Below are 144,179 nucleotides of genomic sequence, written 5' to 3' on the forward strand. Positions count from 1 at the left end.
AAAATGTAAGCCAACAGCTTCCACACATATGGGAAAGAATGAGGCCTTCGTGCTAATGAAAGGAAATGACTATAGGCTCTATTTATTACGTTGGTTGCAGCTCCGTTCATAGTGAACCAGTGGTTCCAGCCTTGGCCAGGACGCTCCGAGTACCAAGACACAATCAGCAAGACGGGAAGAGCCATTGTCAAGAGCAGTCAGCAGTACAAGGAGCCGATGCCATCCTCCAGGCGCAGATTCGGCGACAATTGCTTGTAAAAAGTAAGTGAATAGTTTCAGTGTATAGAAATTTGTAAAAAAGGAGTGACACTAAAGTAGCAGATACTTTCTCATATGTTTTGCGCGTCTCGCAGTTCCTGTTCCGTAATCATGGTGAGAAAAAATGGCAGTTTTTTATTTATTTTCTTGAACTATCAATGAAAAGGCATACTGAAATGAAACAATTGAGTAATTTAATGGAAATATAAAAATGGGAAATTTATCCTTTGAAGAGGTGCAAAAATTCAAATATCTTGGAACAGTAACAAATATAAATGATACTCGAGAGAAAATTAAGCACAGAATAAATATAGAAAATGCGTGTTATTATTCGGTTGGGAAGCTTTTATCATTCAGTCTGCTCTCTAAACAGCTGAAAGTTAGAATTTATAAAACAATTATTATGCCTATTACCGATTCTTCTGTATGGTTGTGAAACTTGGACTCTCACTTTGAGAGAGGAACAGAGGTTAAGAGTGTTTGAGAATAAGGTGCTTAGGAAAATATTTGGGGCTAAGAGGGCTGAAGTTACAGGAGAATAGGGAAAGTTATACAACGCAGAACTGCATGCATTTTATTCTTCACCTGACATAATTAGGAACATTAAATCCAAAAATTTGATATGGACAGGGCATGTAGCACGTATGGGCGAATCCAGAAATGCATATAGAGTGTTAGTTGGGAGGCCGAAGGAAAAACGACCTTTGGGGAGACCGAGACGTATATGGGAGGATAATATTAAAATGGATTTGAGGGAGGTGGGATATGATGATAGAGACTGGAATAATCTTGCACAGGACAGGGACCGATGGCGGGCTTATGTGAGGGTAGTGAACCTCCGGGTTCCTTAAAAGCCGTAAGTATAGTATGCATGTAAATAAAAATATGATCTTCCCTTTTCTGCATTGTGCATAAAAGGCAGTCTCCACATTATAATTCCTAAATTAAAATATTTCACTTCAAATTTAAATTGCACAATATTATATGTTGTAAAATACTGTATATCTAGCTATATAGTCCCTAAACATTAAAATCATTTCCAGTATTATTTTCCTGTTAATGAAGATCGGCTTTTAAAATTTAGTGACATGAGTGTTAAAATGTGTTACACTTTTGTTTTGGTTCAATTACGTGCATCAAATGAATTTGTGACAAGCTGAGAATCTGTTTGGACTTAGAATATTCGCAACGAAAAGTAGAAATAAGTTACTTCTACATATAAAATAATTACCTTCTTGACTACATGTCGGCCTGGAGAGATACTGGCTTCTTATTTTATTTATTTCATTATCATGTGCAAGAAAAATAACAAAAACAGACATTCATCCGATATCGAGTCGATCATCGTTTTGAGTTTTTTTTTTATTTTTGAATAAATGCCCACAGTATTTTGAAATATTACTTGAATGAACAATATAATCATTAAATAAGCCAAGAAAAACATAAACATGTATTGTAGAAGGCAGAAAAGATCACAATGTTTAATGCAGGTTAAGTACCTAAAATAATTTTAAACTGGTAACATAATCTTACCTACAGTATTCAGGATCCTCCTCAATTTCTGAGGCATTTGAGCCGTGAAAACCATCATCATTATCAGCATCATCATCATCATCATCATTGTCATAATCATCGTCGTCGTCATCATCATCAACATAATCAGCAGCAGCAATGGGAAAGAAGCAACATCACGATCGATCACCATACCCTTCCTTTCTGCGTACTACACTTGATATTTTAGGTTCAATCGAAAGTGGACTTCCAAGGGTAGACTCTTCCTCTTCTGTGGAATTCTCAACAGATGACAGACAATAGGATCAGAAGTGATGAGGAGGAATAGAAAATATCCTGCATGGTAGTTTTACGCGAACACCTACTGATATGGCTCTCTCTGTACTCCCTCATGTGTTTATTCCATGCCTCTTGGCCTTTTCTGATAACATCCCAATTAAATAATATACAGAGTGAACCATAAGTAATGTCATTAATTTCAGGGAATTATCCTTTGAGATGCTTCAAACAAGAAAGTTAAATATAATTTCGCTCGCTTTTGCTTCCTTTTCGAGATAAAAACTATTTTATATGAAATATTTCATAGCGTGTTTTGTGAAAGCTATTGATTTAATTCCCAATATGCTCAGCCAATTTAAGAAAGCAGTGTATTATGATAATTAATGATTGAAATAATTTTAGTTCTATCCCTTCAATGTGCGGAAATTTTGTCCGAACAAATGTGACATTGTGAAATTCTTTGCAGAACGAAAAGTTCTTATTTTATTATGTTCAAAAATCTGTCCCGATTTGAACTGTCGTATGCTTTTTCAAAATAAATGAATAATAGATACAATGGGAGATTTAATTCCCTTCTTTTCTCGATCTAAATATGCCATCTGTTGTACTTCTCCCCTTCCTCTGCCACATTGTTCTTCTCTTATAATAATTAATTCACTGGTTGCTATTAGTCTAGTTTTCAATATAGCTTGGAAGCCGTTGAGAAGAGTGTAATATCTCTGTGTTTTTCAAATATGTTTTCCCATCCTTTGTTAATTACTGAACCAGTTCCCTAGTCGGATGGGATTTTAAGGCCATGCAAATGGTAAAAACTATAGGAAACAGCTGAAGGAGGCTAAGCAAGACACATAAGTTAGGCTTTCCCTCAGAAGGAAGCCGTCTATGCTCGGCGTGTAGGACGAGGGAACTATAGGGAAAAAACTTAGAAAACTCCGTTGGTCTGCGCATGCGTCAATCTTAAAGAGTGACACAATATACTATTCACTAATGTAACAGATAGTGAAACTGACAGAATAATTTCGTTAGGAGATTGTTTAACATATAGCAGTGATGCATCAAATGACTTGTCAATCAGTAGCGACAATGGTTCAGATTAATGGAGGGAAACTCCGACTCCACCTCCAGCGCAGCGGTAAGGTTTAGAAACCTCCTACAGCGGAGTTTTGACAGGTGTTAACCTATAGTTCATCAAACAATCTGGACAATCCAAAAAGAAAAAAAAACTTATTGTGTTGCATGTAGTGGATATTGCTACGATGACAATGCTAGAGAGTTTTGTATTCAGTGTGTTGGAGAATACCAAAAATGGTTTCACAAGGCATGTGTAGAAAATGCCACCGATGAAAAATTCACATGTGACCAACGCTAGTAGGATTATTATAAAATATTTAGAAATGTTTCAGGAGGAAATTTGGTTGTAAATGTTGGGTTTTAAAGTGTTTCCTATGTTTGTAATACTATGTCGAAATCTACCCCATTATGGGAGAAGTAGACACTTCGGCACCAATTTGTATTTTTTTTTAAATACAATGATACAAAATGATTACATTTGTAACAGATATGTGAAATGTTCGGAAAACATATCCATACATATTAGGAGAAAAGAATTAGATTAAAATTTGCATAAATTGGTTTCAAAATTAACATCTTTCCTTAGGGTGTCGAGATGTTCCTAAGTGAGCCTATTCGTATACATTCTTATAATTCTAAGCAATGTTCAGAAGAGTAGAAACTTTTGTTTACGTTACACTACTTAGTAAATATGTAGATTGTCATTAAAATATTAAAACAAATGCGTTCTGGTAGCCATAATAAGAAAGTGCATGTCTGAAACTTCCATTTATATGTCTCAAATATTTACATTAATGAAAAACCATAAATTCACTGACTTTTTAACTTCAGTGCCAAGACACAACTAGTGAGAAGCAACAACACTTTTTCAAGAAAGCGCGGAGTTGGGAAAATATAAGATACAGAGGTTGTTTATATTTCATGGCCTTACTTATTTACTTACTTACTGGCTTTTAAGGAACCCGGAGGTTCATTGCCGCCCTCACATAAGCCCGCCATCGATCCCTATCCTGTGCAAGATTAATCCAGTCTTTATCATCATATCCCATCTCCCTCAAATATATTTTAATGTTATCTTCCCATCTACGTCTCGGCCTCCCCAAAAGTCTTTTTCCATCCGGCCTCCCAACTAACACTCTATATGCATTTCTGGATTCGCCCATACGTGCTACATGCCCTGCCCATCTCAAACGTCTGGATTTAATGTTCCTAATTATGTCAGGTGGAGAATACAATGCGTGCAGTTGTATGTTGTGTAACGTTCTCCATTCTCCTGTAACTTCATCCCTCTTAGCCCCAAATATTTTCCTAAGAACCTTATTCTCAAACACCCTTAACCTATGTTCCTCTCCCAAAGTGAGAGTCCAAGTTTCACAACCATAAAGAACAACAGGTAATTATATTTCATCGCCAGGGGTTGAAATTCTTCATCTCTTTAAACATTCCTTAAGAGTATGAGAGACAAAAAGCACACCATTTTCTAATTTGTTTTCTTAATTTTTTGCAGCTACAATTGCATTTTGACCCACTGTGAATGATGATAAAAAAAGCGTACTTTTTTAAATTCTCGGAATCGATATTTTGCAGCATCTCTAGTGAAAAAATAAAGATATGGGGACGCTTAAGCATCTTCATCACTACCGACCGTATCTTCTTCTTTTTCCTATTATATTCTCCTAATTTTCCTCGATTCAGTTACATAACACTTGTGAGTGAGGTTGTCAGATTGATATCACAGTTTTGCATGTTTTTTGGTGAAAATACAACAAAAATAAAAAGATCCGTATCCATAGGCCTTAGTTCCCCTGAAAAATAAATATTAGGGCAAATGTTTCAATATTCATATGTATTGAAAATGCAATTTAACATCATCCAGAAACTTGGATTTCAAGGGATATATGTCTCGGCATTTTCTTCATATGATCCAGATAAGCCGAAAATAATTTTTAGAAACTCCGTAACAGGGTTGTACGTAGTCCCTTCTTAAGCTCATGGACTCTCATTGAGCGTATTCCGAATCTCACCAGTGAGCAATCCGATGGCATCACGGTGTTCCGAATTCCACCGATGACGTCATTGATGCTCCACCGGTGTCGCACCGGTGCCATCAACTTGCAGAGGTAGTGGCAGTCTCCATCAGCCGCCATCAGTGAATCTGATTGGTTCTTGTATAGGGCGGGAATTAGCAGACGAATAACATCGTGCACTGTTGTGTCATGGCGGTGTGTTCTGCTTTAGTTCTGCTGTATTGTTTGTAATGAGCACAACGTAAAAACAATATGTTAATGGCTTATGAGCGAACATGTCAACGGACCAGTTATTACTACCGGTTCAATAAACAAGTTGTTTATGATCTCTTTTATTTGAACGAGATGGCAGTACGGAAATTTCGCAAAATTTTGCTAGCGTAGCACAGATAACCACTTACACAGTCACCATGACAGCATCGATTCTTCCAGCAGTTTTGTTCCTTATTTTCGTTGCAACGTGACGTCATTGATGCCACCGGAACGGTGAGATTCGGAATACGCTGATTGTAAGCTACACTCCCAAGTAGCTACTGTGCCACTGCAGACCAATTCGTGAAATTATGACGTATCTGTTCCGAGGGATAGCTGCCACAATACCGAAATAGATCTAATGCTTTATATTGTTCTTCCCAGGATTCTAATCAAAGCATTTTAAGAAACAGTTTATATAACAGAGAAACATGCTAATAAGCATGTTAATAAAAGGACGTATCTACTCCTGGTCCTCTGTAATGATACACTCACTACAGAACTGGATATAATAAGTGTCGAAAAAGCAAGGGAAACAGATACACTTTCTGCACCAAGCACACTTCATGAATCTCTTCAGTCATCATCCCACATTCACACTTGCTTCACTTAGCTTCATTCTGGAAGCACACGTCTTTGACGTTCATGAAAATATTTCTTTCGGTTACTAACTACATCAAACCGGACAAATTTAAAGGAAATTTAACCTTGATGTTTTTTATTTCTGTCAAACTTTTTCATTCAATTGAAAGAACAAAAATAAAATAAACGTATATTTCTATTTTCAAAAATACTTGATTCTTTCGAAAAGTATTTAAATTCAAAATTTATGTAATAGCGAGCATTGTTTTATATATATATATATATATATATATATATATATATATATATATATATAAACAGTAATATCTCCGTTACTAATCAACGCAATTTATTCAAATTCGGCTCATATTAAAGCTCATAATATATACTTTTAGCAAATATGGCCTTCGATTACATAAAAATTTATGCTGTATTTTTTTCTCGAAAATGTATTTTTAAAATGCCTTTTTTTTAAAGTTCGGAAACTCTTTTCGAAATATAGAAAATATCACTGCATTCCTTAGTTTCTCAATTATATGCGTACAAAATTTCAGAATGAGATATACATAAATGAATTTGCAATATATTAACTTACCCAGCCGGACGCACGCTGTTGAGTGGAGCGTCACTGCAAGACCACGTCGCTATGTATGGATACGTGTGTACACACAGTGTCAGTATGTTATACACCATAAAGTCAACTTACAAAATGTGTAAACACTTTTGAAGCACAATATTATTAACATAAAATTCCATAAAACTAACTTAAAACACACAAAAACAAGTCAACCAGATTGGATAACTGAAACGTACTATTAAGCAACTCAGATAAATACACGTTTACTTCCGTGAGACAAAGATTAATCTTTAACTAGTGCTTCAGATTTTGAGACCAGTATGAAAGTATGTAGTGTTCTCGTGACACTTTCTGCTTTTGTCCTCTCATATCGAGACAGCAGTAAGTTACATTCATTTTTATGTTCATCATTGGTGAAAAATATAAAATGAATTCCACTAATATAATTTTCAGCCCACTCAAACAATTTTCTTGGTGTAGTAATAGGGTCCTGATGTGGCTGAAGACTTGCTGTTATTGCTAGTCTTTTAGTGGTGCCGCCAATCCCATCACAGAGACCCTTCCCATGTGAAGTTAAAAAAAAAAAAAAAAAAAAAAAAAAAATGCCATTCAACACTTACGCCGAAATCTTCTCCGTGAAAACACAGATTACAGTAGCCCCATCAGAAAACTAAATAACTCTTTTCACATTTCCTATTTCGTTCTTCAGAAACCGTATTAATTGTCGTTCGGCAAGGTGGACAGCTTTTGTATCGTGTTTAAGACACTCTGAAATTGGTACAAAGTTTTTATGTTTTAATTCACTTCTGTCTTTAAAACAAATTACAAAGGGATGGAGTGTGGCCTGATTTTTATTACAATGAACACCCTGTACTGAGTCTTGAATCACGCAGGCATAATTTTCGGAAAAGTCACAAATTACAAGACATTCACCGTCCTGGAGAGGCTCTTTCTTTTCCGCCAGAAACGCAGCTGCTGAGCAATAAATGCGTGAGGAGCTAGGGCTTGTTTTCTCAGTGGCCGTTGTACAGTAGGTTGGCTGTCAATTTCGCAATGTTTCCACCATCAATTAATAACTTTACATTCTTAAGATGAGCACGCACACAGACTGAATGAGTACAACTGGCTCCAGGAAACACATATTGTTTTGGTCTTAGTTCCGCAAATCTTGAAAAACTAATTTATATATCTTAAAAGCCCGAAATGTTTCTTTTAAATTTGATAACAACAATCTCTTCTGTTTGTGTACTTTATGGTCGTCTTCTTTTACAGAAACGAAGTTTTTCTTTCCAGCCATGACGCGGCTTACGTCATCATTAGTGTAATGGTCAAGTACTTTTTCATTATGGTTGTGTCTAAAATTCTTCCACTTCTACATTCTGGAGTTGAGAGAATTCCTCTCTCTGCAGCTAAGTTGTTATGCTACATTGATCATGTGATTAGATGCATCAAAGTGTTCCCTAATTTTACTGTGTGGCCAGTCCTCAAAAATATAGTTAAAATCTGAATTTTAAGTTTTCTGTCAATAGTATTCCTGAAACACTCTGCTAGCTTATTAATTATGTCACTGCTACTCTTCTCATCTGGTGTTGTTTCTACTTCCTTTTTCTCAACGTGAAAAATCTTTTCCCTAAGCGTCTGTTTTATTTTCTGATATTTCTGTTGGGAATACTTCTTCTGTGATAATTTCTTCTTCTTAATTGGTGTTTCCCCCATTGAGACCAAACTTTCATTCAACTTATCAATGTCCGTCACTGACACCTCTGAATTACATGACGCACTACATTTATCAGTTTCCGAATTGCCCGTTGTTTCTTGTTCAATGTTCTGGTCACTAGAACCGGCTAAGATATCAACACTGCACGTTTGAACGGCACTGATTCACCAACATCTAACATTAACGAAATTTCCTTCGACAATTTTCACAAATCCTAAGATTGTATGACAGTTTAATGTGTTGCATATTCAAATTTTTAAGCATGTTGGAAATCACGCACCTTATTTCTCTTTCTTAAACCTACGACTGTGCTTGCTTATTTTGAAAGGATTAAAACACTGATAATGTCTAGGTTGTGTTACATTACTCATTGTGATTAGGCTACACACTAATTGCACCAAGTAAAAACAATAACAGAAACTACGCCATACACACTCACAGTAATACTACAAGTACTGTGTTATTAATGCCCAAACGTTTAAAAATCTCCGAACAAACTGAAGAGAATTAATTCTGCCTTGGGCCTGGTTTAAGTATTATATTATATCCCAGCTAAGCTTCTCGAAACGTAAATAAAGTGGACTGGCAGACGCCAGTGTGGTGATAACAGACAAAGACAGCAACTGACAGTTTATCACAGACCAGGCTTTAGCAAACAGTTTGACAGTGTGCTGCTGCAAGGAATTAATATTAGCGCAACAGAGCTCTGCGCGCGCATTTATTTAGTATTTTTTACTGTGTCATTTATTGCTTTCCCACTATGACATTTTGCATACTTACGGATAATTAAATGGAGAACACGGTGATAACTTAAAAATGGTATTCTAAGTTTCCGAATATTATGAACATCAAGATTTTTAAATAATTATGACATAATGTACTGTAAATACTAAAAAATGGAAAGTGAATATATACAGGCTAAAAGCTATATATTTAACCTTCCAAATGAGATTAACCTCGATGTCATACGATACACGTAATGGGAGAAACAAATATTTATATATGTCAATATGTGCAATTTTTCAATAATTTTGATGCTGTATAAATCTCAAAATAATCAGAATTAGAGCCAACAAAAAATATGGGCCTCTTGTTTTTACCCTTAGAAAGCATAAAATAAATTTCAAACAATTCTAAAAATATGAGGTCAAAAATGTGTCCGGTCTGACGTGGAATGACTCAACTTACTTGCATACCATGCATACAGCATGGTCTTTAAAAATTGGAGCCGACAGCTGATTATGCACAAGGAAATGAATTTTTATTTCATCCTCCTGGGAAGAGATATTTCGACTCCTTTCTGATAGATATGTGCATATTTAGAGACGTGACAGAAACTGTTTAATCTTCCTGTGAAGATACACGTCACAAGGCTGGCATTTAGGAGGAATACTTTTTAGTCCATACCTGTGGAGTAACGGTCATCGCCTCTGGCCGCAAAACCAGATGGCCCGGGTTCGAATCCCGGTCGGGACAAGTTATCTGGGTCAGGTTTTTTCCGGGGTTTTCCCTCAACCCAATACGAGCAAATGCTGGGTAACTTTTGGTGCTGGACCCCGGACTCATTTCACCGGCATTATCACCTTCATTTCATTCAGACGCTAAATAACCTAGATGTTGATACAGCGTCGTAAAATAACCCAATAAAAATATTTTTTAAAATACATTTGGCAGGTTGTCTTCATTAACAAAATTTTCGTCCTATATATATCACGTTCGTTTGTCCATCCCATGAATCTAACATAAGAAAGAACTGTTTTTTTTTTACATATGGCTGCAGAACTTTATGTAAAAATTTCTCAAAAAGCGCAGAAGTCGATTTCCCTGAAATTGAACATTTTTACAACCACATTTTTAGTTCATCCTGTAATCCATTAACCCGTAAGGCTGGTTCACAATAAACCGGGAACGGAAACGACAATGGGGACGAGAATTGAAATATTGTTAAAATAAATGTATTTAAATGTGAGAATTCACAATTAATTTTCACTGTCTCGTTCCCGGGCTTCGACAAGCTTCTTGTTAATTGTGAATGCTCACATTTTAATACATTTATTTTAACAATATTTCCGTTCTCGTTCTCATTGTCGTTTCCGTTCCCGGTTTATTGTGAACCAGCCTTTACATTTACTCTAGGCCCAAATTTACCTCCAAGTTCCTCCGTACAAAAAAAACACTTTAGGTAATGTTTTCCCGAAGATGTTATTGCGTAATGTGCAGTGTACGAATGTATCGTTTCTTAAAAGCAACGACCCAACTGTAACTTGCTGTGAAGTTGAACGAAGAACTCGAAAGATATTGAAAGTCCTCCGCTAAAGCTCACTCCTGTAGTCTCTAGTCTCTTGGTTGTCACTTTTTCATTCCTTTCCCTGGCCTCCACAAATCTGTCATACACCCACTTGTCTATCATCACCATTTTATCGTACCGCGTACCTCCCGTTTCGATGTCTCACCGCCAAAATGCAAGAAGCCCCTATGTTTTAACAGACGGGAAACCTGATGCTGCAATGTATGCAAACTCCAGTTCGTGAGCCAAATTTACTACTTTTATTTTTGTGTCCAGCGGTATCTGCTCGTATCTCTGGGGTTTTTCTGGACTTGGTTGAAAGTCCGACATATCTCTTGTGTTGGGGTAGCACTAGGTGGCTCTGCAACCTTTTCAGGAACAGCTTCATCGAAGATTATTTCTCCTGTATCTTCGAATCTGAAACATTCTATAGCTTCCATGAATAAATTTACGCCTCTGTCGAGACTAAAAATTTGCTTCCGCACTGAAGAGGTCTTCAATCAGTCCCAACTCTAGAAGCCGATCTGGTAGGCAAAATAAATAACATAAAAAATTCTGTGCATCTATCAAATTACTTAGTTATCTTTCAAATTGTCTTATGTTTTTATTATTATTTTAATGACTATATTTCTATTATGAATGAAAATTGATAATAAATTTTCATAGACGGAAAAACCATTATAATGATCATGGTAATTAATTTAAAAAAGTGATAATACATAACATCTTCATCCTGAAAATATCGCACCGTTTCCGTAAGAACAGTTTTATTGAGAGTTTCCGCATTCATTGAAACGTCAGGCGATGTGTTTGTCTCCTTATCACTTGACATTATTGAACAAGTAGAAGAAAATCAACAAACAATAATTATAATAAGTAAATAATAATAGGCTTAATAATATCAAAACAAAAAATATTATAACATATTGTAAACTCGGTTACAGAGATCGAAGACATCAGTCTGTGTTGCCGTGTGAGCGGTGATTAATTTGCATGCAACAGCGACTCGAGAACACTTGATAGTATTTCATACTTTATTTTTTACGAGTAAACTAGGGCCTAGGGGAGAGAAAGCCAAGACATGGGTCGTTTCATTTCTGGTGTATTTTCACCAAACAAATTCCCATACAGAACTGTGACATCGATCTTACAATCTCTCCTTGTCAGTTCCGACAGAGTCCGCAGAGACCTTGAACGCCTCTTCGTCCTCCTGATAGTTCTGCAGCCTCCTCAGAACGATACCATCTGTATGTAAATCACAGTACTACATCCTGTTGCATCCTGTGTTGACCTCAAGATCGCGTTCCTGTTGATATCGTGATTCACTATTTGCTGCCACCTATGGATTCAGTTTCAAACCACCCAGTTCCGTCGGTGTCCGCAACGAAAGCCCCTGCGTCCCCCTGCGACTTCTGCAGCTTCCTCTGATCGAAGTCATCTGTATGCAACTCTACTACATCCTGCTGCATCCACTGTCGATCTAAAACGATTGAATCATGTGGAAGTTGAAATTAATGATAGCGAAATGAGTTCGAGGTTTATTTAAATTTAGAATCCAAACCTGCGCCTCATCTGGCGCATTTTATAAACTTTAAGTTTCGTACTATGTGATATTAATCTATTACTAAAAGGATAGAGGAAGTCGGGGGAATATGGACACCTTATTACTATTTCAGGTGCAATATCTCTCGGTTTTTTTCTAATAATTAATTTTACAGCTGGGATATGTTTCTTAACAATTTAGCTATATTATATAAGAATCCTGACTGTTTACTCCTAAACGTATGCAAGTAAAACTAAAAAATTAAAGTTAATGTGTTTTGCCCATATTCCCCCGAGTGTGGGAGTAAAGTGGGCATTAACGATGTGAATCACAATCAACTGAAAGAAGTGAAAAAATACTTAAAATATTTCAAAATATAACTGTATTAACTACTTTATATATTGTATATGCAATTTGTGATGGTTACTGCGTAAGACCTTTGGCAGATGATGTGACTCTTTGGCGATGAATGACGTTTGGAGATTCTAAGACATTTGAATCAGTGGAAGGAAATGTATGAATTGTAGGTTTGTCACCTGATGCTGCAGTGCCAATGCAAGCATAATCAGGAATGACACTCGTGTGCAGTGGAAAAGGACCTGAAGCTCGGAAGGCATTTACAGCCAGACATACATTGACACATCTGTTCCATGCTTCTTTGACAATGGAAGCAAACTCGACCTTTGTAAAATGTCTCCTATGTTGCCTGAAGAAATCTGTAGCACCACTGTTGTAAGCTTTCTTCAGAGAACCAAACAGACCCCTATCTGCTGATTGAAACCAGGCTGTGGTGTGTGGAGGAAGATAAAACATGCATAATCCGTTTTATACTACAAAGTTAAGTGTGTCAGGATTACAACTATGTGAATCACGTCCACCTACTATCAAAATTGCAGGTGTATGCTTACTGATGTTGAAATAATCAACGAAGTTTTTGATAATTAAGAAAAATATACGAGATGTGATCATTAAATTCCGAGATTGTGTCTGCTGTGGGCGAAGGGATCACGTGATTGTCACGCGTGCGCAGCAGTGACATTAGACGACCTTGGAGAAACACGAAACAAAGTTTCGAAGCTCTATCTTCATTGAGACCTGTGTTACACAAGGTTTTGTTAGCACGTGCATCCGCGCATTTGCGAAATCACGTCAACGTCAAATTCTTTGGGAAATCGGCAACCGTAACCCATGGAATGTTGAAGGAAGCCTACGGGAACGAAGCAGTGAGTCAGGCGTGGTGTTTTGAGTGGCATTCGCGTTTCAGAAATGACAGAACATCGCTGAAGGACGACGAGAGGCCAGGTCGACCACACACGTGCAACACTGCCGAAAATGTCGAAAAATTTCGACAAATTGTGCATAATGATCCTCACGTGCATTTGGAATGTGAACGATCACAACTCTGGACAAAAAGCAACGACGATACTGCGCCAGTTCACAGAGCTCACAGAGCTCTCGCAACACTCCAGTTTTGCACCCGTAATAAGATAGTCGTCGTTCCTCACCCCCTTAATCACCAGCTTTGGCTACCTGCGACTTTTTTTTGTTTCCGACGATGAAATTCAAGCTAAAGGATCACCGTTTTGGCACTGTGAAGGAGATCCAACGCGAATCGCAGAAGGTGCTTGATAGGCTTCAAGAACGCGACTTTCAGGAGGCATTCCAAAAATGGCAGACACGTTGAAATCAGTGTATAGCTGCCCAAATGGACTACCTTGAAGGATGGCAGCCAAATTTAAATGAGGTAATTTTATTTGCTCTTATGGGACAGGACTCGGAATTTAATGATCACACCTCGTACCTCCGTTAATGTAGTCAGACTGCTTGTTGAAGTACACCTTACTTACAGCAGACACCTGTTCTTTCAGTCATTATTGTCCTCATTTCTTTTATAATGATACTTGGAGGAAAGTAGTTTCCTGCTGCATTGAAGCAGGCCACAAGGGTAATGGTTTCTCCCTTTTCTTTAGGGTAAATGCAATGCACCACTTTATGTTCTTTGGGTGCAATGACGTCTTTCGCTCTTGTAATCATTTGTAGGCCATTTTCATCAAGATTGAAGAGTCATTTTTATGAAGTGTAATGCTTGCCCATATTCCCCCGAACATTAGCGCCCATATTACCCCGCCATGTAGGGTTTATTTTCAACAGTTGGCTCTACCGTAAACTATTCACAAAACAACGTCTGACGCAATAGAATGGCAGTTGAAGATGTGTATTCTGTGTATACTATTAGATTTTTAACTATTTTGTAAAGTTCATGTGTAATCTATTGAATATAACATATCTAAAATAAGTATTGTGAAATTTTAGTATACTTTGAAGTCAATATTCACATTTTAGATGGCTTTTTTTTAACAACAATACGAGACACATTTTATTATCGGGTCTAATCAATGTGTCAAGATACTCAAAACAAGAGACATCTTCAAACGTTACTATCATTCACCATCCGGTTACGAGGGCCTCTTCTATTTTCTGAAGGAGATACAATTAGGTATTTAGTTTTGTTTTCATTGACTATAAGGCGGTTTTCTTAGCATACTTTTCCATCTCTGAATATAATAGTTTAAATTCCCTTTCACTTCTACTCACAATCATTATCATCAGCATAAGTGCATACCTGTGTAGATTTATCAAACATAGTACATTTCGAGTTTACTATTTTCAATGTATCCTGAAGAGTCAGATTAAATAAAACTGCAGATATAATCCGTCTCCTTGTTTTACATCTGCATTAAATTTGAAAGGTTCATTTAATTTGTCACCTATTTTAACTCTTGCTATAGTGTCCTCCATAGTTATTTAATCTCTTTTCATCACTCTCTTTAATTCTCGTTCCCTTCTCCATCTTTTCTCTCATCCTCGTCTCCTTTCCTTCTTGTTTTCCCTTCTTCGACTTCTCTTTATCAGGTTTCCTCTTCTTGTCCATTTTCTAATTTTATAATAATTTTCCTATTTCATTCGTTTGTTTTATCCTTTCCTTCCTCTTCATACTTCTTTTTTATTTTTTAGAAATTCGAAATCTGCAGCCCGTTTCGCTCTTACTCGTGGACAATTTTGAACCGACACTACGCCAGCATTGATCACGAAGTCGTGAAGATCTAATACGAAACCTGATGACCATTTGACCGCCGAGAACAACTGACATCAAATCCAGTATCCACAAAAGTTCAGAGAAATCAGCGATAGAACAAAGGAATTAAAAAAAGGAGTGAAATGTCACAAGGAAAACAGAAGTTTGTGAGTTCCTAGTTTAATACATAAATCGTAGGATTTATTGTTATATATCTCACAAAGAAACTTATTTCAAGGTTATTAAAAATATACAGAGTGTCTAAATAATTAACCGACAAAATTTTCTGGAATACTCTTTAATTAAAAAACACAAAAGAAGAAGATTTCAAGCTTCTAATTCAAATAGTTCTTGAGATATCAAATAAACATGATTTGTGATTAGACAGTGTGTTGTTTTACATCATATGTATTGGATATATTTTGTTTAATACCTGGCATCAAACTGTTAAATTCCAACTTGCTGCGTAATCAGAAAACAGCTCTCCATATACTGCATAATCACTCTAAGTTAAGTTTTCCACTTTCTAATGAATGAAGTTATGCAATCATTTGAGAGGAAAGAAACAAAACATTGGGAATGTCTTTCCTACAAATAACACATACTCTTTACCATCCTTACGGCGTTCTGAAATTGTGTAACTTTCATTATTGGGACTGGGTTTTCACAAATTCACAGAATGATAACTTGGAAAATATTTGAAATAAGACTGTGAGATTTTTCACTGGCATATTTCTTTACTCTGTAACTACTATCACAATTAATTTTAAGGTCTATTTTTTGAGACACTCTGTATACTAAGCATCCAAAGAATGGAATGAAATTTTCGGGAGGGGGACACTATGGCTCAGCACTGAGACCTTTTACGATCTATTGCGTTAAGCCTCAAGCTAGGCGCATTTCCAATTTCACACCAGCTGACTACACTAAGATTCGCCAGCCGCCGTTCGGAGGATGCTATAGAATGATGACGAAATGGAGAAATATTGACGAAATGATATAACTTATATGCCTAATATGGGGAAACGGGAGAACCCCGAGAAAAACCCCAACTGCGATTTTCTCCGCCACAAGTGTCACTAAGAGTTTTTCAATGAAAAATCCTAGGGCTGACCGGGGCTCGAAACCGGAACGCCGGCGTGACAAGCTGGAGGTCAGACTGCTCAGCCAGCGCAAAGGTATACCTAAGTTTTCAAATGTTTGTTACGTAATTTCTGGCAGATGTACTGGCTTAATAATCATTAAGATCCTCTTTTTGTCCAACTGATATCTATGTTAACTGAGCACTGAGAAACGACACATTGTTTACTTCGATGGATAACAGAGTTTGTCATAAGACAATGGTAGCAAAACAATTGTTTACCGTTGTTATGGAAATAATTAAAATGTTTTTTCACAAAAGTAACACTACGACTTTGGCTGTCAAAATGGGAGCTCAGTTAGTAAAATGTCTAAAAAATATATAGTGAAAACGTGTCAAAATAATATCCTGGCATCCAAATTTACGTCCATCAACAAAATGGAAAACATTTCTCTTTACTTCCACTTTTAAAAGTCTCGAAAGCTTCAAAACTGAACAATGTCCAACCCATTGTATACCACCACCTACAGCCACGACTATAAATGGCATGAGGTGCGAGTGGTGAAAAAGTAAGTGGATATTTTATCATTTGGAACTTCAGAATAAGGATTAAGTAATTTCACAACATTTAGTATTTAAGCATTTTTCTTCATATCTTTCTTTTGGGCATATTCGTGATATTACCTATTTGAATATTATGCTTTCATATTTCTTTAAAGAGTTTTACAATGCAAATGTAGTGTTTTATTTTGAACTAGGCCTATATAAATTAAGAATATAAACAGAATTTAACCGCTTAAATATACTAAGTTAGTAACTTTCGTACAGATTTATTATTAAAGTAGTAATTTTTAAAAAATATTTATTAAAATAAAACAGTTATTTAATCGATAGTAGCTGTGTATAAATTAATAAATGTTCAGAATAAAAGATATGTTTGTTGTTCAATGTATGTTGGCCTACGTACAGTAAGTACCAGCAGTCTCAGCGTAATGTTGAGTGCAACAAGAAATATATGGATATTTTATCTGATTTAAGGAATGAATTTGGAAAAAGGTTTCAGATTGAGGTCTAATGAAAAACTGCTTCATATGTTTTTTACTCTATTCAATATTGCTACTCATTCAGCTCAATAATTCATTTGCGGCGCAACAGTAATTTGAGGGGGAAATTTAATAACGTAATAATCTTGGAATTTTTTTCGAAGTATGTTGAGGAGACGAACTTGCTAGCTGTTTAAAAAGTATACCCCTTACATTGGATTCCATTTCGGCAGCACTTTGAATACATTTTCTTCAAGATAAACATGCTGTCAAGATTAAGGAATCGACTGACTGACAGTCCTTGAGGATTTCATAATCCACTAATTCAGCCATTAATTGTAAAATAATAAAAGCAAACAGTGCCAAGTGTCTTATTATAGTACGAGTATATGTTAAAATGGAAGTAATTTTCGTGTGAATTATGCGCATCATATTTATATTTATTTCATATTCCTCATTTCTTGTCATTTGATTTTATGCTCCAAAGAAAACTAATATTTTTATTGTTTCTAAATATAACTGATAGGTACACGTGTGACTAAATTAGACTTGCAGTCCGTGCTCTGTTTTCTGACTAATTCTTTGTTACTGATCAGTAGTCACTTACTTAGAGAGCGTGGAAAAAGGAAAGGAGACAGAGACTAGCCTATCTGATAAGTTGTGTGTATTTTGTGCGGATGATGTCTTTCAAGTTGAAATCATCCGGAGACTGTACGGTTTTATTTATGGTGACACTCTTGAAATGAATGCGCATTCTAAAGAAACTTCAGCCATTAAATTTTACAGCAACAGTTTCTCAATGTAGGAAACAAAATATCCACGGATTTTGTCAACTTCTATTCAAAACATTCGGAATTGCTCCACTCTGTTATTTTTATAACGTAATGTTTGTCTTTCGACCCCGCATTCCATCCATTTTTCTCTCTTACAAACGATGTGCAGAGAAGTTATTACTAGCATAAATTTTCACCGAATTATCGTGATTAAAAATACTCGATTTATGATCTAAATGAGCTCAGCCATAGCTCAGTCAAGTGACAGCGTTTCAGCAAGATAATCGACTTTCGATCCTTCAAAGTTCCTGTCAGATTACACTTATCGACAAGATACCCTCTAGTATAGGCCTACTTCGGTTTCCCTGACATGATTAAGAATATACCTACCTAACAAACAGTAAGTTGGATAACTTATCTGAATATAATTTTTATAATTGAAAAATTGTACTATGTTAAGAAATGTGTACAGTCATTTGGGGTAACTTTGTATCACTTCTGTTATATGTTTATACTGACCTAAAATAGTGTTTATTAAAATTAATGTTTGAAAATAAATTATTTAAGAAAAGTATTTATTTTTTAGGTTGAGACATATTAAACATCAAAAATCACATTTTAAATGTGTGAACTTTGATATTTAATGTTGCTAGAAAGTTACACGGCTAACTGGGGAAACTTTGTACCACATATGTGTTTTCCTATTAAGTCCAATTCCCTATATTCCCCTTCAAATTCAAGGTAACTTTTGACTATATAATAAGAAAATACATGACATTTTATTTCTTATGAAGTCACAAACATAAGCTTATTAGAACATTTACAATAGCATAAAGTATATTGACACTACAAATGAAAATATAAACAAAATATGTATGTGTTTATCGCCCACATGTATGTTTGATATAAGTTATTTTAATTCGCTAATCAAATTCTTGACATTCTTAACATAATCAGTTCATACGTGTCCCTTTTATGTACCAACTTATTAACTTTCTTAATTACTACAAACTAGTCATACCATATCCAATGCATTCCCTTCTTGACCTTATAACTGACTTTGTATCTGGAGATGTGCCATGCAGTTCAATGGCATTGACTTCAGGCCTACCTGGGAACAGTGATCTTTTATATGAAACTATTACAAAGTCATCATAACACAGAGCACCAACATTCTTGGTGAAAATATACTTGGCCTCCCAAAATTATTTCTGTGTTTATTTTTCACTTGATTCACTCGTGTTTGTCTTGGAACGGAATACAAACGTGCAGCTTCTCATTGACCGAGTTTTCCAGTATTCATATCATGTAGTACCTGCTGTAGCATTTTCACCGGAATACCTTGTCTTTTTTGCATACTCTCTTCTCTCTGGAGAATTTTTTTGACCTTTTGCCATCTAAAAATTTCAACTCATTATGGAAATCTATTATGAGTGTAAAATTAGAACAGCAGTTGAATAAACAAGGTCAAAGAAATTTCATCATCATCATCATCATCATCATCATCATCACCATCATCATCATCATCATCATCATCATCCTGGCAAGTGTTAGGCCGAATGGCCTGTTACGGTCAGATATATGATGTGATATGATATGATGCAATATGATATGATACGATATATTTCTTATCAGAATTTTAGTGATAGTGAACCTTCACATTTTTGCTTTTCAACCCACTATCACTTTAAAATGTTTCACAATAATTCTACATATCATTTCCGCACAAGTTCATTTCCTTTTCTTTAATTTTATTTAATTATCGTGTGATCTGTTTCATACCCCTCTGTTTTGTATTTTTAAACTGATATGCCAATTAATTTCTAATTTATTCTTAGTTCATCCTTTTGCTGTTTTATTATCTGCCCGTTCTTAATTCATCCTCTGCTCCTCTATTCCGTACCTATACTGTCTCACTTCCATTTATCGACCGTCTTATAAATTATCATATATTCTTTTTTTTTAATTATCGTCGTCCTGGGTGGGGCAGTCGGTAGAGTTGAGGGTTCGATCTCGGCCAAGGTCGATGACATGGCATTTAAGGGGAAGCAGAGGTGAATATTTCAAAATCCACAAAATTTATCCGATTTGTTTGAAATTGATCATGGATACTAAGTATGCTATTAGTAATGGACATACCAAGTTTCAACTTTTTAAGTACAACAGTTCTGTAAATATTAATAATTTTATAAAACTTTATATCGTTTGATATAAAATGCTCCATGCACCATATTGTAAGAAATTTTCAATATTTCTTTTTATTAATATGTTCAGAGAAGGTATATAAATAATGATAAGTATTAGTTTGTTATGGGAATAATATAGTAATATAGTTAGCTTGGTTTTAATTTCATACTTTTAAAGGGCACAAAATCAAAAACTAACATCGGAATATGAAAATAAAGATAATAAAAATGGAAAAAACCAAATTTTCATTTTTTCTTCAGTTTTGTTAGAAAATTTCACCTCTGCCTCCCCTAAGTGTGCTTAAATTCGACAGGCTTATGTCAGTAGGTTTACTGCGGGACGAAATTCCGGTACACAGGCGACACTGATATAACCTCGGCAGTTGCGAGCGTCGTTAAATAAAACAATTAAAAAATCTTTAATTATTTGAATTATTCAGGTATATAATATACTGTTTCAAATTTAAAATCCTACTATTGTTTTAGGCTTATGAATTAAATGTATTAATGGCTTCAGATGCTCAGACTTCTTCATAAAAATTTTTTAGATTCGGAAAATTTCACGCGTTAATGAAAAGTAATCTGCTTGTAATCGTAATCATAATTATTCTTTATTAGTCGTAAGCATCGAATAGGTGCTATGGACATAGCGAATTGTAGAAATTGTAATGCGAGTTTAGTCAAATATAATAATTAAAATGTTATATTTACAGAAGTAATTATTATAAAATTGCTCAAGATTATAAAAAGGATTTTGTATAACCCACCTACATAAAATAGTTTAAAAATGTTTACACTAACAAAGTGGACTTCAAGAGGTAATATGTATGTGTGTATAACATACAAAACTAGAAGTTTTTCTTCGAAGTTATAAAATTTACTCATGCTTATGCAATGTCTTATGACTGTCATAAATATCGCAAAATCATAAAAGTAACCCCTATTCGTTCTAGATCTTATAAACACAAACATTGATCGACTTTTACAATAAGAAGTAGGTCTGCTTTGCATAAGTACCAGAAGTGTAAACGTATTTCACGAAAGTATTTCAACCAAACAGAATTATTACGCATTTGTAAGAAACGGTTTACGAAAATGAATTTTTATTCGCGACTATGCAATGTGTTAATTTGTATATAAATTAAAAATTTCCCCTTTTACAAAATTCTTTCCTGCAGTTACAAAACTGATACACATTTATATAATGAGTTCCTTTTCTTACAAATAACCCAGCAGTTTAAGGTATTCTCGCACTTTCCAGAAGCGCAAATAAATTCCTGCAATCTATAACTTTCCTTATACATGTCCCATTAATATACCATTTCCTTGACTTTTAAAATATAGTACCGGTGTCTTGCTTATTAATGTTTAATAATCACAATATTTATTAAATATATGGACGTCTCAGCTCTATAAAATTTCTCCTCTTTTATAAGACTGTATTCTTGTTTATTAGTGTTGCAGAATTGCAGTAACTGTGCAATATGTTGCAGGCACGAGCCGGTGGACTGCTTCGCGTCTTCACTTGACAAAGACCAGTACCTGTCACCAAGCGAGGTGGGCTGGGGCGGTATCGACCCCACGAGTCTCATGCTAACCAGCATCTTGCTAATTTATATGTGATTCGGCCACGTAATGAAGCGGCTTCCTTCCGTCTTGTTCCAGAAGCGGGACTCTTGGAGCGAGGAGGAGAAGCTCATCGACAAACTGTACAGGAGCCGCATGAAGACCACGTACCAGATCGGATACTGCAGAGAATGTGAGTACTATTCACCATCTTTAATACCGTTCTATCTATAGTGAATTTACTATTCCCACTCATTGAACGGTGACGTGCAAATAGCATAAGAAATGAACTACTCGAGGAAGGCCTGAACCACAGAAGATTTTCTTACCATTTATCTTACAATTTTTTTTATAGCTTTATAATCATGAAGTCAAGCAGACATCGAAGAACCCCTTCTATTGGAACTGTCGTTAAATACGTGAATATAAAAGTGATTAATATGTGAACAAATACGCAAATAAAATATGTAAATAAGTATATAACTACTTACCAATCTTCACGAATATAACCAAAGCTCATAATAAGTTAGATAAATAAAGGAATGCAGATGAAGAAACGTAAATAAATGAATGAATGAATAAATAAATAATAAAAAATAAATAAATAAATAAATAAATAAATAAATAAATAAATAAATAAATAAATAAATAAATAAATAAATAAATAAATAAATAAATAAATAAATAAATAAATAAATAAATAAATAAATAAATAAATAAATAAATAAATAAATAAATAAATAAATAAATAAATACGTAGGTAGGTAGATAGGTTGGTTGATTGGTTGGTTAGTTGGTTGATTGGTTGGTTGGATGGATGAATGGATGGGTGGATGGATGGATGGATAGGTAGACCGCAATGTATCAGCTCCTTTATCATATTATGAAAATTACCGTTTATAGTTTATTTTCTTGTGCTATTACTTAAAATGCCTATTCAACTGAAATAATTTGAAATGCACACTGTTCAAAAAATGAACTTCAGTTTTCTAAGTTACACAAAAAGACATGATTTACAATATCAAAAACAAAATATCTGAGTTAATTTATGGGTGAATTTCTCAAAAGCGTCAAATTCAGATTTCAAAAGAAATACATAAATTTCAACATGCTTTGATTTTGACATGTTTTTGTGTACACGTTCGTTTCACATAAGTGTTACTAATTAAGGATTGACAAAACTAGTTTATGATATTTGTGGATTTTATGGACTATTTAATATTTGTACAATATTTGGTAATGACGCTTAGGACTTAGAAATGAATACTACTAATTGTAATAGACACCTATAAATAACATCAATAAGGTTAAGAAAATTTCAACTAGGGAATAATACAAATATAGAACATAAATAAAGTACTATGATGTCTCACCAAAGAGCTAAAACATTTTTGTGAATTATACATCTAGCTCTAAATATTTAGAACAGCCAATTGTTATATGATACAGATTAAATTTTGAGTTCTATGTGCTAAGCCCATTCTATATGTTGCCAGCCATTACAGCTTGGTAATGATGATAAGTGAGGTTTTAGCAAATGACATGGGAAGAGTTGTAACTAAGGCTAAAATATTATTCTTTATTATGAAATTATCAACAGACTACATCCCTTTAAATCATACTCGTTAAAATCTCGTACCTATCAGGTGATGTAGAAGTGCTTGGTAATGATGGATTCTACACTTGTGACGCAGTGTCTTGCAAAAACAGTAATTGCATAGATACATGTTATCAGTTTACTTTCCCTACTGTCATTATAATTTTAATCTGACCAACCTTGAAATAGTTATAGGTACAGCTGATATCGATTTTAATAAAATGTTGCATTACCTTGGTAATGATGTTAAAGTCCTGTAGACAATGATGTTATACATATGAATAAACTGAAAATATTGCTTAAAAAGACTCTTGGAGATTAATAATAATACTATTAATAATTTGATAATTAACTTAATTAACAAAAAAATATTGTCGGTTTAGTTGACGAAGAGATTGTTATAAATGAATTAAATGCTAGAACACAACTTGGCAATAACATTTAATCTGTGTGTGTGTGTGTGTGTGTGTGTGTGTGTGTGAGCAGTCCGAATACTGGCTGGAACTTCATGACACCAATAAGACACTACTCATGAGACAGTTAAGCCAGAAGATAATGGAGTAGTAGCTAGTTCCTTTCCCTCTTATTTCGCCTATAAGGATCTCAATGAATGCTAAAATAAAGTATACAATTTATTTAATAAATATTTTTGATGTGGTAACTACAATTAATATGGTGGTGTAGATGTTTAAAAAGTTTAAAGCATTAATTTATACTTATTTAAAATCCATCGAGACTGGCATTTGACACTTTTGAGAAAATACCTCTTACACATTGCACGATTTACGTATATATATAATTTTACACAAGTTCACATAAAATAGCTGTACTCATATTGTAATCATTTCTAATGCAATTTTTCTATTTATGGAAGTCGGTATTTAAAAAAAAGTGATATAAAATTTCTTGTTTCACGTAAATAAATGCGTTTACAAGGTTGCTGATTCATAGAGAATGAGTCTCTCTCATATTTCTTTCGTACATGGCCTCTTCTAATATGTGACGTAAAATACTTGCTATAGTAAGTATGCATAATTTAGTACATAACAATTAATTTATCCGAAATAATCAAATCTAGGAAAAATTGTCTAGTCCTACCTCATTTCATTTTTCCAGTGGCAGGTATTTATGGAGATTAATTTTATCATTTGTGTTTTTTAATATTGGTGTCGGCGGAGATTGTTGGTGGTTGATTTGTACTCTTGACTGAGATTAATGGACAATTTTGAAAATACAATTATTTTGGAATGGGAGTATTAACTCAGTATGAATATTACTTTCAAATAATTAACATTAAAGGTTCGTTGTATACTGGTAAAGGTGCGGTATGGCCAATAGACAATACTTGTTGTATTGAGACTGGTATTTAACCCACATTCATTAAAAACGAAAAAAACCTGCAGCCCTCAAATTAACACTTTCAAGTTATTTAGTGAAATGTTGAATTCTCCGTCTTTCGAGTTCACTAATGTAGGCTAATCAGAACATCTGGAATACCATGCAATATCCTACTTGGATATATAACAAAGTCAAGTGAAAAAAAAAATCCGAAGAAAAAACTCAGAATATGAAATTCGCTATAAAACGACGCAATATTAATAATCCGCTAATGTATTCATATTTCGCTATTAGAATTCTATTTCGCGATTTTTCGCTATTATTTTATCCGCATATTATTAATCAGAATCACTTAATTCTTAAAGATCTATTGTATATCTATTATGTCGTGATTTTCGTGATCTCCATACCTGGCCCTGCATTTATCCCCTCCTTCTCAGGGAACTTATGTACAGTCAATTCCATTAATGTTGTCACGTTTCGAATTTGTGTTTATAGTCAGTAATTCATCCCCTTCCGCTGCTATGCTAGTAAGTATGTACACAACGGACACAGAGATAGCCATTCCTACCAGCATTGGCGTGCCGCTGCATTTCACAAACGAGTTCTAATTTGAGATGATGGCGTAACTATATATTATTCTAGCATGAACAACACTGAAAACAGGAATCACAATACAGACGAGTCAAGCTGCACGTGTACAGTAGAGGTGGGGATAGAATACTGAGATTCGTTGTCAGTGTGACTAAGGAACGAGACGGCATTAATGGAACCCAGTGTATGTACAATAGATCAATAGTTCATAATGGAGAATGATCTTGGCTCGCCACCTGCACACATACGATAACGAATAAAAGGTCAATTGTTATTTTGATTCACTTTGAGATGTCAGTTGATGTTAAATAAGATTAATAATATTTTTCCTATAACTACTGAGCAGATCCCAAGATTGGTGAGGAAGGTACTTCAGCTGATATAGAAGACGTATTCCTGAAGCAAATGGAGGACTACTATCGCCCGCCTTCGGAAAGAGGGAAGGTGCCTGCTCCGCTTCCAACTACAAGGAGAGGTAAGGTCATTTTGTAACGCAAGTTTTTCAGCAGAATTACTTTGAATTATTTTTCAATAAATTAGTTCAATACTCTACTCAATAACTATTTTCTATTAATTAATTGTTAATTTTCTATTTAATTTTTTCCTTTATCCATTTTAATGTTTGTAAGTTAGTTAATTCTTTTGTGAGTGTGGTTAAAATCCTGTACCGACCTTTTGGTTTACATGTAGTCAGGTTTCGAATTGACCAGTATTTCTATACATTGTAGGACAACCCATCATTGCTCAGTTTTTGTATGAGAAGTGTTTTTGTCGAAAGTGAAATTATTATAACTTTAATAAGTTACAAAAACATGTCAGTATTAGAGATTTGACGAATAACGATAGGGAATAGCGGGATGTAGCTAATTAATGCTGTATAGCATGTTTCTTCTCACTGTTACTTGACATCAAAATGCAATAACTCGTATTTTAGTTTTGTTGTGTACAGTGGCGTGGCGTGTGAAATTCCTGAGTGTTGCCGATTCTAAAATGATACCACAGTTGAGGAGAGGATGAATTTCTTTCGAGCGTCCTACTAACGTTTTACGAATATATATATATATATATATATATATATATATATATATATATATATATACACATATATATACATACGTATATATATATATCTTCCTTAAAAAAATAATATGCAATGCATAGAATTAGAGCAAGAATAATATAATTATAGGAATAGTAATAATAAATTTGGAAAAAATTTCCTGAAGGTGCTGTATTTGAAGATCCGTCAGAAGTTGTGTTGCGCCTACTTGTACTTCGATTCAATACGTCGATAACTGTAACTTATTGGACATGTATGTCGATGCATCCATGATAACAGCATTAGAACTTGTTTCACTAATTTCCTTTTTCAATTTCATTAATCAAAACGCGAAGAACACATTTAATTAAGTAATTCTGAATGTCATTTGATGTCCCAGGAAACATAGTAACAGTCTGAAGGTGGTGGTCTAAATTATTGTCATCAGTTTGAGCAATGAGGTGTAAAAGTTCCACATAATTGCCCCTGCTGACAGAGCTATCGGACTCATCCCTACTCCTAAACGGAAATTCTTGCTGGGCCAAGTAACACACTGCACTTATTAAACGATACATTAAGGCTCATACAGATATGCGCGCCGAAATCCGTATCGCAACCACGTCCCCCGCCAAGGTTACACGGGCAAGGTTACGCATGGTGGTTGCGCTATTTGGTAGCGCGGTGAACTTTTCCAACCCTCGCCGGAGTCCGCAACAGGTAACCTACCAGCGTCCGCCAGTTCAGGTACTCCTACTTTCAATCCTGGACGTAGCTGCAGCAGCCTATTTTTATTTGCATTTTACGTGCAAAAGAAACGGAAACAGAGGCAATGGTGGCAAACACAGTTACATATATACAAGTAGAAATTAATGTGGTAGTTCAAATTTGCTGGCTGATTTGAAGTTCAAAACAGTTGGTGAACATTATAAAAATTTTACCAGAATGTCACCTACAGACTTTGAATATTTGGTAGGGCCTAAGGTTGCAAATAGTTGTAAGAAAGAGTGACAGTGACGGTGCGATTTCTGGCAACCGTGCAATAATATGCAATAACATTGCTGAATCAAGACACAAGATTAAAATTAGGTTAAGAGTCGTAAATGAAGAATCATACTTTGAAGCTAAATTAAAAAATGAAACCTGGAAATCAGTATATGTTAATGAAGATATGAATAGTAGGAATTCAATGCGTTTCATAATACATTCTTAAATATCTTTGAATTCAGTTTTCTTGTAAAGCACAAAAATTCTCAAACATCTAAAAATAATTGGATTACACAAGACATAAGAATCTCATGCAAAACAAAGAGGACTCTATATATTTAAAGTAGAAATAGTAATGACACCAAATTATTAGCTCTAATTTCTCTAGTACAATTTTATGATTAATACAAACGAAGGCTTTGGAGAGATCAAAGAATATCCCTCCTACTTGTAATTTTTTATTAATTGCTTCCAGAATTTTATCAGTTAAATTAAACACAAAGTAATCTTAAAAGCCAAATAACTTTACTTTAACAAATTTGTTTTGAACTTGAATAATAAAATCAAAACAAATAGGAACTTAATAAAAAAAAAAAAAGAAACCGGAAAGTTTAGAAATAAGGAACAAAGCTACACTCTTGTAAAAAATAATACAAAAACATAAGATACAACAGAAATTTCGAAGATATTCAACAAATACTTTTTCTAATGACTGATAACCTAAACATCCCACAGAATAATAATAATGATGATAATAATAATAATAATAATAATAATAATAATAATAATAATAATACATACATACATACATACAGACACACAAGTGTTCTGCCCATGGGCAGATCTTTCATTGCAAACTCAGCATTCTCCAGTCTTTCCTTTTTTCTGCCTTCCTCTTAGTCTCCGCTTATGATCCACATATCTTAATGTTGTCTATCATATGAAATTTTCTTCTGTCCCTAACTCTTTTCCCGTTCACTATTCCTTCCAGAGCATTCTTCAGTAGGCAGTTTCTTCTCAGCCAATGACCCAATCAATTCCTTTTTCTCTTTCTGATCTGATCTGTTTCATTCTCTCTTCATCCACTCTTTCCAATACAGCTTCGTTTCTTATTCTGTCTGTCCACTTGACACGCTCCTTTCTTCTCCATATCCATATTTCAAATGCTTCTATTCGTTCCTCTTCACTTCGTCGTAATGTCCACGTTTCTACCCATACAATGCCACACTCCACACAAAGCACTTCAATAGCCTTTTCCTTAGTTCTTTTTTCAGAGGTCCGCAGAAGATGCTTCTTTTTATATTAAAAGCTTCCTTTGTCATTGCTATCCTCTTTTTGACTTCCTAGCTGCAGCTCATGTTACTGCTTATAGTACATCCCAAGTATCTGAAGCTGTTCACTTGCTCTACTGCCTCATTTAGAATTAGCAATTTTACGTTCTTGCGTCATACATGGTCTTCGTATTGTTTGTATTTATCTTCATTCCATTCTGCTCAGAGCTGTCATTTAGCACCAGTAGCATATCCTTTAGTATCATCTCTTCTGCTAACAACGCCATAATCATTAGCAAACCTTATGCACTTTATTCTTCTGCCTCCTGCTTTTACCCCTCCCATGTTCTGAAAACAGTTCTTTACTGAATCATCCAAGTAGATGTTGAACAGGATAGACAATAAAGGGAATCCTTGTCGTACTCCTCTCCCTATTTCACTTCCTTCAGAAATTTCTTCTTCTATCCTGACTTTGACTCGTTGTTTCATATATGGATTACTGAACAGTTTCTTGTCTTTCCAATCCACACTTATTTTCTTCAAGATGCCCATCACTTTTTCCAATCTACTCTGTCAAATGCCTTTTCTAAGTCCACAAATATTATATAGGCCTACACTTCCTTATTCTTCTCTAAGTATCTTTCGCCGATTGTTCTTAATAGTCCAATTGCATCTTTCGCACCTTTTCCTTTTCTGAAGCCAAACTGCTCTTCTTCCAACTGTCCTCCCATCTTAGAATATAAACGTCGATTCAGTATTCACAGGAGAATCTTCGCCGAGTGCGATATCAGGTTGATAGTCATGAACTCCTTACACTTCCTGGCATTACTTTTCTTCGGTATTGGCAGCAACATCGTCTCCGTAAAATCTTCAGGACGTTCGTCTTTCTCATATATTTCGTTGCATAATGATAGAATTTCCTTCTTGTCTTCACTCAAGCATTTCACTAACTCAATAGGGATTCCATCAACTCCTGTTGCTTTCACATTCTTCATTTCCCTAAGCGCTAGTTCAACTTCTTCTCTTAAAATAGAAAATAATTTTTCGTCTTCTGATACAGTTGTTTCATCTTCTATGGCTAACTTATCTGGACGATTCACTGTCTCATATAACTCTTCTACATATTTCGTCCATGTGTTCAGTATTCCTTGTTTGTCTGTTATTTCATTTCCTATTTCATCTTCTATCAACCACATGGATTTTCTGTTCTTATTTGTGAAGTCCAAACATTTAACTTCACGGTACATTAAATCACATCTTATTTTTGTCTCTAGATCCTCTACTTCTTTACATTTTTCTTTTATCCAGTCTTCGCTGGCCTTATCAGTTTCTCTTCTTAGTTCGTTCTTTAATTTCCTGTAGTTTCTTCTACCTTTTCCTGTATTGATGTTTTTCCATTTTCTTCTTTCCTCCATCTTCTCCAACATTTTACCTGTGACCCAAGGTTTCTTCGTTCTCACTTCTTCTCTGTATCCTATTGTTTCTTCTGCTGTTTTCTGTATACAGCTTTTAAATGAGTCCAGTATTCATTACTATTCTCAGGTGTGGATTCTAATGTAGCGGCTTTCTCTTGAAAATTTGCTTGAAATTTTCTTCTTTCCTCTTCGTTCTTCAGCTTTTCCACGTCATATTTCTTCGTTTCCTGTCTTCCTCTTATTTTCTTCAGACGTCTATCTACTTCGCCTATTAGCACAACATGATCAGAGTTAACAATACTACTACTACTACTACTACTACTACTACTACTACTACTACTAATAATAATAATAATAATAATAATAATAATAATAATAATAATAATAATGCTATTGTTTTTTGAAAGTATCTGTTCCTACAACTTTCACAAATATTCAGATTTTTCCAACAAATCGACGAGAAATAATTACAACTCTAAAGCAAGTGAAATATAAAAATTCCTGGGGAATATTAAAAGCCAGTTCACTGATAATAGCCAAGCCCCTATCTTATTTATGCAACTTTTCAGTGTTAAATGGTGTCCTTCTAGAGCGACTGAAATATTCAGTTGTTATTCCTTTATTTAAAAAAAGAGGATAAAACCTCGCCCGAAAACTACAGGCCTCTATCCCTTCTAACAGTCTTCTCAAAGATTTTTGAAAAAGTTATACAGAGTGAACAATAAGTACGGAATATTGCTAATAAATTCTTAAATTTTAATTTTACAAAAAGAAAGAGTGTTATACAAAAGATGTTGGAGATGAACCATACAATATGATATCAGTGTTCGAAAAACGTTATTCAGGCATACAGAGTGTGACAGTAAATTTAATTTTTATATGGCACTCTATATGTGTGTATCTAATGCTTACTCACTTCACTTGCGTGATTCGGGTTCCGCATACTGCGGATAGATGGCAGGACAAATTGCACACCATTTCGGCGGGCCACGTTTTGCATGATGTGTATCTTTGAAGAATTATGTCATGTACTAGGGTGAGTGTATGTGTAAGTGTAGTGTAGGGAATGGGTGAGGATGATGATGAAGGTGAGGAAGGAAGAAGGGGAAACCCGGTGACGGCAAGTAGCCTACTCCTGTCGAATAACACCAAGGGGCCGCCAGGCTTAAAGTCTCCATCCGACGGAATCACTATCAATAGGGACATATGCCTTCTTTTCATATGCATTGCGGAGAGATTTGGGATTTAACACAGCCATATTGGTGCACAATTTAGTGATTAGAAGTTGTTTACCGCCATGACTCCTAGTCCCGAGGTAGAAATTTTTCATGAAAATTTCTGACCCCTCCGGGAATCGAACCCGGACCGGCTAGTCTGGAGGTACACTTGCTACCACAGAGCTAACTCGGCGGGTAAAATTTATATGCACTCAAGCATAAAATTTAATGGAGAATCGGAATATGTAAATTTTAATATAGACTAGGCCTATCATTAAAAAAAAATAACTTTACTGTCACACTCTTTATGCCTGAATATCTAACTTTTTTTCGAACACTGGTATCATATTGTATGATTTATCTCCAATAGAGTTTTGTATAAATCTTTTTTTGTAAAATTTAAGAAGTTATTAGTAACATTCCACACTTATTGTTCACTCCGTTTATGAAAGAATATATCAACATCTCGATTGCTACAACATTCTTACTTCAGAACAATAATTTGGATTCAGAAAGAATAATAAATCAAGTGAGCAACCTTCGTTTAATTTAACTGATAAAATTCTGGAAGCAATTAATAAGAAATTACAAGTAGGAGGGATATTTTGTGATCTCTCCAAAGCTTTCGATTGTATTAATCATAAAATTCTACTTTATAAATTAGAATGCTATGTTATTAAAGGCATAGCATACCGGTGGTTTGAATCATATCTCCGAAACAGAAAACAAAAGTTGAAATCAACGCATTCAGTGACACCTTTAAATCTACTTCAACATGGGGAAATGTTCATACAAGGGTCCCGCAAAGATCTCTATTAGGGCCTCTTCTTTTTCTAATATTTATAAATGATCTTGGCCCCTTAATAAAAGTAACAGATTATCCTGTACTATTTACAGGTGACACAAGTATCACAATTACAGACAGCAACTTTGCCACATTCAAATATAAAACAAAAACACTTCTTCTTAAAATTTATGACTGGTTTACAACCAATAAACTAGCTTTAAACATTAATAAAACTAACATAATTTTTAATGTAAAGCCTCTTGAAATTTAATCTCTGAAACATGAGACACAACTATCAACAATATACCTCTACTAGAAACATCAACAACCAAATTTATTGGTTTGCATATTAATAACACATTAAACTGGAAACATCATATTAATGAAATAATCCCCAAACCGAGCTCAGCGTGCTTCGCAATTAGGTCGTTACAACAATTTGTAAATAGGAGTATCTTAAAGACAATATATATGCCTATATTCATTACATTATGTTCTACGAAATAATATTTTGGGGAAATTTTGCTGATGGTAAAAATATATTATTACAAAAAGAGAAATTAGAATAATAGTTGGAGCAAAGGCTATAGAATCGAGTAGACCATTTTTTTTAATTAGAGATTCTGACTTTAACAAATCAGTACATATAATCTTCAATAAATTTCCTCTAATGTAATAAAGAAAATTTTCCAACTAATTCAGCCATACATATATAAATACCCGCAGAAAGAATGATTTTCAAACGCCATCATCAAACTTATCATGCTATCAAAGGGAGTACGTTACACGACACAAATTTTTAATAGTCTTCAAGACATTGAGTCATAATCAAAATCCTGCATTATTTAAGGTAGAACTAAAAAATTACTTAATATCTCATACTTTCTAATCTGTAGATGAATTCTTGACATTTCACATATTAGTAGTGTAAATATTTTAATACTATTAAATGTAAACATATTCCATTGTATAATATGTTATTGTCTTTAAGTATTAATTCTGTATATATTTCATATTTGCATTTTTATATTTTAAACGAAAGAATTTGATATTTTCTTTATTCTATACTATAAAGCAACTGTAAGAAAATTATGGAACGAATAAATCTGCCTATCTGTCTGTCCGTCCTCCATCTATCAATTTTAATAATTATTGTTATATTACATCTGTGAATAATATTAAGTTTCTTGAATTTTTTGTCGACAACATTTTACAATGGAAGGCCTATATTGATTTTATTAAGAAAAAGCTAAATACCGTCAACTCTGCTATTTTTACAGCTTAGGACTACGTTGAATGTACATTCTCTCTTATCTATATATTATTCTCATTTTAACTATGGTACCTTTTAAGGAGAAATGCTGTAAATATTAGCAGAGTCTTTATTGCTCAGAAACGAGTTATTAGAACGATTTTGTTATTAAAAGTACAAAACCTTGTAAATTTTTCTCTTCTTTTTTAGGAATACAGAATATTGGTATATCTTTGTATAGCCTATACTTCTATTTATAAATGTTTAGTACTATTTACGCATGACAAACTGAATATAATAAAATATTACGAGTAAATTGTCATGATTATAATACACGTAATGCAGAACTGTAAGAATAGAAAGTCACAGATAGAAGAAATATGACATGCCTCATTATTGTAGTACTTTATTGTTTAATACGTTAAAATCTAGGGAGTTGACCACGGCAATTGGCGGTGATTTAAACTCATTTCGTATCGGTATATTGAATTAAGTTCAATTAATAATTGAGAAATTGAGAGTGACTTCAATTTTATGTTTCTAAGAACTGTTAATTACTTTAATTTTTAATAAGTAATTCATTATGGCGTGTGTTTGACTGCAGACATCAGCAGTATGTATACAAATAATAATTGTTATTTATACTTGATAGTATAATGGCGGCCGATTAGCTCAGTTGGTAGAGCAGCTGGCTACGGACTGGAAGGTCCGGGATTCGATTCCAGGTGGTGACAGGATTTTTTCTCGTTGCCAAATTTTCAGAATGGCCCCGAGGTTCTCTCAGCCTCCTATAAAATTGAGTACCGGATCTTTCCCGGGGGTAAAAGGCGGTCAGAGCGTGGTGCCGACCACACTACCTCATTCTAGTGCCGAGGTCATGGAAAACATGAGGCTCTACCTCCATGCCCCCCAAGTGCCTTCATGGCATGTTACGGGGATACCTTTTACTTGCTAGTATAATAACATATTATTGAGATATTTTTACATGCCAATAACATTATACTTAATAATAATTCGTATTATTGACAATCATATTTTGTATATTGACAGTGAATTTGGTTTCCGAATGTGAATTAACATAGATGTTACAATTTTGGATCTTATTGATTGAATAGGACGTCTCTAAATAAATAAAACCACACTAAACTTGAAAAAGTAATTATCCAGTAAGATAGATTATAATATAAATTATTATATCCTTATTGGCTGCATTAGAACAGCCATTTCCTACGGGTTATTGCATAACCGATATAAATTATGAAAAACTTCGAGTCAAGAAATAATACTACAATAAATCAGAAAATAATAAGTGTCAATAAAATAGTCGTATTAACATAAATGATGATGATAATGATGATGCTAATAATAATAATAATAATAATAATAATAATAATAATAATAATAATAATAATAATAATAATAACGAAGTTGAACATAAAATAATCATAAATAAGTATAAAGCATGAACATGGTACTGGTGCAGCATGGTTTGCTGAATTTAATAATAATTCGGAAACGATAAAATTCGAATTGCAATCATTAACATCCCAGTGTGACGTCAGCATGCGCAGACCAACGCATTTGTGTCAGCATTCACACATACTGCAACTTGAGAGCTCTGGATCCTTCGATTGTTACGCAGAAAAACCGACAAGGGATGGATCACAGCGCGCCTCGGTCCGAAACGCTCGATCGTAACATCTCGGTCGACAGCTCCTCCCAAGCATCGTTCCTTAAACTTTTGTTAAAATTCCTTTGGGTGTTTTTCATTTCACAAAATTCCTTTACCTCTGTATAATTCCATAAAGTGCAACGTGTTTTGCTTGGTCCATTCCATGTTCACTGCCCACACAGACAGACGAATGGGTGTTGATTGATTGGTAGATTGATGGTTGATTGATTGATTGATTGATTGACGTTAATCCTACGCTAACAGGCGGGCTATCCTTCCTTGGCCCTGCAAGTAAGGTTCCATCATCTATTGAGGAGCTCGAATAGAACTTGGAGCCTCAAGCCCTTAGAACCTAGATTAACATCGGAAACTCGTACTTTCCATAAGTACGAGGGGTTGAATCATATTGCAACACAACTTATTTGCGTACATATTGCAAGTTAAAAGGTTTCATGGGTTAGATGAGGGGATAGCTAAGCGACATAAGGCCGAGGAATGTGACAATGTTGGAGTGGATTAGATGAGGGGATAAATAATGTGAGAGGAGACATACTACGTACGAACTAAAACCCCGCTCGCATTTTCTTTTGTTTCAATGTGGTCGAATGTGCTTTTCGCTTCGCTAGTGATGTATTTTTTGTAGTGGGTTATTTTACGATGTTTTATCAACATCTATGGTTATCTAGCGTCTGAATGCTATGAAGGTGATAATGCCAGCGAAATGAGTCCAGGGACCAGTGCCGAAAGTTACCAAGCAATTGCTCTTAATGGGTTGACGTAAACTCCCGGAAAAAACCTCAACCAGGTGACTTGTCCCAATCCCAACCAGGATTTGAACCCGTGCCCGCTCGTTTCACGGTCAGGCAAGCTAACCGTTACTCCACAGCGGTGGACGCTAGAGATGTTTCTAGTCGCCCATGGCTCTGATGACAATTTTTTTCGTAAAATTGATAAGCAACGTTATCAAAGCAATAATTAATTTTATGGCAGCTGAACGTTTCTTTCGTAAAGACGAGCTATGTTCTCTGAACCAAAAATATAACTCCAATGCGGTAATAATTACGTAGCCTAGCTAGCGCTTGAAGACGATTGCCCCGAAATTTGATTTCGTCGATTTCAGTGATATTTCCTAAATCACATCATATTTCTCCTTCATTTCGCTGTAATAACCTGATATAAATCTTACTAAATCTGTATTTTCTTCTAATGCATTCAAAAGACCGCCGTTTTACTCCGTAAACCTTGCATTTGAAATAATGCTTAAAGAATATAGTCGCGAATTTTACTAGCGAAATTTCGATTGCCTTATTTCGGTACGGCCAGGTCACTAGTGGCGAGCATAGTCGGCGCTGCTGTGCCGTCCGCTTTATCCAGTTGTTTTGAGAGATGAAATGAAGGAGAAGTGAAGTGTTTGAATGAAAAAGGGAAACAGAGTATCCCGAGAAAAACCCTTAAGCAACGTCTATTTTTCCATCATACATTCCACGCAGACTGAACCCGGACTTTTTAATGGAAGGCCACTGTAGCCACACATGCGGCACGAATAGGTGTTACACGTCCAGCTTCCATGCAACTTTCCGCAGAAAAACCGACAAGTGGTGGAACACAGGACGTCTCGGTCCGTAACGCTCAGGTTACGCGTCGAAGTTGCGGAGTACCGTTCGCTGTCTAGATAGGAACGCAGCGCGGTTGCGTTACGATGCTAGGCTGGACGCGGCTTTACATATATTTATTTTATTTAGTAGGTTATTGTACGACGCTTCATCAACAGCTTATGCTATTTAGCGTCTGAATGACATGAAGGTGATAATGCCGGTGAAATGAGTCCAGGGTCCAGCACCGAAAGTTACCCAGCATTTGCTCATTTTGAGTTGAGGGAAAACCCCGGAAAAAAATCTCAACCAGGTCACTTGACCCCACCGGGAAGCGAACCCGGGCCACCTGGTTTCGTGGCCAGACGCACTAACCGTTACTCCACAGTTGTGGACCTTTACATATATGTTTTTTCACAACTTTATTGTATTTTTCTGTTGATTTTTAAATGCCTCGCTTAAAGACAAGTCTATTCTTGTTTTGCCAAAACGCGCTAGAAAAACAGATGCAACGTGATTTTTATAATTTTCATGACGCGTGCGTAGCACACGGAAACTATCCATATTCTTGATACCATCTCATATCTCAATGAACGCGTTTCTTTCACTTGAAAAAAGTAAACACGGCCAGCAAAAGAGTCATGATAATTTTGCACTACCGCACAGCTACGGTGATGCTGTATAGGCTACTATGTTACTTTAAAATGTCTTTCGAAACCTCCACGTTTTGTTACTTATTGTTCACATTGTTGAACAGATTGTAATTTTGCTGACAAGTAAAAAAGGAAAAAAGAAAACCTCCATGTGATTTAGTCTTCAGTCTTTTATTTCAGGTCTGCTATTCAAAACAACATTACTTATCCTCACTAAATGTACGTGATCCTAAAGACCGATTTAAACGCTCTCAATAACACAGTCACAATCATGGGAGAATACTTCACCAGTAAGTTTGAAAGCCATACTTGGGGAGTGAAGGGGAAGAAAGAATAACACACATTTGCCTTTATGTCTAACCGGCAAATAATCGCGTTACACGCCTTACAGACACACCGCAGTCTAATATCATACAGTCACGAAACTTGAGGTGATTTTTTGCATTTCTCGCGATACAGCGCTCCAAGCGGTTAGCAACTGAGAGTACTAGGAACAATAGACTTTTCCGGTACTGTTTCACATTGTCTGTGATGAGGCAATAGTAGCGATCCTTATGCTAGCAATTAAAGTTCAACTGTCATTGGATGCATATTCCCTACGTATTGAGCTTCGTGACTGTATGTACTAGACTGTGGTCATGCCATGGCACTGAAGGTCACTGACACCTAGCCTTGACGAGTTTGCCATTGAAGCGCTGTAGGCAACATGTGGTGTAAATTGGAAACACTGAAGTGTTACGTATGTATCAGTTCAAGTCTTCGGCGCTAGATGGCAACCATATTTTGTCTGACGTATTGTTTTACGGGAAGCTAGTGGATTTAAATTAGCCTACACTACTCAACAAATTTGAACTTTTTTTTCCCATAACATTAATAAAACAGACTGATCTTAACTAATTTGCATGCGCTGAACACGAAAATGATAATGAAAAGTTAGTAACACGTCACATTCTTGTGTTATAGATGCTTACTTAATACACTGAAAAATCAGGATTTTTTACCTATTAAAATTTACTTTGTTCTCATTTTTTGTGTGAAAATTTTCAAGGGCGCTTAGATATGATAAAACTGACACATTTATAACTGACCAGCTATTAAGACTTATAAAAACCACCCTTCGTGCAATAAAATAGAGAAAAATAAAAAATATAACTTCATTTTTTCTCTTATGAGAACTGAAATCTTCCCTTTTTAATAACTAGCAATAATCGCCTATCATCGCTGGATCCCAGCTTCCTTGATATCGTTGCTCCATTGTAGCAATGTCTTGGTGAAATCGCTCTCCCTGCTCATCGCTTACAGTCCCCAAGTTCTCAGGAAAGAAGTTCAAATGTGAATGTAAGAAGTGGACCTTCTGTGAAATGCTGCAGGTCATTTTTTTTTTTTGTAGTTTCTTAGTAACGTCTCTAGTAATTGGCGATAATTTTCTGTCTTGTGATTCCTAAAAACCCTTTGATGCAAAAGATTTCCATGCTGGTAATTCCTTGGGGTTAAGTCTTTTCTCAAAAATGCTGTCCTTAAAAAGTTTTCTAATTTGTGGACCGACAAATATGCCTTCTTTTAATTTAGCATCACTGACTTTAGGGAACAGAGTCTTTAAGTATTGAAAGGCTTCTCCACTCTTATCTAGAGCTTTCACAAAAATTTTCATTAGCTCTAGTTTTATACGCAGTGGAGGAAGAAGTAATTTTGCACGTTGCACTAGCGGAGGATATTTAATATTATGTTCATTAGGAATATAACCTTGTCTGATAGGCCAGTTCTTCACCACATAATGTTGTGCTGCTGCTCGACTGTCTTGCAAACATAAAAAACAACATAACTTAGTAAACCCTTCTTGTAATCCAAGCAACAAAGCTTTACTTTCAAATCCCCACAAATTGTCCATGTTCATTACAATTTACTCCATTCAATATTAGTGAGATGTTTTCATAAGTTTCTTTCATAGTAACTGGATGAGCCCTGATAGAAGGTTTTGTATTGCCATTGTGCAATTAAATTGCTTTTAAGCTTAGTTTTTATGAATCGATGAACAGTCTCCATTCTTCTGGATTATATTCAATATCTAATTCATCCATAAGCCCGTTCACATTTTGCCAGACACAAACAGAATTTTCCATTACAAAATAACTAGTCAGTTTATCGTTTCGTTTTCTAAACACGGAAATCTTGATATCTTTTGCTAATAAGTCCCATTCTAGAACCTAATAGTTCAGCGTATTGCTTGGAAAGACCTAAATCCCTAACTAGGTCATTAAGTTCTGCCTGTCGTATCAGATGTGGTGTTTATGATGTTCGGGAATATGGGTGGGATCAGCGAAAGTTGAAGGATAATCTGAGGATTCTGTTCGTGTTCGTCTGGAATGACAATCTTCCCTACTGGGCGTAGGGATAGTGCAGGAATTTCAGGAGAATGTGGCAAGGGTCTTATGGCTGGTGGGAGATTAGGATACACAATTTTATCCTTAGTTTTCCTTGAAACTCCTTGTGTTCTGGTAATGCAGCAGTAACATTCTTCCAGATGACTGGTAGGCTGTCGCCAAATCATTGGAACAGCAAAAGACATGTTATTTTTCCTCCGCAACCACGTAACATGTTACACAACACACGTGTGGTGCCCAATTTTTGTCTTGGTCACCCACTTTACAGCGAAAATACAAATAATATGCATTTTTTACATTGTCTGTAATTGATCGACGTTGTGATTTCAAAGTTAATTCCCCACAAACATAGCAGAAACTATTTGGAAAATTTTTACATGAATGACGATTGCGATCCATTTAACAATATTACAGAATAACTAGTACCTCTCACAACACCTCCAAAATCAGAACTAATCGCTAAATTGTTCATTTATTGTCTAACGATACAGCAGTGACCGTATTTCCTCCTTTCCCTTAGTCAGTTATAGCCAGATGTGACGTACCCTCCGTGCAGCTGCATAATAAGGGTAATAAAACAATAAACCATCGCTAAGGGTAACACTCATTTAACCCACAAAAGTGAAAGTGTGTTTCAAATGGTACCTTAAAGATCGGAAATGATATATAATTGTGTAAAAGATCTACGTTAAAGAAAAGAACCTCTTTCAAAGTGGCTACGTTTTAACATATTTTTATACGATTCGCTAACTAAAAAAAATATGTTTCTAAAAATGTGACGTGTAGGCACTTTTTCAATGTCATATTCGTAATCAGGACATACAAATGACATGAAAATAGTTATTTTTATCCATGTTATGAAAACCTTGTTGAGTAGTGTTATTAATAGAAAATACAAATTAAGAAATTGTATAATAAGGTATAGACTTAATTTATACTTCTTGTGAGTTGCCGGCGGCAACACTGGCAACATAGACGCCACGCCCCTGGTTGTGTATGATAATTTATTTCTTGTTTTTCATTTGAGTCTCGCTTCAACCACGGCAGAGTACGGTCGAGGTTACGGGAGCGGTTATCTAGTGAGTTTGTGTACGCGGAGTGTGTGAATACTATAGACTAGTGTTGCATTACACCGGAGTATTTTCGTGCAGTGAATACATTCGACGAATACTTTCGCGTGTTTTTTAGTTTTTTTTTTATCTTCTTCGTAGTAAAGAAAAGTGACAACAGGAAAACCAAACATGTCTACAATTCGACGTCTAAATACAATTAAAGTACAATTTGACAGTAGTGCTACTCGTCCTACGGCAGTGGATGTACATCTTTGGATACAACAAACTCTCAACTTAAAAACGGAACAGGTAGAAATGTTGCAATTAAATACACAAGAAAAATCATTATATATAAAAGTGATATCGCCAACGATATACGAAAAACTGATACACAAACATGAGGTACAACGGATTTCAAATATAATAATGGTGAACAAACACAAATGAAAGTAAGCAAGGCAGATGTTCCGTCCGTAACTGTCCGAGTGTTTAATTTACCCCCGGAGGTGCCGAGTTCATTAATTCAAACAGTGTTAAACACGTATGGTGTAGTTCATTCAGTGCGACAAGAACAGTGGAGCACAGCTTACCCTTTCCCAGTTAACAATGGCGTTCGTGCAGTAAAAATGGAAATCAAGAAGCATATTCCAGGATCGATAGCCATTGCTGGATATAACGCACACATCACATATGTGGGACAACCAATTTTGTGCTATGTGTACCATGAGCCCAATCATAAAAAAGAAGACTGTCCTCAGAGGAAAACTACCTTTAATGTTAATGTCAAACCACGACAACTGTTATTAAGTGACATTGTTTCGGGAACAGTCGTTCAGCAACGCGAGGAGCAAACGACGGAACGGCCCACGGAACGTGACGCACCTGTAGAAGAGGAAACTGACACCGCATCAGAGACTGAGGCAACAAAAACAGTGACTACCGAAAATGAACAAAATATCATGGACACCACAGAGTATACAGCCAATGATGCAGCTGATCGTGCACAGGATATGGAACCACTTGCAGTTATCGCCGATGACGTGGAAATAACGAATATTTCATCTGGAATAAAAACACTTCTGCATCTTGGGGAATCCACACTCGATCTCGAAGAAAACAAAATAGGGCAACCTACCGAAACTACCGAAAAACCATCTAAGAAACTTAAACCTATGGCGCAAAATGAGTTTACACGGGACCCACGTCTGAGAAGTCGCGAAGAGGGTACGGCGTCTGGCAGCAGCGCCAGCGAAAAGAACACATCAACCACGTATCCTAGCAATAAGGTCAAGGACAGGTCACGACCTCACCCCTACGCAATCTACGGTCGCACCAAAGATGGCAGTAAGAAGGACGGTCCTGATGGAAAATCTCTTCCGAAGGAGGATAAAAACATTAGGGCTGGAGAATCCCTTAACGACGGTTAGCCATAAATAATTTTGGCACGTAGAATATGCAGACGGGGATATCCATATCGTACTGCAAGTCAGTAATTGCACTACTTTATTTAATTCAATATATGGTGCTACTACGAAATTATGCAACATTAAACATAAATTGTTTACAAAGTAAAAATAAACAGTCGTTACTCAATGCATTCATAAGACAAAATAGCATAGATATTCTATTGTTGCAGGAAGTGAATACCGAAAACTTTGATCTCATAGGACCGCAGTACGATTATGTTGTTGATACTGGTGATGAAAATCGTGGTACGGCAGTTATTTATCGTTGTGGACTTACGGTTGATGCCATCGAAAAAGTTCCAAGCGGACGAGTGATAGCCATGAAGGTTAATAACATTCAGATACTAAATGTATATCTCCCTTCTGGAACTAATCATTGCCAACAGAGAGAAAGTTTTCTAAGTAAGGAACTCCCTTTCTTCCTTCGTCACAGATATGACTGTCTATTGATAGGTGGGGACTGGAACTGCGTGCTTCACGCGAAAGATCAAACGGTGCAGTATAATCCATCTCCGGTTTTAGCAAACCTAACACAAGACTTACATTTAGTAGATACGAGGGAGCTTCTCCATGGTAATAGAGTCGAATATACGTTTCGCCGACAAAATGGAGCATCGCGATTAGATCGTTTCTATATCACTCGAACACACAGTAAATATATTTACCGTATACAAGTTTTTCCAACGTCATTTTCTGACCATGATTGTGTCCTCCTCTCACTTCAGACTGATATTACTCTTCCCATATATGGTAAGGGCTCTTGGAAACTGAACAACACTTTACTACACATTCCTGAAATTAGTGAACAATTTTCTCAACATTTTGAAAAATTAATAAGCAAAGCCAACAAGTCCAAACTCAACATCATGCAAAAGTGGGTAAACATTATAAAACCTGGAATAAAAACTTATTTTCAACAAGCAGGTATCATTCGAGCCGAAGCAAATAGAGAAACACTGGATTTTTATTACCGGCTGTTAAATGAATTGTATGCGGTACAACAGGCGGGTGGTAATAAATGGCAAGAAATTCTGAAAATCAAATCGACTATTTGTGCTCTTCAACAAAAATTCATGGACAGTGTAAAGATACGTGCGAGAACGCTAACAGTAAGCGAAGATGAAAGATGTGCCCTATAGCATCTTGTAAAGGAAAAACGCAACGCTAGGACTAAATATATATCCCACCCCCAAACAACGAAAGGAACACAATTAACATCTAACTCAGATTGTATTAAAGAAATTGAAACTTTCTTCAGAGTCCTTTATTCTGCATCTCCCACATCTGCAACGGAAACAGACACTTTACTTAAGCACGTGAATAGACACTTGAATCTGCAGCAGCAACACGATCTTCAGTTACCAATTACAGAAGAAGAAATTCTTAGGGCAATAGAAACTGCACCCAAGAATTCTGCCCCTGGACCTGATGGACTTACATATCAATTGTACAAAATGCACTGGAATTTAATTAAAGACACATTAGTGGACTTGTTCAATTGCATTTTTGATAGAGGGATTGTAGTCGAGGGGTTCAGTGATGGGATTGTAATACTTCTCCCGAAGGTTACAAATCCACGTACAGTGTCGGAATATCGTCCAATTACACTCTTGAACACAGATTATAAGTTATTTATGAAGGTACTAGCGTGCAGAGTAAAAACAACTTTTCGGGATATTATTGAAATAGGCCAAACTTGCAGAGTACCGGACAAATCAATAATTCACAACCTTGCCACCATTCGTGATTCAATTTTATATTATGAAGAATCCCCGGATGAAAAAGCAGCACTGTTATCAATAGATTTTAATAAGGCCTTTGATAGAATGAACCATCTCTATCTACAACGAGTTATGAAACACTTCTGTATACCAGAAAAATTTGTTAATGCTATAAGTAGCTTGTATGATAGTGCATACTCCAAAATTCAAGTGAACGGTTTCTTTACGAAACGTATCCCAATTGCATCATCGGTACGACAAGGATGCCCTCTGTCAATGTGCCTGTTCGCTATTGGTATAGAACCACTTATTCGAATGTCACATAACATTTTACAATCTGGACGAGCCACTTGCAACATGTTCACTATCAGGGCTTATGCAGACGATGTTGTAATCCTTCTCCGAGATGAAGACGAGTGTACAAAATTACCACAGATTCTACAAACATATAGTACGGCATCCTGTGCACAAATAAATGTACAAAAGTCATCATTAGTACCATTAGGCAATTGGCCTGTTACACACACTGTAAATCATATCCCTATAAAAAGAAAAGCAAAGATTTTAGGATTGACAGTATGTGCATCCTTCAAAGAAATGGTTGACATCAATTGGTCCATTACGTCTGCAAGAACTCGAGCAACAATGTTTCAGCATATACATAGAAACCTCAATCTCCTAGAGAGGATATGGCACATAAACTTATTTTGCCTGTCCAAATTGTGGTATCTAGCACAGATTTTGCCTCTTCCGTCCAAATACTCCACAGTGCTAGACAGAGCAATCAGCTTCTATGTCTGGAAAGGATATTTTTACAAGCTTCCGAAAACACAGTTACATCTACCAATAACGAAAGGAGGTTTACAGCTGACGGCAATAAAAGAGAAAAGTCAGGCCCTTTTGACACGGAATATTCTTCGCGCGAAACACGATGAAAGCGATCCCATGGACAACAAATTCTGGCAAGACCACATTCCACTACTATGCAGTAAAACTACCACCTTACCGCACTCGCTGAAAATGATTTGGGAAATAATAGAGTCATATCCACCAACAACAGTCACGAATGAAAAGAATCAAAACACCAAGACTATCTACACTTACCTCATGAAGAAAGCCGTGCAAACGCCACGTATCGTGGAAAACTTGCCAAACCAAAGATGGGGAAATATATGGCGCAATTTGCATATGGCGAACATCCCTACTGCATGGAAGACAACAGTATATTGCTATCTCAACCAGATTATACCGGCTGAAGAAAAGAGACATCGCCATAATTTAACAGACTCCCCGGCATGCAAAAAGTGTGGGTGGTTAGACACACTGAAATATCGTGTCACAAATTGTGGTGCTGCGAAAACCATATGGGAAGGAGCAAAAGCTTTACTAGTAAAAGTATGGCCAGATTCGAAACTACATGATTGGTTCCAAACATTATTGGTATTAGACCCACCAACAAAACAAAACAAATTTGTAACTGTATGGCTTGCTTCAGGATTCCTGCACTACCAGTTGACAAAGTCCTTGCATAAAATGGAAGAATTCTTACATATGTTGAAAGAAGAGGCAGCCAAGTTGGAAATGAAGGACGACAAATCATCCGAAATTTTAAAAGAACTGAAACTATTACAACTGAATAGGTCACTCAGTTTAGTTTAATGCAGGAATTACAAACGTGTTCCCCTTGTTGCATTGTTCTCTAACCATTGCATGCTCGCTCATTGGTAATATTAAACTAACACTGAACATTTTTTAATGTACATTTTACCTCAACTTATATTTAGTATTTAAATGTATGTAAATATGTTGTTATTAGTGAAATAAGGAGAATTTTGAGGTAACAGATTAACTTAATTTCAGTTATTCTCAGTTTGAAAAATAATGTAAGTTTATAACTTATTCACAGTTTCTCGTAATGTAGCTATAATGATAAGCCAGGAATTACTGTATGATTTTTTATGTAATTTTAATTTTACAGTTAATAGCACAGAACTTTAATTCTGTTAACTATGAAACTATATGGTATATTTTGACTCTGAAGATGAATTAGAGAGAAAAGTCCAAGCCATGAAGTTAACTGAGGTTATTGACGATAAGTTTCGAAAATATAATTATACTCTCAGATTGCGTTGGTCATCTAGGATAGCAATGTAGTATGCTCTTGCAACACAGTTTAAGAATGTAAAAAATAATTTTGAACTTATAGGAATTAAGTTTCACATAATGTGTTGCGTGGCGAAATTGTAAGATCACTTTTTGAAACTGATTCAGTTTACATAATGTTTGAGATAATGTTGTAAGAAAGATAGATATTATTGATATTATGTTTAGTGTCAAATTTCTGATCTTTCTAAGATGATTAGATATGTAACATTGAGTTTGAAGAGAGAACATTGATTTACTGATGTCTCGGGATTCACTTTGGAATGCTTGTTGAGAATTTTTTACAAGGTATTTAAGATAAAACATTTAATTTTCAGAATGCTTGTTACCTTAATGCTTTTTGTAGAATTGTTTTGTAGAATGACATCTTTATTTGGGTTTAAGTTACCTCTGAAATAATTTTATGAAGTCTTTGTTCTGTAACTGTTTTAATAAAAAAAAAAAGAAAAAAAATTAGGGGATAACAGTACAGTTCTTTTCTCATGTTTACATTATTTGTCCAATTATTGTGTATCCTCTCACTATTCACAAATAATTGAATCATATAGATTCAAAATCACTTATATTCACTTTCACAAATAAAAGTATTTTGACAATAACTGGTGGAAAATAGAGGAAATTTTCAACCTGCAGTGACTTTTAACAAACCTTTAGCTTCAAATGTAGTGCCTTTTTAAATTCAAACTATACAAATCATTAGAATTCATTCTTAGCAAGAAATATGTGGGAACAACTCAATTCTGAACAAAATGAACAAAGGGGGTTTTGAATCTACAAGATTCAATTATTTTACAATTTATTCCATCATCTTTATTAACCACGTCTTCGATCCATATAAAGTATTATATGAACAGCAGTCGCTCTTTTAAAAAATTTGAGTTTGATTTTTTTTTTATAGTTTTTGTTTACAGCCATCCTGTTATTATCCCGCATAAATTTTTTAAGGTACACAACCCAACATTAAATTTACCTCTGTGAAGATAATACATGTTTTTAGTCCATTTTCAAGCGTAGATTCTGAAAACAATTCTTAAAATGTCACATAACGTCACAATTTTTAGATATTTTAGATATCCTACATCACAAACGAATTCGCGTGCCACCTGGTAACACGCGTGTCATATGTTGGCTACCCTGTCCTACACGATTACTTACATACGTACTTACAAAATGTAAAAATGAAAATGTATTATTTGTTATACCATATAACCAAGCCTTTGTCAGTTATCAGGATACCGGTAATAAATTTGTCTTTTCTTCGAGAAGTAAACACCGGAAGAGATTAGCCAGGTAGAGACCGGTCTGGCACTTCTAATGGGGTTGTAAATTAATATTATTTCCTTAACTTATGTGAGAATATGTATTTCTGCGTAGACGTTAATGATTTAATGAGTGAACTAGGGGTTGAGCATAATCTAGATGACTGGCGATTGATTCATTTAGGCTTAGCATAAAAGCAGTGTTACTTCATAATTGTAATGAATTTCCATCTTTTCCGGTTTTCCATTCTGTAGGTCTTAAAGAAAGTTATAAAAGATGGCTAAGATTGTGCGTGTTTTAAAATATTAGACTCATTGTTGGAAGATATAGGGTGACCTTAAAGTAATTGGTTTGCTGCTTGGTTTGCAAGGGGACTTCACAAAATAATTGTTATTTTTTGTGTTTGTGGGACAGAAAAATATTATGTGTTACAACAGTGGGACAAGCAGCAGGAATATATTCTGAGGGAAAGTAATGTAAAAGAAACACCATTGGTTCAGCCTGATAAGATTCTTCTTTCTCCCTTACACGTAAAACTTGGGCTCATGAAGAATTTTGTTGAGGCACTCAACAAGGACGGTAGTGGATTTGCTTATTTACAGAGCAAGTTTCCACAGTTAACATACGCAAAATTGAAAGAAGGGATTTTTATTGGACCTCAAATCAGAAAACTCATGGAGGACGAAATGTTTGAGAAAAATTTACAAACAGATGAATTAGCAGCTTGACAATCATTTAGAAGGGTTGTGCGTGGTTTTCTCGGAAACACAAAAGAAGAAAACTATAAAAGTTTGGTGTCAAATTTGTTGAAATGCTACAAAAACATGGGTTGTCGAATGTCTTTGAAAATTCATTTCCTTCATTCACATATAAACATTTTCCGGAAAATGTGAATGATGTTAATGATGAACAAGAGGAACGGTTTCATCGAGATATCTCCATTATGGAGAAGAGGTACCAAGGTCGTAAGGATACAGTAATGATGGGGGATTACTGTTGGTTTCTTGTGAGGGAGAGCAGGCAGTACAAGAGAAAATCACACACTACCAAACACTTTTAAGCAAAGTCACAGGCATGTTCCCTTAAAATATGGCCCAAATATTATTGCAAGCATTTTGTGAATTAATCTTAACCTAGCGTGAATACATAATTATCTTATGTTATTATATCATACCAATTAATCTAACATGATATTTTATCTTAAACACCATTTGAGAGATTCTAAATGTGTTTATATCTTTTTAACCTGACGTGATAAGAGATTTCTATGGAGATTTTCAAAATTAGCGCAACCTTTTCGTTAAGAATCACCTATTTTTATCGCGGAGGTATGACAAATCTTTTTGTTGGATAGTGAATTATTATCCAAATCTCACACTCTTACGGTGATTAGTAAGCTCGAAATAAGACAGGTTGATCATAACAGATTTAGTTCGGGGTGAAGCAGAATTAAAACAACTACGTATACAGATGGTAACATCAGTGTGGTTTCTGGCGTAATAGATCGACTATTGATCAGATTTTTTGTATTCGACAGATATTGGAGAAAAAATGGAAGTATAAGGATATAGTAAATCACTTATTAATAGATTTCAAAAAGGCATATGACTGGGTTAAGAGAGAAATGTTATATGATATTCTTATTGAATTTGGTATTCCCAAGAAACTAGTTCGATGAATTAAAATGTGTCTCAGTGAAACATATAACAGAGTCCGTGTAGGTCAGTTTCTGTCGGATGCTTTTCCAATTCACTGCGGGCTAAAGCAACGAGATGCACTATCACTTTTACTGTTTAACTTTGCTCTAGAATATGCAATTAGGAAAATCCAGGGTAACAGAGGGTGTTTGGAATTGAATGGATTGCATCAGCTGCTTGTTTACGTGTATGACGTGAATATGTTAGGAGAAAATCCACACACTTTTAGGGAAAACACGGGAATTTTACTTGAAGCAAGTAAAAAGATAGATTTGGAAGTAAATCCCGAAAAGACAAAGTATATTATTATTTCTCGTGACGAGAATATTGTACGAAATGGAAATACAAATATTGGAAATTTATGTTTTGAAGAGGTTGAAAAATTCAAATATTTTGGAGCAACAGTAACAAATATAAATGAACTCGGGAGGAAGTTAAACGCAGAATAAATATGGGAAATGCCTGTTACTGTTCGGTTAAGAAACTTTTGTCATCCAGTCTGCTCTCAAAAAACCTGAAAGTTGGAATTTATAAAACATTTATATTACCAGTTGTTCTGTATGGTTGTGAAACTTGGACTTTCACTTTGAGAGAGGAACAGATGTTAAGGGCGTGTGAGAATAAGGTGTTTAAGAAAATATTTGGGGCTAAGAGGGATGAAGTTACAGGAGAATGGAGAAAGTTATAGAACACAGAACTGCACGCATTATATTCTTCACCCGACATAATTATTAGGAACATTAAATCCAGACGTTTGAGATGGGCAGGGTATGTAGCGCGATTGGGCGAATCGAGAAATGCATATACAGTTTTAGCTGGGAGATCGGAGGGAAAAAGATTTTGGGGAGGCCGAGACATAGATGGGAGGATAATACTAAAATGAATTGGATGGAGGTGGGATATGATTGTAGAGACGGGATTAATCTTGTTCAGGATAGGGACCGATGGCGGGCTTATGTGAGAGCGGAAATAAACCTACAAGGAAACCCAAAATTCGTTTACTTGTTATCTTCTCTGTTCTGTCTTACATGAGGAGTTAATATTTTGCACTTCGACATTATGAGACATGTAAGTATTGTGATAGGTCTACCGGAAAAACTCGATTTAGAGATATTAGCGAAAATGCACATTTTCAGTAGACCTCTCTCTGATACCGAAAAACTAGTTTTGTACACACCGTCTGTCTGTCAATGTACAGCGATTTGTCCTAAGCTATCGTATAACGTAAATTTTGTTCCTATTAAAACCTAGATTCTACGAGTAAATATCATCCCAGGACGAAGCACATGAAATGTAATAATTTTAATAAAAATAAGTGTTCACTTAGTAATTTAATTCAAATAGCATTAACAAACTTATACGTAGGAACTTTTGTTTTAGTATAATAAATTGAATAGTGAAAAATCTGCTTGGTATAAAGGAGAAACGACTTTCTATGAACAATTAATACCGGAATTACATATAGAATTATTTATACTTTTCGTTGCCATTTTAATGTAAATTTTTACTCCCTGCGACGAAATGACTGCATAGATTTTTGTCCACATCAAATCTCACAGGGATTATCCACGATCAAACTCCTATCCGATTTGTCGAAAATTCGTCAGTCAATAGACAGAGAAGGCGTACGTATGGTCAAGATTTTTCACCTGTATCAAATTACTTGGTAGTCTTTATGGAACTTTCATTATAACAGTCGACCTCAGTAGCGTAGTCGGTATAGCGCTGGCCTTCTGTGCTCGAGGTTGCGGGTTCGATCCCGGCCCAGGTCAATGGCATTTAAGTGTGGTTAAGTGCGATAGGCTCGTGTCAGTAGATTTACTGGCATGTAAAACAACTCCTGCGGGACAAAATTCCGGCACACCGGCGACGCTGATATAACCTCTGCAGTTGTGAGCGTCGTTAAATAAACTATAATTTACTTTAATTCATTATAACATCATCGAAAAAAATTGTTTCCTATTTTTAAAAGACGTATTCCTGTCTATAAAAATAAATGAGCCCTTGAAATATCAAAGGTGCTAAGTGCCATTCTTTCGAAATTGAGATTTTCATATTGATATGTACTTGTACCGTTACAGGTTACATACCAATCGGAGCAAGTGCTGTAGATCTTTAAGCAGTTCATGACCATACATGACGCTGGACAATAGACTACTACACAAACCTTCGTAGTATCAGTTCTTCTCAAATAACTCTGTTCCTTATTTCTGGCACTTAGCACCTTTTCATTGTCATGTTATCGTCACCATCACTAACGCCAACATCATAATCATCACCATCAACATAAACATCAAAGACTTCATCGTTATCGTCATCGTCTTTAATGTCATTATTCACCATCATCATCGTCATTATGAACGTCATTGTAATTGTAATATTATTCTGATTATTGTCGTCATCATAGTCATCAACGTCACCATAATTTCCTTCATAATCGTCTTCGTCGTAGTTAACATCATTGCAGAAGTTATTATCATCACCCTTCTCAAATAGTCCGCCACATCCTCTCTCAGAAATATCCAGGAATAAACCACAATTGCTTCAGGTGAGAATCCGTTTGACGACTGCACTACAATATAACTCATCTGAGTATAACGAAATCTTGATTAAAAGTAACAATGTTAGAAAATATTAAATTAGAAGTCACATCAGAACTTTTCTTGAATTGAAATGGTAGGATACACTAAATAATTGTGGAGAACCTTATTTCAGTTAGTCTGTGTATGAAAGATAAACTAATGTTGTGACGCCGATATAGTAACAATATTTCTGAGTCTCACGCCACCCTATTCAGACTGTACCGCGACGACTAAAATAAATTTCAACAACGCTGAATCATTCTGGGCTCTTTGTAAGTTACTAATTGGTTTCCAGTGTTCTAAAATTAAAAAAACTGTCGTTTGAAAAACTCACTCTTCCACGAAATAAAGCGGAATAGCCAGACACACTTTTTTCTGGTAAAATACTTGAAGCATTAGCAAGCAATGGTTTGTAGTACAGTACTCTTCATACAAAATTTTAGTTAGAAATCAAAATTATATATGAAGTCAGGATAATTAGATACTTAGGCAAAAAAATATAAAATATAACATAATACACGGTTAGATAACAAAAATGTATCATAAACTTATGGAGGGCATTACTAAACAAATGAATGTTTAGCCAGAGAAGGGACATTTTGTGTCTGAAATTTTGAATGAATCACTTAAAGACCCCTAAGAATATTCCTTCCACAAAAAAAAAAAAAAAAACTAGGCTTAATGAAACAGTTTTCAAGGGCTCTACCATAAGAGATACCCTGTTTTAAGTACATCTTATTGAAATTCCCATACAATACAAAAGAAAAGGTGAAAGATTAAATTTTCGTTGGTCCTCAAATCCACAAATTAATAGGGTAAATTAGGGTCTGTTGGACATTCGGGCATGTTGGACACTTCGTACTTTAACGTGTTACCTCACCACTTGTGGGCACCACATTCTGCTAGAATGTTAATGACGGAAGTAACCACGAGTGGGGCTACTTCTGTCATTGACTTCTAGCAGAATGTAGTGCCCACAAGTGGTGATGTAACACGTTAAAGTACGAAGTGTCCAACATGCCCGACTGTCCAACAGACCCTAATTGACCCTATTTCGATAAAATATGAATACAAGAGAAACAGAGGCATGGGCGGTCTTCAGATATCTTATTGCAACTTTCTAGGAATAAAAACGATCCAAATTAGAAGAACATTGCAGAAAATATGGTGGAAAACTTCGAAAAGTTAAGCTGCAACATGAGTATAAAGGTTCACTTTTTAAATTTATATATTGACTACTTTTCGGAAAATCTAGGACATTTTAGTGAAAAGCTGGGTAAAATATTTCACCAGGATATTGAGGATATGGAGAAGAGGTACCAGGGGAGATGGAACTCATATGTATTGGGACTATTGTTGGATATTGACTCTAAAGTCGGATAATATGCTAAGAAATTGAAAGAGAATAAATTTGGAACTCAACAGATCACGTTTTCTCTCTCTTCTCTCTCTCTCTCTTCTGTTTCAAAGCAGTGAAGGAATTATTTTGGCAGTTATTTGAAGTATATCCAACATGCAGTATGTCTATCAAAACTTTTGTTTCTTATATGAAATATTGTTCCAACATTTGTGATTAAATGGATAAAAACTGTAAAACACAAACTCCTAAATTGTGTAAAACCTGACAAGGTGGATAAACATGAAAATCATAACCGGAATCAGCATGAAAATGATTCAAATATATACATTTCTGTGAAATCATTTCAATAATAAATAAAAATGCAGAGCAGTGTAATTGGTCATTGTGCCCTAAAGTGGCCAGGCTAGTGGATGAATAGAGAAATGCTACACATGGTTCTCTAATATTACTAGAAAATAAACAAAAGCTGGGTTACTGCTGAGAACGTAAGAACAAGTGATGGGTTTCTCCCATGGAGAGAAAGATGTCAATGTTATTAAAGGGTCTGGCGGAAGAAAGAAAGCGTTGTGCACAAACAACGGAGTGAGTGAATTGTCTTATTCGGGATCCCGAGGTTAGGGAAAGTAAAGGTACTCAGCTGGGCTGTTTCACTTTGCTATTGACAAAAGGTACCATTTGTGGTATATTGAAAGTGTTTGCAACAAATTAAAGTGAGTTGTGTCAGGAAAATAATTCTAATGCTTTAGTGGTCTTCTTCATATTATGTGGGTGCCATATCAATTATGAAGTGCATGATATGAGTATGTTTTACCTCGTCAGGCAAACAAATAACTGTAACGCGTGAATAGCTTTACTGACAAAATACCGTATTCTTTTCAGAAGTCAGCAAAATACTGTATTTTGTTGATGAATAGCTTTATTCATAATGCGTTGTTTCTATCGTTCTTATAATTGCAGAGAGTTAAATGTTGATTTCATAGGCACAGATTCTCGATGTATTTTGTTTTACAAAAAAATGATTAGAAGTATTCATTTTACAGCTTCCAGAAAGGAATAAGAGCGTGAACAAAAGTCTTCCAAACACTTAAAGGCAATTGAGACACTACTGGAAGTTATGACGGTTGTTGAAAACAACGTTATTTAATTGAAGATCTGAATTGACAAACTTCCCAAGTCCACTGAAATAAAGTTTTCATGAGAGCATAAAAGATATCTAGAAATGCATATATAAGAGAATTGAAATAAATATTTGTATGATTAAAAAAACAAGCTTAGATTCGAACTTGTGATACTTTTTTACAGGATGATAGCCTATGCAAACCACAACATAGGCCTAAATCAGGTTAAATGTCAAATTCAGTAAATATTAGACTTGGAATGTTTGTCAATTCAGGTTTTCAATTCTTCGGAATATATATTGTATGTCTTTCTCGTGTTTGATTTTACCGTACCTAGTTAACATGTTTCGGTCTGTTATTGGCCTTCTTCAGAACTGGTTGTTGTTGGTCTTGTCGCTTTTTGTTTTGTTTCCTGTGGGGGTGTGTTTGTGTATTGTAATGTGGAGTCAAAGAGTGTTCATGTTCTGTTAAGTTATCAGTCGACCTTCTATAATAGCCAATGCGGATGATGTGAATATGTTAGGAGAAAATCCACAAACTATTAGAGGAAACACGGGAATTTTACTTGAAGCAAGTAAGAGATAGGTTTGGAAGTAAATCCCAAAAATATAAAGTATAATATGATTATGTCTCAGGTTTGAAAGTAAATCCCGAAAAGACACAGTACCTATATGATTATGTCTCGTGATCATAATGTTGTACGAACTGGAAACATAAAAATTGGAAGTTTGTCCTTTGAAGAGATGGAAAAATTCAAATATATTGGAGCAACAGTTACAAATTAATATGAATGACACTCGGGAGGAAATTAAACGCAGAATAAACGTGTAAAATGCCTGTTATTATTCGGTTGAGAGGCTTTTGTCATCTAGTCTGCTCTAAAAAATCCTGAAAGTTAGAATTTATAAAACAGTTATATTACCGATTGTTCTGTAAGGTTGTGAAACTTGGATTTTCACTTTGAGAGAGGAACAGAGGTCAAGGGTTTGAGAACAAGATGCTTAGGAAAATATTTGGGACTAAGAGGGATGAAGTTACAGGAGAATAGAGAAAATTACACAAGGCAGAACTGCACGCATTGTATTCTTCACCCGACATAATTATTAGGAACATTAAATCCAGACGTTTGAGATGGGCAGGGCATATAGCACGTATGGGAGAATCCAGAAATGCATATAGATGTTAGTTTGGAGACTGTAGGGCAAAGATCTTTGGTGAGAGGATAATATTGAAATAGACTTGAGGGAGGTGGGATATGATTGTAGAGACTTGATTAATCTTGCTCAGGATAGGGACCGATGGCGGGCTTATTTGAGGGCGTAAATGAACTTCCGGGTTTCCTAAAAACCATGAGTAACTAAGTATGAGTACTGTTATATACCCTATTGAAAGAAGCTTAGAATGATAGATCGATGACAGCTACTTGAAAGCTAAAATCTTATTGCTCCTTTCTCGAGAAAACTTAAGAGAAGTGGCGGGTCTGACCATTAATTTTATAAGTAAGAACAGCGCAGTAAAATTTTCTACACAATGTAGTCTTGAATGTAGTATGAGTTTCTGATTCTGATATAGAAAGGGCTTGGGACTCCGGGCCCCTGGGGCTATCAGGTACTCTTCTGGGTAAGGGATCTAGCTGTATCAGGACCTGAGGCAGGATGGTCGAACTGTCACTACGAACGTTACTCAGGCCACCTGTCGGACTTGGACAATCATAGGATATACAGGATTTTTCAAAAGTAGTGCATAATGTGTTTTATAATTAGGTGGAAGTTTTTTTAAGAAAAATGCATAGACACGTTGAATCTCATTTCTTAAAAAGATTTATTTTGTAAATGTGAATCTTTTCTGTAGTCATCGTTGGATGAGCTATGACGTCATCGAATAAATTTTAAAATTAGAGCATATGATATTTTTCACATTTTCTGAAAGAGTGTTCTCGTTTTTGTCGTTCTACACCTTCATTTGTTTTATACAGAAGTGTATGTTGCTATGACAACGTTTTAATTGTTGACAAATTTGTTAATCATTGTGTTTTGAAAAGAGTTTAATTGAACTGAAAATAAAGATGGTTTCAACAGACAATGAGAGAATTGAAATTTTAATGATGTTTGGATTTGGTGACAGAAGGCATACGCATCAGGAAGTGTGCACACTTTTTAATGAAACACATTCAAATCGAACACCTATTTTTCAGTTAGCTGTGAGTAGACTACAGCTAAATTCAGTGAACAAGAACATGTCAGAGATATAAGGAGATCTGGTAGACCATCCATTGTCAAGGAGTTGTAACATAACGTTTTACTAGAGATACCTAAATGAGAACCCACATTCTATTCTCAGTGATTTAGAATCTACATTTGGTGTTTCGAAAACAACCGCTTGTAGAATATTGCATTGTAGTAAGTACTACCCTTGTAAAGTTCAATTCGTATAAGAATTAATGGAAGACGACTTTGATAGAAGATTGCAGTTCTGCGAAGCAATGACTATTTTCTGTGACCAAGATCCAAACTTTGTAACAAATGTTCTTTTTAGTGATGAAGCTACATTTTCCCTCAATGGAGAGATGCACAGGCAAAACTACAATTATTGGTCGGAAAAGAATCCAAACTGGATAATAAAATCACATACACAATACATCCAGAAGGTAAATGTTTGGGCATAAATTGTAGGAGGCAGAGTCTTTGGGCCTTATTTTTTCGATGACGACCGGTATTTGGAGTTTTTGCGTGCTGATCTTATACCAGCCTTTGTTGTTCCACATCCAAATATTCAAGATCTAGACATACGACACAACTCAATGTGATTTCAATAGGATGGTGCTCTTCTCCATTACGCAATAACTGTTCGGGAATACCTGAATGAAATGTTTCCGAATAGATGACTTGGAAAAGGAGGACTTGCCGAATGACCTGCAAGATCACCTGAACTTCTCCGCTTGGTTTCTTCTTATGGGGTTATCTGAAGTGTAGTGTCTTTGCCACGCAACCTAGTGACATAAATGATGAAAGCCAGAATAAGAATGGAATGTAGAGACATATCGCCAGCGGTGATGGAATATGTTTTAATGGAATTTGTACTGGGCCTTAGTCATTGTCAGGCTGTCGTGGAGGTCATTTTGAACAATTAATTAAATGAATTTAATTATTTATTATTTACTGTTAGTAAAATTAATTGCCTTATGCACGTGTTTGTGTGAAAGTTAGTGAAATTGTATTAACTTTCTTTCTTGTTGTGTGGAGAGACATCAACTTCAATTAAATAAGTGACATTTTCCAGAATGTACAATTTCAAACAAGCTCTTTCAGAAATCATATGTTCTGATGTAAAAATTTATTTGATAACGTCGTAGCTCATGAAACAATGACTACAGAGAAGATTCACATTTACAAAATAAATTCTTTTAAGAAATAAGATTCAACGTGTCTGTGCATTTTTCTTAAAAATCTTCCACCTAATTATAAAACATATTATGCGTTATTAAAAAAAACCGTATAAGGCCAGTGTAAGCCTAAGTACAAGGATCCGTCCCTCGATCGGAGCGGCGCTTTAAAAACCAAGCCAAACCTAGCCAAGCCAAGCCAAGCCAAGCCAAGCCAAGCCAAGCCAAGCCATGCCATGCCAAGCCAAGCCAAGCCAAGCCAAGCCAAGCCAAGCCAAGCCAAGCCAAGCCAAGCCAAGCCAAGCCAAGCCAAGCCAATCCACTTTTGTTCAGTTTTTAGAATTACCCAGGCATAAAGGATTTCACTGAGTATGCCAATATACTATATCAAAAAAGATTCATCTCTGAAGTTACATTAATAAGTAGGCTACTTCTGAAGAATTGAAAGACCCAAGAGAAATATCACAAGCGAATATGAAAGTTATTGACACTATTGGTTTGCTCTTCCCCACTTTCTAAATAAAGACATATACATTTAACAGTTATTTTATTTTCGAGTCTGTGAGTTATTTGAAACATCAATTTGTCATTGATTAAAACAGTTTGCCATTAATTCCCTTCTTAGAACAGTGGTGATGGCATGTGATTCAATCTCCTACATTCTTGAGGCGTGAGTGGGTTTTAGATTCTTCAGAACTATACACCTACTTCACTAATGCAGTCGTATAAAGTAAACAATTTATTTTATCTTGTTAACTCTTCTCTCAGTATCGGTGTAAGAATTTATATTCAAAAGAAAGTAACTATTACTGTCAATACATCAACTGATCTGGCGTACTGTTATTGGAACAGCTATAGAGTCGGTTTTCCACGTCGGATAATTCAAGTGAATTTGTAGCGAATACACGATGTTGAGACATTCCTTTTTCTCCTACTACCATTCTAGCATATACAAAAACCACCGTCCATTTGGTAAGAGACAATAATTCAACTCTGCTAGCCATTATTCAACCCGAACAACCTGTGGGAGCAAATGAATCGCCACCTCATAGGTGCCTTCATCTTAGAAATGGGCTTATTTATATTGTCAGAAAGATCTAATTTGCCATATCAGGACGCGTCGGGGTGGGGACAAGGGAACCTCGGTTCCCAAGTTATCTTTGAATAACGTTATGTAATGTATTTGTGTACGTATGTTTTTTAATTTTATTAAATATTACAATACATTCGCGCATATACTCGACAAGCTTGCTTCGCACCGATACGATAGCGTCATAGTAAACTACGTAACAGAATTGTTCAATATATTAAAGTTTTATTATTAAATTGAACAAAAACTCTTAAAGCATAAAAGTTAGCTAAAATCTGAATACAAATTTAGTGCTTACTTGTTTAGTCCACTTGGAGCATGTATAGATCCAATTCTTATACTTGGAATGGCAAGAGATTTAAGATTGAGAAGAGAACAAAAATTGTTGCACATTTTCAGTAATTCTGTAACAATGTGTAAAATATTAATTCACTATGGAATAAAAAAATTTACATTGGTATAAAGCTCTTTATTTACTATTTCATTTACATATACAGTTAGGTTTGTGTTACGTAGCCTATCTTTTACAAGTAGAGTACTGAGTCACTGGTATATGTTACGCAACAGATCGTCTTACATTTTGTGTCTAGCAGAGGCTCATAGATAAACATTAAAATAAAGTTTTATGAAGTTGACACTTATACTTCTTATACATTTCACACGTTTAACAACAGATCAGCTCCAATGTCATATTGCGAATTATACATACATACATACATGCATACATACATACATACATACATACATACATACATAGTGTTCTTCCCAAGGGCAGGTCTTTCACTACAAACTCAGCATTCTTCAGTCTTTCCTATTTTCTGCCTCTCTGTCAGTCTCCGCATATGATCCATATATCTTGATGTTGTCTATCATATGATATCTTATTCTGTCCCGAACTTTTCTCCCGTTCACCATTCCTTCCAAATGCCTCCTTCAGTAGGCAGTTTCGGCTCAGCCATTGACCCTGGCAATTCATTTTTCTCTTCCTAATCAGTTTCAGCATTATTATTTCTTCGCCCAGGCACTCTTTTCTTTCCAGCACAGCTTCATTTCTTATTCTGTCTTTCCAGTTCACACGCTTCATTCTTCTCCATATCCACATTTTAAAGGCTTTTAATCGCTTCTCTTCACTTCGTCGTAATGTTCATGTTTCTGCCCCGTACATGTCTCTACCATAGTTCTTTTTCCAGAGGTCCGCAGAAGATGCTCCTTTTTCTATTAAGAACTTCCCTTGCCATTGCTATCATTCTTTTGACTTCCTAGCAGTAACTCATGCCACTCATGTCACTGCTTATAGTAGGTCTACACCCCAAGTAGTTGAAGCATCCCTCATTGCGAATGATATTACTTTTTATATTTTTTATAGTAGTTAGAAACGTACACAGATGAAATCATTCATTTAAAATAAAGCGAACTATCGCTTTATGGATTGTGCACCAAAAAGTGGTACAACAAAAAAAGATGTTTGATATCATGTAGGGTAAAGTTGCCTAATTCCATGATAGTTTTTTCACTGAATATCACGGGATTGGGTATCTTGCTTGGAAGTTCTCCGATGTTTCAAAAGTAGCTGAAAGATGCACTCTTTCGAGAAAGATGCCTGGCGCTATGATCGAACGACAAAGCTTTGACTGACATTCAGTTTAAAAAACATATCACGGAATTAGGGGTATCACGGCCTTAGGTAACTTTACCCTAAACGTTATACGTCTTAGGCTGAAGTCATTTTGATAGATAGATGTCGTTTACGCACAAATTTATCTCAGATAACTTTATTATATAATAATTATAATCATCTCTAATTTGTCTGGGACACATACTTATATAATTTAATTTATTTCTTCATATCATGCAAGAAATAAATGGACATTTTGTATTTTGATTTCAATAAAGTTCTATTTTCCGGATAATTTGACTCGTAGATATTGAATAAGAACAAAATTGTCCAATTATTTAGGAAAAATCGCTGTACACGGACGGACGGACAGAAGGTATACCCAAACACTTTTCCCGTATCAGTGTTACTGAAAACGCGTATTCTGGCGTGTTTTTTACTTGGTTATTTAACGACGCTATATTAACTACTAGGTTATTTAGCGTTGATGAAATTGGTGATAGCGAGATGATATTTGACGAGATGAGGCAAAGGTTTCGCCATAGATTACCTGACATTTGCCTTACGGTTCGGGAAAACCTCGTAAAAAACCCAACCAGGGAACCAGTCCAGGCGGAAATCGAACCCACGCCTGAGCGCAACTCCGGATCAGGGAGCAAACGCGTAGAGTTTGAGCTGTGCCGGTGGTTCCGTAACTCTTGAAATATATTTTTTGCAGCAACATAGAAATACTTTCGCTTTATATTTCGCATAATGGGAAAGTAAAATGTGATGTTAAATAAGATGAAATTAAAATGTAAACAGCTATGAAAATATGCAAAAAAATATCAAAACGCAAGCGAAATATACATGCTATCGTCACATCAATTTACTACTATTGATGCTCTAGAACGTTACAGAAAGATACAGAATATTTTAGAGAAACAGACTTTGGTATCTTATAGCGAACAACAATTAATAGATTCCTCACAACGTACTCACATAATCTCGTAGCTGTAATCCGAGAATGTGATTTTCTATCTTTGTTGTTATTATGTTCCAGGCTGAGAGTAGCGTGAAGTTCCTCATAATAATGCAAACATAATATAGGCCTAGCTTTAAACACTTATGAAACGAATTCCGCTTAACATTCATGACACAGTGCCATTTGTTACAAGTTTAATAAATGAGTCAGTTTAAAAACTTTCTAAAGGTTTGTCTGCATTCCGTCATATAAATGAGGCTAATGATATAAAAATATATTATGCTTGTCTACCCAGACTGAATTCTTTATGTACCAGGTCAGTGTTAAATAGGTATAGCGATTTTTTTTTTTTGTAATTAGGAAGGGGAGTTAGGAAAGTGTTAGTAGGCCTATAGTGATTTTAAACACGATAGACATTTAAAATTTAAGAACGATATTTTGAAAAGAGCAATCATGAACACTAGAATATACTGTATAAAAATAGTAGATTGGAGCAATGACTTGAAACATATGAAATGTAAAAGACTAAAATAGGAAGAGTAAAATGAAATGTAGGAAGACCATAATTATAGACAAATTATGTTAGGAAGAATAGAATGCAGGAGTGGAATGAATGCACTTCACGATCTTAGAGTAGTAATAACAGATAGTGGATATTTAAAATCAGTAAGGAGAAATAGACTGTTTGGAGTTAAATTAATATCAGGATTAGTGGAATTATTAGTTAAGCAGACTGTCGAAATTTCATAGTAATTGTAGGAAAATGTAATAGAAAGTTATGCTGGAACGCGTATACAGAAATGTGGTGGTACACCATAACTGTTATATATTTATTATGTCGATGACAATAAATATTACCATTATCATTATAATTATCATTATACATCTGGGCTTTAACACATCTTCTAGATTAAAAACGGTCCAACTTGATACTGGGAGGAATTTGTAACATTTGTGGTAAACAAAATTATTGTGGAACAAGTTTTTCCTAAGTACTTACGTTTCCCCTGATATTTTGATTTCACAATTGCTCCTTTATCGCCACCAAATAATAGCGTCGCATATGTATAATTTAAATAATTGAAGTATGCTCAGTAATTTTCATATCACAATAGTTTTCACTTTGCTAATACGTTCTATACATCTTGATTACACAACTTAACACATGAAAGTTCTTATCATACATATTCCGAAATTAATAATTTCGTTAGCGCTTCACCTCGCGTGATATTTAAGAAGACTATATCGCGAATAGAATAATAAATAATTAATGAATAAAATAAAGATTATAACGCAAATTATCTACTTATATCGTATTATTTTATTCGTATTGTTAAAGAGAAAAGAAATATTTATTTACAAATACAACTAGAGCCATCAAGTGTTAACTACTGATGAATGACAAAAAGAACGGCATAATGGAAGTGTTCATTTTATTATAAACGTAATGAAATTTAAGATCATGGAAATTTAATTAAACATATAACTATGAAAGTGACATTCTAAAGTCTTCCGTTAGAACTGGACGCGAGTTGCCGGTGAAAGGAAGCCATGCTGTAAAATGCAAAGGCTTTGCGGGCTGCGGGGATCCAGTAACGTTTCTAACAGGAAGTTTCTGTAAAAATAAACTTCTGAGGAAACTGATGTTGATTAATATTTCTGAACTTATTGATAATTAGGTTAGTGTGGTCCTCTTTGATTTGTAAAAAACAATTACCAATCTTCAGCGACAAGAAGATGAAAGTGACAATATGAAATCGACATATTGCGGTGATAGATGGCTCTGATCGGTTGAAATTAAATGGATTATTACACTCCATTGATGAACTGACACATGACCGGAAAGACCTTTATTATATTTTCTGGAGATCTAAAACGGCTGCGTGTACGAAGCATAAAGAAGAATTATTTTGAAGCTGCAAAACTATTTTGAGATTTTAATTGAAATACGTGTTTTTGTTAGGTCTACAGAGTACTTTGGACTGCCCTCTATCTGTCTGTGTGTGGTGATATATCGGGTGGATTCACTTTACATTCAGAATCCAAGATTCAATTCAGACAAGATTGATGCACATGAAATATAGTAGTCGGAAAATATGTTCATATTTGTGCCTACTACAACAGACACATCGTATCACATTTTATGCATTACTTGACAACACTTTGCGTACATTGCAATACTCTTACCAAATTATAAGTACTTTCCTTTGAATGAAGTACAACAACTAAGAAAGTAATTATTTTACATATTTAGAATGGAAATTTTTGAAGAGATTTTCAAGGATGAATACTCTTAATTTTTAATTTAAAATAAGCTTCAAGAGCTTGAAGACTGAAAATAATCTATATTCTACATCGTCTGAGCTAAAGGGTCTGAACCTAACGCTGGCTATTTTCAAAACAGTACTTTTCTGGGCTTCTCTATACCGTAGACTAGCCGTCGAGTCTGATTACGAGGATAACAACGCACGAGATCCGTGCTTGGTCTGTGGGGAGTTTGGGCGAGACAATGAACTTTGGTTTCGCTGTGTACTGTATTCACAATGGACTCATGAGGCATGCAGGGGAAAAGACATTCCAGATGACTATGTGTGTGATTATTGCTCAAAATAAGCATGTTTTGTCTTTTTTAAGAGCTCAGTAAGTAATTATTCAATTAGAATAATGTTGAACGCAATTGTCCTACTACAGAGGGCAATACCACTCAGTGTAGTTCTTTGTTTTTCTATTTTTTATTTTGATGTTTATACAGCTAGAGTGTCAATTATTTGGTCTACAAGACGATACATGTCCAGTATTAAACTTTTCACTTATATTAAATCATTATATATAAAAACCTTGTTTCTTTTAAACATTGTTTCTTAGGTGAGCGCCAATGCCCTTCCTTCCCCTACGTGTTTTCTTTCCTGTAATGCTCTGACGCATATCAATGAAACTTTGAATATGTATATTTCGTCATAATTTTACGTTAAACGTCGAAAATGGCCATAATCTGTCAATTTTAGATCATCACAGCGTTAAATTGCGTGATTTACTGCTATTATGCGTTTGCTCTCCAACAACATGGCGGCAAGCGCAGCGTTCAATTTGCCCCGGTTTCCTCGTTCTGCGCAGCCGAGACTGTGGGGCTTGAGAATGATGAACCCCCCCAGTCCGCTGTCCGTTGCTCTGTCAATTAAGCTACTATGATTCCAAGCAGTGTAAATAAATAAATAAATAAATAAATAAATAAATAAATAAATAAATAAATAAATAAATAAATAAATAAATAAATAAATAAATAAATAAATAAATAAATAAATAAATAAATAAATAAATAAATAAATAAATAAATAAATAAATAAATAAATAAATAAATAAATAAATAAATAAATAACTATTACTAAGTTTTAATTCCTGAAATACGGCGGATTTCAGCTTATGTCGTTGTCGTTAGTCACATTTAAAAGCATTTAGAGCACAAAAAGAAAGAGAAAAAAACTCCAGATCAAAATTATGTTATGCATTTTTAGGCTTTCACAGTGCAAATGATCAGAAGTAGCCTTTAGGGTAGGCCTATTCCTGGAACTGAACGACTCCAACGTTTTGGAACTACATGTCTTACAGATTCAATCTTCATAACACGTGGACACGATCTGAAGGATCGGTCATCTTCTGTGTTGGGCTTGTTATGTCTGGCTACTTCAAACATCTGAGCAATACTAATTATCATAACTGGCATCTGACGGCGGGATTGTTAAAAAATGGCATGTGAGTTCAGCAACGATATGGGTGAAAAATTGATATATTTAGAGCGAAATTGACCCATATTATACAATTTATCGAATAATAATTATAAAACCATGCCATTAAAGATAATGTGTTGCAGATGATTGTGAAAAATCTAGTAGGCTAATTTTCAAAGTAATTTTTTTGTTTAGATAAATATTGTTGAAACAAAACTTTTTGTTAAATATCTCAGTCTTACTTATCATTAGGTGAATGCTTTTTTATTACACCTTACTGTATTACATATTTTTGGACAAACGTTTCACTATGGGCTATTAGCATCATCAGGTCCATGTTATTTTTATGGTTGAACACATTACTAATAAGCAAGTAAAGTTAAAATACATGTCGTAAAAGATATTAAAAGTTACCGTTACTCCATAGGTGTGCACTGTGCGTTTGTAATCGTACATTTTTTAATATCAAGATGTGTTAATAATTAATAGTTTATCATTAAGGTGAGTCTGTACTTCCATATCTTACAATGTTAAATTCCTCAGTTTTTGGTACACTTTTTTCAGAAGTTATAAAAATACAAATGTAGAAAAAATAGGACATATGTATACAATCGATTAAATAAATTTAAAATTCCACTGAGCGGTTGGCAAGAAAAAAATTGTTCATTGTTAACATGTTTTGCATTAAGAATTACTACAATATTTTGCTGAAGATAGGGCTAAAAGCTTAAAATTAGAATAAATAAAATCATATTATTATTTTACACACTTCACTTGCGTGATTCGGGTTCCGCATACTGGGGATAGTTTTTTACACATATTAAACTAACGAAAAACGATAAAAATCAAAATTTCATTTTTTTGTCAAAATTCGGTGTACAGATTCCTTTTAAGGTCATAGTATATAGTTTTCTTGCATTTACTTGTACATAAAACATGTTAAAATTAATAATTACTATAAACATATGTAGTGTATATATATTGATATTGATGGTTACAACTTCTGAATGTTTCCTTACAATTTCTCACAGAACGTCATCATTACCCGATTTATTCTAAAGGATTACAGTAATGAAAAAGGGCAATATGAGATGCAATCCAATTGGAATTAAATGACAGTGGTAAGTTATTCACATCTTCAACATATCTTAAGAGGAAAATTCTAGCCTAGCTATGGCCTGTCTATAAGGAATAATTCCATATTAGCATCTTTGTTGTCTTTTATCAGTCCTTCAGAATATCATAGTATTGCTTAGTAAAGAAAATTAGCAAAAATCTACAGCAGCAGATATTGCTTTATCAAGTCGTCTTTGTTGCCCATGCACACTTAAAGAATACACTTACACATAAACAGAATAATTTTATTAATTATACGCAAATATCACTACTTGTGGGACAAACCCCTCCCAGATTTCAGACTTCGCATCATCTCTTGTCTTCCTTCTCTTGAAGGACGCATTATAACAGAATCAAAGAAAAGTTTGGAAAGACGAGACGAAATTAGATTGAATTATTAAAAATAAGCAGAATTCAGAACACAATAATCAAATCACAAATCCACATACGGACGCACATTTCTCTCTCTCGCACAAACATGTGCGCACGCACGCACGCGCGGACACACATACACACACACACACACACACACGCGCTCGCGTCGCATAGCGTCACCTTTTCGTAAAAGCCTAATACTCTTGTCACTGTGATGTCAATTATTGCTTTATATTGTGTTGCGGCGTCGTGTTTACCCCACGTCATTGGACTCTCATCATTATGTCCGGCTAGTGTAGGTCGTAAAAAAAAAATATTTGCTTAAGGTAAACTTTGCTAGAAGTGAGCTAAATCCTTCATACATTATATGGATAGACGGTTAAGTGGACAGGTAGTTAGACACACAGGCAGTTAGGCGGACAGAGAGACAAACTGTTGCTATTGTTGCAACTTAGTTGCTATTTATTGAAAGCGTTTTTTTGTTGAAAATGTTGCTATCCAATTCTTATGCAGATGGAATTAAGAAATAATAGTTAAAGCGCTTTCAGAAAAAGAAGGCATATAAGGCGGAGCTAGTTCAGGCCGGTCTATCTCTACTAGCCAGTGACAGTGAAGCGGTGTTGCCTAGTTAAATCGTCGCGAAGTCTCGCTGAAGCGTCGCGTATTAGTTTCTTTCTTGCGCGCACAATACTTATGGCTAGGAATAAATTTTAAGCTATGCCATTCGATAGAGCTCCGAATTCTGAATCCAACAGTATAAGAATGGCAATTGTATGTCAACTGGTTCGCATGTTATCGCTTTAAGACTAAACAAAGACATCCAACCTACAGAATAGAACATATTTTGCTCTGAATTCCGTCTCTGTAAACGAAGATAGAATCTGTTTATTTTCAAATTCAGATGTGGACTGTTTTCTCTTGTGTGATGTGTAACTTATCGTAACAATGTCTCTTGAAGAGATTGCAATTGGCTCTGGTGTTCATCTGTTATACGCAAAATGATAGTCCTACAATCACAAGCGAGGAGTATGGTATTTTTGTATATAATTTTTTTAAAGGACTAACTTATGATATAGTGCGTGTCAGTTCTTCACAAACAAAGAATCTGACTGCAGAGGCGTGTGGTTTAGAAGTGCATACGTTATCTCATATTCTCGGACAGGACAAAGAGAGAATTAAAATAGGTGGTATACTTGAATTTACCTCTGCTGGAAAATAACAAAAAAACAAACGTGTTAATTATTTGTACAATTTTCAGAACCGTGTATTACTTCATCGTATGATATTTGAAATACATTAGTAGTATGTGTTAGCAGTGCCATTATAATAGAACGTGGAAAGAAGAAGAAAGCTGATAATAACCATAGGTACGATTTTCACTTTTCATTGGAATATTATACATGGTATAAGACGAAATATTGCATAAACATATGAGATATTTGGATGATATTGTAAACATAAACACTCCTGCCTCTTTTTCCATGAATTATACGAAGAGCATTAACAACATTCTTCCTTAAGAGCATTAGAGAACTTTATAAAATGAACCACATTAACTACATTTCACTTTTAAAATAAATACAGGCATGCTAGGAACGAGGAGATTTTATAATTCCAAAACTCAATTTCTATTTTAAACACCTTTCGTTATATATATATTACACTTTATACGTTTTCTTCTAATATACAATTTTATCTTAAATATATTAACGATATTATTGGATTACGGTTTTCATATTCGCTTCTGTACAACTACCTTCACTCGTAGGTTTATATTGCCACAGGCCAGAGTGATAGAACATAGAATCCTGGATTTCTAGGTAGGTATAAGCTTGAGGATTAAATTAAATTAGATAGACTTGATTTAACAAAGTAAAAGAAAGTAATCTTCAGTTTCAATATGAGTACTGAATTAGGCCTACATATGAACAGATATGCTTATATTCTTATAGCCGGATTCTTAGCCAGAATATGGAACACTGGACCTCTAGATATGTAAAAATTAGATGATAAAATAAAATTAGATAGACTTAGTTTAGCAAAGAAATATAAAATAATCTACAGTTTCAGTATGAGTACTGAATTATATATGAACACGCATTATGATTACGTTGCATTATAGCCAGATTCGTAACCAGAATGTAGAACCCTGGACCCCTAGGTATGTATAAGCTAGACAATTAAATTAAATTATATAGGTTTCATTTAAGGAGGAAAAATAAAATACTTTCCAACTTCAATATTAAATTACGTATCTACAAATATGTTTTCGTTTTGTTATCGCTAGATTCTTAGGCTGCCCCTACAAACAAACTGTACCTTATCTTTCCTCTGGAGAAATACACAATAATAAATTCAGCTTTGCTGTACAAGAAAGTCTGAGTAAGAATTAAAACATTCTTTCTCAGACATTAGCCAAGTAAATTTCTACATATCTGTCACTTTATTTCGCAAGTCAGTGACTCCAAGAGCTAATGATCTATGAAAAGAAGAAATAATAAAAATTGAGATGAGAATTACTTCAGTAAGAGTAATTATATTTAAACATTACACACAATGTAGAAACAGGTCTCTACCCGCTCGCTCAGCGAGAGGTCTGCTACTGGTATGTTCTGTCCTTATCTGTTGTCTCTGTCTTCCACGTCTCGTGCACCGTGCACTGTGTGACAACGTCGAACTGTTGCTAGCACTCAATTGGCTTACGCCATATGCCTTCTTATTCTGAAACCGCTATAGTGTCCTTTCACAACAGACGACAGAACGAGATTCAAAGAAGAATCGGAAACGCATGGAAGAGATTTTGGAGCCTCAGTTTCATTCTGACAGACAAGACATACAATTTAAAATTAAGAAGCGGAGTCATGAACAGCTGCATCCTTCCAGTTCTCCTATACGGAGCACAGACATGGTCTCTAACGGAAAGAGAGCGGGACATGCTGAGAAAGTGCCAACGGAAAATGGAGAGGAAGATGCTGAACATCACACTCAGACACAGACTACGTAACGAAGACATAAGAAGACAAATACACCTCAAAGACGCAGCAGAGACGGCCGACAAGCTGAAGAAGAAATGGGCAGGACACGTGATGCGACTCAACGAGAACCGGTGGACACACATACTTACGACATGGGACCCAAGGATTGGCAAACGGAACGCTGGAAGACAGAAGACAAGATGGGCAGACGAACTTAGAGCAAGATTCGGCCATCTATGGTCAAGAACAGAGAAAGACCGACAACAATGGAAACAAATCACAAAGTGACTTGCAACCTAAATAGTGACTAGTGAACAGTGGACCCTTCAGATATGACATTATAAAAGTGACCATCATTCCCGGAGTGGCTAACCGGGAACTGTTTGACAAGCCACCCTGCATAGTCAGGAGGCCCTTGCCCTTCATGGGATTTCGTGGCTAATTCTAATTCTAATTCTAATTCTAATTCTAGTATTTTTTAAGATCATCGTATTGAAATACAGTAGCTTATACAATAAAATTCTACTTGTATACTTGGAACATATCAATAAAATCTTTACAGCCAGGGCAAATGAACTGAAGAATAAATATCAGAACATGGCTTCATTACTTCCTCGAAAACAAACAGTTCGTGTATTCAGTCGCCACATTGCACTAAAGATCTACTATAAAGAATTAGTTCTCTATAGACTGTTAATGCATTTTTATATGAATGTCTTTCTTCCCCAGAAACGTTTCAGTTGATGGAATTAGAAAGCCAAAACATTTCAGAAAATTTGGCTGAATCAGACTTCATCGTTTCTAAAAATGAAATGCAATCGTCGACACTCTCGTGAAAAATTTGATAGCTTCCAGAATTTTATTTACGACTTCATACAGTTAGAATTTCACAAAGGTTCAGGTTATTTCTAACAATATGGATTTTTTTTCTCTTTTATATGGAAGCGGAATACAGATCTCTTGTTTTGTATTTCTCCTCTTCTTTGTTAAGCACTGGCCTTGTATCAAGATGATCATAAGACCAGAAGTCCTCTAGTTGTGAATGTCCGGTACTGGCGGTAGGTGTATTCCACGTGCGCCAAGCACCTAAAGCAATTACTGTAGGTAGAATATCGAAGTGCGCCACGACTACTTTTTTTGGACTCCCATTTCTACAAATTTATTGAAACATTGATGATTGTTTCAAGATGATTTTAAGGTTAGTAAACCCGAAGGAGATTAAAGCAGATTCCTTTTGTGATTAGTGATTACTAGAGTCCTGCGTTTGGTTACTTTGATGATCATACTGCTTTCGTACATAGAGCAAGTTGCAAGTCAACAGTTCACGATTCAGTGAACAAAGCAGTCTTCCCATATGCACCGGCACTGTGAGTCTACATTTGTTTATTCGTAGTGTAAGGTTGCCTATATCGCACCACTTTACTTACTTACTTACAAATGGCTTTTAAGGAACCCGAAGGTTCATTGCCGCTCTCACATAAGCCCGCCAGCGGTCCCTATCCTGTGCAAGATTAATCCAGTCTCTATCATCATACCCCACCTCCCTCAAATCCATTTTAATATTATCCTCCCATCTACGTCTCGGCCTCCCTAAAGGTCTTTTTCCCTCCGGTCTCCCAACTAACACTCTATATGCATTTCTGGATTCGCCCATACGTGCTACATGCCCTGCCCATCTCAAACGTCTGGATTTGATGTTCCTAATTATATCAGGTGAAGAATACAATGCGTGCAGTTCTGTGTTGTGTAACTTTCTCCATTCTCCTGTAACTTCATCCTGCTTAGCCCCAAATATTTTCCTTAGCACCTTATTCTCAAACACCCTGAATCTATGTTCCTCTCTCAGAGTGAGAGTCCAAGTTTCACAACCATACAGAAGAACCGGTAATATAACTGTTTTATAAATTCTAACTTTCAGATTTTTCGACAGCAGACTGGATGATAAGAGCTTCTCAACCGAATAATAACACGCATTTCCCATATTTATTCTGTGTTTAATTTCCTCCCGAGTGTCATTTATATTTGTTACTGTTGCTCCAAGATATTTGAATTTTTCCACCTCTTCGAAGGATAAATCTCCAATTTTTATATTTCCATTTCGTACAATATTCTGGTCACGAGATATAATCATATACTTTGTCTTTTCGGCATTTACTTCCAAACCGATCGCTCTACTTGCTTCAAGTAAAATTTCCGTGTTTTCCCTAATCGTTTGTGTATTTTCTCCTAACATATTCACGTCATCCGCATAGACAAGAAGCTGGTGTAACCCGTTCAATTCCAAACCGTGCCTGTTATCCTGAACTTTCCTAATGGCATATTCTAGAGCGAAGTTAAAAAGTAAAGGTGATAGTGCATCTCCCTGCTTTAGCCCGCAGTGAATTGGAAAAGCATCAGATAGAAACTGACCTATACGGACTCTGCTGTATGTTTCATTGAGACACATTTTAATTAATCGAACTAGTTTCTTGGGAATACCAAATTCAATAAGAATATCATATAATACTTCGCACCACTTTAGCATTTATAATTTTTATTGAACAATACAGTTTTTATTTTCTGCATTCCTTTACGGAGATACATTCCCAGAACATTTAAAAAAAGAATCCTTGATGTAAAAAAGAATCCTTGAATTTGATTTAATATTTTTTAATTAAAATGACATTTTCGAAGCACATGTCAGTGGTGCCATTTAGGCAACTAGTTACCTAAATAGTACCTGCGGTTTCTTAAATCGCACCTCCTTATCTGCAGGGAAGAAGATGAAGGAAAGCTTTTAATATTGAACATATTGAAGAGTATTTGAATGAATAATGTAATAAATGCACATTACAAGTTTATTGAAATTAATGAAAGAGAGTAACGCATCTTCAAATGAAATTGAAAAAATAGAGCGTAAATTACGTAACATTTAAACTTTCTGAATGCGTTTTTTATTGTTATACATTTGCCATATGCTTCACCAGGCAGTTCAGACTGTAAACTGCGTCACCTTTTCTCCACGATTATCTCGAAGCCATCTGAGAACTGCTTTATGATATAGGTGTCTAAAATGATTTGAAGATAGGAACATCTGCAGGCTGGGCCTATGAGTATTATGACGAGGAAGCTGAAACAGGAGCATACCATTTTCCCGAGATAATCTAGCTTCTAAATTTTTGGAATGGGTCGTATAGGTGGACATACAGAAGCAGCACTTTTTTCTATGGCAGGTTTGAGTGGCAAATAAAATTTTTGAGGCCTTCTTATGTACTGTTAGAATTGCTACAGTTGCTCATATCGCACCGGTGCGAATTAGGCACCTACAAAGTGGTGCGAATTGAGAAACTACGCCATAAGTTATTATTTCCTTCATTCTAGCCTATAATCACCACATGTTCGAAAATCCTACAAAGTTAAATGTTCTTTAATATTTCTTTAAACCAATAAGATCTTAAGATTATGGATTTCTTTGCATACAAATCCGTTATTTAATTACAAAATATTAGCTAAATATACATCCACCTGAGCGATTATGTTAGATACACTATCACCACGCTGCTAAAACAAAGAAGTGGCAGAAATCGTGACATGGTGGAAGTTCATATGGTAGATTGTAACAATACCACTAGATGCCACACTACTACAGTAACTTGTTTTAAACTAGCAGTGGTGCCATTTAGGAAGCGGTGCGATTTATGCTAGTCTACCCTATATCTGTGTGTAAGTCGGTGAACAACAGGAGTACCTCTTGGATTTAATAACAGTAACGAAGTACATATTTAAAGGCATCTTATATGCAATAAAAGATGATTTTTATTAAAAAATATCAGAAGCCAGCCACTTTATTTTCAGGAGCAACCAAATTTCATCCAGACATGTAATGAGGAAACTATTCGAACTAAGATAAAAATAGCCTACATTTACTGAAATATATTAAACAATATTAAATACCTATGCCATGCTGACACACTCTCTCAGAGACGCTCTGAAGCTATGTAGGACAATATTTTGAGATACTAACAAAATCTAACGATATTAATTTAAAAACACATTCGAATTTATTCCTACAACCGCTTTTGTTAACATTATGTACCAGTCGTAATGACATAAAAGAAATCGAAGTCTTAAATCTCACTTAACCAGACTTAGGACTGGCTACCACATTACACTTAAAATGTTTTACATTCAATGTTTGTAATCTATACAGACTCGTAAAGCACGCACTCCTGATGTGTGTTATTTTAAGTTTAGGCTGAAATGTATATTTTTTCATTTATTAATTCCAAACTTTAACTAGATCTAAAGTATCTAGATGCGTTTTATCTATTGTAAAAATCAGAGGTAGACAAATTCCGGCAGCCAGATAGCCATGGCGACTAAAAATTCTATGTGGCGCCTGAATTGTTAAAGTGGTTCAAATGAACAATTTTTCCTCCTTACTTATAAAATGTATTTTCTTCTTTCCTAATGATGTGCTCGCTACCAAATTCTTCTATTGTAGCACTTATTTCCAACCGCCTAGCTTTGTTTTGTTTCCGTATGTTCACTGAAAGCAGATGATGACATCAAGCAGTAATCCGTACATATCTACACTGTTGCGGGTTGCTTGGAGGCTTTACATAATCAAACGCAGGACTCTAGTGATTAGACTACATATTTGAGAACTATATTTCTCCAGACACCAAGTTCTCTTCCCTCCAGAACGTGGGCAAACATACACTATACAGAGATGAAAGAAACCACAAATGGCGTAGAATCGTCCCATTCGAAGTTTTTTTTATTTGGTTATTTAACGACGCTGTATCAACTACGAGGTTATTTAGCTTCGATGGAATTGGTGATGGCGAGTTGATATTTGGCGACATGAGGCTGAGGATTCGCCATAGATTACCTGACATTTATCTTACGGTTGGGGAAAACCTAGTAAAAAACCAAACCAGGTAATCAGCCGAAGCAGGAATCGAACCCGCGCTCGAGCGCAACTCCTGATCGACAGACAAGCGCCTTAACCGACTCCATTCGAAGTTCAGTTCTTCCTTTTATCATAACCATCCCAACATATTTATTTTAATTGACAACCTATTGGAATTCGAAACCTTAACATAGCAAAAATCCGAAGCAGCCATTATTAACACATCAACATGTAGGCCTACCAATGAGGAGAATTTGTGATGTCTACGACGAGCACAAGCGATCCTTAGAGAATAGTGAATGAAAAAAATAAGATAAGCAGATTTTCTTAAAATGTCATCTTATGGAATTACATGGTCTATAGTTAAAAACAGCAGACTACATATTTAAATATGAACAAAAAGTATTCGCTAAAGCATTTTCACTAATAGGCCTACTGACAAAGTGCGTTGATCAATCATTTAAATCACACGCACGTAGGCCTAATATGGTAGCCAGTCCTAAGTCTGGTGAAGTGGGAAGAGGAATGATATGACAAAGCAATTAAAAAACTTTGGCGCACCTCACTATCTCGGGTTGGGAATTGTGGTGCATGTAACATTATCTCAGACCTGGAATCGTGTCGCATCCAATACTGTCTCGAGCAGGAAGTTGTAGAGCACCTAGCACTTTGTCGGAAGTCAAATGAGGTGACCGTGGGCTTCCAGGTTATAAGGTCTATAACAAAATGTCCACAAGTACAAAAGGTCCACAAAAAAATGTCCACAAACCAAATAGTTCAACATTTAAAGTCCTACATACAATTCGTCCATGGAGTGAAAAAGCCCAACGTCTATGTGGTCCTCCATATTATAAAGCACATCATACGGAAAAGTCCATCATATGAAAAGTCCATACAAAAAAAGTCCAACATACAAAGCTGTTCAACAGAAATGAGTTACTAACTCTATTAATAATTAGGGCCTAAATATATTACTGGTCATCCGACAAGAGGGCGAAGGCAAGCAGTTCCCCCTAGATCTTCTCCTGAGACATGGAAAGTCTATGAATTAGTAATAATGCAGTCAGCATACGAATAATGTGGTTCAAGGATTCCAGTCTCAATTCCAACGACTTATGGAGGCACATCACTTGAACATTTGGCATGTCATTAGCCATTTGCAACAACAGCAATCGGAAACAGAACATTCAGTAACTCAGGTCCTTGGTGGGCATACAAATAATAAGCAACTATTAAATAAACGGTAAAGGCACCGTGCAAGCTCCTCTGGTGGCGACTGTTGTTACTAACTGCAGAACAGCAGCGGTAGAGTTGAGCTTGAAGCGTGTGATATACTTAACTTTTCAGGTTAAACGATTAGAAAAAAAAAGCGGAAAGGTAACGCAAATTGCTGTGTTTTTGGGTGTAGTAATGCTTATAGGAACACACCAACCGATATTGTTTTTATTCATTCCCAAAATAGAAACATGAAACGGAACGACGCTAATAATTGTGGATCCAAGCAGTACGCAGGCGAAAGTAAGTAGGGCTACACTGCTTGCAATCATAGTATTATATACTAATGTAAAAAGCAGAATGTATAGGCCTACTGTATATTATATTTTGTTTATAAATAACAATTAAGTTAACAACGACGGGAATTTATAATTTAAATTTCAATGCTGTATGTGCTATTATATTTAAAAGTAAAACACAGTACATAATTACCTAGTTCTTTACATATATATATTATGCAAAATACTAGCAACAATAAATAATACATTTATTTTAAAATGTATTTTCAGAGTTAATCGTACAACTATAATTATGATGTATTTTTACCATCACTTTAATGTCGTTAACATCCACAATGGTTACTGTAATTTTGGGTTTTGGCCTAGCAGAGAAAGTATTCAGGAAACAATGCCCGCAATATTGAAAAGAAGGTAGACTACCCAAAATTCAGAGTGACAATTAATTGTACTGAAGTTAAAAGCGTAACAGCCACCATCGTGGATCAAATGGTGACCTTCAAATCTAAATGCTACGGTGGCAGATCGAGTGACACATTCATAACAACTGATTTCGGATTATTGACTCTATTAGAAGGTGGTGATGAAGTCAGGTTTTCCCGGAATAAAAACAAACCTCTCCGATAAAGGGATCATTGTTGTTACTTCACCGCATGATTGCAAATTAAGAGCTGAAGAAGTCGAAACTACTTACAGCGTTGCCAGTTTCAGAATTCATGTTGAAAGATGCATTTAGCGAAAATATATAACATTTTACACAAACTATCAATTGAACTGCTTCCGTATGTTGATTTGTTGTTTAGTCAACTGTCCGAAGATAAGTCTGAATCTCACAAGTAATACCAACAAGGCACCATTTACGAGGCAACTAGGCCCGAATTACATGGGGTAGGGTGGCCAGTTCCTTTTCCTCTCCATTACATACATCGCCGACTAGCTAAATATTACACTAGTTAGACTTCATATGCATACAAACAATATTGTTCTTCCTCTGACACATCGTCAAGTGAGATGTACAGCCTGATAATAGATGTACATATCAGCCAGAACCTCGATCAGGGGTAGTATGTTGAAATGTTAGAAATGTTATGGTTTATTTAACGACGCTCGCAACTGCAGAGGTTATATCAGCGTCGCCGGATGTGCCGGAATTTTGTCCCGCAGGAGTTCTTTTACATGCCAATAAATCTACTGACATGAGCTTGTCGCATTTAAGCCATCGACCTGGCCCGGGATCGAACCCGCAACCTTGGGCATAGAAGGCCAGCGCTACCAACTTGCCAACCAGGTCGACTAGTATGTTGATGATATATGATATATGTGTTGTGTTTTAGCGAATTTGCAGTCGCCCATTAGTCAGGAAGTGTAATTAAGACTACTTTTAGAATTAAATCACATTAAAATACGTAATTTATAGAGACACTATACACATAAATATTACAGACGTCATGACATCAAATATAAGTATATCAATTTTTCGTAATATGACTGTTTCCCTTCATTCAATGCTCTGAAATCTGATTTAAATGTCAAACTACTACACTGATATTTTAGGAACTCTGTAGTTACATTTTTACACTTCTCTAGCAGTACTGGACTTTCCACTGCGTCTGTTAAATAATTAAAGACTGGAGAATGCTGGATTTGCAATAAAAGACCTCCCTTGGGCAGAACACTATGAATCAATGAATCCATTCTTACTAATATTACAACTTTTTATCGGCAGAAAGCCGCATGTAATTCCTATATCACACATGACTAGTGAATGACTGCGAGCATGTAGTTAACTAGAAATTGAGACACTGCGCGGCGCCACCAGTACGATTTTCAGACCCATGCACGGTGCCTATATCAATAGTCAAACGAGAATTTTCAACATTGTCGGTAATTAGCAAGATTACAAAGATAGAAATGAAATGTTTTGATTCTTAGAGCGATATCATGCGATTTGAAATTATATTATTATTTGAAATTATATAGTGACCCTGAAGATGAACAATAGATGTATTTTTCTATTACATATGTAATATGTATAACATAATTGAAATGACAATAAATTTCTCGGCACTTTCCTTGTAGTTTTCCGTGTCAGACATTTTAGGGAAATGGACGAATTTATATATGGACATTTTCGAACGTAGGACATTTTTAAGAAGAGGACTTGCTGACAGTGGACCTTTTCAGGTAAGGACATTTTATGGCACGGACGAATTTTCTATGTGGACATTTCTAAACGTTGGGCATTTTCGTAGAGAGGACCTATTACACAGTGGACCATATCTCACTTAACCGACCGTGGCGCATCACGATGTATCCCCTGGCGATATTGATTGAATTGTTTTACAAGTGTGAGAACAAACCGGGCAGAAGGATATGTCCAGCGATGACGATGATGATGATGATGATGATTGTGATGCTCACGGAATAAGTGGGTGGCAGCAGACTCACATAAATATTTTATTTTGAAAAATGCAGATACCTATAACTCCGCCCTACAAAGACAGATAGACAGGTATACAGATAAGGCGGTAGATACTTGGATAATATACATAAATATTGAATGGATGACGATCTTTATTACTTTCTTTTTCTCTATCTTTATATGCTCAGTTGTACGAATGCGGAATGAAGTAGCGTTAAAACTTATTCCATGGTCCATGGTTTGGCGCGAAACGTGTTGTACGAGGTCTGGATATTGTATAACAACTATATGACTGTGGAATATACTAATACATACTTACATGCCGTTAACTGCCATCCGAGTATACATTTTAAAATTTATTTTCAGAACTAAAAGTTACATTTATTCGGATCAAATTTCTGCACATTTGAAGGACAAAACTAAAATTCTTTCAATCATTTATTATCATAATTATCATAATACACTGCTTTCTTAAATTGACTGAGCGTATTGGAAATTAAATTGATGACTTTCCCAAAACACGCTATGAAATGTTTAATATAAAACAATTTTTATCTCGAAAAAGAAATGAAAACGAGCAAATTTTTATTCAACTTTTTTGTTTGAAATATCTCAAAGTATAAAACCGTCAATTTAATGACATTACTTACGGTTCAATCTGTATATGACACAATGACGCCAGAGTTAAATGTTTTAATGTATACTTAATGCATAATGTATATGTATAAGTAAACTGCATATATTGAAAACATCAGATTACAGCATACAAAAGTAGACATTATTATCTTATGCAGTTTTGAGAACGCGAAAGCAAAAGAAAATGCGGCATAAACCAGTTTTATTAAATGATTACAACGATAAAGAACTTTTAACGAGATTAAAGTTGAAAAGGATACAGTATTAATGGTGTTGGAATTGATGAACAATGAGTTGGAAAGCTTGACAGTCAGGTAAATATCCAACATCACTACCGTTGTAAATTGTATTCTTTAGTACTGTGGTATTCAACCTTTTTTCTCTCCGTACCTCTAGGGTAGGGTTGCAGAACTGGGCAAAAGGGGGGGTGGAAGTATGGAGAAAGAGGTGCTCCCCATTCACAATCCCCTGGCCTTGAATTACGTATCAGTGACGTCCGCAAGCACACTGAATACATATTTCCACTCCCCCTATCGTATCCAATGATGTGTGGGGGTGAAAGGAAGGGATGAGTCACATGTTCCGGTTTGTGACATGTGTCACCATAGTAGCACATTTTTGTATCCCTGCTCTAGAGACATTTTTCGACTCAAGCTTGTACCCCCAAAGATTTCATCCTTAATTTAAATTATGCATAACTACATATATCTAAATTAAATTAAACTCATCAATTTATGAACTATTAAATATCAGATCACTATAAAAGAGAATAAAGCAATGAAATAAGTAATGAAAGGAACAACATTACAGATATCATGGAAAAGAAAAATTATCTTATATTATTAATTTAAATGATTCTGACCTGTTAATAAGAAGTCTGAGGTTGGTTTCTGCACTCCAGCTTCTCGATTATTGGTCGAATGTTCGTGAGTGCGAGTCTCTGATGTGAATCTGGATTCAAGCGATTTCTGTGTTTTGTTTTTATTGATGTAAAGAAACCCTGCTCACACAAATAAGGAGAGAGGAATGACAGAAGATGTGAAATGGCAGTTTCACTAAGTTCCATATACTCTTTGCGAGCATAAAACCAAAAGTTACAAATTGACAAGTTTTCGAATTTTATTTACAGCGAAAAATCAATGGTCATTTTTAAGACTTTATTTCAATATTAAGGGAAGTTCAGAGAAGTTGATGGCTGTGGTGGAAAACGGATTTGTAATCCAATCTTGTATGTTATCTTCTTTCTTAATTTTTGGAAAGTATTTAAAAAACTGTATCCTGAGTTTGTCTAGTTGGCATTTGATTATTTCTAAAATTCCATCAGCAATACTAACTACATTTTGTTCACTATATTTAAACAGAGATGGAAAACTGCAATCCCTTTCTTAACGCAGTCAATCCAAAATAAAACTTTCATATAAAACCCTTTCACTTTCTAATGGGTTTTAAAATATATATTTTTGCCGAAACTCTGGAGTTGAAGATTGAGATCATTAATTTTGTTGAAAATACCCATCAAATAAGCTTGTTGACAAATCCACCCCTTATCTTTAAGATATGTGAACAGATCGGATTTCAGTGCTGTAAGGAAGTACTTCACCTCGTTGTTAAATTAAAAAAAGACAAGTGAATATGCGTCCTCGTGAAACTATCGCACCTCGGTGTGCAAAAACAGTTGAGTGTGTATGGATCCCTTCTCCTTGCACATTAAAAAAAGACTTGATTAAATTTACCACTTTTACAGCACTGTTAAGTATTTTGTTTAAATGAGGAGTAAATTTGTTTTCGGGAACAAGTTTTCTCTGTATATAATACAATATTGCCAAATTATTTTGGGGTTAATTTCGCGAATAAGAGAAACAAGACAGCTTTTCTGACTGTCAATGAAGCAGATCCATCTATGGAGACATTTACACACCCGTCCCATAGCACATTTAATTCTAATCTTATGAAATTATCAAGACTTTTAAAACTATCCTCTCCCTTTTGTATGTCCTAGTAATAGTTGTTTACAACTTAGAATTTAATCAGCAATAACATATTTCTTAATATCAAAATAGATAACATAATAATTTTATAAGTAACTCTGTATCCTAAGGGACACCCACCGATTCAATTTGAATCGCATATCTTTTGTCCAGTTCAATGTTTCCTACTATTTGTTTAATGTCTTGTGCTATGTCATGAATTCTACGTCGTACACTTATGTAACATTCTAAATTATTTTTATTACTTTAGCTGAATTGTTGTCTAATATTTTATCTGCTATATGAAAGCACCAGGAATAATAAGAGATTCAACTGCGATGTACGATGATTTGTTTTTGCAACTAGCAACGCTACCTCACACGAAGTTTCAATACTACCTTCGTTGATTGTGTAAAATTGTGTATTTCTTTCGAACTTTCAATTGACTTGTTTTTATACTCGCTATGATTGATTACCAAGTGACTGTGAAGTAGGGATAGTTTCATAAGATTATTCGATATGTCATGTAAAATTCATTGTAACATCTACATTTCAAATTTTTCGGAATTTTCGACATGTTCCTAGGTGTTCAACACTATTTGCACAGACATCCCGTGATGGAACAGATGCTGTCACACTTTTCACAGTCAGTGGTTCAACACTATCGTCACTTTCACATTTTCCATCGATTTTACGTTGTGTTTTGAACGAATTTATCCATATTGCAAGGTAAATGAAAATATTTAGCCTATTACCTCAGTAAAGAGAAGAAAGTGAACAATTGCAAATCTGCACTTCATTTCGCAAGTATGAGTGAGGAGCGAGACTTCAATTATTATAAGAAATAAAGAAACCGAGTCTACATACAATAGTCACCATACACTACTGAAAGAAGTTACACTCAGCCAGTATACACCAAGGCATCGATTTCGACGTATGTCATTCGTAATATTCATAGAAGATTTTAATTGAGTACAGCGAGGAGTATACTCTTAGATGTCACTCGCCTCGCCCTGATCCCTCTCGCTACAGTTGATACGCAGTTCACATAAACAATGCATAGTATCATTGGAGTTATGGAGCTGTGTACAGTGTAGAGATGGGATAAACTGTTCTTTTTAAGAAACAGTTTCGACTGTAACTGTTTCATGAACGTAACTGTTCCAAAATAACAGTTTCAAAGAAACAGTTTCATAAGAATATGTTTACAACATTAGTGCCAACTGTTCCAACCTCTCATCTGCTTCGGGAACATGTTTCAAGGCCCTTGAATTGTCTTTAAATCACCTGTTCAGTGTATTATGACAACGAAAGATAGTTTTCGTAGGTTACTATTAAGGGTACAGTAAATAACTACAATTCAAAATAAATCGATTTTAGTAAAAATAACGCATATAACCCTAGGAGAGTTTAATAACGATGACATTAGCAAATGATATTTTTCGCGGTATATTAATAATTAACACTATGTTAGGGCACCATGAACATATTCTCCATCAATGGACAGCTAATAATTAGGAGATTTATTAGGGAATTTGATTCGTACAATTAAATTGCGTGATCGTACATAGGCTGCTGTTGCACGAAGACCGTATGGAACATGGATATTATATTTACTTTTGATTGGAGGTCAATGATAGCGCTACACATGGCCTTTGCTGACAACAAAGAAGAGTAAAACTGTTTAGAAAATAAACTGTTCCAGCTTTTTTTTACCCATCTCTAATATACAGTCGTGAATAGTTTGAAGAATATTGTTAATATATTTTAGGTTTATAAAAAGTGAACTATTCTGCTATTATTGTACTATTTAAGTAATGTTAATATTATGCATGATTCCCAAAAAGAAAACCCATCTGTTATAAACAATTATGCAAACAGGAGTATGTAACAGGTTTATTTTTACCCTGATTATTCTTCGTTAAATGTTTGTTGAAAGACAAATACATTCACCTGCCGTCCTGGTCGGTTGACATTTTGTGCTGCTGCGCTACTACGCATTCGGTTGCGTTACAGTCCAAATTAATTCAACATCGGAATTACGATATGAACTTCATAGCTGTCATTACAATAGAAATGAAACAATTTCTTGAAAACAATTCGCTGGTGCTCATGTAAAGGTTAAGTATGATTTCACTAAACTGGGATAAGTACAGATTTCAACTCTCCACAATTACTTTTTTCTTGTGTTAAAGGGGTTAAGTCATTCCTCCATCCAAGATGCAGTTATAGTACTCCGTATTTTGTGACATAGGGGTTTTGTTCAGTACCAAAGGAGAGAAGTTTACATACCTTACAATTTGACTTAACCCCCTTTACACGAGCACTCGCGAATTACAGGTTTAATATTATGTGCCACATAAGAGATACACTGTTATATTCACAAAGTTGTTGTTCACCTGATGATAGTAAGAAATATTGTATCATATTTCAGATTTGCTCCAGCAACATCTTGTTACGTAGAACGAATATTTTCAGAGTACAAATATTGTTTTTTTTTCTGAACATAAAAGGAGTATTTCCTTTGATAAAATGAAAATGTTCATTGTTATTTGTTATAATGAGGCTAGAATCATAATTGTATACTTTGCATGTTATTTTTATATGTGTGGATAAATTATTTTAGATTAGAAGTTACGAAGTTTATAATTTATTGGTTTTTATATTATTCGTGTATTCTTTTCTGGTTGTAAGACAGTGGACGATTCGAGCACAAATTTGGTTACCACTCGGCTCTACATGTTTCTTGTTTTGGTTCATTGACATTGAACTGCGCTACTACTTTTCATTCGGTAGAGATGTAGTCCAAGCTCACACAACTTAACAGTTTCGGTACCAACTTCCTAGCTCTGGTAGTATTATAGGAGCACGATTAACATAACAAGCGGAACTGCAAAATTTCATTGTTGAGTAGAATAACGGAAAACAACACAAATTCGCTCTGGCAGATATAGTTTTCATTGGCTCTGGTCATTCATGAAACGGATATACTTATTTAAAATTTTACGTGCTCCCTAAGAAGTCTTCGCGTACTCCTGGGTATATACGTACTCCCGGTTGAATACCGCTGCTTTAATATATTAAAAATTACATAATAGCGTACTAAAACACTAAAATAAAATGAGATTACAATTTGCAAGTTTAGATATTATTTTGCTATGCAGTTAATATAGCGAAATTATTTACGAAAAACAGCACAGTCTACGGTATTACCAACTTGAGTCCAATTATGTTAATAATTGGAGTTTTTTTAAAAGAACCATAGTCCAAAAAAATGCAAATTTGAGATATTAAGCATGTGGTGAATGTATAGTAGTGGCCATTTACTGAATTAGTTGTTTGTGGAAAAAAAACACCATAGTCCTATGTTATATGAGTGGAAATTTTCAGCGGTTTTCATAAAACAACCATAGTCCAAAGACTTTTTTTTGTGAAAACAGTCATTGTTCAGGACGATGGTACCCTTTACAAATATCCCATTCATAACATATTGAAACATTTATCCATATAATTTTAAACTGTACTAGATTGGCAGTACTGATTTTTATATAAGTTATGAGGAAAATGTCAGCTCAGAGAAAAATACTGTAGCACGTGAATTTTTGTATTACGCATAGTTATGGAATCATTTTTAGGTTCAGAAGTAACTCCATGGAAGAAACGTAAGCAACGAAAGGAGAAGAAACAGTATATAGCCTATTATTAAAAAAGTTATAGGAGAGGCAACTTCAGCCACAACAGCGTATTTTTTCTTAAAACAACTGTTGTCCACAGTTACCTACATTTAAACATACATTTCTAGAGGAAATTTAAGATATAAAAATGTATTTCAGTTTTTCCAAGTTTCTACAACACCTTAAGAAATGGCATGATGAATTTCATACTTGAAGTGTCAACAACACCCATGCCAGATAGTTTTTTGTTTCTTCTGAAAATTTATGTTTTTGGACTATGGTTGTTTTTCCAAAAAGCCCTTCAATTTAACAGCTATCCTTTGAATAAGAAAGCGTTGTGCTAGGCTGCTTCATTTATTCTCCTGTTAAATTGTTCGAAGCATAGCTATTCTGAGATTTATTCCGCGTTCGCACGTCTGGTACCTAGACATGATCTTGTCAGAGTTGACCTTAAACTCTATTCAGGTAATGTCAGACATACTCAATATACAGACGCGTGGCGATATTATTACCATGATGTGTATGTAGCACAATGCTGCACTTTCACTTAACAGTCTTAACACAACACAGGGCACAGCATTGACAAAGACAAAAGTCCATGCTTGAGGTGGGATCGAATTCAGCACTTGCCTTCCAAGTGAATCAATGACGATTTTGACGATCTGTTTAATGGAAGTGCAGTAGTAACAGAAGAGATATAGACACACAAATACGCACATTGAAACTGAGAAAACAAAATATAAAGAATCATTACATACTTTTGGTTGCGGTCATAGATATAAATACGCAAATAACGTGATGTTTGTTTTACAAACGGCCTAGGAACGGGGATTCACAAATAAGTTTCGCTTTGGAGGTGATCTAATTCCAGAACTAGTGATTTAATGGACGTTGATTTCCGAGAATTTTTGTTAGTATATTCCAAACATGCGCCATCTAATTTATTTTAAGTATATTCGTTTTAATTATAGTGTATAGTGTTTAGTGTTTAGTGTGTGAGTGTGTGTATATGTGTGTGTTTGTGATGTACACTTGCCTTGTTTGTCTTTTTGTGTTGCTGGGACATCGCCAAGCAAATCCCGTGACGTCATCCCCTCTCACGAGCCAAACAAAATAAAGCGAAACCGACATGCATCTCAGAACCTACAACAGTGCACTTCACCTGCCTTGTACACCCACGTGAGGAAGGACGATCCACGATATAATGACACTTTTTACTTCCTGTTCACACGATGTTTAGATCCATATTAATATCAGCATTAATTCATTCGTTCAACAGCCCTTGCATGTCCTAACCTTCTTGAGAAGTAATTTTCGAAACCTAACATTACATAATATGAGGAGCATAGTATGGTTTCAAAACGTGTTTTCTCCATTCTTAAAAGCTGAATATGTAGTATTTTTTTTACATTGTATGAAGGCAGAATTCAAATCTGCAACGATAACGAGCTTTCTCCTATCTAATATGATATTGAAAAGGAAGTTTTGGTTGGAGCAGACCGGATTCCTTCACTTCAAGAAAAAATACAAAGTTAGGGAAAACTTATTTTGAAACGTTGCTCCTCATATGTACACAGACGGACTCCCGTAACGTAGGTATATCGGTAGATTTGCGAGTCAATTTCATTAAGAATGGTGCACAAGAAATAAAGTATTTTTTTATAAAACATTGTGATTACTTATTTAAAATTAAGAACATATAATAGCCACGCATTTAGGTCCTAAAGAATCGGCAGACAACTTTTTCGTAATCAAGTTAATATCGATGAAAAAAAAAAAAACTTTCGTAAGATAAACTGATCATTACGTACAGAATTATTTCTACATTTCGTTACGAATTTTGTCGAAGTTCTACCACCTTCGTCCATAAGCAGGAAAAGGAGAGCCGAAGGATTACCGCTCAGTTCTAAAAATCGAACCAATAATACCAGATTTTTCAAATAAAAAGGCAAACAAATTAATAAAGGAGTAGGAAAAATTACTATTAATACAAAAATTATAAATTAAAAATGATAAGCAATTTATTCTCAGTATTTGATCAATCAAATATAATAAGTTACTATGCTGCATATCTTTACGTGGATAGGTCAACCAGAAGAGCAGACATTATAGCATCGATCGCCGGAATCAAAGACCATTCTTGACTCCACTATCCGGTTTGAGAAGAATTAACAAACTAATATTAATGAACGAAAAGAAATATATTTATAGCTCATGTTCCTCGCTTTGGTGAGAGACACGAAATAAATTATTAATACATGAGAAGTGAAATGACTTGTTTTTGGTGCTAGGGGAATTTAATTTAAGTTCTAAAACCATCCTCCTTTCTCTTAAATTTTCTAGTGAGGACATTAACAGGATTTGTCGAACGGTACTGAGAGACTCAATGTCCATTTTACACAGTCACTTGTGTAATACTTCACAATATTATTGTTATTGTCTTTCATTTATTTCCTTTCAATTACTGTACTTTTCATTGCACTTTTGTCTCATATTTCTCCGCAAATCAAATTGTACTTTTATTTTAGTTAAGCTTTATTTTGTATTCTGGATCCCAGTGGCCAGTCGTATATGTTGACCACATGTCTCCCTGTCGACGGTTGCATAATTTACTATGCTGTATATTTTTACGTAGAAGGATAGCATGCCGAATAAGGGGAACAAAGGAATACAAGGACAACAAGAGAAATATAAGGAGAACAAGAGAAAGTCAAGGAGAACAAGGAGAATACATGGAGAACAAAGGAAAGCAAGGGGGAGGCAAGGATAACTAGGGGAATAAAAGGAGAACAAATGGAAGATAAGGATAAAAAGGGGAATACAAGGAAAACATAGAGGAGACTAGGAGAACAAGAGGAATACAAGGGAAATACAAGGAGAACAAGCGAAATACAAGGAGAACAAGCGAAATACAAGGAGAACAAGATAAATACGAGAAGAACAAGGTAAATACAAGGAAAACAAGGGGGATTGCATTTTTATGAGTCAATTTCCAAGTTATCTCCCTTACCTACTGAAATAGACGTTATCCCACTTCGAAATATTTGTTACGGAAGCGTGGACCACTGAACCAAAGTCTGAAAGCTTTAGAATGGAAAGGAAGGAATTTGCTCTAAGTGGTCATACCCTACACTTTTAACATTTATATCACTTTCAAATGTTGATTTCTTCAGACAGAAATATATTATTAAAAGTGATTACGAGACAATATGTAGCCTACATCAATCTTAAGCATATTTATGCACAGTTAATTGCGTATATCTGTTTAAGCCATAAAATGTATTAAAATGTGGGCCAATGTGGCCCCCATTTACGAAGATAAAACAGGCAACCCAGAGGCAAGCGTAAACCTGCTTTTTTGGATTAAATATTTTTCAAAATTTTAGCATCTAGTACATATCAGTTCCTAAGATATTTATACCTGGCTCCAAATATGGAATCAATTGGATGAAGCTGCGTAGATTCCCAGGTGTTAAAAGAAATGACGGAACTAACAAAAACAGTTCTTAACCTCTTTCTAGTGTTTGTGATGTATAAATGCTAGAACAGAGATCATTTAGAACGCCTACTTGGCTTGGTTTGACTCTTCGAGGGCTGGTCCCTTTGCATTTAAGCTTGCTTTGGCCCATTGTGTGCTCCATAAATATGTGAACGTTGTCCAAGTGCAATAAGTGGCTAGGGTGTCATTTTAAAATCCGATGCTGACAGGTGTACCATCTTGCATCAGACCTAGCATAGCTAGGTCCTAGAGAGCCAAGCTTGTTCTCTATTAGCATCGGAAACCCGTACTACCGCCAAGACTTCATCTTAGTCTATTTTAACTATAGGCTTATTGCAGTTGGTAAGCCCTGGATAAAATGATGAGTAGGTGGGGAGTGTTAGTGAAATTATAAAGGAGAACGGGAGTAGTAGAGGTAAATGATGGTGACGTCAATGGATCCCATGCCTCCTCCATTATTGTAACTGATGTACAAGGTTTCCAAGAAGCTTGGACAAACAACCGCATTTTAAAAGAACTCGCCATCTCCATGGGAATTTGCAGCAAGGATGCCGTTTTCTGCTGAAAACACCCCGTCACTTGGCGCCGTGAAACTGATCGTATTGGTTATGTTAAATGGTGTGTTTATACAAAGGGTGTGGAAAAGAAAGAATTCTTGGAACAATTATTTATCATCAGTTATGTGTATAATGTGTAAGAAATGGATTGTCTTAATTTCTTCGTATTTATGTTAAAAAGAAAAGGAACATGTGCTTCTATCATTGCAAAAACAATGTAAAATTTCTTCAATTTTGGTGAAAACATAATCACAATTGGGATTCACTAACTGAAAATGTATTTCAATACTCAGTGCATTGTATTTCTTTTTATGAATAAATATATACGCATAATTTTATGTTGTTACTATTTTCTGTTACCAAGCACATCCCCATCCCCAATGAATAGGTTCAGTTAAACATTAACATTCTCACAATTGTGATATCCATGACTCTCAATCATCCTCAGGTTTATCATACAAACATGTAATGAACTTGAGTATTTCAAATCCACCACTCCCAAATCAATAAGCTACTACTGGCATTATATATTCTTGTGACATATGTCTAGAATAATCTCAACATAAACACCAATTCTTAAGGATTATTAATATATGAAAACCTATATACCAATTCTTAAATATTGGAAAAGGATTACTAATATTTGAAAAGAAAGTGTTATAGGTTAATAACCCATTCCCCATATGGAACTCTAAACGAACCCAATCATTTGGTTATGTGAGATGGAAATGGGTGGTTAATACACAAGAAATTACAGTGCATCACTATTTCCAAAAAAAAAAAAAAAAAAAAAAAAAAAAAAAAAAAAAAAAAAAAACATTTATTACAATTCGAACATTCTTCATAATCACGCTTAACATTCACCACTCTTCATCATGGTCACTTTTTTCTACACTCAGCGCATTTAAATTGTAATATTTCTTCTTCTCTTTCTTCTTCAGCTCAAACCGAGGCTGGAGATGCAGTATAATCTAAATTAAAATAAAAAATAAATATTGTGATACATTATTAATGCTATGCTGCTATTACACTACCAAAGTTCTTTGACAAAGATCTTTTACAAAATAAGTATTATAAAATATATGATAGTGTAATAGTTGTATAAATCCGAGCGTATTATTCATCATCTTGCCCCCCCTCCCACCGCTGTCTAAACTTGTTCAATGTCAATTATTCTATACCGCAATACTTCTTTCATTATACCTCTAAATAATTCGCCTCATCATCCAGCCATATTATCTCCAACTGAAATGTTTATAGCTCGGGTTACTTTCTATATGATAAAATTATATATAATTCCTCACACATTCACACTTATACTGATATAATTAAGCAATTGTTACTCACCTTTCTTTTTCTGAAACTCCAACTTGTGCATTTTCTTCCAATTACCTATCTCCACCAGTCCTTTGTATAGTAGAACTATGTCTGACTCATAATTCACCTTATTCAACAATGCGCCCGACATACTGCTAAATCGCTGTGGTATAAAACTGAAAATTCCTCTAGAATTGCGAGGATTGTTGTCCCGTATCGAGTTCTTTTCTTCTTCATGCTTTTTATTAAATATGGTTTTCCAGATGTTAACTCTCCAATATTGTAAATTTTGTTCACGTATTCTCCGGCTCACAAACGTGCAAGCATCGAGCAGGAATCCATATTGATTTACTGTTACATACCAATTTCATAGCCTTAATATAGGTGGACAATATGCGACATAATCAAAAACATGTTTTTTATCATTACTCAGCAATTTCATCACCGGATGTAAAATTATCAAGCTTGCATTATATTTGCACACATAGCAGATAGCGATTATGCACTTGTAATCAATACAATATTTGTGTAACATAAGACGCTGCGAGAAAAATCGCCGGATGTGAATTAACAGCTTGCATATTATTAACATCATGCAATATTTGTGTAATATAACACGTTGCAGGTGGTCAATATGCTACATAATCAAAAACATGTTTTTATAATTACTCAGCAATTGCATCGCCGGATGCCATTGACCAAGCTTGCATAACATTTGCACACATAGCAGATAGCGATTATGCATATGTAATAACATTACACAACATATACATCTACATTGAGCAGGTGTGATTTTTATCTGCTACAATTACTGTATTACGAACTGCTTTAAATCATATTTTCGGTAATAATGTATGGCTTAAAATAAATCCAATAAATGTTACTTCAAAATTTATTAAATTGGAAAATAATAATAATAATAATAATAATAATAATAATAATAATAATAATAATAATAATAATAATAATAATATTAATAATAATAATAATAATAATAATAATAATAATAATAATAATAATAATAATAATAATAATGTATGTGTTCAATTTACAAGTGTGCTAGATTAATTTTTTTATCAATTACTCAGCAATTGGCTTAAAGTACAACCATTTATGCCATTTCAATTAACACTTGCGAATTTCCAACACCCAACCCCCCATTTTCTATTCTCCATTACTATTTATCAATTAAATTTTCCATTACATTAGAATCTTAATAACAGTAAGAAGAAGAATGTATGTGTTTAATTTACAAGTATGCTAGATTAATTTTTTTTATCAATTATTCGGCAATTGGCTTAAAGTACAACCATTTACGCCATCAATAATTCCCCCATTCCAATATCAATTAACACTTGCGAATTTCCATTCCCCATTACTATTTATCAATTAAATTACCATTACATTAGAATCTGTTTAATTTACAAGTGTGCTAGATTAATTCTTTTATAAATTACTCGGCAATTGTGCGTCTTCAGACACTCGCCGGATGTAAAATCAATAAGCTAGCATAATATTTGCACACATAGCAGATAGCGATTATGCACGTGTAACCATATCATCATTGAGCAGGTGGGATTTTTAACATTCACATCTCACTTTAAAATACACAAACAAGTATGAACTTGTGTATTTCACCCCCCCCCCCACCTACAATTAACTATACAAACTTGTATGAACATGTGTAATTCAAATTATTACGTCACGCCACAACTTCAATTAGATACCTGCACGTGTGCATGACGTCACACTTTAAGTTACGCCACTATGATCTTGTGTATTTCAAATTTTTACACACCCTCCCCATTTCCAACTTCAATTAAACATTTATATCGTCACACTTTAAGTTACGCCACTATGAACGTATTTCTTAAAAATTTTACCCCCCTCACCCATTCCAACTTCAATTACAAATTTATGACGTCACACTTTAACCTCGCACTCTTTATGACGTCACACTTTAACCCCGCACTCTTTATGACGTCACACTTTAAGTTACGCCACTATGATCTTGTGTATTTCAAATTTTTACATAAGCCACACGCTGTTTAATTTACAAGTGTGCTAGATTATTTTTTTATCAATTACTCAGCAATTGGCTTAAAGTACAACCATTTATGCCCCCCATTCCAATTTCAATTTACACTTGAGAATTTCCAACACCCAACACCGGGGGGGGGCCATTTTCCATTCCCCATTACTATTTATCAATTAAATTACCATTACATTAGAATCTTAATATTAGTAAGGAGAAGAATGTATGTGTTTAATTTACAAGTGAATTCTTTACTCAGCAATTTACGTCTTCAGACACTCGCCGGATGTGAGCTTGCATAATATTTGCACACGTATCAGATAGCGATTATGCATATGTCGCTCATTTGCGATAAGAGAGGCACAACTCAAAATTTTTTTATTTTTGAGTTTCTTACAAAAATGAACTCCAAAAGTAGTATATTTTTATCGTGAATAACGACAAATACATAATTATATAATTTTTCCCCCAGATGGCAGATGTGTCTGTATTAAATTGTTTTAATCTAACAAAATCATTACAACAACCAAGACTTAATTTTAGTTGTTACGAAGCATTCAAACTGAAACGTTCAAATCTTTTCATGAAGAGTGGTAGAATTTGTGTTGCGTCTTTTCATTGAATAATTTTTTTTTTCAGCGGCAAGGAATTATTCTGTGTTGTGTCATTATTTTAGATAAGTAACAAATACTTTTTTAACTTCCCTTATCATCAATAAGCTTACATTTAATATTGTGAAGGTATTTATGATTACAACTATTTTAATTTAATAAATATTTAATATGTAATAACGTTTTACCTTTATTTTTTAATAGGTTTCGTAATTTTTTTACACGGAAATGAGTCAATTACGTTCTTATCTAATTCTAAAGCTGTCAAAACAAACATTTTTAGAAAATGATGTCTGGCAGCCGGTTACTCAAACACAACTCGAAGGTTTGTTCAGTAATATACCGCAAATTTTATCAAGATGATTATTCATAAATTCTTGATAACTGGACACACTCAGGACGAAGATGATTGTGCCCTTTCAATGATCGAGAACGAAGTAAAACGCGTGACCAAAAGTGGTCCAATTTACACTCCACATCATTTTGTCTCTATTGTTAAAGCTGCAAAAAAAAAAAAAAAAAAATCAGAACGGACCTACAAAACCAAGGAAATATTCCATAAGGATATTTTCAATATTAAGAATCTAGGAACAAATTAAAAGAACGCAAATTACTTCAGGAACACAAGGAAAATCAACGAAGTAAAGGTTCTGACAGTGCATCAAAGTCATCCATTGCCATTTTTCTACAAAACATTGTATTTCGACGAAGAATTTCAAGAAGTACAACTAAAAACATGTTCTTCAAGAAGTAAAACCAAAACCGAGACTCCAGAATTGCCACAAGTTTATAATGAAAAAATAGGAAAAAGGCAGATTTACTAGATCTGATTAAACCGAATCACATTCCAAGCTTCTATAAAGAATTCTTTGAATCTCTGAAAGTGTAGAGAGGTGTTGTGAACTGTATTGAAAGTGTTGTGCTGCAGTTTATGTTTACAGTACAATTTATTTCTAAAATAATTTTGTGTAAAGAATTTAAGATTTTGTATAATGATTTCTCAATCTAGATTGTCGCTATTATATTATTTTTTTCTAACATAATTCATAGTCTTGTATTTAAAAATAGTCTTTAAATTATACGGTTAATTATACAATATAATTTTCATAAAACGTTTTACATTCGTTTGTCAATACAACAAAATCTTTGTTAAAATTTAAATTTATTAATGAATGTCACAGAGCATACTTATAATATTATTGTGTAATGACATGCCAATAAATTATTCCATTGCATTACTTTATCGAAAAATTACTTTTCTACAAACACAATAATTGTGTAGTTATTGTACAATTGCAATAATTGTACAATTATTGTACGTCACACTGTCATAACTAAAAACAGGCATATATTTATTTAAAAAAAAGAACGACACAACTTAAAATAATTGTTGAAATTATTGAAATGAAGTAATAATAATGGTACTATGCGCTACAACACTAGAAATATAATGCATGTGCAAAATTGAATTCCGTTTGGAAAAAGCATGTGCCTACAATTCGATTTTTAAGAATATGGAAATTTTAAAACGCTGCTCCTGTAAAATTAACACAAATGAGCGATGTAATCTCATCAACATTGAGCAGGTGGGATTTTCAAACATGAATTAACTTGTGCGATAGCCATTTATGACGTCACACTATAATTTACGCCCCTTCGCGACGTAACAATTTAAGCCATACCCCTTCCTGATGTCATACTTTGGCCACGCCCACTTCTGACGTCACTTGCCACGCCCACTTGTGACGTCACATGGGGTGCCATGAGATCCATTGACGTCACCATCATTTACCTTCTACTGGGAGTATCCAAAGAAAAAAACCATCTGTAAGGTCTGTTTTGCCTACTAAAAATTGCATCACGTTCTGACCTGTGATCGAACACGGGCCACTCGAAAGGCAGACCAGCGCTTGATCTAGAGACACGGTACATCTTGCAATCACCAATTCTATCGACAAAAATACAATGACAGCAAATAACCTAATGATGATATGTAGGGACGTTGAACTAGCAAGACTTATTAATACAGTATTTGATGAATGTTAGATGTTTGCTTCAGTATAATATCTTAACGATGTCTCTTGCTTGTAAACCTATCGAGAAAATGAAATAGTGGTCATAATTTGAAAAGGAATTATATTTTCGTTCAATAGCTGAATAAAATGAACGAATAAATGAATAAATAAATAAATAAATAAATAAATAAATAAATAAATAAATAAATAAATAAATAGTCCACCAGTGTGGTCTCGTGGTAGCGTGTTCGCTCCCGAACCCAGTGAGCCGGGGTTCGATTGCCCGCTTGGGACGATTGTTGAGGGTTTTATCGGGGTTTTTCCCTCACTTGTATGAATGAATATCAGGTACCTTTATCAGGCGTATGGAACTCCACTTATTCTCACCACTTGCTTAACCCCCCCCCATCATCCTTTCCTTGTCATTCCGGTTGTTTTCTTGGTTTTCAGATCGCGCCTGCGGAGGCCCTCCGGAGCTCTTGACGCTCTCGGCCCGCATCCATGGGTATACCAAAACATAGTTGGTGACCCAGCAGCGAAACCCACTCCCCTCCCGAAGGGAGGGATGTTCTACACCTCAGGTCGTTGGCCAGACAGGAGGGGTGGCGTACACCTCAGACCGTTTGAGGCGGGAATGTGAGGGGGCTGTTGGGATGGAATGGTTCACGGACTTAAAGGGATGGGGGGACTGGTCGTTAGGGTGTTGGGGGTTAGGTTGGTTCGGCGTGAGTGCAGTCCTTGAACTACAACTCATGCCAGGGGCGCACAATAGATCTCAGGTCTCGGTGCATACGGATGTTCCCCTCCCGGCCTCATAGAGAGAAAAAATAAAAATAAATGAATAAATAAATAAATGAATAACTACATAAGTAAATAAATGAATGAATAAATTATTACCAGTAAATAAATAAATAAGTGAATAAATAAATAAATAAATAAATAAATAAATAAATAAATAAATAAATAAATAAATAAATAAATGTACTTACTTACATATAATTTTAGTTACTTGTTATAGATAATATATTTTACTAAACACAATATATAGGCCTATAGCGTTCCATCGATGCATTTATACTCGTAACACAAAAAGAGTATAATCATCATTATCAGTATTATATGCAATAATTACACTTTGAACATCATACACTGCAATCATGTTTATTGTTTTTATATAGCACAATAGTTTCTGTCACATCAGGAATGAAGATAAATTGAAGAAAATTTTATTGCAGTGGACAAAAAATAATCCCTATAGGATCAGTTCATTGTAATAAAATAATGACATCAGTCACTAAAACCATGATTTTAATTTGTTTCTAATCTACAGAGCGAGTCAATTTGGCTTTTTTATATTAAAAATACAGTAGAAAAACTTGCAGAAAATACTCTTATTAAAAACATTTACCTACCTTTATTGCTTTTGTACAAGAAGAATCATTTTCTTTCTACAGTGTGTCCCACTCGCTACCGAAGATATTGCAATAAAATTTGAAGACGACTTATCTCATTCTGCGAGAAATATGTTGACATCATAACAGTTGCTGGAAGTGCCCGCCATTTCCATCGAGGCAAGAATGAATTCGGCGGACCATATTATCGGATGTCTTCGCTAGGATGTCCGCTTTATTACCTGGATCTCTGTGATGATATTTTCTTTCAAAGCGTCTATGGTTCGTGGGTTGTTATTATAAACTGTCCCTTTCAGATGTCCCCCCCCCCAAAAAAAATCAGATGATGTCAGGTCGGGCGAGCTCGGCGGCTAGAGCTCTTTCGAAATGACGCAATTACCGAAAAAGGACTGAATTTCTGCCATCCTGGCGATGGATGTGTGGCATGTCGGAAATATCCTATAGTGAGTTTCTGTTCGTCCAGTTGATTTACAAATATATTGAATATTTCAAGGAATTCATTTGTTGCGATGGTTGTATTGAAGAAGATGGGACCAATTATTCGCCGCCAAGATATTGCACACCAAACACTAATCTTTTCTGAATGAAGGGGCCCTCCGTGTATCATATAAGAGTTTTCACTCGCCCAAATAGGGGAATTTTGATTATTTATTTATCCGTACAGGTGAAACCACGCTTCGTCCATGAACCAAGTTTAGTCCAGAATGGTCGGATTATTTTGAAGAAATGTTTGAAACATTTGACAGTAACGTACTCGTTTCACTTTGTCAGTTTCTTTTAATTCGTGCACCACAGTGAAACGGTAAGCTTGAAGCTTCGCTTTTTTTGCAGCACGTGCTTTTGGAAATTCCTGTTTCTTGTGAAAGTCGGCGTAGTGATTTAGAGGAAGACACCAGTAGCCTATCCTTCACATTCTCGATCGTTTTCTGTGTGTTCTCTACCTCCTGCATGTCTGTCCAGTAAAGTTTCATGTGTTTCAAGTTTCTTTGATAAGGCCCAAATGGTGGACATACTTGGTGGATGTTGGTTGTCTCTCTACGAACCGCTCTTGACATGCCTGTATTGAATTTGTCTTCCAATACACTCGAATAATAAACACATGCTCTTCTAGAATATACCGATTCATTTCAACTGCACTACTTGTCTTCCTACGACCTGAACTTATTAAGTCTGTTTTCCAATACATTCGAATTACGAATTAACAGTATCAACAATCAATGATTACACACGCAACGCAACAATCATAAATAAGTCAGCGGACAAGCGCATTGTTGCTACTACAAGTTGCACCACACAACATTGATCAATATCTCCATTAGTATTGGAATGATTAACTTTCAGTAACTCGTTAATGCTATTCTTCCATATTATAGAATGTAACAATAGTGGAAATGTAAATCTTATAAGCTTCCTCATCTGTTAGTTTAAGTAAAGTACAGACGCATAAAAATCTTAAGTGGTCAACATAATATTTCCCAGTGCATCATGTAGTGATGATACTAAGTGCATATGTTGACATAAACCGTTAATACCGACAAAATGTTAGAAAATAAGACTCAAGACAAAATGATAATTTTACTGTATTATTCCAACAACATAAACGAAGAAGATACACGTAGACATGCCCAAAGGACGATAGGATATATCAGATAGACTATATAGTGGTATGGAAAAGGTTCCGAAATTGCTTAAAAATCCAAGGACTCTACCAGGAGCGGATATTAACTCAGATCATGTCCTGCTGATAGGCGAAGTAGTTAATCGTCTGAAGAAGATAAGAGTAAGACAGAAGATGATGAAAAAATTGAACATGGAAAAACTGAAGAACGAAGAGGACAGAAGAAAATTTGAAGCAAATTTTCAAGAGAAAGACGCTGCATTAGAATCCACACCTGAGAATAGTAATGAGTACTGGATTCATTTAAAAAGCTGTATACAGACAACAGCAGAAGAAACAAGAGGATACACAGAAGGTGTGAGAATTAAGAAACCTTGGGTCACAGGAAAAATGTTGGAGAAGATGGAGGAAAGGAGAAAATAGAAGAACATCAACACAGAAGAGGGTAGAAGAAACTACAGGAAACTAAACAACGAACTAAGATAAACTCATAAAGCAAAAGAAGACTAAATGAAAGAGAAATGTGAAGAAATAGAGGATATTGAGAGAAAAGGAAGATGTAATTTAATGTACCGCGAAGTAAAATGTTTAGACTTCACAAATAATCCATATAGTTGATAGAGGACGACAATGGAAATGAAATAACAGACAAAGATGGAATACTAAACAGATGGAAGAAATATATAGGAGAGTTACATGAGGCAAGGAATCGTCCAGATGACTTAGTTATAGAAGACGAAAAACCCGTATCAAAAGACGATAAAGGATTTTCTATTTTAAGCGAAGAAGTTGAACTAGATCTTAAGGAAATGAAGAATGGGAAAGCAACAGCAGTTGATGAAATCCACTTTGAATTAGTGAAATGCTTGGGTGAGACAAGAAGGAAATTCTATCATTATGCAACGAAATATATGAGAAAGGCGAATGGCCTGAAGATTTTACGGAGGTAGTGTTGATTCCAATACAGAAGAAAAATAATGCCAAGAAATGTAAGGAGTTAAGGACTATCTGTCTAATATCGCACTCGACGATGATTCTCTTGCAAATACTGAATCGACGTTTATATTCTAAGATGGAAGAACACTTGGAAAAAGAGCAGTTTGGCTTCAGGTAGGGAAAAGGTACGGGAAGACTGTTCAGTAATCTTTGCATGAAACGAGTGAAAGCCAGGATATGAGAAGAAATGTCAGAAGGAAGTGAAATTGGGAGAGGAGTACGTCAAGGTTGTCCTTTATCACCTACCCTGTTCAACATATACTTGGAGGATTTAATAAAGAACTGTTTTCAGAACATGGGAAGAGTGATAGTAGGAGGAAGAAGAATAAAGTGTATGAGATTTGCTGATGATATGGCGTTGTTAGCAGAAGAGGAAATTATACTAAAATATATGCTACTGGAGCTGAATAACAGCTGTGAACAGTATGGGATGAAGATAAATGGAAATAAGACGAGGAGTATGGTCATAGGAAGAATAATACAGAGGATAAACTTGCGAATTCTAAATGAGGCAGTAGAGCAAGTGGACAGCTTCAAATACTTGGGGTGTACTATAAGGAGTAACATGAGCTACTGCCAGGAAGCCAAACGGAGGACAGCAATGGCCAAGGAAGCTTTTAGTAGAAAAAGAAGAATTTTAAGCGGATCTCTGGAAAAATAACTAAGGAAGAGACTAGGGAAGTGCTTTGTATGGAGTGTGGCATTGTATGGGGCAGAAACATGGACATTACAACGAAGTGAAGAGACGCAGATAGAGCATTTGAAATGTGGATATGGAGAAGAATGGAACGTGTGAAATGGGCAGACAGAATATGAAATGAAGCTGTGTTGGAAAGAGTGAGTGAAGAAAGAATGATACTGAAACTGATCAGGAAGAGGAAAAGGAATTGGTTGGGTCACTGACTGAGAAGAAACTGCCTACTGAAGGATGCACTGGAAGGAATGGTGAAAAAGAGAAGAGTTCGTGGTAGAAGAAGATATCAGATCATAGACGACATTAAGATATGCGGATCATATGAGGAAACAAAGAGGAAGGCAGGAAATAGGAAATATTGGAGAAAGCTGGGTTTGTAGTTAAAGACCTGCCCTTGGGCAGAACGCTAAATGAATGACTTGCATTCCACTCAGACACAAGCCCGTAATATCAAACGGAAACATAAGTTTTTCTTTTTAATAGCTTTTCAGAAACTAATAATTGTAGAAAAGAAGTGACTTGAGCCCCATTGACCATGCACCGAAGAATTATAAAAATAAAATATAAATATAAATTTAACTTTAGGTAGGCCTATACGATAATCTTTAGACCTTCTGTGGCTCGGTGAAAAATGTAATCAGAGACCTAGTCTTTTTTTTTTTACTGGTTGTAGTAGAGACTACAAGACAACTTTTATATATCCTTACGTTTTGAATTTCGGATTTTTTTTCTATACGCCCTAGTGTACAGGCCGACTGAGAGGGAACACGAATGTACTCACAATCACAGCAGGTAAACAGTTTAGTTCGCAGAACTGTCGGGTTCTCACTCGCCTTGAACGGGTAATATAAAGAAGTGGCTTACACAAGCAGGTAATACATTACTACTGATTTATTTTCCGTCCTCTTTTGCCACACATGCCGAAGTTTTACTTTTCACTTTACGTACATACTAGACAGACACACTGCAGAATCCCTTGACGATGGATCAGAATGATCCAGAAGACCACAAATAACAACTCAACGTCTAACTCCCATCAGGTATTCGAACCCACAGTCGTCGCTTCTACTAAACTTTAAAAGTGCACGTCTAAGGGCCGTTCATACGGTACGGTAATTTTTCGAATCTCGCATTTGTTCGAATCGATTTTTGCGGACAGCAATGTAAACACAGTTCGGGTTTTTTCTGTGCATAATGAAATTTAAGTTATAGACTTATAAAGGAAAAAATCGAACCGTATATACACTGTTGTCCGCACGAAAACGATTCGAATAATGCCAGTTTCGAGAAATTCCCGTACCGGTACCTTTTGAACGGGACCTCACCGCGGTGACAAATGCATGGCTAGTCTATTTCTACTGTAAAGACATAGAGGTAGCAAGGTACTGTGGAAGTAGAGCTTCATGTTTCCAGACCTCGGTACTAGAATGAGGTGTATCTAGTCGGTATCACGCTCCGATAGCCTTTTATTCCAGGTAAGACCCGATACTCAATTTGATAGGAGACTGAGTTGACTCCGGAGCCGTTCTGGGTGTTTGGCAACGAGAAAAATCCTGCCATCACCCGGGATTGAACCCAGAACATTCTAGTTCATAATCGATTGCTCTACTAACTGAGCTATCCTGCCATTTATTACTATTAGCCTACTATTGATGATGATGATAATAATAATAATAATAATAATAATAATAATAATAATACTAATAGGTCTAACTTCTCTTCCTAGACTAGGTTCGTTAGTCCATTCCTTTCTAATTTTGTAAGTTCTTTGAACCAGCAGTAGACAGTAGCTCCTTAGACATGAGATCAGTGAGCCTGGTACAAAGTTATGCCTACCTTAATACGTATATAAAATAAAGAAAATAATAATCATTTACCTCACCTTCATCGATTTCGAAAAGACTTTCGACTCCGTTAACAGAAGGGTTATGTGGAACAACTTCCGAAATACGGCATACCCATGAAGATTTTTTTAGTAGGTTATTTTACGACGCTTTATCAACATCTAGGTTATTTAGCATCTGAATGAGATGAAGGTGATAATGCCGGCCAAATGAGTCAGGGGTTCAACACCGAAAGTTACCCAGCATTTGCTCATATTGAGTTGAGGGAAAACCCCGGAAAAAACCTCAACCAGGTAACTCGCCCTAACCGGGAATCGAACCCGGACCACCTGGTTTCGCGGCCAGACGCTCTAGCCGTTACTCCACAAGTGTGGACGCCCCATGCAGATTATCAGCATCGTTATGGATATGTAGGAAGGTTACGAGTGTCAAGTGCTTCATGAGGGGAAATTGATGGAGATCTTACAAGTCAATTCGGGAGTGCGGCAGGGATATATTCTCTTGCTGACACTATTCTTGCTGTTGTTGGATCATGTGGTGAAGAAGCTGACGGTGAAACGAAAGAGAGGTATGCAATGGGGATGCAAGGCAGACTTGAATATCTGGACTTCGCGGATGGCATTTGCCTGGTGGCACAGCGACATACCTAGCTTTTCCATAAATTTTATGAGTAGGCCTATTAGAAAGGTCGTGAATAGGAAATTGACCTACCACGTCCATATATTGTCATGTCACCCAATTATACTTAATGGCTCATATCAATGGTTTAATGGTGTCGGTCCTATTGACTATTGTTTTATGTCCCATGACATACTTTCGATTACGCAAATCAAGATTTCAGGTATAACTCCCTGTAAAGTTGATTTGAATAATTTCGAGGGAAAAATTGTTCCGGAGCCGGGTATCGAAGCCGGGACCTTTGGTTTGACGTACCAACGCTCTACCACTGAGCTACTCGGGAACTCTAACCGCACCGATCCAATCTTTCCCTCTATATCCACAGACCTCAAAGTGGGCTGACAACCGTCAAGCAACCAACTTCGAGTGCACACTAACTCCGTGTGACTTAAATTGTGGTTTTCTGTTAACGAACAGTGACGTGTATTATGCAAATCAAGATTTCAGGTATAACTCCCTGTAAAGTTGATTTGAATAATTTCGAGGGGAAAATTGTTCCGGAGCCGGGTATCGAACCCGGGACCTTTGGTTGACGTACCAAGTCACACGGAGTTAGTGTGCACTCGAAGTTGGTTGCTTGACGGTTGTCAGCCCACTTTGAGGTCTGTGGATATAGAGGGAAAGATTGGATCGGTGTCGGTTAGAGTTCCCGAGTAGCTCAGTGGTAGAGCGTTGGTACGTCAACCAAAGGTCCCGGGTTAGATACCCGGCTCCGGAACAATTTTTCCCTCGAAATTATTCATACTTTCGATTAGTTTCTTAACCCTCCACTATTATTAACTTTTACAAAATCACTTGACTTGCAAAAATATTTTTCTGTGCAAACCGTTACATTTAGAACAAAATATTAATTAGGACTTTTGTTCAGTAGACATCATCTATTAAATTCAGTAGTTTATATACATATCATTGCATTATGTATGAATAAGAGTAAGATTTTGTTATCGATGATGTTTGCAGTGTTTGCATACGGTCGTCCCGACTTATTCAAGACAGGGCTGAGCGAGTACAGGGACGGCATCAGCCGACAAGCGTTCAACATCTTCATGAGAGACAAGGCGGCAGGAATCGTACGACTGAGCAGACATAAAGGTCCTGCTGGAGCGACGTCATTGGCGGACGAGCCCACTTTTCCTCCAGCCATCCCGCGCAAGAGGCAGGTAGCACTCAACAAGCACTTAGTATGAGTTGCAACGCTTTGGAAAGCGACACTACTGGGTGTTCAGTTCAAAATGTGTCATGGCTCGCTGTATGTCATGTGGCTAGCCGATGAGCCTAGAGAATTCAATCTTCCTACACTTCCGCAGAGGCGTATTACCTAAATGCGAGAGAAGTTGCCTAGCAAGTACGGCGTTCATTCTGAAGATTACTTACCGATACGTACGGTAACGCCAGTAGTGGCAAGAATGTGAACTGTTTAGAAACACGTACTGAAGTGAGTTTTTTTCTTACTGTCGGGATATGGGGAGAGGGTTAAGACGATTACTTACGTATTTGTTGACATTAACTTGGACGGTCAACAAGGACACGGAGCATTTTGATTTGTGTTGTGGAATGTTGCCGTACGCAATCGATGATAACAAATACCCTGCGTACGACTTGCCCGCGCAAAACACAGTTCGAAAGAGGTTATGGTAGCACACAGACTTTACAGACCGCCATCTGTTGCTACGACATTCAAGTTATACAGTACACGTTCTCAAGTTCAGATTGAACGCCTTGATTAATAGGCAATTTCTCCGACATAAAAGCTGAAACTCGCTTCAAATCGCTGACTCACAACAGTGACGCCATGACACTTTGAAATGAACACACAGTATAATTATTATTATAGTGTCGCTTTCCAAGTGCAGAGAACATTTAAATACTGTGATATGACATTACAGCATTGAAGTATTGGTAAAATTTTAATAACAAGCTGCTTTGAAATTTTACAAGGAATATTCAAAACTTGGACGTCCACAGAAAAGTCTATTGGATCCTGTATAGCTGGAACCGAAACAGGCCAACAGTGGCCTAATTTCGTGCCTGGAATATGATGATGATGATGATATTCAAAACTGAACCCAAATTAACATAAAACAGGAGTGGGCTTCTAAAGCATGAGGCAAACGCTTGGCTCTCATTTTATAGACTTAGTGTAAATAAAACTGTAGTCTTCAAATAGCGACCTTCAAAAGTTATTTTGTAGCCCTTCCGAAGACCTAGTAGAATCTTAGTCTCATAACTAGGTTTGTAATGTTGGGGACCGATTACACAAGTTGACTCAATATGGTATATAGGCCGGGGACGTGAGCTAGTACGAGGACATTGACTTGGTTCTGCGATTGATTACGCGAATAACAAGGTATACATTAGGAATCTGGACAGCTCTAAAAGTAAATATACGCTACATAGCATTACAAAGATATACTTTTACGTACCTTTCGTTATGTGCAGAAGAATTATCATGGAATTATTCATGGGTTTGAGTTTCCTCCTTTGTTTTCTTGTGCTACAATGTTTCTCTCTCTCTATATAATATCGCTTGTCACCCCGTATGTTTGTATTACATAATTAACGTGTAATGTTCCCTTCATTTACTTCAAAACACTCACCAAATTCCGCTGCAAAAATATGTGCCTGAGAACTTTTAACCTTTCAGCATTGTTATTCAGCAGGTACACTACGGTAGTGACTGGGGAATGAATATTTAGCAGGTACACTGTTTATGCATGCTAGAGTCTGCTGGTGAACGGATAGTCAATTTGGAACCACCGTAACACATCTTATCGGTCCTCAACATTACAAGACTACACATAATAATTTTTCGTTTTTATCTGTTCCTTGTTTCCACCTCCCGATTCCATAACACAGTACTGTAGGCCTATATCTTCCACCTTGTCATCCAGCCACTCGTGTCTTAAAACATATCGTTGACTATCAGGCTTTCGTTTTATTTCAAGTCTTTTATTAAGTAACTGTTGTACGTCATTAATTAAAATACTGAAATTATAGTTGTATTCAGAGGACACGAAATGTCGGTATGATGAATTAATGCGAATGAAGAGGAAACTTCTCTCACAGGCGTTCTGAACCATAAATTTTATAGGCTGCCTGGAATCAAACATACATTCTATTCACTCGATGCTGTCACGTGACTGAGTAACGACGAAGTATAAATTTCATTCTAGTATTTAAACACTTGTTGTCAATAGGAACATAATATGAAGTCAGGATTCTTGTGTCCAAATATCCTTATTCCGTGCGTGGCCAACTAACGCCTTCCTAGTAATGTTATTAAACCCGGGCCAAGAGCCAGTGTTTTAATCGACTGCTGGTATCGTTGTTAAAATTATCTGTGTTATAAATAGCGCAAAACTTCTTATAAATTGAACAGAATGCAACACTCGACGGGAAGAAGGCGGACTCGATCGTGTACACGGATTGACTTATCTATGCGTAAACATTAAAACCCAGTTGCCCTACACTTTATGCAGGCATGACGTAATGGAATCTGTGATTCAGAACTTAAACGGCATTATTATTTGTAACAAGCCTCTTGAACATGCTCAGGTTTTGAAAGAACCATACCAAGAACTATTTTGGGCAACTACTAAATGTACATAGGCCAAATAGAAATTATCGGGACGAAATTCAAATACAAACTGCTGAGCCATTTATACCCGAACCCACACTTTCTGAAGTCGAAATTGCGATAGAAAATCAGAAAAAGTACAAGTCTCCAGGTATCGATCAAATTCCAGATAAATTAATACAATAGGGTGGAAGCGCATTATCTAGCAAAATTTATAAGTTTGTACTTGCTATTTGGGAAAAGGAAACTACCAGAACAATGGAAGGAGTCCATAATTGTAACTATTTTTAAGAAGGGGGACAAGATTAATTCTAGTAACTTTCGAGGAATATCACTTTTGTTGACGTCGTACAAAATTTTGTCCAATATTCTTTTGAGAAGATTAACTCCGTATGTAGATAAATTATTGGGGATCATCAGTGCGGTTTTAGGCGTAATAGATCGACTATTGATCAGATTTTTTATATTCGACAGATATTGGAGAAAAAATGGGAGTATAAGGGTACAGTACATCAGTTATTCATAGACTTCAAAAAGGCATATGACTCGGTTAAGATAGAAGTATTATATAACATTTTTATTGCATTTGGTATTCCCAGAAACTAGTTCGATTAATTAAAATGTGTCTTAGTGAAACATACAGCAGAGTCCATATAGGCCAGCTTCTGTTTGATGCTTTTCCAATTTTCTGCTGGCTAAAGCAAGGAGATGCACTATCACCTTTACTTTTTTAACTTCGCTCTAGAATATGCCATTAGGAAAGTTCAGGATAACATACAGGTTTTAAATTGAACGGGTTACATCAACTTCTTGTCTATGCGGATGAAGTGAAAATGTTAGGAGAAAATCCACAAACGATTAGGGAAAACATGGAAATTTTACTTGAAGCAAGTAAAGTGATAGGTTTGGAAGTAAATCCTGAAAAGACAAAGTATATGATTATGTCTCGTGACCAGAATATTCTACGAAATGGAAATATAAAAATTGGAGATTTAGCTTTTGAGGAGGTTGAAAAATTCAAATATTTTGGAGCAACAGTAACAGATATAAATGGCACTCAGGAGGAAATTAAACGCAGAATAAATGCCTGTCATTATTCGGTTGAGAAGCTTTTGTCATTTAGTCTGCTGTAAAGAAACCTGAAAGTTAGACTTTATAAAACAATTATATTAGCGGTTGTTTTGTATGGTTGTGAAACTTGGACTCCCACTTTGAGAGAGGAACAGAGGTTAAGGGTGTTTGAGAATAAGGTTCTTAGGAAAATATTTGGGGCTAAAAGAGATGAAGTTACAGGAGAATGGAGAAAATTACACAACGCAGAACTGCATGCATTATTAGGCGTTGGAGATGGGCAGGGCATGTAGCACGTATGGGTGAATCCAGAAATGCATATAGAGTGGTAGTTGGGAGGCCGGAGAGAAAAAGACATTTGAGGATGCCGAGACGTAGGCGGGAGGATAATATTAAAATGGATTTGAGGGAGGTGGGATATGATGATAAAGACTGGATTAACCTTGCACAGGATAGAGACCGATGGCGGGCTTATGTGGGGGCGTCAATGAACCTCCGGGTGTCTGAAAAGCCATTTGTAAGTAAGTAAGTACACATATATATATATATATATATATATATAAAACGAGATTGATTTTGTTTATTTGCCTAAAATGAACATTACATTTCAATATTATAGAATTCTAGATGGAATAGATTAACTCCATATGTAGATGAAATTATTGGGGATCATCAGTGTGGTTTTAGGCGTAATAGATCGACTATTGATAAGATTTTTTGTATTCGACAGATATTGGAGAAAAAATGAGAGTATAAGGGTACAGTACATCAGTTATTCATAGATTTCAAAAATACATATGACTCGGTTAAGAGAGAAGTTTTATACAGGGACATTATTTTATTTTTACTTCAATTTTTGTTGTATCTGAGTTTTGAATGTACAGTACTTCACTCCCTCTCTCTCTACTAGTAAACTTCCAACCGTCCAACACAGTACTTTAGTGAGTATAGTACGTTCCAGAAATATGTTCGCGTTTTCCACTGACGAAAGAGCTTCCAATATTGAATCATATTTTCGCACATGTACTGTCTTCCGTTTGCGTATGTCGCATCCCGGTTTCCCCCACCCGCTTCTGCTCGACCCGCTGTAAAGGCTAGTGACTGGGCTGTCTTAGTTCTTTTCTGAAAATATTAATTTCTGTTAGGAATTGGACGTCTACGTGATATTATAGAATTGTTCAAAATAATTTAAATAAAAGCGCCTCGTTAAGTAATTAACTGTCACCTGACAGTAGAAGCATGTCTGAGTAAAGATTGAATTTACAGTACGTAAGGTACCCTTTTATAGAGTAGGTACAGAATTATTTCAACACGAGTTACTAGTACGAAGGACGAAACTGGTAATTGGAATTAGGTACAATAATCTATAGTGCTATAATATGCACGAAAGAACTGAAGCCTGTATCGAAATGAACGGCCACCATTTTCAAAAATGTGTTTAAATATCCATATTATGGTTATTTTTCAATTTAACTTCATTGTCTATATTGTACGCTAATGTGCTGTAGACAGTATAATATACACTGCATAATGAATAGGTCCGAAAGCATAACTCATTTCATGAGTAAAAGCACTTATTGTCAATACAGTACTGTATTTTGATGAAACAAAAATCTAATGAAAATTATCAAACTCAAAATATCGATATTTCTTAGTTTACGGAAATGGATGAACTACTTTCCATCCCTCCTATACCTAGTAAAGTGATTTGTTTGTATTTCACGCCAGTATCATCGAACTCCAGTCGTGGAAGGGGGTAGCAAACGATGTTTCAGGTTTTCAACCGTTAATCCAAAAGTATAGCCAGGTTGATATTAGAAATGTTTGTAAAAATAAAATGATGTCCCTGTATAATATTCTTATTGAATTTGGTATTCCCAAGAAACTAGTTCGATTAATTAAAATGTGACTCAGTGAAACTTACACCAGAGTCCGTATAGAACAGTTTCTATCTGATGCTTTTCCAATTAAATGAGGATTAAAGGAAGGAAATGCACTATCACCTATACTTTTTAACTTCGCTCTAGAATATGCCATTAGGAAAGTTCAGCATAACACAGAGGGTCTGGAATTGAATGGGTTACATCAGCTTCTTGTCTATGCGGATGACGTTATTGACATTAGGAGAAAATTCACAAACGATTAGGGAAAACACGGGAATTTTACTTGAAGCAAGTAAAACGATAGGTTTGGAAGTAAATCCCGAAAAAACAAAGTATATGATTATGTCTCGGGACCAGAATATTGTATGAAAGGGAAATATAAAAATTGCAGATATATCCTTCGAAGAGGTGGAAAAATTCAATTATCTTGGAGCAATAGTAACAAAAATATAAATGGCACTCGGGAGGAAATTAAACGCAGAATATTATTATTCGGTTGAGAAGCTTTTGCCATCCTAGTCTGCTGTCAAAAAATCTGGCAGAATTTATAATACAGTTATATTACCGGTTGTTCTGTATTGTTGTGAAACTTGGGCTCTCACATTGAGAGACGAACTGAGATTAAATGTGTTTGAAAATAAGGTTCTAGGAAAATATTAGGGGCTAAGAGAGATGAAATTGCAGGAGAACGGAGAAAGTTACACAACGCAGAATTGTACGCATTGTATTTTTCTGCTGACATAATTAGGATCATTAAATCCATACGTTTGAGATGGGCATGTAGAGTGTTAGTTGGGAGGCCGGAGGGAAAAAGATCTTTGGAGAGGCCGAGACGTAGATTGGAGGATAATATTAAAATGGATTTGAGGGAGGTGGAATATGATGATAGAGACTGGATTAGTCTTGCACAGGATAGGGACCGATGGTGGGTTTATGTGAGGCCGGCAATGAACCTTCGGGTTCCTTAAAAGTCATTTGTAAGTAAGTAAGCAACAATTCTAGATGGATGTCCTATTTTAATCTCAGTGCAGTCAATTTTGAATGTAATATAGTGACAAGTTCCTAAGACTGATGGTGAGGTAATAATGTAGCTTGCAATAATGGTTCTAGCAAATTAAAGGGAGTCTGTATACCGAATTTTGACAAAAGAAAAAACGAAGTTTTGGTTTTTATCGTTTTTCGGTTGTTTAATGTGTAAAATGATAATATGATTTTATTTCTTCTAATTGTCAGTTTTTAGCCCTATCTTCAGGAAAGATATTGTAGTAATTCTTAATGAAAAAATGTTATCAATAACATTTTTTTTTTGCCATCCGCTCAGTGGAATTTTAAATTTATTTAGCCGATTATATACATAAAAGTATGTTATATGTGCCCTAATTGTTCTAAATTTGTATCTTTTATCACTTCTGAGAAAAGTGCTCCCAAATTTTAGGAATTTAACATTGCAAGATATGGAAAATTTTGATACCATTTTTCCGCACTTTCTTACTTTTGTGACACTGGTGCACTTTTCTCAGAAAGTATTGTACCCAGATGGCTGAAATTAATATACAATATCAATGTGATGACATTTTACACAGTAGATTAAAAAATGAAGATTAAATCTATTTTCAGCAAAAAAAAAAAAAAAAACAGTTTGTAGTAATTCTTAATGCAAAAAGTGTAACTTACTTATCTACTTATGGTTGTTAAGGAACTCGGAGATTCATTGCCGGCGTCACATAAGCCCACCATCGGTCCCTATTCTGTGCAAGATTAATCCAGTCTCTATCTTCATATCCCACCTTCCTCAAATCCATTTTAATATTGTCCTCCCACCTACGTCTTCACCTGACATAATTAGGACCATTAAATCCAGACGTTTGAGATGGGCAGAGCATGTAGCACGTATGGGCGAATTCAGAAATACATATAGAGTGTTAGTTGGGAGGCCGAAGGGAATAACACCTTTTGGGAGGCCGATATGTAGTTGTTGTTTAGTCAACTGTCCGAAGACAGGTCTGAACCTCACAATACCAAGAAGGAACCACTTATGAGGCAACTATGCCAGGAGATAATGAGGTAGTGTGGCCAGTTCCAGTTCCTTTTCCCCTCCATTGCATACATCACTGACTAGCTACATATTACACTAGTCAGACTTCAGATGCATACAAACAATTGTTCTTCCTCTGACACATATCGTCAAGTGAGATATACTGCCTGATAATAGTTGTACATATCAGCCAGAACATCAATCAGAGGATTATCAAGACGTAGATGGGAGGATAGGGGAGATCGGGGCAAGTTCGGGATTAGGGGCAACTTCGTCATAGCATTTGTTTCGAAGACCTGAGCAAATAAGGGCTTGTTCAGAGGGTAGTGTATTGAGAAAACATGGCCTCTTGCTGTGAATAAAGCTTGTGTGGTATGGAGAGATAGTTGCAGATCTGACAGGTAAATATATTTTTTTAACTCATGGCTTATTGTAATTATGATTATTCAAAAGATTATTCTTAAAGAACCCGTAACGATAACATTGACGATATTAGTGAGTGGCATCATTATTTAGAACGACTAAATCTGTATCAGACTATGACCTTGGCAAGCTGGTTGCAAGCCCCTAGTAAGGGTACTGATTAATAATTTTTTTCTTGCCAATTGGGGCAACTTCGGCAGTAAGCTGCCAATCTTGCCGATGGAAAAGAGGAAGAGGATAGTGTTTCTGTAGTGTTTGTTAACTATATAAAATAAGTAATTATAACATTTAAAGTAATTTAAAGCAATTATTCGAAGGTCACTCCAAAACTAATGCACAATATTTGAAAATTACATTTTATCATATAGCTAAACTATTTTCACAGAACGTAGATACATGCTTTAGGAACAAAATGTCACTTTTCCACATAATCCCTGTTCCTTTCAACTGCCTTACTCCACATTGGAACAAGGGCCTATATATCTACACGATGAAAGTCTGAACCACCACGTTTGAGCCACTCTTTAGCAGCGTGCACGAAGGTGTCGTCATCTTCAAAACTCGTTTGCGCCAAAAGATTCCTTTAGTTTACCAAAGAGATGATAATCACATGGTGCCAAATCAGGACTGTAAGGCGGATGTTTCAGTGTTGCCCATCCAAGTTTTCTGATCTGGTCTGTGATCTTGTGACTGACATGTGACCGTGCGTTGTCGTGCAATTGCAGAACGTTCTGCTTCTCCCGATCTGGTCGAACACGGCTCAGTCGAGCTTGAAGTTTCTTGACAGTTGCCACATACACGTCAGAATTAATGGTGGTTCAGTGTGGCATGATGTCCACAAGCAGGAGCCCTTCTGAATTGTAAAGCACAGTAGCCATAACTTATTCTGCTGAAGGCGCTGTTTTGAATTTCTTTTTTTTTTTTGGTGAATTAGCATGATGTCACTCCATTGTCTGCCTCTCTGTCTCCGGTTGAAAATGGTAGAGCCATGTTTCATCTCCTTTCACAATTCTTGCAAGAAAGTCATCTCCACCATTCTCATACTTGTCCAAAAGTTCCCTGAACACTATTTTTCGGGTTTACTTGTGGGCTTCTGTCAACATCCTCGGAACCCACCTGGCACAAACCTTGGAGTGACAATTCTTTCAGTGTTACTCGTTTGTCAGCCACAACCATGTTGTCAAAACGCTGCACATTGTCAGGACTTCGCGCAGTGCAGTGTCTGCCGCTGCGAGGAGTACCCCAAATATTGGCTTGTCCTCTTTCACCAAATAATCTGCTTGCCCACCGACTAACCGTACTGCAATCGACAGCTGCATCTCCATACACCTTTTTCAACCTCTTGTGAATTTTTCCCACAGTCTCGTTTTCACAGCACAGGAACTCGATAACAGCACGTTGCTTCTGACGAATGTCAAGTACAGCAACCACCTTGAAGGAGTGCTATCATGGAGCCACTAACGAGAACGACTTAAATTAAAAATGAATATAAACTGGAAGGTCGTATCTATGGCCTCCATAAATTGAAAAGATGTAGAATAAAAAATAAATTAAAAAAATGTTGTGCATTACTTTTTGGTGTGACCCTCTTTCATTTTAGTTTCCTATTTATTACCAGTTTAATGGTTTTAAATTACAAGTGGAAAACTGAAAACAAATATGACCAGGACGCACTCAAGAAAGCTCTATGTGAGCATAATAAGAGAAGATAAGCCTGACATCTGCCGAAAAATTTATGGAGTGCCATGAACTACACTTCAGTATTCGCTGAAAGTAGATCTTTGAGCACCAGGTGTATAAAATAAAGTCAGGTTTAAAAGAGTGTTTGCTTCAGATATGGCTGAAAATTTGAAGCAGCATGTAATCAATCTGCAGAAAATGTTTTTCGGAAAGTCTAGAGTGGAATTTCGAAGATTAGCCTTCGGATTCGCAGAATCCAATCATATAGAGCATGCTTTCAACACAAATCAGTAGATGGCTGAATCTGCCTGACTTGAGACTTTCATGAAGTCAAAAAACTGTCTAAAGAAAGATTAGCCACACATATGATTGGCATATGAACATGTACAGACATGAAAAATTTATTTGGACACTTAATTTGTGATAAGTTCAGATATTAAATTTAGTCCTATGAGAGTTTATGTTGTAAATGAAACCTGAACTCGGAAATAAGCTATTTTGTTGAGGATACAAATACTGACGAAGTTGCCCCAGAGTGCGGGGCAACTTCGGCAAATGTAGCATCTTTAATTTATTTTTGTTTTTAATTCAATGCTTCGCTTTTTTCTAACTTCTAATGCATATACATAATATAAATATATCAAGTGTATTTATCATTAAGATTTTGAAACAAAAATTGTCTTTTTATTGTACTTATGTGAGTGTTTAGCTTAACGTGCCGAACTTGCCCCGACCTCCCCTAATATTAAAAGGATTTGAAGGAGGTGGGATGGTAGAGACTGGATTAATCTTGCTCAGGATAGGGACCGATGGCGGGCTTATGTGAGGGCGGAAATGAAGCTCCGGGTTGCTTAAAAGCCATAAGTAAGTAAGTAAGTAAGTAAGTAAGTAAGTAAGTAAGTACGTAAGACTAGATAACAAAAGCTTCTCAACCGAATAATAATAGACATTTCTCATATTTATTGTGCGTTCAATTTCCTTCCGAATGTCATTTATATTTGTTACTATTGCTCCAAGATATTTGAATTTTTTTTCACTTCTTCGAAGGATAAATCCTTTGCTGTGCTCGTGCAAGAGAATTAGTCCCATTCCGAGGCTTATTGTGTGGTTTCGTAACAAGCTGTTTTTTACGGTGATGGATTGTTAGCCCTTTGCGCAACCCCCAAGCTGGAGGACTACCCCTTATCGGTTTATATATATATATATATATATATATATATATATATATATATATATATATTCGCAGCTACCCTCCATATCTGGAGGCCGTCTCCTTTATCCGCAACCTGAGGACCCGTCATGCCGTGGTGATAGGGACCCAGAATACATGGGCAAAAAATATTATCATTGAAAAAAAAATCGCCAACCGGTCAGTGGAATTTTAAATTTATTTAACTGGTTGCATACATAAAGCTATGTTACATATGCCCTATTTTTCCTACATTTCTATCTTTTATAACTTCTATGAAAAGTGCATCCAAAATTGAGGAATTTAACATTCTAAGATATGGAAGTACAGTCTTTCCTTAAGATGTAATGTAACCTTTCACCAAATGATTGGATTATGTAATCTAAACCCGAGTTAAAAATATTACATTATACTTGTGTGACACTGTAAATTTAATGTCTCATGTGTTCTGTTTTAACAAACTTACAGACTTCCATAATACAGTGAAATACTGTATGTTCTAAATCGTTAATAATATATCACATCAGCTATCTTAATATGCTTCGCTTATAAACATTCTTCCATGTTATGTGGAAATTAAAAATAAAAATGACTTTCTTATGAAAATGTCAATAGGCTTATTTATGGCTAACAACGTTTTGGCAAGTAATAATAAAAATATAAGTTCGGTGCAATTAGTGTACAGTCATAATTTCTGGTCCCTCTAATCCCTGCAGGAGATTGTCATAGCCTATGTATTTTAAAAATATTTTGACTCCGATCAAAATATGTAACGTTGTGAAATTCGAAATATTTTGAGATTTTAACTCTTTCCGCTCGAATGAATCCATTTGGAATCGTTAACGTTTCTAACTCATATGATTTGCCTGATGATTCCATTTGGTATCCTTAAAAGTCGTTCCGTTCTTTACCGATAGAGTACAGCACCCACTTAATTAGGTCAAAATACAAGATAGATGCAAAGAAAAAATTGTTTCGCCAAAAAAAAAAAAAAAAAAAAAAAAAAAATTCAGGTCAGAAAGAGTTAAAATGTGGTAGTAATTGGTTTAATTACATAGTGTACTTCAATAAGAGTACTACGTAAATGAAGATCACTGCAATGATAACGATAATAATAATACATTTAATTTTCTTATATTGCGTACCTTGTTATCATAGCCTATACAAAAATTGAACTACGTATGTATGATCTGAGTAACACTTGTAAACCTTAATTGTTGCTTTGAGACTGACATACTAGTATTGAAAGAATAAATCAATATGTTTTTATACATTTTTATGTCTAATTGACTGAGATACAAAATGCCACGTTCGAATTTTTTACTAGTTCTAGTGCAACATTTTAACAAGAGATTGGATTATGTAACGTAAACCCGTGTTTAAAGATGCTAATCAGATCTTTTACATTATATTTGTGTGACAATGTAAGTTTAATATACACTCATATTTATGTAATCTGAAGATGCCGAACTGGCGAAAAAGTTAACTATTATGTTCATGTAGGTAAATAACATGATGTAAAATGTTAATTACAAAATTGTGTGATACTTATAAGTCATATTGTCTATATTATTAATAAAAAATAATAATGAAATTAGTAATCGACTTATCGGAAATTTCACAATGAATTGTATTTTTTTTTGTTACGGTTTTCCAGTCTTCAGCGTATTGCCTCTATTGGGGAGCACACTCAGTCTTGCGATACATCTCTGACAGATAGCCGGCCTACCGGGGAAGGAGAGAAGATGGCAATTAAATCATGTTATGAAAGATTGTAGGATTGGGAAGGAAGAGGGTCGTGGCCCTTGAAATTGGCACTATCCAGCATTCGCCTATAGGGTCTTTGAAAACCACGAAAAACCCAAGTCAGAATAGCAGGACCTCCCGAATACAAGGTGGATGTGTTAGCCACCATACTACCATATAGCGTATGCTGTTAAATGTTCCTTGAAATATGTTTCAAAAGAATACCAATAATTTATAGTAGTTAACCCTTTACAGGTTCCATTACTAAACACCGTATTCTACTCCTTGATCACCTTAGTTAGACAGACATTATTATAACTTGGGACCGTACTTTGTCTCAAGAGGCTACCAGATAAAGTATTACTGGCAAAATCCCATCGCCACCTGAGAGTGAACCCGGGACGGACCTTTCTGTCCGTAGGTAATTGCTGTACCAACTAAGACACCCGGCAACTTCATTGTAGATGTAGTAACAGAAAATATAAGTGAAATATATCCACACATGTTTTATTTTTGTTTTGTTTCAGATCCCAGTGTGTATGCAGAAGACTGTTCTGCAAATGTCCGCTGCCATCGATACTGGAACAGAGCAAATGATTGCTCTCAAGTACATCCCTATCTGCATTTTCAACTAATAAAAATATAAATGCAAAAAAAAAATATATATATAACAGCTGAAATACCTGATTTTAAACATGCACCACTGTTTTGAAATTACATTTTTTTACTAATCATATTCTCAGATTCCATGTTCAAGTTGTCTCCCGATAGGACTCGAAAGCTAAGATTTAGAGCCACAAATATATAACCTCGGGTTTGATAGCACCCAACTAAGTAGAGATGCATCTCATTTTAACAAGGACTGGTTATGTTGCTTGTCTTACATTTATCTCAGACTATAAAGTTACGCCATATGGTCACATGTATAGGTATTCAGATTCACAGCATTCACACCAGTGGAGAAGAGACGGAATGAAGTGTACAAGCGTTGAAAGTAAGCGGTGTTGATACACAGATTACTCACTTGAATTTCCTCAAACATATCCATCTTCAGTTCTTTGACTTTCAATGCGAAAACGCAAATAACAATGTCAGAACGATCAGTGGGTTTTTCATGTGGGATTAAAGCAATAGTTATTTCAGGTCATTGATGATTGTAGGTGACAGTTAAGAAAATGTCAGGTTTGCCATGCTTTTGAATAATAGTCATACCATGTTGGTAAAGCTTATATATGTTTCGTGAATTTGCTTGATGTGTAGAGGGCAGAATCACCATTTTTCCTGCTAAGAGATCTTGCTGAAGTGATCGGGAGATTAAAAAATCTTACAGGCCTCATTTGAACAGTAAGCAATTTGCTTTGGTTATTTCTTAGGAATTATAATATTTGCGCTTCCATCCAAAAATACTGATCTAATAAATATTGCTGGATTAATTTAGGTGAATAATGAATGTGTGAGAAATGGCTACGAGCAGTGGTCCGAAATTATACAAACTGAAGTAAAGTTATTCTAGTGTGTGTTGTCTAGTTGTCGTGTGGCACTGTGTTGAAATTGTGAGTCATAAAGAAAGAAGAGGGGGTATTACATCAGTTTACAGCGGGGGCTTAATTTGGTAAACCTTGTCTGCAATGCACAACATAACGGTAGTTTGGTGGCTCATCATCTTCGGAGACAAATACACAAGGTTTATTGTACCGTCGTTAATTTATAATCCAATATGATTAACGAACAGAAAAAATATGGGAAATGCCTGTTATTATTCGGTTGCGAAGCTTTTATTATCCAGTCTGTTGTTAAAAAATCTGAACGTAAGAATTTATAAAATAGTTATATTACCGGTTGTTCTTTATGGTTGTGAAACTTGGACCCTTACTCTGAGAGAGGAGCAGAGGTTAAGGGTGTTTGAGAATAAGGTACTTAGGAAAATATTTGGGGCTAAGAGGAATGAAGTTGCAGGAGAATGGAGAAAGTTACACAACACAGAACTACACGCATTATATTCTTCACCTGACATAATTAGGAGCATTAAATCCAGTCGTTTGAGATGGGCAGGGCATGTAGCACGTATGGGCGAATCCGGAAATGCATATAGAGTGCTAGTTGAGAGACCGGAGGGAAAAAGACCTTTGGGGAGGCCGAGACGTAGATGGGAAGATAATATTAAAATGGATTAAAGGGAGGTGGGATATGATAGCAGGGACTGGATTGCACTTGCTCAGGATAGGAACCAATGGCAGGCTTACGTGAGGGAGGCAATGAACCTCCGGGTTCCTTAAAAGCCAGTAAATAAGTACGTAAGTAAGTAAATAAGTAAGTAAGTATATGATTAACGAAACTTAAATCTATAGATCACACGTTTTCTTAATTTGCCAATATTTGTCATGCGTTTTTGTAGGAAACAGCATTCAAGATTGTTGACAAGTCTGTCTGATCACGTTTGGAGTGTATTAAGTACCAGTGAATGCTCGACATCATTTTTCTCACGTAATATACTTGCATATGTTGAATCAATGATGTACAATTGGCCATATATCGTAATGAAATTGTTAGTGGAGGAAGATCAGAGGTGTAAGTTATTTATGTATTATCCCTTGTATTTCAACAGTATAGGCTGTTGTGGGGAATCGTGTGCTGATATGAGAAAAATGATGCGGATGTTATTAGCAGAGTTGTAGAATCTTTTATGCGTCCTAAATAAAGTTATTTACCTCTAAATCATTAGTTGTATCAGTGTTTAATTCGTTCTTGGTTACGGGAAATAAACTAATAATTCATCATAGCAGCAATAAATGAAAAGTCCTGCTATTCTTCCTCCAGTAAAATGATATGCTTGGCAGGGACCACAAATCTGATCAAATAAACCAAAGGAATATGAAATTAATTTGTATTTAACTAAACTACGTAGGAAGCATGATTCAATACTTAATGCCTTCTTCATAGTACTTCACTACTACCTAGGAAAATTAGAAAGTCACACATAAATATCTACACTACACCGCCATTAAATGTCTGAAAAAGACCACCTCTTTAATAACTATAAAAGTATTTCATTTTAGTAACAATATTATCTTACGTATGTTTCGTAGCTTTTAGTAATATACATGTATGTATAGCCGTTACTCAGAAAATTATAGAAAGGAGGTCTAATTTAAGATATTCTCTACGTATTTTATTTTATTTTCACTATCTGACCTTCCAAGGCTTGCCTATAGACACAGAATAATTAATAACACACAATTAACAATAATGGTTGTACATGAATGGGCATATATATATATATATATAATACATACCCCAAAAGGTTTCACCTTCGTATCATTAGTAACAAATATTTACATTTGACAATAACTATAATGTTGCATTTTTAATGCCATGAAACATTCTTAAGTTTTATAGTTTTTAATAATCAATATACAGGCGTACTCAGAAAATTAGACAACAGAGAATCAGAGCTGTAAAATCATAATATAAACTTCTTAATAAGTTTTTTAAAGTTTTTAATAACCAATATCCAGACGTGCCCAGAAAATTGCATAAGTGAAGATCGACCTATTAGCATTATGATGTCAGAGAATCTTAGCTGTAAATATGTTGGAAATCCTGCAGGCTATGTCCTACATGATAATGTTAATTTTGTCTCCTTCTCGAAATTCATTAGTTCTCAAAACTGACGACAACGGTTTTTGGAAAATAGTAATATTGTGTAGGAAAATTGACGTTTCGCTGAAAACTACGATTTTCCTCAGTATTTTTGGACGATAAGCTTTAAAATGTGGAGTCATTCATTAAAATTCGTTCAGTCTTTTTCCATAATTTCCGTTACCGCGAGAAAATCTGTCCAAACAATGCATTTGTCTATCATAAATTCTACTTAGACTCGCTGAGAATTGAACTCGAGCCTCTTGCACGGAAAGCCAACGCTCTATCCCTTCTGCAGCTAAATTAAATGTCTCCAAGTGATCAACAGAGAAAACCGATTGCTTAATTAGCGGCAATTTGCAGGAAGTAGGACTATAAAATATTAACTTGTGCTGAACAGTATTCGAACATACTTAATGCTATTAGACCAAGAAATAGGCTAATTAGCTTGACTTAATTTTAAAGAGGAAAATAAAATTATGTTCAAAATAACTTTGTCTTACTCAAAACAAATTCCTCCAAATTTGGCGCAAGTTGCACGATTGATTAATGACTGGAAAAGCTTTGGGTGTTCCTGTTTGGGAACAGCTCAGACAGCTCTTTACGGCACCTTGGATGGATCCGATGTCATACAAACATCTTCCTTTCAGTGACAATTTTAGTTTCAATAATAGTAAATAGTCACACAGCCAAATATGAACGTGGTGTGTGAACACAATGATTTGTTTTCGGGCCAAGGCTGCCGCCATCCAAGCTGGGGAGTTGTCGTAGGACAGGCGTTCTCAAACTGGTGCTCGCCAGCACCATGGTGTTCTTTTGATGACATTTGGTGCTTTCGTCATGCCAGTTAAAATTGCTCGCGAGCACGAATGCTCCTGAGGTTCTGTTTTCAATTCAAACTTTGTTTTACGTGCAGGAATAGTGTTTCTATCTATCCATTATAATATGTCAGAGACCTGATAGGTCTTCTCGTACTTCATGGTGTATAACCATTTTACATCCAGTATGGACTTAATTAGAAAAATTCAAATTATTCAAGAGAATAATATGGCTGCTCCTGTGGAACTTCCGTTGATAGATATGTAGTCCTCCTTTGTGATGAAATATTTATTTTTTAAGGAGAAATTCATAGCCTTTGGGGGACAGAAGATACAAAAAGGCTCCAAATACTGCGAACTGTTTCTCTCAAATTTCTGACCATGTTCGTGAGTACGTATCTACTGTAAGTGAAAAAAAAAAAAAACTTTCTCACTTATGAAATACCTCAAGAACAAGGCAAGATCGCGAATAATTAATTCACATCTGCAGGACTGTTTATATGTAGCTACATGCGTCTTCTGCTTGGACATCACAGAAATTCTGAGTAACATTCTAATTCTAATTCTATCCTGGTAAGTGTTTTAAAAATATATGTATTTATTTTATTCATGTACTCATATACAGAGTGGGCGAGAAGTCCCTTTACATGTTATGGTACAGTTAGATATGTATGTAGATGAACATTGTTATGAATACAAAAAACATGTGTGTATTAACTTTTATGAATAACATTGTGCAAAAGTTCATTGATCAACAACGTCTGTGTGCTTCCCTCCATATTCGATGCAAAGGTTGATGCATCGCCACGTTCTTGTGTTCATCCGATGCAGCATAATTGGGGTGATCGTTTGGAATGCTAAGCGAACTCCATCTTTCAGTTGATCGTTGTTCACGTATCGTTGTTTACGAACCTCTTCTTTTATTATGTCCCAGAGTGCGTTGTCCGGTGTGATGAGGTCCGGGCTTCGTGAAGGCCATGGCAACGGTGCAGGAAGGTCTCGTGATCCATGTCCAATCCAGCGGTTTGGAAACAGTTCATTCAGCCATGTGCGGACACTCACAGCAAAATGTGGTGGAGCACCGTCTTGTTAAAGTGTAACGATGTCAGCTATTCCTCTAGCCGTTAATTCTGGAATCAACCACGTGTTAATCACGAACACTTCCCGTCACAAAGGCTTTCTTCTCCCATGCGAATAACGTTGGTCGTGATGGCCACGGTTTTTCAAAACGCACAGCGAAGTCCCTCAAAATATCTGTTATTGTCTTCTTTGTGTTCTGACGTTTGTGAACCCACACAGAAGGCACCAAACGCTTCTCAACACTGAAAACACTTTGTATCCGCCATAGTTTAAGTATGACGTTTTTCCTTCTCCCACTACCTAAATGAAGTGACTTGCGCAGTTCTCAGCTTATGCCGGGTAATGCTATTTCAATAATGTGTAACACAACAATAATAACAATAATATTAGTAATAAATAAAGAATGAACCTGCTCAACAATAGTAACATTAACTGACAACAATATTAATAATAAATAAAGATTGAAACTGCTCAACAATTCACAATACTAATAACATGTAAAGGGACTTCTCGCCCAGCCTGTACTGTATGTCTATTAAACCTATTCGATTTCATGATGCTCGCTCATTTAGTATTACATGGGGGCGGTGCTCACAATCTTCAAAAAGTTGAGAACCCCTGTCGTAGAACGTAAAGTAAAAACCAGGTACTTGGTTCTCCATCATAGGCGGAGTTATGGGGGGCGGCTTAGGGAGGTACTACCTCCCCCCAAACTTTGCCTGAACTCTTTTTTTTCTATTAACGTTAGAAAATATTGAATTCAAAAGATCTCTTTTGCTTTCGTTTATGATTAAGTTTATTGATGAATAATGTGTCTGGACTATAATATTTATTTTAAATTTCTGAATGTATAAGAATTCCTATACTTCATTTGAGGAATGGAAGGACTGTAATATTTCTTTTGTAACAGCCTGTAGGGTAAATTTGCCTATTTTCGTGATACCCCTAATCCCGTGATACTTTTTAAAAATTGAATGTCAGTCAAAGCTCTGCCATTCGACCATAGCATCAGACATCTTTCTCGAAAGAGTGCATCTTTCCCCTACTTTTGAGACAACGGTGAACTTCATAGCAAGATACCCAATCCCGTGACATTCAGTGAAAAAAAACGTATCACGGAATTAGGCAACTTTACCCTACTCATATGTTTGTCTGCAGGTGTTCAGGCTGCCACTTGGAGACGTATGAATAACATACTCATACTGCACAACAATGCAGAAAAAAGAAAAGTGATCCCGGTATAATGTGTAAACTTAAAGGCGAGATTAAATAAAATAATTAGATTTCATGTTGAAGTTTGCCGATAAGCTATTAATGTTTGACTATAATTATATGTGTACAAAACCGCCTTTGCTTATCATAAAATAAATAAATTTTCATTAACGTTTTCGATACATGTGTATCATCTTCAGATGTGAAATGTTAGATTAATATGATGAAAACCTTGCCTATTAGATGGAACTTAATGTGGTAATTTTCGGGTCACATTAGTGTGATTGCTTGGACTTAACTTAGGTTGATCTATGATATACATGCTATGTTAGGTTAAATCACTGCGAGTCATATGATATGATCTAAAATATAAAATAAAACTGTTTAAGAATTGTAACCACTATTAACGTAGTTATTGAAATGTGAACACTTTGTATAAACACTTTAAAAGTTTAAATCACGGTTAGATAAGGGATTTCTGTAATATACTGGCAATGATAATCAAAGGCGGTTTTGTACACATATAATTATAGTAAAAAATAATTAGAGTTTACATTTCATAGGATATCTTCAGGACGGTAAACTTCATGTAAAAAAGTTTCTATTAACACCGTTACGTAGTTTTATTGATGTATGCATGTGTTTCTGTACGAGAGAGAAAGAGAGGGAGATTGTTTTAAGTTATGTCCTATTACTCGTATAATTTGTAGTAGACCTACAGTTCAAGCCCTGTTACAACTCGGTCCGAAACATCGCGGATATGGATGTAACATTGTAAGATATATGCTCCCCCCCAAAACAAAACATTTATTAAATGATCATATTCCGATATACTGTACAACAGTCAAGCTATAATGGGGAGAGGAGGTAAATGATGTCTCCCATAACCCTGTTATATGAAATTTCTTGGTTTTGCTTTGCTCCCTCCCCCAAGGAAACGGTTCTCTCTCCGCCTATGTTCTCCATAATATGACGCTTCCCTCATACCAGGCATCATCAGTTATAACGTCTCGCATAGCGGTTTCTATGACATTAACTTTAGCTTCTAAAATCTGTGTAACGAGAAAAATGTTGATAAGCAACTTAAAAATGAATACTAGTGCATCTTAACTGTGCTGCAAGAGATGTTCAAAGTGTCCTCCTCTTTCAATACAGTTTTGACGCCTCCGAAGGTTTTTGATATACTCGATTAATCTTTTGTTGTTAAATGTTCGAAATAACTTGTTGGATATTTTCTCCTACTTTTTTCATAACATAATAGATTGGATAAGATAATTATTAACATACGCGTGTGGAAGTGCTAAGCACGCGTTCTGTAATGACACAAGTATATTAATGAGAGTTATCACACATGTATTGTACAATATTTTATCTACACAAACAAATATAATTTGACGTTTAAAAATTTATTTCATTTTATTTCTTGTGAGAAGCAGGAAATTGAAGCTAACCATCTACAGTAGGTAACAGTGAAAATAAGCTTAGGCCTAATGTATTGTGACTCTATAAATCCATGACAACCACAATGTTACTATAGACCTAATTAAAGGGGGAAGATAAGTTTTAATCTCAGATGAACTTTCGTGTCGATAGATTCGTATAATATTAACCATCATGAAACACTCTCTTTCTGATAGCTCATTCCTTCCCCTCTCGCACAACTGACATGTCAGGTCTCGCCTCGTCATATCTACGTTGCTGCTGAGACTGTGGCTGATCTTCCACCCAGACACTATGGGCTCGATCCAGATCTGATCGTGATAAAATTTGTGGTAGACGTATCAGACATTGTAGAGGATTCCCTCGGAGTGCTCTCGTTTCCCTCTTTCTACAATCTCTACCTCTCTTATTTCATCTTGGGGGATGTACGGGTTTCCAATGCGGATAATTTATGATAAAGAATTTAAGGAGTTGGAGCTTCGTGCCTTGGGTTTACTAAGTACTCGACTGGGATGGGACTTGGCGCTTTTAGAGATTAGGCAGGATGATACCCCTGTCAGCATCGGATTCACAAAGGTACTCAGGTCACCCTTCGGAGTTGGACAATCATTGCATATACAGAGCGTACACTGGCCTAATGAGAATTCAGAGTCGAAAAGTCATGCCGAGCTGTATATGTTGGTAATTAGAATCAAGCTCTCAATGGCGCTTATCTTTTTTCTACTAAATTCTCAATGGTACATTAGATTGATGTGTAATGTTTGACAGTGATAATATGATGATGACGGTAATGATAAATTTTAGATTACTTTTTTTATTAAGGTAATGTTCCCTTTTCTTTATCGGTTATTTAATAACGCTGCATCAACTATATAATTATGATAGTATCGGTATGGTACTCTGACGATGTGAGACCGAAGATTCGCCATTTAATGCGGAAAATTAGAAAAGAAACCTAAATAGATAGTCAGTCCAAGCGAAATTGGAACCCACGTCCGAGTATAGGCTCGAATCCTGAACTTTACGCAGGCCTAAATATTAAATGAGTACTAGAATACACATGTAAGTATCGAAATAACTGGCTTCAGCATGTTAACCGAATGTCCAGAGAAGAAATCCCTAGGGAAACCATCAAATCAAGAAGAAGAAGATCACTGAGGCACCCGTCAAGAGATGGCAAGAAAAGTATTGTATACCGTAATGGTTCTTTTAGTACAATGATGTCTATAGACAGGATTTTTATGGACTATCAAATCGTAAAATATACATGCATTCATGCACTATCGAATGACAAAATATAATATACTTGCAGGAAAAGAACACTAAAATGGGCCTATGCACTATCAAAATTGAAACTTACATTTTATTTTCGATGCACGCAATGTACTACTGACAGTCTTTCCAAATTTTCAGCAGTCAAGAAGTAACAGGTGCAAATTTAAATGATAAAATTTGAGACAATTCAGTGTGTTCCACATTTTCACCACAAATGTTTCTTTTTTTACTGAACACATCAGTTCATAATCGGGGATTTCCTTTAATGACTTTATCCAGTTTACCTTTATGTGACATATTCATTTCAACCTAGGCAGATCCTAAAGATTTCTGAACGTGTTAAATAATTCCAATGAGATCGATGAGTGGTAGGCTCAGAGTGTCCAACTTAATTATTGAGGTAGACAATTTTGCAACGTTTGTTTCCTGTGTCACAAAATTTCTTCTCAAAAATTTAATCGGAGACATTTCAACACTTTAAACTTCACAGTTCACCATAGAAAACACATACAGCAATTCACAAAGCAATTTTACATAGCCTACTACAGATCTACTACCTGTCCAAATTAAAGGCATGCAAGGGAAGGATGTAAGCCTTATTGTCGCCAAACTACCGGTCCAAAGAATGGGAGGGATGCATGAAAGCATTCTTCTAATAATAATTTTAGTATCTTGGTAGATCTTGTATAGAACGAGAGTTGAGGGTTCGGAATTACAGGACAATACAATGGCGTTATCTGGTAAGGTCCAGGAGTTGTTAGACAGAAGTCCTGCAAACCATTAGACCTTTAGCTTACATTTTTCAGTAATACTCAAATATCGTAAGTTGGGAAATATCGAACTCTAAGAGTTAACATTTATAAAATGTAGTATTATACGGTTTAACATAAACTATGCACTAAAGCTATAAAAAATGGACATAATATGCAAGATAAACATCTAAATATGCGTTATTAAACCTAAAATCTTTAAAACATGCATTATGCATGAATTTATAACTAAAAAGCCCAAAACATGCAAATATGCAAGGAAAAGTAAATTTATTTCGACTCATCAAGTCATGAAATGGATATTTACAAAGTTTGATAACTGTGGCAAGTTTCTATAAAATCATGCATTTGCAAGGAAAACCTGTCCAACTCAGCTGCTCTTACGAAACAGTGATTGCATTCACAAGAAAAAAAAAGACAACCATTTTAGTGGGATCTTGCACAAAGAGCATGAACTGCTCACCACTATTTTAAAACTATAACCTGTCAACATGATGATGATAATTTCATTATAAATTTGTTGTATTTGGCAATGAAAATAATTTTTTACTGTTTGGTACGAACTTAATTTGCTTTCTTTTTTTCTACTTAACTTCAAGACAAGCAATTTATAAAAGTGAATAATAATAATAATAATAATAATAATAATAATAATAATAATAATAATAATAATAATAATAATAATAATAATAAATAATCCAAGGCACGACAGCCCATGAAGGACCATGACCGACCAGCCAGCTGCTGGCCTCACGTCCACATGCCGATGCAGAGGTGGACGATCATCCAACCAGAATGGTGGTATCGTGTGGTTAGCACGATGATCCCCCCCAGCCGTTACAGCTGGCTTTCGTAATCGGATTTCGCTACCTATTGTAGCTACCCAAGTGCATAACGATGCTGGGTGGGCACTGGTCCCTTACAGTGGCCGAAATTTCATGAGAAAATTTCTTCCCCCATGAGGACTCGAACCAATGCGCATTCCATAACGCAAGTCCTAGGTAAGATGCCTTAGACCACGACGCCACGGCGCGGGACATAAAATTGAATAGTTTAATTATTTTAGAATAAAATAAATATTATTAATTATATTGGTTATGAATTATTATTTTAGCAACAGAAAACATTTCAGTAGATAATTTTATCTTGAAAAGATTATGCTATTTTTAATTTATAATTACAGTATTCTCATCATAAGTAGTTTGTAATTTACTATAAATAGGTGGCAATTTCATCTCTAATCAGTGAATTATCAGCTGCTGGAGCTGTGGTGTTAATGAAGTTATGATGGGCGAGGGGCAACTGTCACGGAAGCAAAAGTATTCGGAGGAAAGGTATTTCGAAGTCGTTTTACGCGCTGCATAAGGCCATCCGAGAGTAGAACTTATGACACTTTGGTGAGAAGCTTAACTCGCGTATTGGTAGAGGTTAGTTGTGGCCATTGCACTATCCTGCTGGAGTACTGACTGGCGCACACCTGTGAGGCCGGGATCGAGTCCGTCTGTACGTGACTGCTAAGTTTAGCAGTCCGCTTCAAGATTAGGCGTGGACCAGGGCTCTAAAATTACCCAGCATGCACTGCACACGCTCTTCTGACGTCACTGTTTCTGTCACTGCCTTGAAGCTGCTGGCTTTTAACTGTCAAGTTGTGGCGACTGTCTAAGCCACATTTGTATGTTAGTCATGGTTATCATGTTGCCGATCGTCCCGGTCCATCTCGCCATTATATACGGTATATATCCACAATATCGTCGTCAACTGACGGATTATAATTTAATATAAATAATTTATTTTATTTATTGATTTACACAACAATCTTTTAGACACTGAAATAGTGTAACTGTAATAGACCTTGTCAAATAGAATTAAAAGTTAGAATTAAAAATTCTTGTGCATCATAAAAAGACTTATTAATGAGTCAACTAGAGATAATGTTTCTAAATTTACCATTGTTTAAAGTTAATAAATATGTGGGCATTTTGTTAGACACTTTCATTGTCATTATTTAGAAATTTTTGCTGGTTTTTGTTAGTCGACATTTTGATTGATGAAACGTACTTAATTGCCTAATAGTAATCATACATTAATACATTTGACATACATTAATAATTTAAAAAAATACATAAACTGGTAACAGTTAAGATCTTCTCGTTAATAAATAAAGGACGACAATGTTCGTGAAAATGAGAATTGGTAATAATCTTGATGATCTATTTGTGTAATTTAAAAATCTTGGTGACATGAGTGCTGTTGCCCCATAATAAGATACCATAATTTAAAATTCTGTTAAAATAGACAGTCTTAATATAATTTTATGTTAAAATCATTTTTAAATTTTTAAAAGAAATAAAATCCTGGATAATTTATTGCTTAAATATGTTGTTCCCAAGTTAGCTTTGTGTCAACCACAAAAAGCATGTGAACGACTAGTTGATCAAGGTTGTTTATTACGATACAAGGTTGGTAAATACTTTTTTCAAAATGGAGGAAAATTTGAAAAAGAAAAAAAGATAAAAGCAGAGCGAGTTTTTCAGTTTCCGAGATTTTGTAATGCACTTCACAAATATGTATTGTATAACATTTTTTGCACGATCATATTTTTAAAATTGCAAACACAATATATATATATATATATATATATATATATATATATATATATATATTTTTGTGGACCTGGTTGGCAAGTTGGTATAGCGCTGGCCTTCTATGCCCAAGGTTGCGGGTTCGATCCCAGGCCAGGTCGATGGCATTTAAGTGTGCTTAAATGCGACAGACTCATGTCAGTAGATTTACTGGCATGTAAAAGAACTCTTGCGGGACAAAATTCCGGCACATCCGGGGACGCTGATATAACCTCTGCAGTTGCGAGCGTCGTTAAATAAAACATAACATTAACATTAACAATACATTTTGCATTGAAAATTAACCACATCCTTCTCAAAACTACACTGTAATGGCAACTAAGTAACAATAAGTGCACTGTAATGACTCTATTTCAGTATAGTTTTATATTATGAAGAATGGTTTCCCTAGCAACAACTTTCTGTGTGAGAATTCTAACTTTCGATGTCTAACAACAATAGCTGTAAGTACATAAAAAACACGGTCATGAAAAAACAAAATGTTAATGATTCTATTTTATTTTCATTTTAGATTAATCCATTAGCTTCAAACCATTTTTAACTCCTACAATATAATTCAGTATTTTACTTTCAAGCAAGTGGAGGTTTTTATTACAATAATAGGAGATGCTGCGAGAAAAATGATAGGTCTTATTAGAATATCAGAATACTTCAAATCACAGTTCTCTATTTTCATTTTAACACCATGTTATACCAAAATTTCTAAAAGTTTCTGTAATTTAAAAGAATTATTAAATAAAAAATTATGCTGCAATTTCAGTGTCTTGAATTAAATTCGCAACCTTTCGAATATTATAAAAGATCTTTAACTTAACCACCTTAATTAGTTGAACAACAAATAAACCTACCAACCAATAAAGACAAAGCGACCAATGGTTCAATTGTCCGGCAAACCGAACTAACCTTCGGCTATACCCCTATTCATACGACTTAGTTCACGAAGATAGTGATTTTTAGCCGCCCAGAACAGCACGAGCCATTCGTGCTTAATAACGTTGTCCAGTTGTAATGTTAAGATTCAATTTCTGTTAGTTATGGTTAGTTAAAAATTGCATGCACCCAGACAAAATATTGTATCCACGAAGAAGACGAGACGTATGAACAAAGTCGCTTGAGAAGCATTATAATCTCCCTACCGACCGACCGACCAACCGATCGACCGCCCGGCCGACCGACAGATCGACCGACCGACCGACATATGGAAGAAAGACCGATCTACCGACCCCGTTATTTACAAATGCTTAAATTAACATCATTTTAATAATACTGCCAATACTACAATAACGCTAATTTAAAAGTATCATTTACACAACTTTGAAATGGAGAATATGTATCTAACCTGTGCGAAGTGGCAACACCGTAGTCTTCTTGTCAGATATTCCTCTTTGTTACACGATTATTAAACATAAAAAACAGGTTAAAAAAGCTAAAATATGCTTTTTGCGTGAAGTCTGTAACCCATTACTGTAATATATTGCAGCAAATCCGCTTTTCCACTCTCATAATCACACCAGTACTGTCTGTTCTTGTAGCTTTTCTTGTATTAGTGTGCGTTTTGTTTTCTCAACTGTACCAACCGAATTTATTGATATGTACAGTAGATTTGTAGGCCTACGTTTCACACTGCACTTCCATCAATGATTCTGCTTCTGCATGCACTGTTGGTTTTTGTGTACGAAACAATAATTTGAAATGTCTGTGGAAAGATTCTGCACCGTTTGTTGTTCTAGAAGTGTGTGCCATTGGAGACTGTGCACAGACCCAGAGCGTAGGGGGAAACTAGCTGTCCTCATCAATATAAACTTCAAGAAAGTAATAAAAAAAACATTGTGAGTTTTTTCTTGCAATTAGAAGCAACACTTAAAATCTCTACAAATCTATCAGAAACTTTTTCAGCCGGTAGGCCTAGTTACGGCAAAACCAAAGACTTTCTTCAAACTCTTTCCGATTTCTGATATTTCGTCTTGATTCTGTGATTTTGGCCATAACGCTACTACTTTTCTGAACTACTCCTGTCCTAGATGGAACGCACAACATTTTATGGCTACTTCTAGAAATACACTTCGACCAACAATGTGCGCAGTTATTTCAAGATCTAAAATCACCAGTTGCGGCTTAAATGCTTTACTGTATAACTGACAGATTCCCTGCCACATCATTTTGTAAGTTGAAGGAGTTTTATTCGGAAACAAACAAAATATGACTTGTAAATATCCCGATTCGGAAAAGGTATGGATTGTGTACATTTGGTAAAAATGTTTTGGGTAAGTATAAAATGTTCCGCCTGCCAAGACAGTCAATCCCATACAACACACTGTACATGTGAAATATATTACTCGTATGCCAAAAACAAAATGCATCTTGCAAAAAATTTCTCCTCTATTGGTTGGTTAATGTTTCGTTCGCTTATTTATTTCGCTCTGCAGATGATTTGGGAACAGTAGGTAACTCTTTTCTTTTGCTTTTGTATATGGGCATGAGAATACTATTAATATCTGATTTTTCCATGTACAAGCGCATATCTAAAAAAGTTAAACGTAAAATTTTATTTGATTGTGCACTTAATTGTTTAGTCACTTTGCGTTTACATTAATTTCTTATTATAATGTGTCTTTGTGCTTCTCTATTGCTTCAATTTTGATGTTCGTGTTCGCCTTTTACATCTATTATTTCGCTAACTTCTGAATTTGTTTTATTAATGCCAAACACTTCCTAATAGTATACCTCCAAGATTTATTCCCGCACATAGTATTCCGTTGAAACCTGTATTTAAAATTATTTAACATACACTGCAGTCGATGTCTGATTTTTCGTTGTACGCACAAAGTCCCTTGCACGCACTGTGTAACTCAACAAAGCACTGAGTCAAACTAGGACCTACTACCTAATATAAACAAAACATACTGCTGGGAACATAGGATGATACTATACATACCTACTAGTGGGTTACGTTCGACTGTAGCTTAACTATACTCTGAGCACTTCTTTATGAACATAGCTAATGTTCTTCGAGGATATTAAACGAAGAAACATGACAATCTTTTATCTGAATGACTTGAGCGCTTCATATCAACATATAGTTACATGCAGAAGTATAAAATGTTGCCTAGTAATTATGCAAAAAAAAAGTATTTTGTGTTAATGTAATACTAAATTTTGTGTTAATGCAATACTAAAATGTACTACTTTTTGTAACCAACCAACCAACCAACCAACCAACCAACCAACCAACCAACCAACCAACCAACCAACCAACCAACCAACCAACCAACCAACGACGTATCAAGCAATGACAGATCAATCGATCAATGGATCCTGGCTTCCTGAAACCAACCAACTAATCAACTAATTGATCAATCTAACAATTAACAGACCGACATATTGAACAAAGACCCATCTCTCGAACAATGATAATAATATATCGGCCAACGAATGACCCACCGAATAACGATGTACGTCAATCAATGACCGATTCGCTCGATCTATGGTCTAGGAATCAAAGAGCTAACCAATCGATCTATCAATAACTGATCCATCTAACAATCAACTGGCTGATATAATATTGAACAAAGATCTGTCTATCGAACAATGGTAATTTATCCACCAACGAATGACCTACCGAACAACGAACCAATGTCTGATCAATCAACCAATCGACCAGAAAACCAACCAACTGTCCAACCAGCCGACACGTTTACTAATTCCCCAATATGAAAACAAAGACCTATCTATCGAATATTGATAAATTTATAAACTAACGGATGGTCTACCGAACAATGAACAACGTATCAAACAATGGCCGATGAATCGACCAAATGACCAGGAAATCAACCAACTAACACACCGACCAACACATTTATTAATTGCCCAAAATAAGAATAAATAGGCGAAATTTTGAACAAAGACCTATATATGAACATCGATAATAATTTATAGACCGACAAATGAGCTACCGAACAATGAACAATGTATCAAACAATCGATCAGGAAACCAACCAACTAACCGATGGAAACGTCTCCAACGATCAATCTAACAATAGAGAATGGACATATTGAACAAATACCTAACTACAGAAGATTATAACTTATCGATCAACGAAAGATATATTAACAATCAATGACTGATCAATTGACTTATCGATCTGCCACTCACCCAAATAACTCACCGACCGACATTCTTACTAACAGACCAAGTCACCGATCAATCGACCGAACAATAACACCGACCGACCGACCTACCAACCAACATGGCCAGTTGATCAAACTCTTGATCAATCGATATACAAACAAGCGACTAATTGCCCGAGCGATTAATACCAATCGATCGACCAACATTTGACCAACTAATCTGCCGAATTTCTTTAGCTTTATATTTAATATCCTTCATGGAACAATTTATTATACCATAATTAACTTTTTGTAGACATTTATAATGATTAATATTCAGATTGTGGATGGAATAATTTTAATGGTAACACATTATAATTCTTCAATTTCTACATTTAGGAATAAGTTATAGTGGCATTATTATACATGGTGAGCAAAGCTTCGCTATATCACCAGGGGCATCATTGCTCTCAAGTGGCGCACTTATAGACAGATAATGTTACAATCAAGCCTTACGGAAATAATATAATTATATGCACGGGAACATGTGTTACATCTTTTTGTATTGGTTCGCCACCGATAAAAAAAGAAAATTTCGTGTCGCGGTATAGTGAAACTTTGTTCACCTTGTAAACACTTATTTACAACTTAGTACACATAGATACTCGTATCTATGTACGCCTATACATATGTGGGCCTATATACCCATTATAAACTTAACCTTACAGAAAAGGTTAAGCATAATAATTTAAATATTTATCTCGGTTTCAATATTTAAAGTTAAAATAACTATCATATTCTGCTTAATTGCTGGAAATACAAATATATTAAGATTCATCACTGTAGCGAATATGATATCAGTACCAATGCACCGAAATATGTCTATGCAATACCAGTACCTCGAAGAGAATAAACATACAGCATTTGTTACGGTTTTCAAGTTAGTTCATTTCAGGAAACAGTTTAAAGAACATTCTCAACTTCGGTAAACATTTCTTTCGAACATGTATTTGTGACGGTTAGATAAGGAATTTCTGTAATATACTGGCAATGAATGGAAAAATATTATCTACCATAGAGAAATAATTCAGCTGTTAAGCAATAAGCAACAGAAGAAAAGTCATGCAGAGTGACATAGTTTGCGCAGCAGACGTACGGACTGTGAACATGTAAATTTGAGTTAGTCTCGAGTACTAAAATCTCAGCTAGGTGTTGCTTTAGGCCTTGAACTCGTTTTCGACAATTAACAAAATTAGGAGAGAAGTGCTACCTACTTTAGCTAAGTTACGGAATTTCCTGCCTGATGACACACACTCATATAACAATAGTTTACATACAACCAAATATTACAACATTTCTAACCTCGTTTGCCAGAAGAAGAAGAAGAAGAAGAAGAGGAAGAAGAAGAAGAAGCAATTTTATATCAGCACAGCCGTGACTAATACTATGAGATTTAAGAGGCAACATAAGAGGAAGAGATGCAATATAAAAAAAAACCTCATAATGTCACTACTGGTGCGTCTATTCTCCTAGAACCACCGGTTTTTTTTATTCTGGAACATTCTTTTGGACGGCAAAATGTGTAATATTGCAACCCGGGACAAAATCGATAGATCAATAACGCTCAATGAATGTCCTCGACTCATTTTAACTTGTACACGCTACAACGTGACGCTTTTTTTTTCTATTAAGGGTGTTTTAGTCTCCCGATCATTCCATCCCATACAGCTACTCCTCATTTAAGCCCCAAGAACATATTAGTATTATTCCAATGACTTTCGGCACATAGATTCATTACAAAATCGCCGAACGCCAGCCTAGATGAGTAAAAAGACATCTCCATCTCCCAGCTTCTCCAGACAGTTCAGCCTCTGCTCCTTTCCCAGGCTCTGGCCAGTCTTTAACTTATCCAGAGAGGGACCTCTTCTGCTTACTGTCCAAGTCTCTAGTCAATCTACAATTTTTCCGAGAGTCTACCCAGGAACTTGTCACTTCACCCCTCACCCATTCATTCGTAATGTAGAACCTTTGAAGAAAATTTTAACTTATCGGGTTCAAATTCTGGGTGGGACAAGTTGCCTGGTTGAGGTTTTTGCGGGGTTTTCCCTCAAGCCATTAACAGCAAATGCTGGGCAACTTTTGGCACTGGACCCTGGATTCATTTCGCTGGTATTATTGCCTTCATCTTGATTCATTTCGCTGGTATTATTACCTTCATCTCACTCAGACGCTAGATAACCATAGCAGTTGATAAAGCGTCGTAAAATAACCAATTAAAAATTTTGTGTCACTGAAAAATGTCTAATATATTTTAACATTAATGCCACTTTTAAATAGTAAGTAAATGGTAATGGAACTGTACTAGAAATGATTACTGTAAGTATGTAATATGCCCGCCAGAATTCTCCACTTTTCTACGTAGAGATGAATGAAGGTATCGCTATAATATTTAAAACTTAGAGTTAGTGTCAAAAAACCACAAATTACGACACATTGCAATGAACTTACACTTACACTAATTATGGCTCACAATTTCTTAACATGTCGCCGCCCCGAAAAATGCAAAAATTGCGAGAGACGGACCATCTCTTCGGGCACTTTCGAGAGTATTTCAGAAGTAACCATCTGTATTGTGAGCACAATCCTTTCCATCAATTCTGGGATGGTGAGAGGTTTATTTGCAAAAACGTGAACAGACTTTTGTTGATTGGTGGCGTTACAATCTCCCTTCCACAGACAATATCTGAATTAAACAATACTTTAGACTCTTTAGACTAAGGATCTCTTGGGGTTAATAAGAGAGAATTATTTTATTATAGAGTTTGTTAAATTGTGATGTCGATTAACATTGTGATATGGTGGCAATGAGGTAATAATGAAATTAATATAGCAAGAGAACTTAGGAACACGAAGTAAAACAGCCCTATAATAATTTAGTCCCCTAGAAATTGCAAAGGATCTCCCTAGAATTAAATTATAGTTTCATTTATTAAGAAACCATTAATTAACTGAACTATGATCTAGTCTGTTGCAGTTGGTATCCTGTGTATATGATGTATAGAATATAAGTCTCGAATAGACCCCAGAAGAGATGGGAAGTTTTAAAGAGGAAGAAGACGAACCAAGTATTCGGTTAAAAGAAGTGAACATACTGCATAACATGCAGAGAAATGGAATCGTAAAAAGAAAATGTACAACTTAAACTTTTTCGAAGTAACAAAATGTTGAATATATAACTTCTCGAGATCATAGATAACATAGTGAAACATCCAAAATGAAAAAATGCCAGATTTATTGATAGTTTAATGGTCACGTGCATCAACGTCGGTTAAAAATGTAGTAACAATGGTTTACGAAACCACTGTTAAAAATAACCATGGTTAAAATGTAATTTTTGTTACTTAAACATGGTTAGGTGACACCTCATTTAACCAGGTAAAGTCTGTGATGGTACACATCTTACAAAATGACGAAAGTGTTGTGTGTATGTCATTTCTTTTGTGCCCGTGCGAATTCTTTAAGTCTCGTATTTTCAAGTTATAGCTGAAACACGTCAACGCATGACACTAGCAACCATCTCCCCCTCATGTTAAAACCGGATGCACGCACCCCCGTGCTATAGTGCAGAAACTTAACAACAGGTCTACTGTATACTGATTATCACATATTTATTTCACTTAAGAATTTGATTATAATAAGAACTTACGTAATGAAGATGCATGTATTTATGTTTTGTGATCTAAGAGTAATGTATGTTGTTATAATTTTCGACTCTCTGAAACCTAACAATTTGCTGATTATCGTAAAATTATACCTTCTATAATGTGTATTGTGCAGGCCTATTTATGGATGTATGAGCATGTTTTTTATAAATTATTGGGTTCGTATTTTCTTTCCTTTAATGTTCCGACGCATATAAATGAAACTTTGAATATGTATATTGCGTCCTAATTTTACGTTAAACGTCGAAAATGGCCATAATCTGTCAATTTTAGATCATCAGAGCGCTAAATTGCGTGATTTACCCCGGTTTCCTCGTTCTGCGCAGTCGAGACTGTAGGGGCTTGGAACCAACTGCAGCTGTCGAAGCTCTGCAAATATGGCCCGCGATTCGACGACCACTGGAGGTGAAGGGGTTACTCTCTGCTAACGAGCTCCGCTGCTAACTGGCCGGCGATGGGCGTCCACAGAGACATACTTTTTATGAGTGGATTTCTTTGCATACTGCATTGTTATTTTAAATAAATATATTATCATTGCTTGCAGAGTGATGGTACATAATTTTTATGCAATATGTAATATCAATAAGATGGCATTCCTTGCTTTTTTAATAAGATATATCCGGCAAAATATAAAAGAGTTATTTATAGGTGAACCCTGAATCATAAGTTCACAAAGAAGACTTAGTTACTATAGTCATTTACTCATTTATTTATTTATTATCTGTATATTTATTTATTCATATATGGATTTTGAATGAAAGTTTATCATCTTGCAGATAAATTAATTTACATAATAAAAACAAAAAGTTATCTTTCCACTAATTGTGTTTAACATCTGATGTGTAAGTCTAAATAATTCACCCAGTGGGATTTCTCTACTGTCTGATATACGTGTACTAACAATTAAGTACTGTAATTTCCCATAACTATGGTACAGGCACCCAACTATGGTCCAAAACGCATTATGTACTACTTAGTCCCCCAAGAGTTCGGTGTTTGCCATTTAAGGCGCCACTGTGATGGAATTATGTTCCCCATAGATGCTTCTATCTACCATTACACGTGGAAATGATATGGATGCTTAATAAGGTCAGTGTGCATCGTTCTATTGAATGTGTAAAGACACAAAATCATTCAGTTTGTGTTTGTCTGTTTTATTAAGCTCTCCTCTGTAGAACTGGTAAATTATAGATATATGATTGTTTGTATAATTACGTAATAATTAGACTGGCAGAGGTTAAGGACTCTGCGTGACAAATGTTTAACCTCATGGTTAGAAGTAAGTCCTCAACTATGTACCACAATTTTTCGTGGACCATAGTTGTATTTCATTTTGAAATATTTGTGTTAATGAAATGTGAACAAATTGATTATTTACTTCTGCAAATACGGTATCTCAGTATATTCTAAAACATCATTTAACATTATAGTCCAGTAAATAAAGAAACAGGCTGTTCCAGCATGAATGGTACTAGCACAAATGATGGTTCAGTGAAACGAAAACTTCAAGGTAGAAGCAAACAACCGTCCCTGTAAGTGACTATGAGAGCGATGAAATTGAATTGGATACAGATTATGATGTTTCCGGTGTACTCTCCATATTTACAGACAGTGAGTCAGATGTGGAAAACAAGACGAAATCTGTTAAAATAATGCTAAAGGCACATAGTTATAGGTTACTTATGAGGAGGAATTGTGGTCAGGTAAAGTTTTGGAAGTGAAGAACAATGGAGCTGTTGTTTAATGTATAGTAAGAAGCGGCAATTACTGAGGTGGCGAGAAATGGAAGACATTTTATTATATAGAAAGGAAAACATAATAAAACAAATTGAAGATCCCAAATGCGTCTCGAAAAAGAGAGATCTATTTTCAATTTCAGAATTACAAGAGAAGTGGAGATTCAAAGGATAGAAATAAGCCTAGTGAATATAGTTCTCAGTATGGTAAATAAAAATTATCAGTGAATTTATTTGCATAATATTTTGCTAAGAATGTGTTAGTTTATTTTGATACCTTACTTTTGTTCTTTAATATACTGTACACTCATCAGCAAAAAAAACCGGGCCAACTACATTTTATTTAAAATTATTTAAAATTGTAGGATCTTTTAAATAATTGTAGGTTCATTTAGTTATTCATTTATTTTGTGATACGTAACAATGTAATACTGAATACGTAATAGCCAACAATGATCTGAAAAGGAGATTCGTTCTTCTTGCAATATTCTCGGACTCATTTTAAGCTAAGCTGAAGAAGTCTACAAACTGGTAAGCTCTTTTGAGGCAGTATTGGAGAACTTCATTGTATACAAATGTCACTAAGTCCTACCAATTCAGCAAAATGGTTGCATTGATAAAAGATGGGAATAGTCAGCGTGATGTGGCTGCAGTTCTTGGGACCAGAAGAGCCTTCCAGAAAATAAGACTAATTAACGTGATTGAGAGAACTGTAAGCAGACGTCTGGATGAATGTGGGCTGATTCCAGAAGACCAGCTAAAGGCCCAGAATTGCTCCAGCAACATCGTGTTGAACGATTACGTTTTGCTCACAATCATGCTAATTGGAACCTGGGGCAGTGGCGACGAGTGCACTTCACAGATGAATCGAGATTTAGTTTACAGATGGACGTGAAAGAGTGTGGATAAGAGAAGGATAACGTTTTTCTTCATGTACCTTCAGTTCACATGTCAATTTCCAAAGTGGATCAGTAATGGTATGGGGTGGCATTTCGTACGAAGCTCACACAGAACTTGTTTTCATTAATGGAGGTGCTTTGACTGCTCCAAGATACACCGGAGAAGGTCTAAATTAACATGTGGTACCATATGCCCGACTTATTGATGAAAAGTTCCCGTTAATGAATGACAATGCTAGCCTTCATGCTACAAGAATCGTGGATGAATTCCTTCACGACGTTGGATTGAATAGGATGGCGTGGCCAGCAAGAAGTCCTGATATAAACCCTATTGAACATGTGTAGGTATTTCAGGACGTTGGATTGAATAGGATGGTATGACCAGCAAGAAGTCCTGATATAAACCCTATTGAACATGTGTGGGGAATGCTAGGGAAGCGAGTTAGAAGTCGTCTAACTCCTCACAGTAACTTACAGCAGCTCCGAAATGTTCAAAGTAAAGAATGGAATAGTATCGACCAGACTGACATCCAGAATCTGATCGAAAGGTTGAATCGGCGAATGGTAACAGTCATACAGTCACGGGGAGGCAATATCCGCTATTAGTAACATCTGGGTGGCCACAAAATCAGTTGAACATTTGGAAGAAAATTGAAACAATTTGTAAGTTCTTACACTTTTTAATTATATGCATTGTTTGGCGTTGAAAATAATAGCGCAAGTGATAATAAAAAAGAGTTTTTTTTCTGGGAAGGAATGTTTTCTTCATTTCATAATGGGTTTTCTGATTCTCACCTCATAAATAATTGAGAAACTTTAGGTGGCCCGGTATTTTTGTCGGTGAGTGTAGTTGTTCATTATTGCAGGAAAATGACTTTCAGATTTCATTTGTTTATTGTGTGTTTATGCAATGTGTACTAATAAAAAGAATCTATGTACTTTTCATTTATTTTTAATATTTTTGTGCTAGATTATGTTTCTACCCTTAAATTAGAAACTCAATGTATTGATTTACGAATAATTACAGCTCCAGCTATAGTCCATTCATGCTTTCAAGCATGAATATATGAGTGGACCATAGTTGGGCGACTCAGAATACAACTATGTACCAATGCTTATTATTTTAACACTTTTAATTAAATAATTTCAAACACATATGTCAATATTTATTTAATATACACTTACAAGAGTCCGAAGCCAAAATTTCAATGAATCTGGAGGAATAGTATTGAATATACAAAGAAAAATGTGACATATGTGGACCATAGTTAGGGGAAACTACGGTATTCTTTATTGTCGTAAACTACTGATTGATTTTTAATGATAATGATATTGTAACAACAGAGATAATATTATATCGTACCTTTTGCAAGTGACTTGGAAAATTAAAAAAGGACGGTACATCATCCTTCAAAATTCTATTACCATTACTTCCCCCAAAATTCTGTATCTTTAAAATGAGACGAACACAGTTTTACACAATGTGAAGGCACAAATTTGTGTCTTATTATAGCAACAAGCCTCCTTAGAAAGTAGCTTTGGCTTCTTCAAAGGGAACCTGTAAAGACAGATTGTTGCCTAATTATAAACTTTTTCAACTATGGTATCTAAGATATACGTATGTTACAGTTTCAATGTAGCCTCCAGAATTCAATTTTATTATTTAAAAGCGTGTGTAATTACTTGTGAAAAGAAATTCCTGACCTCTTAACCACGTGTTATTGCACTTATACGCCGCACAAGAAATCACCATTTTACACTGTTTACAAAGCACATCACTTCATATCAACTATAATATATTTACAAAAGCCACACCTGTAGAGTAACGGTCAGCGCGTCTGGCCGCGAAACCAGGTCGCCCGGGTTCGAATCCCGGTTGGGGCAAGTTACCTGGTTGAGGTTTTTTCCACGGTTTTCCCTCAAACCAATACGAGCAAATGCTAGGTAACTTTCGGTGCTGGACCCCGGACTCATTTCACGGGCATTATCACCTTCATTTCATTCAGACGCTAAATAACCTAGATGTTGATAAAGTGCCGTAAAATAATCCAATAAAATAAAATAAAATTTACAAAAGAAATATTATCACATCAATTTAGGGTCTACATTACTTTCACAGTGTTCACTAAAAACACCCGAGACAAAGCAAAGATACTCAGTATAATACTATCGTGTTTACCGCTCTGTTTCTACCAGTTACATGGCGGCGTAAACATGCGCAGACTGGTTTCAATTTTGGACAGAACATCAGCGCTCTATGTGAGTCTAGTATACTATATAACATCTTTGGTTGATTCTCGTCGGTCATCGAATCGCGGGCCATGTTTGCAGATTTTCGACAGGCGAGAACCTTCCCCACCCCTGTTTTCCGTCTCTCAGTTCTCCTACCCACTGAATTCGCACCCCCTTTCGAGCAAAATCTTCAGTTCTCTCCGGGCACTCCCGTTTCCCCTCTCTCTTTTCTACGTTGTCATCCCGTCAACTTCACACTAGATCAATCGCTACCCTCCGCTTTGTCTTGCCTTCACATTTCCCCAGGCACTCCCTTTACCCCTAGCTTATATTTTCAGTCTTGGCAGCAGCACATCTACAAGTTAGCCTCAATCAGAGCCATAGGGCCAACAATTTCAATATTTTAGAGTTTTTCAACGGCACTCCCGTTACCCCTGCCCATGAATTAGTGCAAAACGCAAATTACTTAAGTAATAACCAGGCTTCGAGACTTCGGACCCAATAGAGTAGTTCAGTGGGAAATCAGCATAACGGCGTACTGAGTATAGTGGTAAAGCGTACAGTGGGTGGAGGTACTGTATAATGAATGCCAACAAATAGCCTACGCAAAGAAAAACGCTCTGGATTTGAAGGTTCTGACGAATAATTTGGTTTTCATGCAAACCTATTTTCGAACTGTGTGTGAAACTATTACACGGTTAGAAAAGTCAGAGCAAGAGATGCCGGAAGCCCTCAAATTAGTTGAGAAAATGACACAGAGAATTAATGAGACACCAACTACACCGGTTACTGAACGAGTAAAACAGAAGTGGAAATCAATTTTATGTAAAAATAACGGATATGGAACACTGTCTAATATAAACAGCAAATTAGTGGGCATAGAGTCACCCGAGAATAAAGGACTGTCTCTTAGAGACTGCAATAATGATAGGTTTTTTCGTTTTCCTCCTACCACGTCATGCGACGTAAAGTGCAGCTTTTCACAGTACAAACTGTGTTTGGCAGATAACCGAAAAAGATTTACGTTTGAGACACTGAAAATGTAGTACACTGCAATTCGGTACAGTAACTGCACTTCCTAAAGACGACCAATAGGATAAATGAAGAAATTTAAATTGCTACATGTACATTTCCTCTATAACACTGTGTATAATTAAACACAAATGCTTATAAAAGACAGGAGAATAAATGCTTTTCACATTCTTTTGACATTGTCATTGTGTAACGTATATTTACTTTCAGAATGTACATGTGTGTGTTTCCCCATACTACCGAACTCTACTCTAAATAGCAACGTTGTTACCTGTACACATCTCTACCTTTCGCTACCTTCAGCGAGTCAACAACCTATACTGGGTGTTCAGTTCAAAATGTGTCATGGCTCGCTGTATGTCATGTGGCTAGCCGATGAGCCTAGAGAATTCAATCTTCCTACACTTCCGCAGAGGCGTATTACCTAAATGCGAGAGAAGTTGCCTAGCAAGTACGGCGTTCATTCTGAAGATTACTTACCGATACGTACGGTAACGCCAGTAGTGGCAAGAATGTGAACTGTTTGGAAACACGTACTGAAGTGAGTTTTTTTCTTACTGTCAGGATATGGGGAGAGGGTTAAGACGATTACTTACGTATTTGTTGACATTAACTTGGACGGTCAACATGAACACGGAGCATTTTGATTTGTGTTGTGGAATGTTGCCGTACGCAATCGATGATAACAAATACCCTGCGTACGACTTGCCCGCGCAAAACACAGTTCGAAAGAGGTTATGGCAGCACACATACTTTACAGACCGCCATCTGTTGCTACGACATTCAAGTTATACCGTACACGTTCTCAAGTTTAGATTGAACGCCTTGATTAATAGGCAACTTCTCTGACATAAAAGCTGAAACTCGCTTCAAATCGCTGACTCACAACACTTTGAAATGAACACTCAATAGCACATGCACAGTAAACTTATTGTATCGGGTTCCAAGTCTCGAAGCCTGATAATAACTATATATGTAACATGACTTTTCCCTTTCTACATCGTCGCATCATCTTCCCCCACAATCTTCGTCACCACCTGTCATTCACTCCCGATTCCCCTCTCTCCACCTGGGATCACAGCAAGTAGTAGAACGTCAACGTAGACCGAAGCACAATACCTACATCGTAACATCACCCTCCCCCACATAATTCGGTTCCTCTTGTCCCGTCACTCCCGTTTCCCCTCTCTACACCTGTGACAAGTCATCAGCAGAGAGACGTCAACGGAGACAGGCGCACGACAAAAGGAAAGCATCCATACCTCTGCAAAGATAATAGTCAACGTCTAGAAATACTGCGCTTACTCCGTTCTACATCGAAAAGAACGTACCGGTATCCTATATTTTCGCGTTGTATTTGTTTGTCTCAAAGAGTTTGTAATATATAACTAGAGACACCAATGGCGCTAGTGTAGCGTACAAAATTGAACCGCTGTTTGGCCGCCATGAAAGGGAGTTGTTGCTTCGCCGGGAGTGCGAGCAGTTCATGCTTGTTTGAGGAGTATGAATAAATATATAAGTACACTTGAAGGGAAATAATAAGAAAATGGTGAAATACTGCGCCGCAAATAATTGTTCTAACATACCCTACTATTGCAGGATGCCCAGGAAAGCATGCATATCTTAATATTTGGAAGAATGTTCCAAATTCAGTTCCTCCTTTGAATGTGTTTACAGAATTCGGAATATTTCTTGGATAAAGTTTTTCCAGAAACCCATTAATCGGGTTTATAAGTTTGATTTGAAGAACTATGTAAGGGTTAGGTGCCATCATATTACAGTGGATTATAATAGCAGAGTGCATAAGAAAATCCTCAGACAATATCTGTATAAAATTGTTTTGTTTCACAATAAATGAATTAATCATGTAATTTCCGTTTTGTACAGTATATACTTCTAGTTTTTTGTTGTATTAAATGCAAAGAAATTAGTGAAAATATAGCTAATGGCCTAGCTAGGCCTATTATTACCACTACTAGCTACTAGGTCTATTATTACCACTACTACTACGTCTATTATTACCACTACTACTAAGTCTCTACTACTAGCCTACTAATATCACCAAAACTAGGCCTACTATTACCACTTCTACTAGGCCTATTATTACCATTACTACTAGGTCTATTATTACCACTACTACTAGGCCTACTATTACCGCTACTATTGCATTAAAAAGTCTGTACTGACCTCTAACTTGGTGGTCATCAACTATACAATGAATAGATTGTTTTATGATAAAATTTATTCTCATTATGTTTTAAATCAGTTTCTAGAAATTTTATGATCTCATATTTCACCACTAAATATT

The 144,179-nt window shown here is 35.6% G+C and overlaps 1 protein-coding gene across 1 annotated transcript; it reads left to right on the forward strand.

Annotated features, from left to right (window-relative positions):
• The first annotated feature begins 21,833 nt into the window (after positions 1-21,833).
• LOC138715741 (uncharacterized) lies at positions 21,834-102,850 on the forward strand. The gene is made up of 3 exons (XM_069848796.1): positions 21,834-22,023; positions 25,706-25,834; positions 102,624-102,850. Exons 1-3 carry the CDS (start codon positions 21,900-21,902, stop codon positions 102,848-102,850), a joined length of 480 nt encoding a protein of 159 aa, XP_069704897.1. The 5' UTR covers positions 21,834-21,899.
• The last annotated feature ends 41,329 nt before the right edge of the window (positions 102,851-144,179 follow it).

Source organism: Periplaneta americana, chromosome 15, assembly GCF_040183065.1.
Source record: "Periplaneta americana isolate PAMFEO1 chromosome 15, P.americana_PAMFEO1_priV1, whole genome shotgun sequence".
Taxonomy (NCBI): Eukaryota; Metazoa; Arthropoda; class Insecta; order Blattodea; family Blattidae; genus Periplaneta; species Periplaneta americana.

Excerpts from the sequence above, each read along its gene's own strand:
- LOC138715741 (XM_069848796.1), top strand. The coding sequence starts at position 21,900 with ATGAAGCGGCTTCCTTCCGTCTTGTTCCAGAAGCGGGACTCTTGGAGC. Across the intron at positions 22,024-25,705 it reads GATCGGATACTGCAGAGAAT|ATCCCAAGATTGGTGAGGAA; the intron begins GTGAGTACTATT and ends ACTACTGAGCAG. Across the intron at positions 25,835-102,623 it reads GCTTCCAACTACAAGGAGAG|TGTTTGCATACGGTCGTCCC; the intron begins GTAAGGTCATTT and ends TGATGTTTGCAG.